This window comes from Capricornis sumatraensis, chromosome 18, assembly GCF_032405125.1.
Source record: "Capricornis sumatraensis isolate serow.1 chromosome 18, serow.2, whole genome shotgun sequence".
Taxonomy (NCBI): domain Eukaryota; kingdom Metazoa; phylum Chordata; class Mammalia; order Artiodactyla; family Bovidae; genus Capricornis; species Capricornis sumatraensis.
Window position 1 is genome coordinate 44,201,417 of NC_091086.1, and position 144,179 is coordinate 44,345,595.

Consider the following 144,179-nt stretch of genomic DNA (forward strand, 5'->3'; position numbering starts at 1 on the left):
TGAGTCGGGCACTCTGTTAAACACTTTTTTTTACACTATTTCATTTAATCTTCATGACAATACTTAGGAATAGCTGTTATAATCCACAGTTCTGTAAATGAGGAAGAAGACAGGCTCCGAGAGGTTAGGTTAGGAAAGTTAACTAACATTACATAGCTGGTAAGTAGTAGAGCTGGGATTCAAGTCCAAGTCTTTCTTACTCTAAAGCACGTGCATGTTTTATTATTTCAGGTAATAATGATAAACATCTTTCAAAACATAGTAGTGGAAGGCTAATAAAAAAAAAAACCCCAGTGTTTGGTGATGTTGAGAATCTATACCCTCTGCTAGTCTTGCTCCATACCGGGCTCATGTTTGCTAGCAAGTTCACTTCGACATTTCTCTCCAATCCCTCCCATCTCCCTCCGGCAGCCTCTCCTACCCTGCGGTCTCCTTTTTCTTTCACCCTTCAGTTCCTGATTGTTCTCATCTTTAATTTCCATTAATAACTGTCTGAATGCCCCCATAGCTCTCTCATGATATGTCCTTTTGGCATAAGAACTTGTATGAAAGTAGTTTTGTAATGTGTCTTTGTTATTTTTGTCCTACCCTGAATATCCTGAGGACAGGAGCTGCATCTCATTTATTCATCTCTGTTTCTCTCAGCGTTGGTGCTCACAGAGTAGTCATCAGCAATTCTTTTTTGACTCGACTCCCCCCTCTGGTTGCCCACAAACGTCTATTGTAACTCCTCCTCCCCATCCTTGTGTTCCCACCTCTCACTCTCCCACCCAACTCTCAACCTCTCCCAGTTCCCACCCTTCACTCTCAACCTACAGTGTCCTGAGCTCAGAGATAACTCAATAAATAAGGCCTTCTGCCATGATGGCCATGTCCTCCATCTGTGCTGTCCAAGATGGCGGCCACTAGCCACTTGGGCCATTGAGCACCTGCAATGTGGTTCGTGCAGGTGAAGAACTGAAATTTTACATTTCATTTCATTTTAAATAAAACTGACTAAGAATTGACTAAAATGACATTTAAATTAATGTGAAGAAGGCTGAGCGCTGAAAAATTGATGCTTTTGAACTGTGGTGTTGGAGAAGATGCTTGAGAGTCCCTTGGACTGCAAGGAGATAGAACCAGTCCATTCTGAAGGAGATCAGCCCTGGGATTTCTTTGGAAGGAATGATGCTAAAGCTGAAACTCCAGTACTTTGGCCACCTCATGCAAAGAGTTGACTCATTGGAGAAGACTCTGATGCTGGGAGGGATTGGGGGCAGGAGGAGAAGGGGACAACAGAGAATGAGATGGCTGGATGGCATCACTGACTCAATGGACGTGAGTCTGAGTGAACTCCAGGAGTTGGAGATGGACAGGGAGGCCTGGTGTGCTGCGATTCATGGGGTCGCAAAGAGTCGGACACAACTGAGTGACTGAACTGAACTGAACTGAAATAACCACTACCACACTGAATAGTTTCCAAACATGGAACGAACAAGATCCTCAGTTTAAAGCTCAGACTGAAGAATAGGCTTTTGCAGTAATTCCATGGAAGGGTATTTTGGAAATATAGAAGTGAGAGCTGTACGATTCATTTCTGGACAGGTATTTGCTCATGGTTATTCTCAAGTTGTCTGGAATGAGTTATCATGCAAACTAAACAAGTCATCTGTGGACTAAACATGTAGACGCCATCTATTCTCTATAGGGTGGCAGCTCCATTAAAATAACACTCATGGAACTTTTCCAATGGCTCAGTGGTAAAGAATCTGCGTGCCAGTGCAGGGAACACAGATCCGATCCCTGTTCTGAGAAGATCCCACATGCCACAGAGCAACTAAGACCCTGCACCACAATGACTATGTCATGTCTCAAAATTTTTTTGAGCCCATGCTCTAGAGCCCATGAGCCACAACTAATAAGCCTGTGTGCCTCAGCTACTGAAACCCACATGCCCTGGAGCCCGCGCTCTGCAATAAGAGACACCCCCTCAATAAGAAGCCTGAGCACCACAACGAAGAGTAGCCCCACTCTCTGCAACCAGAGAAAGCCCTTGCAAAGCAACAAAGACCCAGTGCAGCCAAAAACACTACTAATAAAATAATTTTAAAAATAACATTCATATCTGTATGGTAAAATGGGGAGATGCCAAAGTGGTCTTTTACTGAATGGACTTTGAGATGCTAACTGGAAAAAATTCCTTCTTTCTTCACCCTCTGCATTTCTGTCAAATTTAATTTTCTTGTTTTCTTTTCCTGGAAATCTAGTGACAGTCAAGAATGTATTGCTGGGAGCCAAATGTGTCATTTTATCTTTGGCAGTTGAAGAACTTTGATATTTCTTTCTAGGGGTAATGCATCGCCACTTAGAGAATAGCTAAGTGGAAACGCACTCTTGAAAGTAGATTTGTTCTACGAGCTTCCTTCGATTTGTCAAAAAGACAAAAATCTCACCAGCCTCACTTTGTAATCATGCTCTGAAATTACTTGGAATCATCTTTCACCTACTTTTCTTGTCACTGTTACCTAATATGTGTGGCAGGGAAAGAGAAAAGGAACACATTTACAGTTTAATGTTCTGCTTATTACATGTACTGTCAACGCTAATTGTTTTAGGCAAGGTGTCTTATCTTTGATTAAAGTGATCAGTGCCTCTGCGTATAAAAGAAGCAGCAGTAGAGTTTCACAACTCTTATTCATAACAGAGTCCTATACTTAACACTTTCCTGTGCTGACATCAATAACTAAGACACAAACCCTGACTTAAGCTATGATTATCTTCAAAATAGATAAATGGCATGCTCATTAATGAAAATCTTTGAGGTTCCTCTGTGCTCTACCCAGTTAGAAAGAGACATATTAAAAAAAAAAAAACACCTCTCATTTGCAGAGAAGGAAGCTGAGACCACCAATCAACTAAGGGTTTTTACTTTCTCAGTTTAACTGGGTATCAGCAATGCTGAATATTCAACATAGCTCTCAAATCTCAAAATCTTAGCACCATTTTCAAAGCACATCAGGCATCTCATGAAGCTAGCCTTTTGCTCTCGACATAGATCCAACATCTATCGCTTGTATATTTGAGGTTAACAATGGATAATGAGAAAGCAGAAGAGATTTTTATAGTTTTCACAAAATAGGCCAAATAGCAGAAGGCAATGGTACCCCACTCCAGTACTCTTGCCTGGAAAATCCCATGGATGGAGGAGCCTGGAAGATTGCAGTCCATGGGGTCACCAAGAGTCGGACACGACTGAGCGACTTCACTTTCATTTTTCACTTTCATGCATTGGAGAAGAAAATGGCAACTCACTCCAGTGTTCTTGCCTGGAGAATCCCAGGGATGGGGGAGCCTGGTGGGCTGCCGTCCATGGGGTCACACAGAGTCGGACACGACTGAAGTGACTTAGCAGCAGTAGCAGCAGCAGCAGAAGACTACTTCATTCTTGTCCTGGCCACATGACCAACTTTTTTTTTTTCTGGATTCCTCCTCTCTCTTCACCCTTCATCTCTATGTGGGCAGACCCATCACATCAATGTTATTGCTGGGCAGCTCGAGTTCACAGTCACCCAAGAGGGTCTCAGGGAGAACCTACCATGCACTAGGCCCTTTCTGGAATGGATCTTCAGTCTTCACATCAACCCTGGGGGCAGGTGATGTTTCCATTTCACAGACAAGACACTGAAGCTTAGTCAAGTGATGTGAATGGTCTTTGATCTACCTGATGAAAGGGAATGCAAGCTGGACTCAGAAGTCCTGGTTTCCTATGCTTCTAAAGCACCACACCATGCTGCTTTCCTGTCCAGAATAAAGGTTCATCTCATACGTCTGGAGCCCAGGCCTCGAAGAGCTTCCAAATACCATCTTGTTGGAGAAGCAGAGCCCTGACCTGTGAAATTCCCTGTGGGAGGAAACCTGGCCTGGGCTTGTGTGGTAGGCTGCATTGAGGTCATCCAGTGCTGTTTGGATCTGATGCCTGGAACCTGTGAGGATGTTCCCTGACATGGTTAAAGGGACTTTGTTAACAATCTTTTTGGAAACATTTCTTTACTTATATGTCCGTGCTGGGTTTTTGTTGCTGCGCTCTGGCTTTCTCTAATTGCTGGGTCTTTGTTGCTACACTTGGGCTTTCTCTATTTGCTGCGAGCAGGGGCGTTTCATTGCAATGACTTCTCTGTTTCAGGGCACGGGCTCTAGGGCCTGAGGTCTTCAGTGGTTGTGGTGCGTGGGCTCAGTAGTTGGGGCACATGGGTTTAGTTGCCTGGCAGGGTGTGGAATCCTCCCAGTCAAGGATCAAACCCATGTCTTCTGTATTCAGGAGAGGGAGGCAGGAGGACCAAAGTTACTAGTAGGAGATGTGACAGTGGAAGGAAGAGGTTGGTGTGATGCAAGGAAGGGGCCATGGGCCGAGGAATGCGGATGATGTCTAAAAACTGGAAAAGGCAAATAAATAGATTCTTGCAGAAAACTCCCAGAAGGAATTCAGCCCAGCCAACATCTTGGTTTGAGACTTCTGATCTCCAGAACTGTTGTTGTTGTTCAGTCACTCATTCGTGTCCAACTCTTTGCGAACCCATGACTGCAGCACGACAAGCTTCCCTGTCCTTCACCACCTCCTGCAGCTTGCTCAAACTCATGTCCATCAAGTCGGTGATGCCATCCAACCATCTCATCCTCTGCCATCCTCTTCTCCTCCTGCCTTCAGTCTTTCCCAGCATCAGGGTCTTTTCTAATGAGTCAGCTGTTTGCATCAGGTGGCCAAAGTATTGGAGCTTCAGCTTCAGCATGAGTCCTTCCAATGAATATTTAGGACTGATTTCCTTTAGGATTGACTGGTTTAATTTCGTAGGAGGCCAAGAGACTCTTAAGAGGCTTCTCCAACACCACAGTTCAAAAGCATCAATTCTTTGGCATTTGGCCTTCTTTATGGTCCAACTCTCACATCCATACATGACTACTGGAAAAAACATAGCTTTGACTAGATGGACCTTTCTGTCTAGATTTGAAATAGTTTTTCTTCCAAGGAGTAAGCATCTTTTAATTTCATGGCTGCAGTCACCATCTGCAGTGATTTTGGAGCCCTCTGAAAATAAAATCTGTCACTGTTTCCATTGTTTCCCCATCTATTTGCCATGAAGTGATGGGACCAGATACCATGATCTTAGTTTTCTGAAGGTTGAGTTTTAAGCCTGCTTTTTCACTCTCCTTTTTCACCTTCATCAAGAGGCTCTTTAGATCCTCTTCACTTTCTGCCATAAGGGTGGTGTCATCTGCATATTTAAGGTTATTGATATTTCTCCTGGCAATCTTGATTCCAGCTTGTGCTTCATCCAGCCTGGCATTTGGAATTCTAAGAGAATAAAAAGTGCAAAAGCATAAGTTTACATTGTCTTGCTGCTGCTGTTAAGTCATTTCAGTCGTGTCTGACTCTGTGCAACCCCATAGATGCCAGCCCATCAGGCTACCCCGTCCCTGGGATTCTCCAGGCAAGAACACTGGAGTGGGTTGCCATTTCCTTCTCCAATGCACAAAAGTAAGAAGTGAAAGTGAAGTCACTCAGTCGTGTCCAACTCTTGGCAACCCCATGGACTGCAGCCTTCCAGGCTCCTCTGTCCATGGGATTTTCCAGGCAAGAGTACTGGAGTGGGGTGCCATTGCCTTCTCCATTACATTGTCTTAAGCTACTAAATTTGTAAAAAATTTGCCATTTCCTATTGTAGCAACAGCAATAAGAAACTAAGGTAGCTTATTAACAAAAAGCAAACAGTCACCCAGGATTGGGTTGGCTGATTGCAGTCCCCATGTATTGGCCCCGGTGATTCCTGATTTTGTTTTTGTTTTTGTACACCACCACAGGAGGGCCTCTTATATCAAGAGTGTCACGAAGTCCTCAATTTTTAAAAAGTTGCTAAAATTGTTTTTGTGTTAAATATATCACGTGGTGAGGGAAAGCCTTTTTCAGGTCGATTGCTCTGCCTTTGAGATCATGGGCTAGTTGGGAGACTGGAACCATGTGTCAGTCTTAAGGAGAAGGGTAGTGAAGACCTAAGTCTTTGGAATGAATCTTGGTTGGAATTCCAACTTCAGTGTTTTTTGGTTAGCTTTGGGACCTCAGCCTAGTTATTTAACCTCAGCTTTCTCATCTGTAGAATAGGGATAATGACAATAACTATCATATAGGGTTTTAATAGCAATTAGATGAGACAATTGTATAAAATGGGAGGCGACAGGAACTTCCCTGGTGGTCCAATGGTTAAGACTCCATGCTCCCAATGCAGGGGGCCTGGGTTTGACCCCTAGTCAGGGGACTAGATCCCCCATGTTGCACCTAAAGAACTCATGCACTTCAGCTAAGACCCAGCACAGCCAAATAAATAAAAATAAACAAATTAAAAAAAAAATAGAAGGCAATAATAGTTCCTTTTCAGAGGGCTAATGTAACTTGATTTTTTTAACAAAATAATTTTATTTATTTAATTATTTTTGGCGGTGTTGGCTCTTCGTCGTTGCAGGAACTTGTCTCTAGTTGCAGTGAGCAGGGGCTAAACTCTAGTTGCGGCGCTCAGGCTTCTCAATGCGGTGTCTGCTCTTGTTGCAGAGCGCAGGCTCTAGGGCTCGAGGGCTCAGCAGTTGTGGCTCCCAGACTCTAGAGCACAGGCTTAATAGCTGTGACACAGGGGCTTAGTTGATTCACGGCATGTGGGATCTAACTGGATCAGGGATCATACCTGCGTCTCCTGCATCGGCAGGCAAATTCTTTACCACTGAGCCATCAGGGAAGCCTGTGACTTGATTTTAACCATGTACATCTCTTAGAATACTTTTAGATATCTTGTAGATAGTAAGCACTCCCATAAATCTTTGTTACTATTTTAATTGAGTAAAGCAGGCAAGCCATGACGGGAACAAAGTAGGACTCTAGACTTTGAAAGACAACTGGTGAATGCCTTACATAAAATGACAGGAGGAGGAAGAAAACCAGTATTTTCTGAGTGCTTAGTAGGTATGTGGAACTTAATATCAAAGGAAATATTTTGAGGGTTAAATAAAATAAGATACCCCATGCCCAGTGTAGGTTGTTGTTTTCTTATCCTGATTATGCAACGGAGTCTTCCAGAATTTAAGTAGTTTACCCAGGATCCCCTGACCTTGGCATGTTCGAAGTCCCTGTCCTTTCCCTCCACCTTGCTGCGTCTAGCTACAAGTAGAATGGAGGTGAGCCCGGAAGGGTGTGAGGACATGAGGTGTCTGCAGGAGGGCTTCCCTGGTGGCTCAGACGGTAAAGAATCTGCCTGTGGGAGACCTGGGTTTGATCTCTGGGTTGGGAAGATCCCCTGGAGGAGGGGATGATTACCCACTCCAGTATTCTTGCCTGGAGAATCCCCATGGACAGAGGAGCCTGGCAAGCTACAGTCCATGGTGTCACAAAGACTCAGACACGACTGAGTGACTAAGCACAGAACAAGGTTGGTACCTGGCTCCTGTTCTGGTCCCTGGCACAGAGTAAACCCTATACATACAAACATGCACGCATATATACATTCACATTTATATTTTTGTATATAAATGATGAATTCGAAATGGCCCAGACACTGTGATGCCGGCCTCTTGGTGACCACCAGATGTCAGTGCTAACAAGGAGTTCCTCCTCTTTGTTTTGTTTCCAGAGCTGAAGTGTCTTCATTTGGGAAATCCCATGGACACAGGAGCCTAGCGAGCTACAGTCCATGGGGTCGAAAGAGTCGGACACAACTCAGTGACTAAACCACTACCTCCACCGCTGGCAGACACAGCTAAGAGAAATTTAACCTGGTCATGGAGCTCATCTTCTAGTTCCTGGGAGCGTGGAGGGATTCTGGAAAGTTGGGGTATAAATATGTATTTTAGCAGAGCCTAGAACTGAATTTGGAAAATATATGTTGGTAGAACACTTAGCTCTTTAAAAGTCTAAATCACTGGACTTTTATTGGTGGCTCAGTGGTAATAAACTCACCTGCTATCGCGGAAGATGTGGGTTTGATCCCTGGGTAGAGACGATCCCCTGGAGAAGGAAATGGCAACCCAGTCAGTATTCTTGTGTGGGAAATCCCATGGATAAAGGAGCCTGGCAGGCTACAGTCCATGGGGTAGCAAAAGAGTCTGCAGGGATTAGTGATTAAGCAACAACAAAGACAGATCAAATCATCACATCCTAAGGAAGTATTCGTATTTGGAAGATGAACTTTCCTTGAGGGTAGGCAATTGTGAAAACCAAAGGCACTCAGACCCTTAAATTCAAGAGGTGAAAAAGTTATTGGTTGGTTATTGGTTATTGATCAGCAAAGGCTTGGAACTGTAGATTTAAAATTTTAAATCATGAAATGTAATTTACTCATTATGCAAGCCTATACCTATACATATATAATTGAAATAAAAATTTCCTAAAACAATATTTTACTACATATTGGGCTCTCTTGTATTTTCTTTTCTATTCTATTCTTTCATTAAAAGAAGCTGGTTGGAAAAAAAAAAAGCTGGTTGGGACCCACCAAAACGATGACCCACAGTTCGAAAAATACTACGTATGAGATTATGCCACAGTATGTTTTAGATGAGGTCCTGGATTTTCAATGCTTGGTCAGAGTTAAATTCTAGGGTTAGAGTAGTCTAAGGGGGAAACCCATGCTTCAGGTATAGACCTGGACTCAGATGGAAAATTTGCCTTAAGTTACTTATCCCCTGAACCTCAACTTTATTGCATGTAAAATGGATATAACAATGCCTCCTCACAGGACTGCTGTGAGGCACCTGGTATACAACAAGACTTTCAACATATGCCTTTCCCTTCTCTACTTGAAGAGGGTCTTCTTTTTTGTCTTATTTAAAAAATTTAAATTATGTTTAATTGATTGATGACTGCTTTACAACATTGGTTTGATTTTTGCCACACATCAACATGAATTAGCCATAGATGTACAGACGTCCCCTCCCTCTTGAACCTCCCTCCCACCTCCCATCCTTTCCCACCCCTCTAGGTTGTTATAGAGCCCTGGTTTGAGTTCCCTGAGTCATACAGCAAATTTCCATTGGCTATCCGTCTCACATCTGGCAGAGTGTATACGCGTCCACGCTACTCTCTCCACTCATCTCACCCTCTCCTCCCTCCCTCCGCCCTTGTCCTTACGTCTGTTCTCTATGTCTGTGTTTCCACTGCTGCCCTGCAAACAGATTCATCTATAACATGTTTCTAGATTCCATGTATATTGTATTTGATGGGTTTTATATTATATGTGGCTAGAGGAATTACAGTTTAACTAAACCAGAGCATTTCATGTGGAGGGGCCATTAGATCCTAAAACCAGCGCCTGGAAATCCTTAAAAATAGAATAATCTTGTACGAGTAGTTCAGGCATAATCACGCTCAGAGGCAGAGAGCTGGAATAATGCTTCTTAGAGGTTTGGAGAGAGGAAGACATACCCAGTTTACAGTGACAGTTTCACTGGAATTCCCCTGTCTTAACTCTAGTACTAATCACACAAATGTGAAGTGATTGTAAAGTGAAAGTTGCTCAGTCATGTCCGACTCTTTGCCACCCATGGACTGGAGCCCGCCAGGCTCTTCTGTCCATGGAATTCTCCAGGCAAGAATACTGGAATGGGTAGCCTTTCCCTTCTCCAGGGCATCTTCCCAACCCAGGGATCAAACCTAGGTCTCCCGCAATGCAGGTGGATTCTTTACCATCTGAGCCACCAAGGAAGCCTAAGAATACTGGGATGGGTAGCCTATCACTTCTCCAGGGGATCTTCCTGACCCAGGAATTGACCTGGGGTCTCCTGAATTACAGGCAGACTCTTTACCAACTGAGCTACCAGGGAAGCCCAATCACACAAATACTATTGCTCATTTAATGATTTTTTCCCTGCTAGGGTCTGAGCTTGGCTGGTTAACAGTAGGTGCTCAAAATATTGTTGATATTAAGGCAGAATTATGAATGGGCACGTGACTATGGGTCAGACATCCCATTTGGAGAATTCTAGCTGAGGAGCCCTGTGACATGCTGAGGGAGAGCTGGGAAAACTGACTTTTTAATTTGCAGGGTAATAAATACTTATTACCAGGGTAATGTGATTTGTTTTATAATTAACTGCCTGGATTTTTTCAGTCTGCAAGAGCCTCTGAATTATGTCACCTGAGGAAGAGACTGATTTCTTAGCGCTTCAGCTCTTCTGAATCCTTGACATAAGAATCCATGTGAACGTTGGCAGTGTTTTCTTTTTTAAAAATATTTTATTTACTTACGGTGGGCTGCCGTCTCTGGGATCGCACAGAGTCGGACACGACTGAAGCGACTTAGCAGCAGCAGCAGCAAGCTGGGTCTTCGTTGCTGCAAGCGGGCTTTCTCTAGCTGTGGATAGCAGGGACTTCTCTATTTGCAGGGCATGGGCTTCTCACTGCAGTGGCTTCTCTTGTTTTGGAGCATGGTCTCTACATACATGGGCTTCAGTAGTTGTGGCTCTCAGCCTCCAGAGCACAGGTCAATAGCTGTGGCTCCTAGGCTTAGTTGCCCCGTGGACCAGGGATCGAACCTGTGTCCCCTGCATTGCAAGGCAGATTCTTAACCACTGGACCACCAGGAAAGCCTGGCAGTGTTTTCTTGTGTTGTAACTGTATCTCTGCTCCCCATTAGGTTATAAATTCCTTGAATCTGTTTTGTGACAGTAAAGCCTCTTGTTCTGTGATTACCTGCTTTACGTGTGCACGATCACTATCCTCACAGCTACCATAGCAAGGCAGATGTTGTTATATCTCCATTTGACAGATGAAGGCACCGAGGCTCAGAGAAGGTGTAAATCTTCCCCAAGTCACACAATTAGCAGACAGCAGAGTCCGGATTCAAACTTACCTCTCTAAAGCCAGAGATGGGGTACATGATAAATACTCTAAAGCCAGAGTTGGGGTACATGATAAATACGTGTTGACCTTGCACAGTTTTGGTGGGAGTGTAAATTGGTTCATCCACTGTGAAAAACAGTGTGAAGTTTTCTCAAAAATTAAGATATAACTACCAAATGAGCTAGCAATTCTACTCTTGGGTATATACTCAAAAGAAACAAAAATACTGATTTGAAAAGATACATGCACCTCAATGTTCATAGCAGCATTATTTACAGTAACCAAGATATAGAAGCAACATAAGTGTCTATCAATAGATGAATGGATAAAGAAAATGTGGTGTATATATATACATATATACATATATATATATATATATATATATATATATATATATATATACACATTTGGATCCTGGACCATGTCAGTGGGGGCAAGCTTCAGAACACAGAGCCAAAGGAATTATTATGAGAGAGATAATGCCTTAGGGGGAATAGAAATGAAAAACTCGTAAGCTGTCTGAGTCCTCAGTCTGAGGGCCAGGGAGAATGAGAGAGAGAGATTATACACAATCAAGGGAGAGCGAAGGATTAAAGAGAAGGAAGGCAGGGAGGTGGAGAAACGCTCTGAGCTCTAGGAACATCCATAGACTCTCTAAGCAGCTCCTGAAGATTCTTGCCTGGATGGGAATGAACAGAGAAGGATGCTCCTTGTGGCTCTAGCAACTTGCTGGAGTTACAGTTGTTACAGCTCAGCCCTCTTTTTGTTGTTTTTCAGTCTCTCAGTCCTGTCCGACTCTTTGAGACTCCATGGACTGCAGCACACCAGGCTTCCTTGTCCTTCACCACCTCCCACAGCTTTGACATGAGTTCTCTTTGGCCTTACTCAGTTCTAGCTATAGATCATTTTTGGAGACTCATGGAATTTTAGAGTTGGGAAGGACTTTGAAGATTATTTGCTGCCATCCTGTGGTAAGATATCTCTCTCTCTCTCAAGATAAAGCCACCAGGGATACACAGTGTGAAAACAAGAAGAATAATAACATTAATGATAAAGTACCTGGAGGTGATAGTGAACATACTTTGCAATCACTGATGCATGGATGCTGACCAGTCAGAAATGACACAGCAGCAAATACCTGGTGTGGCTGGACTAGACACGGATTTTCAGCTGTGCTCAGCTCTAGCATATGTGTGTGCTGGCCATGAGATACATGTATGCTGTGTGTGCTCAGTCATGTCCGATTCTTTGTGACCCTTCGGAATGTAGCTCTCCAGGCTCCTGTGTCCGTGGGATGCTTCAGGAAAGAATACTGGAGTGGGTTGCCATTTCCTTCTCCAGGGGATCTTCCCAACCCAGGGATTGAACCTGCGTCTCCTGCATTGCAGGCAGTTTCTTTACCTGCTAAGCTAAGCATTGCCTAATTAAATCCCCAGAAAACCACCAGATGAGAAAACATTAAGTTCAGAGAAATGACATTAGTGTCCCAGGACACATATTGAGTAACTGGAAGTGTCTGATTTGAACTTGAGGCTCCTGACTGTAAGGCCCTGACTGCTTAACTACTCTGGGGTAACTTGCATCTCAGAAAGGCATAGCTGGGCCAAGGTGGGAACAAGGGAGCATCTGTTTGGCGTTTGAGACATGTAGGTGAGGGAGTCCTTTCCATTCTACTTAGAGAGACTTCTTGATTTCATCCAATAATGGCCCCCGAGAGTGTCACTCTAGTTTCTTATTTCCCTTAAGGCAGGAAATGAATAGAAAATGGTGACCTCTTTCCTATGTCAAAGGTTTCCTGTCCTTTTGGGGAGTGGATTTGAAAAACATGTCCATTATTTTTACTTCAAGCCTCTTCTCCACTTCAAGAGGACTCTTAATCAAGAAAAATGGCTGGGGTTGGTTCAAGCATGACCCTGCAGGGGCTGGGGTCCTTGACAGGGTCTGAGCTCTAAGACTCTTCAGCTTTTTCCCCAGCACATTGTTTGTTGCTGTTTGGTTGCTAAGTCCTGTCCGACTCGTTGTAACCCCATCATCTGTAACTCGCCAGGTTTTCCCAGCATGGATCCATAGTCTTTCCTTCCAGCAAAGGACCCAGGTGACTGGCAACCTGACCCAGGGCAAGTCACAACCTCATGGAGGGGACAACTGGAGGACACTGATGGGGGAGAAACCTATGCCAGACATAAAAGCCTAACGTAGCCTGAATTTGATAAATGAATACATCTTAAAGGGACTTCTTAGTGAAAGTGAAGTCGCTCAGTCATGTCCAACTCTTTGCGACCCTATGGACGCCAGGCTCCTCTGTCCATGGGATTTTCTAGGCAAGAGTACTTGAGTGGGTTGCCATTTCCTTCTCCAGGAGATCTTCCTGACCCAGGGATTGAACCCAGGTCTCCCGTATTGTAGACAGTCGCTTTACTCTCTGAGCCACCAGGGAAGTCCAAAAGGGATTTCTTAGATAGAAGTGAAAAGTGTCTTTGAAAAGACACTGGAAAAATCACCTGAATGAAAAAGAACCCCAGTGAAATTTCCCTAATCACTAAAGCCTCATTTTTCTATAATAATAATTGGTATTATAATCATTACATAATATTTTGGCAGGAAAAAGTTGACAAGATTTCCTCTTTTGCTTTTCGGAATATATTTTCTGCCAAGCCTGGCTAAGGACACTTATCTGCCTCAAGAAATTAGGATAATTACCGCAGAAAGAAATCAATGGTATTCACGTTCTGATTCAACATAAGATCTTATTTCGAGGCAATAGACCTGAGAGCAGGCATTGTGAATTGTCTCAGTTTCCTCACGTCCTTCCTTAGCTTATCAAAACCCAGGCCTGGTGAACTAGACAGTCGGGGTTTCATTGGGAGATTGATGGAAGGAGTACAGTGGGTGGCAGAACCCCATCCCTTCCAGTTATGGGGGTAGCTATTAAAAGAGATGCAGCCAGGACAGAAGTAACTTCTTTAAGAAGCTGGTGTTACCCAAGCTGAGGAGAACTCCATGGGCAGAGACCTCTGTGCTGGGCTGCCCTGTGCCAGCAGAGGGTATTATGGTATGGTTTGCTCACTCAGACCTCTTTCATGTCCTGTGCAGTGTGGATATCAGGCCGATAGCCAGCAGGTCTGAACAGTAACCTTGTGTATGTGGGAGTGAGTCCCAGGGCTGGAGGAAGAAGGTGGAGAAGAGAAGAGGGAGCAGAAAGTCTAGGGAATGGCACTGAAAGATGCCAAGTTACCACAGAAGACTATTTAGCTGGGCAAGGACTGGGTTTGTCAACCTGAAGGACCAACAGAGAAGTGAGAGATAAAACAGAGGATCCGTGGTGGTTCAGATGGTTAAGAACCCACTTGCAGTGCAGGAGACCTGGGTTCAATCCCTGGGTTGGGAAGGTCCCCTGGAGAAGGGCATGGCAACCCACTCAGTATTCTGGCCTGGAGAATTCCATGGACTGTATAGTCCATGGGGTCACAAAGAGTTGGACACGACTGAGTGACTTTGACTTCACTTCATTTGTAGGAAAGATCCCAGCTAAGAAGCTGCAGCATGTGGGAGCTAGTTTCCTGCCCAGGGATTGAGCCCAAGCCCCTTGCATTGGGAGCGTGGAGTCTTAGCCACCGGACCATCGGGGAAGTTCCCACCCTGTTTAAATAGTTCTCCAATCCCTCTCCAGGCTCTTACACAGCTTTATTATCCCTCACAATGATTACAATTTGAGCCTATGTCTTAACAAAATATCACAGACTGGGTGGCTTAAACAACAGAGATTTCATTTTTTCATAGCCTGGAGGCCGGGAATCCAAGATTAGAGTGTCAGCATGGTCAGGTTCTGGTGAGGCCTCTCCTTCAAGCTTGAAGATAGCAGCCTTCTTGCTGTGTGCTCACATGACCTTTCCTTGGCATATGTGTGTGTATGTGTGTGTGGGTGTGTGTGTGTGTGTGTGGAGAGAGAGGGAGAAGATCACAAATTCTGTCAAATTAGATCCCTATATTTGTGGCTTCATTTAACCCTGCTGCTGCTGCTGCTGCTAAGTCGCTTCAGTCGTGTCCAACTCTGTGCGACCTCATAGATGGCAGCCCACCAGGCTCCCCCATCCCTGGGATTCTCCAGGCAAGAACACTGGAGTGGGTTGCCATTTCCTTCTCCAATGCATGAAAGTGAAAAGTGAAAGTGAAGTTGCTCAGTTGTGTCCGACCCTCAGCGACCCCATGGACTGCAGCCTTCCAGGCTCCTCCGTCCATGGGATTTTCCAGGCAAGAGTACTGGAATGAGGTGCTATTGCCTTCTCTGCATTTAACCTTATTACCTCCTAAAAGCCCCCAAATGCAATCACATTGGAGCTTAGGGCTTCAACCTATTGGAGGGACTAGTATTCAGTCCAAGGCATCCTTATAAGTCCACATTTATTCGAATGCATTTCCACATTTCTTAGAATTGTCTGTGCATTGCTATTCCTAAATTGCCCATGACTGTGCCTGCACATGGCAGGCACTCGATCAATATCTGTACAGTAAACAGATGAAGGGCAGCATCTTCTCTGTTTATCCTTGTGAGACTGTAAACAAGTTTATGACTCCATTATGATAACACCTCAAACATGCCCCACTGATCAGGCAGGTGCATGTACTCGACTTTTACCTGTGTTTCCGATAGAATCTTCAACAAGATCCTAGAAAATAGGAATGATTATGACCCTGATAGGGATGAGCCCACTGAGGTATGCTGAAGTGAATTAACTGGCCCAGAGTCACACAGTTAACAGGCAAGGTCGGGATTAGGACCCTGGTCTGTCAATTCCAAAGTCCATTTCTCTTTAGATTCTAGACCAGTAGTTCTCAAACTCCGATGTGCTTCAGAATCACTTGGAGGACTTGTAAAAACAGACTGCTGGGCTTTTCTGGTTCTGTAGATCCAGGGTGGAATCGGCGAATCTGCATTTCTAGTTAGTTCCCAGGCGATACTGATAGTGCTGGTCCAGGGACCACACTTTGGGAATCCCTGTCATAGACATACACTACTTTGGGTTCCCTTTTCTTTCAGACTCCTGAACCATCGTCTGTCTCTCTAGCGTTTGCTCCAGTCTCAGTCATGAGCTTCCAGCAAGTGCCCGGTGTTTCCGCCTCGTCTGGTCTGGAGGGGCCCTCCGGAGAGCCTAGAGAAAGACCTCTGCCACAGGGTGGCAGCAGTATTCCAGGTGCCAAGAGCCTGGCCTGGAGCTGGGGGCAGCTCATTAGCGCACCCGCCCGTGGGTTCCCACAGAGTGTGGGCCTGACTGCCTCTCCGTTTCCCCTTGGCAGGGAGCAGGGCGGCTGGAGGAGGCCTGGCAGAGGGGGAAGTCGCTGGCACACAGAGAGGTGGTTTTGTTCTCTGGGAGACCCGGGAGGAAGCTGGGTGGTCCCCTCAGAGTGTCGAATTGTGCCCTTGACAAAACCGCCATGCAGCGCGGGGCTGCTGGGAGAGCCGGGCCTGACAAAAGCCTCGGAGGAGACTGGCAGGGATTGCCTGTACCCCGGGTGCACGCAGAGGCCTGGGCCCCTCCGGCCTGGCAGTTTCTCAGGATACTTGTTTCTAGGGGTGATGGGCCTCCGTGAAACCTCCCTCCCAGAGGAGGTTGGTCTGTGGCATCCTCGGGGAGTTCCTTCCTGCTCTGTGGACTCAGATGGAGTCAGGATCCACCTTCCCCTCCTCCAGCATCATCCGTGCGCCTCCTTTTTCTGCTAAGCTGGTTTTATTCTAGACACCTTAAGAATCTTCCTAAGTGCCATGAGCTGTGCTGAGAATTTTAGAATTTTCATTTATTTAATTCTCATTATATGTTACGGAGGTCTTATTATACCTGTTGATGATAAGGAAAGCTGAAGCCAAGTGTGGTTGACCATAGAGCCCCATTCAACCTCCTCTGGTATACGGAAACCTGAGAGGAAAATTGGTGTGGAGAATCTGGGTTTCATTTAACCTCCATGTGTACAGATGAGGACTTACAGGGGAGACTGAAGGTTTAGGTCAAGGTACCACAGTTGGCTAAAAACAGGTCAGGGATTTTCCTGATGGTCCAATGGCTGAGGCTTCAAGTTCCCATTGCAGGGGTGGCCCAGGTTCGATCCCTGGTCAGGGAACAAGATTCCATATGCCACAAATAAGAATTTGCGTACCACAACTAAAGATCCTGCACACCTCGACTTAGACCCAGCACAGCCAAATAAAAAATAAATAGAAGAAAGGAAAAAAAGCAAGCCAGGGACTTGAACTCACATTTCCTTGTCCAGGTAACTACTATCACCATGAAGCCAATAGATTATGTTCCAGGGTTAAGCAAGATAGTTCAGGGACCTTGAAGAAACTGCCCAAGAACTTAGGGTTAATAGTGTGGATTCAGCCAGCACATGTACAGGTCTGGATTCAACCATCACTCTGAAGGCAGCCAAAGGCCTTTAAGTTTGAGAAAGCATGAAGGTATTGATACTTTTAGCCTAGATGTGTCAGTTTCCTAACACATGTGTAGATGGTCTGCTTCTTCAGCTAATGGCTCATCATCAGCTTACATGGAGTAATTCTTTATTGAAGCCCTGTAGTGCCAAGGCCATGGAATTTGGTGATAGTTTTCAGACTTGTGTTGTTGACAGAACTTTGAGTGCTAAGTTCTCCCCAGACGGATCGTCAGTTCCTTTGGGGGCTGAGATGACTCTTGGATGGTCTTCTTTATATTTTCCTGCTATGTCTGCAAGCTCCTGGCTAGCTGCCTTCAGCCTTTTTTTTTTTTTTTTGATCTCCTGAACCTACAGATTTGGAAAGGAAACCCAAAAGTTGTCATCTGACACCATCTTCTGCAAGACCACTGTAAGCTGGCTGTGTGTATGTGATTATTGGGAAAGACTTTATGATTTTTAAGGGGCATATTTTGTGCTCCTTCTGCAGCACCAGTTGGGCCCTGCTTTTTAATATCCTTCAGCCTCGGCTGAAAGAAGGGGCTTTTGTGGGAATGATGCCCAACCACAGAGGCTACAGTTTCCCCAGAAGACTTTGAAAAATGCTTCCTTTCCAACTTTACAATAGCTGGAAAATGACGGTCTTTGGATAGTGCAATATGAAAAGAATATGGGTGCGTTTCTAAAAAAGAGCACCCCAAATGAAAAAAATATGTTCACATTGGAAAACAATATGTGAATGCCAAATTGCTCAGCTCTGTAACAGATTACAGAAAATATCTTATGTTTGGAGTTGGGTAGGGGCAGGGGAGGACAGGAGGAAGGGGTAAGAGAAGGAAAGGGGGAAACATGAAAAAAGAAGAAAAACAGATGTGAGTCTAAGATATTTCAAGCATGGATAACTGAAACACTATCTAATTTATTTAAGACCATGCAGTGATTTACAAGCACATAATAAGTGATGACGTCCCCAAAGTAAATAAATAAGAAGAAATGTCCCAGATTTGGGCTGCCTTTTACACATGTTTTTGTCTACAAAGAGAAATTAAAAATTAGGATAATTATTTTAACAATCACACGAACTCTGTCACCTATAATATTCATTTCACTGAAGCAAGCATAGTCTTGAATTATTCATTTCACTTGTATGCAGGGTAGCCAAGTTAACTAAAAAATACAGGTTGCCCTTATATTTTGGGACACACTTACACTAGACCATTATTTGCTATTTAATACTCAAACTAAAACATTATTTGTTAGTATTCAGATTTATCTGCTCTCTTATATTTTATCTAACAATCCTACTTGAATGTGTATGTTCAATAAAATGAGACTGTTTCCAAGCTGAAGGTTGAGACACTGGTTTTGCAGGGATAAAGAGGGAAGTTTCGCAGGCATAAAGGAAGATGAGCTGAAAAAAAAAAAAATTCCCATGCCACTTTCTGAGTACCTGTTTTGTGCTTAGGAAACATAAGTGATAGGATGTGAAGATAATAATCTGGAACAAGGTGGTACCAAAAAAGGAAGTGGGAGGAGAGAAAGGCAGGTCCAACGGGGAGACTAAACAGAGAATATCCAGAAAGGAAGAGGCTCCTGGGAGAGAGGACTGGAGAAGTAGGATGACCAGAGGGAAAAGGGAAGTGGGGCGCGGCAGAATTTTAAACCCCTTGATGGCTTTCACATATTGATCTTCCCCCTGCATTGCAGACCTTGGAATTTCATATTGAGCTAATTCAAGCGAGTTCTCCAAGAGGAAGTGCAGTTCCTTCCTGCGAAGAGCTCCGGGCTCCCCCCGGTGGCTATTATGGGTATCGCTCCCCCAGACCCTGCTTCATTTATCCCCGAGTTTTTCAATCTCCCGCTTTCTCTCTTAGAACTCGGCCTTCCTCGAACTTAGCTTTCTCGGCTCTTGCTTCTCGGCTTTTTCTGACGGTTTATTCATTCGGAGTCTGCTTTCGGCTTGACGCCTACCAACGGCTCTGGGCCCCGGTACAGGCCACACAGAGCTGGTCATTGTTGCCCCAGTTCTGGGACCACCCGGGTGGGAGAAGGGGCAGCGCGCCGCCGCGGAGGCCGGATGACTGACAGCAGCCTCAGGTCAAGGGCCTCGCGGGCCACCCGGAAGGAGCGCGCCTGCCCCCTCCACGCCCCGCTTTGCCCCTTCCAGCGCGAAATGAACCCTTCCTTTCGACCCACGCAATTAACAGCAGTAAAATCTCTATTTTCAACACTCTGTATATGAATAAAGACTTACCAAAAAAAGAAAAAGAAGGGATTTTACTGGGAACGTGAGATTTTTCAGCCTAGGAGAGAAAAATCCTGCTTGGAGAGGGGCAGTGGTGTTGAAGGGATAAATATGGGAAGCACGAATAGCCGCTCAACTTCTCACAGTGCTGGATTGTAAGAAAAATTGTTAGGAGTGTGTTTACTCATCAGAAACATTAAAAAAAAAAAAAAGTTGTGAATCTGAAAATTTTCCAAAGTTCCATTTGTGAACAGATCTGTGACACAGAGGGATCTATGCCGGCTTCCCCGTCCCCGCCGTAGGCGCACACCGACCGGGCTGCCATGTCCCTCAACTCTAATGGCATCTCCAGGTCTCCCACAGGCCGCTGACCAGCTTCAGGCGTGGCTGTGGAGGTTGGGGGCGGAGGCAAAATCCAGCTTCGACTGGGACGGGAAGGAAACTGGTGACTGCAGGAAGAAGCACTTCCTAGGGGGGAATTTTTTGTGGCACTTTCCTGATTGCTTCTTTATCCAGAGAGTCCCATAGATGCGGATTCCCTTAGGGTGGCCAGAGCTGGTTTGATTCCCTCAGGCTGTGGGCATTTCCAGACCCAACCATTCAAATATCATAGATGCCTTGTAAAAAGACTGGTCAAACAGTGATTTGTAAATGTTTTGGTCAAAAGACCCTTTAGAGAAATTGGTGGAAATGAAAGATTGCTCCCATGCAGAAAGGCAAATGCCCAGGACTTTTCCTACAATTTCAAGGGCTGTATGAGCTCACTGGTCTTCACATGGTTGATCTAGGACAGTGGTGCCTAACCTCTCAGGCACCAGGGCTAGGGTTCACGGAAGACAGCTTTTCCACGGATAGGGTGGTGGTGGTGGGATGGTTTGGGATGATTTAAGCGCATTACATTTGCTGTGCACTTTATTTCTAATCTGATGCTGCTGCTGATCTGACAGGAAATACCGTTACTGTGGCCCAGAGGTTGGGGACCCCTGATCTAGGGGTTTTGCGGACCATACTTAAGAGACCCTCCTCTAGGTGGCTGCCACCTGCTAAAGAGGGTTAGATTAGAAGGTCTCCAGACACAGCTTTAATCTGGGCATTCCATGGTACTGCTTTTCAGTTCTTTATTAAAAAGCATGACAGAAAAAAAAAAAAGCAGTTACTCATAATTCATACTTTATGAATAGAACGGTTCACTGGCACATTGGCTGTTTCTGAAATATCCTTTGAGATCTTATTCAGCTCTTTTCACAAATGGCAGCAGTCATCACATAGATAAATCTACCTAATTTGAAGGTCAGACAGGAAATTACTTTTTTTTGGAAGAACCACTGGTGGCATTACATTTTTCTAATTAATCCCAACATGGAAATGATTCACTCTATTGCAGAAATCTGAATCTGAAATGAACAAGTAAATGCAGGCTGTTAAAGCATAACGCTTCCCTCACCTCCTCCTGTTTCCAGCTTCAGTTTTAGGAGTTGGGCAGGAAGAGTATGTCCTTTCTGATTTTCTTCTGTTTGGGTTCCCTAGCTGGGCCTTCCAAGATTTTACCTAGTAAAATCTAAAAAAAGAAAAAAAAGCAAACAAACCAAAAAACTGCAAGGCATCCTTCCCAGCATTATCCTGACCTCACTGAAATAGTTCCTTGAATGAAAAGTTTATTTTCCTTCAGGGAGAAGAATAATAACAACATGCAAAGATATCATGTAAAACTAATTTTTTTCTTTATTGAAAATACATCTACAAAGTAATGCTTCTCAGTCCACACTGGGTACAAGTGATATGCAGAGCCTGTGATGGGCTGGCGAGAGGGTCATCTCAGAGGATCTGCTTTCCGTAAGAGATGGTTAGTATTAAAAAAGATCACACTGTGTAACAGAGTTAATTTGACATGATTAATTTTTGCTCTACTGGTGTCAGGACGGCCATGGATAATACATAAGTTTTGTAGTGTATTTCCCGAATAGAGTCTTGACATTAAACGGTTATTCCACCACAGCCTAATGTTACCTTTTGTACACATGTAATGCTTGTGATCTATATAAAAATATCTCTAATTGTGTATCAGAGGATGTATGTCTAGATTTTCAATCTGTTAGCATAATTAAGTCCATTCTTCACCATTTTCAGTCAGAAACTCAAACACAGTTGGTATTGTCTGACAGCTCCCACTTCACATCTTTGACTGCATATTCCTTACAGGGTAAAAAAAAAAAAAATTAATCTCCTCTAAACCTGGTAGCTGCCTTGGCTGAAACTAATGCCCCAAAGTCTTTTTTTTTTTCTCTTGGAACCATGCTGACATGGCTTCATACCGATTCATCTTCTACCATTTCTCTCATGGACACAAATACAATCAAATCAAACACCACTCCAGCTTAAGATTTTTGTTCCAACACAAAGAAATATCTTGTTTTACTCATTCTGAGAACTTTTGATGAGAGTCAAAAACCTTTTCAAATAAGAGACCACCCACCTGACTCTGGGACCTCTAGTAGAGACAGAGCTCATTCATTTGACTTGTTTAAAATAATATAAGAAGTGACCTTATATTTTAATCTGCAGACTTCCTTAGGGAATGATTTTTGAACTGAAGAGAAAATGTGTTTCAGGTTTTTTTTTTTTTTTAAAAAAACACGTTTTCCTTAAAGATGACTTATAATCTTGGTGTTTCAAAATCCTCTGTTTATAATGTCAACCATGCTCCATTCTTTCCTGGCTGGCTCTTTAGTGTTCCAAAGTAAGACGGGTAAGCACCCTTGCTAATTGATAGTCTTACTTTTTATTTTCTAAAAGTCTATGGTCAGTTGAGGAGTGGTGGGAGACATCCTTCCCAGAATAGTTCCTTAAATTTGGGAAGAAAGAAAGGAATACGTCCCCTCTTGGGAAGAACTAAGCAGAGTTTCATGAACAACTCCACTCCTGGAATGCCTCCAGTCTGGTGACGTGTAACCGACATTTTGGATACAGGACCTCGTAAACCACGCCGCCATCCCCCTACTATTTAGAAACGTTCATTTGCAATGAATGTCTGCTTTGAAAGTCCCACGCTCCATGGAATGATCCTTGCTACAGAACATTCTGAGGGGAATTGGAGATGCTCTTTCATGGTGCCACCTGATGTTTGGACTGGAATCAATCATAAAGGCATCTAAGGAACTTGCTCATTTTATAGATGGGAACACTGAGGCCTAGAGATAAGACTTCATAACTTCCCATGGCCACATGGAAATTTCTCTTTACATGCCTCCTTACAGCTGTGCTAGGTGTGTATTAATACTGCTACTAATAAAATAAGGACACAAATCATAAGAGAAAGGGGGAAAAAAAAACCAACCCTCTTAATATCCAACTAATAACCCATTGCTGATCAATTTGTTTTGTTTTGATCCTAAAACTGAATTGTATTCTGAAGGATTTTTCCATTCTGAACGTTGATTTAAAACCATGATTTTAGCCGAGTATTTGAGTCTTTAAATTATAAGATCTATCACATTTACAGGATTGTGTGCCACAGAAACTTGTAAGATCTGATCAGGACTATTTTTGATCTCAGTACCTTATTAGATAAGACTAACACAAAATGACTTAAAAATTTCAAGGCTGGGATGAAAACTATACATTTTGGCCACTGCAAAACCCTCCCTTGATTTTGGATGAATACGTCCCAATCCTGTCAGGGCAGGGAGGAGAAGGGAGGGAAGGGGCTTACTGGCGAGAATGAGTTGTAATGAGATGGAAACATTGAATAATGGTTTTCAAACACCTGGAGCTCAAGGAAGTATTTCTTTGTGTTAGTCTACATCTTGGTCTCACTGTCCATGGATTTTTCAATTTCGCTTTCCTGGGAAATCAGCTGATATGGTTTCTTCATTTCATTCTCTTCAATCACTGAGTTACCCATTTCGACGTCCCGGTTCTTCAGTTCATGTCGTGACAAGTGTTCAACAATGCCGGCTCCCAGAGAGTCTCCCAACACGTTGGTGGTGGTGCGAAGGCGGTCCCTGGGGAAGAGCACGGAGGAGTGAAAAGCGAGGCTCCAGTAAACGTCAGGAGCTTTCAGCTCATGTTCTGAACTAGCCAGCTAAGTCACTGGGGGCATCTCTTAAGTTCTGCTTCCCTGTCTCCTTCTATTTAAAATTAATCTTTGGTTCTATTTCCTTCCTTTTACCAGAAGGTCTCAAATTGAACTCTAGAGACCCCTGGGGGTCCCTAAGGCAAAAACAATTTTCATAATAATGCCAAGATATTATTTGGCCCTTTCTGTCTCACTTTCTCATGAATGTCTATCTAGTGGAGTTTCTAGAATACTACAACATAACACAAAATATAACAAAAGAGATTGAAGGCAGAAGCAGTTAGTCTTGTATTAAACTAGATTTTAAGGAGATTTTCAAAGATGTAAAATGGTGTCATTCTTTTCCCTAAATTTTTGGTTTGGAAGATGGTATTTTTTCAGAAAAACATTATATATGTTAACATGTAATGAATTTATTATTGTAATCTTTAAAAGTATTTAACATTTAAAAAATGCCCAAGTTTTTCTAACGTGATGGATATTGACAGATATGACCCATACAGATATAAAAGTTTTGGGACTCCTCAAATTTTTAAATGTAAAGGGGTTGAGACTAAAACCTTTCAGAACCACCGGTTTACGCTATAAAAGCCTTCGCATCAATCGAGTAGGACTGTGGGGCAGATAGTGGGCCGAATGCTTCCTACGTACCACTGCATTTAATCCTCATAGCACCACTGAAGACATTCCTGTCTTCATTTTACAGAGGAGAAAACTAGGGTGGCTGGGTAACCTCCCAGGATCACAGAGGGGCAGGGCACAAGCCCAGATCCAAGTGACTGTGGAGCTCATGCTTCAGTTAATTACCTCCCCCCTCCCCCACCTTATAGTGCCTTGAGCACACTGAGCTTCTGAGGTCATTGGATCTAGCTCATAGCGTCTATGTAGACTCTAGCACCTACTGCGTCCTTCTAGGCTTTCAACCTGGGCATCCTGGGGAGAGATTCTGTAAGTGGAAGGGAAAGAAGAGGAGTGGAACATGTCAGTCGGAAGGGTGAGGGGAAAAGGGCAGAGGGATGGGCAGAGGGTTAGGGTCTAGGGTACTGTTCTTGGAATTTTCCCCAGAGCCAAAAATCAATTCCACGTAATGACGCCAGCTCTCTTTCCATTGTCTTTGGGGACGCCTCGCTCCCTGTGGGGATCAGATGGGAACATCTGCCCTGTATTACGCCATTGGAATGGGAAGCACAAGCAGAAAGTCTGAGCCAGCCTGGGAGGCCCACACTTCTGTCCCGGCCGCCATGGGGACGTGTTGTGCAATTCAGAACTGACTTCGCTGATTTATGTTGACTTTGCAGACAGTGGGTTTCCCAATCCCCAAATGGCTTTATGGAGTGAGAAGTGTAACAGCCAGATGTGCCCTGTGGGCTGATAAGGGGGTGAGTGTGCATAGAGTCTGGGACTCAGGCTCCAGATAGCTGCCGGGATCAGGCAGGGGGCACAATAATTACAAGCCAAGCTGAGCCTCTTCCTGGAGCCCTTTGGCAGGGGTGCCAGGCTGCCTGGTGTCCTAAGATGACAGAGGGGCCCCCACGACGGCAAGCCGGATGATGCAGTCCGAGTGTACTCACAGGAACCAGTCCACTGCGATGATGAGTGTGATGTCGTCGGTGGGCAGGCCCACAGATGTCAGCACGATGACCATGGTGACCAGGCCTGCCTGAGGAATCCCAGCTGCCCCGATACTGGCAGCCGTGGCTGTGATGCTGTTAGAGGAAGTCCCCAAACAGAAAACCTTTGTTTAAATCTCCCCAAATAGAGAGCAGACCCTATGAAACATGCACAGTGGTGCTGTCTGACTTGCCAAATTAAGGACACACTTTAGAAAAATGTAAATGAGATTGTTAAAAAAAAAACCCCACTGAGTTAATAAGCATATTAACTAATACTTATCAAATGCCTATTATGTGCCTCCTGTATGTGAAGCATGGCTTACCTCATTTGCTTCTTGCAACAACCCTTCGAGAGTTGGTCCTACTATTACAGCGTTTTCTAAATAAAGAACCTGTACCTAGATATTGGGTTGGCCAAAAAGTTCTTTTGGCCTTTCCCCTGTGATGTTATAGAATACTGCCTCATGTACCTGAAAGTATTCTGTAAGGTCTAAAATACTGTACAGTTACAATAACAATTTATTTCTAATAATTCCTCTATCCAAGCAGAGGATTGTAAGGGATACTGAACTTGTATGGCTACTGTGGTCAGGAAAAAAAAAATCAAATTTATGAATTCAAAAGCAAAATGATTTATGAACAAAGTTCTGTAGCACTATCAATATTTTTTACAGAGGCAATGTGAATTTCATTGGTAAGGCACATAACCTGTCTGGAACTCAGTTTGTTAAATATCTATTTGATAGGCTTATGTGACAATGTGAAAATGTTTTATGAGTAGATATAAAGTGGTATTCATAAAGTAAAAAGTCTGTGGAAGAGACTGTTCATGGTTCCCTTACATTGTCCCCCTTGTATAGTACCAAGTGTTCTATAGAGTAAGGGACCAGAGCTTGTGTCATCCTGGGTGTTACCCTCATCCGGGTGGCCCTGATCACTAGCTCATCACTTAAAGGCATTCTTAAGAAAATGCCATGTAGAATATTCCTTGTACCTGATTGTAATAATCTGTCCAAAGTTCAGTTCGAAGTTGTTAACTTGAGCAATGAAAATGGCAGCCAAGGCCTCATAGAGGGCGGTCCCATCCATGTTGATGGTGGCCCCTACCGGGAGCACGAATCTGGTAACGCGTTTGTCCACGCCATTGTTCTCTTCCAGGCACTTGAAGGTGATGGGTAAGGTGGCAGAGCTGAGCACAGTAAAACGGGACATGTCAGCTGACCATCCTGACATGTGAAGCATGGCTTATCTCATTTGCTTCTTGCAACAACCCTTAGGGAGTTGGTCCCACTGTTGTGCCTGTCTGTTTTAGTACTTTGGACACAGAGTTCCTTCCTCTCCCATATTCTAAATTAAAGGGAACCAAGTCAGCACTACTATAAACAGGGGAGCAGGATTAGGAACAGTGGGTCCCTTCACTGCATCATTTGACAGCTCTTCTGCTTCTAGGTTCCTCCATGAAGCATCGCTTGTGATTACTCTCCAACTCCCGCAAGAAGAGCCTGTGCCAACGCTCTGCCATCTCAGGTAAATGGCAACTGGACAAGGGAGATGAGAGTGGGCAGGAAAGGATAGTTGATTTCTATTTTTCCCCGAAAAGTGTGTATATCCAGCCATTCCCTAAATCCCAAATCAGTCTGATTAGCATCAGAGTCAAAAAAGCCAATTCATGCATCTAGACATTTAAAACCTGGAAAAAAATGTACCCTGCCACTCCAATCTGAAGGTTCTGGTTCAAAGTAAGGTTTGAAATATATTTTCTGATAGGAATAAGCCATGGATATATCTATACCTGGAGGAAGTTCCCAGAGCCGTGATGAGCGCTTGCAGTAACCCTCCGATAAAAACCCAGGGGTTTTTCCGCGTTACCAGGAAGTACAGGAGGGGTAGGACGATGACGGCATGGATGAGCAAGCCCACGATGACTGTCACTGTGTACATGGCCAGCTGTCCCCCGATCACTCCCATGTCTTCCATCTCAACAATTTTCCCTGCAATCAGGAAGAGTATGCCCAGAGGGGCGTACCTATGCAGAAGCAACACACGCACAGTTGGAAGTCTGATTTCCAACAAACTATTCCACAGAAATTACCAAGTGATAAGAAAAAGTAATTGAGAGTTGGTGTCCAAACTTTTCTGCCCAGGATACTATGAGGGCTTGCAGAAATTATGAACTTCCTTGTTTACTTTTTAAAAATATACATTTAAATATAAACAGTACTTTAGGCTTTCCTCTCACTCAGAATTTCTTTAGGTCACAGTTTTTTGTTTTTCTCCAAAGCCAAGAAAAACGGTAGGTTCAGAGGTTTTGTTACTTACCTCTTTTTTCCCCTAAATACCTCAGTCGCTTTGGGAGCCCTCAGATGCCATCCACTCTCCGAGCACTCCCCACCACCTCCTGTTCCCCTGCTAAATACCCTGAACAGTCAGAATCTACTGAACCAATTTCCAGACTTCTGGGCAGGGCAGAGGGGGCAGCATTTTCCACATCAGAGACTGATTCTCAAGTTAAAGTAAGATGTATACCATGCCATTTCAGTGTTTTACATTTGCAGTCAACTCTCTTTATCAAGGACCACTTTTATTGGTTTTTCCTATATTACAACCTTGTTATAATATTACATACGTGGTATTTATTTATTTTTTACTTAAATAAATGTACTATAAGAGGAAATTATATGTTATAGTGCAAATGAAAAACACCATTTGTGATGAGTAGAAGCCAATCATAAAATAAATTCACAGCTATCAAAGTTAACAACATGCATGTATGTACCTCCACAATCAGGTTATAAGTGCTCTAGTTAAGCAATTATTATCCACAGGCTGCTACTGCTATTTGCAGTCCTTCTTCTAGGTCTTGCTCTACATCTGAGCAAGAATTAACATCGGAGACATGAAATGGATTGTATACACCGAATCAAGGCTGTGCTGCCTGGCTTTCAACTCTCTTTGTCCGACATATGCTGTAAACTACAACCCAACTCCTATTACCATAAACACAGAAGTCGATCACCCTTCAGGAGAAGGGTCTGTTGGGGACTGTGGAGGACTTCTTTCATATTGAAAAATACAATAGTTCTTTTAAAAGCCCTTTAAAAACACAGGCCAGAAAAGTATAAGAGTACCTGTTTTCAGAAATGTAATAACTCAATGTTGAATGTGCAGGCGAAATGTACAGCTAGAAAAGCTACATGTGAGGTTCATTCAGCAGCCTTTGAATAGACTTCTTTCATAAAAGAGGTGAAAGGTAGAGGCATTTTAATAATATGAAGATAAATGTCCACTTTCAGCCCTGCCAAGGTTTCCAAGGAGGGCCCCCAGCATTTCAACGGGGATGCCTGTGGAGACCGCACTCTGATCATCTTTGTGTTTCTGACTTCATATCCATCTTGTACAAACTCCTGAAAAATGGATTCTCTGGGATTCGGTGGCAATAAAACCTAAGGATATTTTTAATCACGTTGGTGAGTGCTTTTCTTAGAAATGGATGCCTTCCTGCCTCAGGTGCCAAGAGGGAGTCTGGATTTAAAATAAAGGATAAAAGGAAAGCAACCCTCACAGGAGGTTTAAACCGATCACTGGGTTCTTCCCTGCTGGGGAGAGTTTACTTTTCCAAGGTCAATGTTCCTCTGTGGATTTAGTCTTTTCCTTTGTTTCCCGCTCTCAACTTTCTTTGAAGGAAGTTTTGTTACAAATTGTGGCTTGGCTTTCTATAACACTTCCCATGAGTCCCTCACACTAGCTGCAGAAGGGCCATTTACACTTCCTTCTTAGGACTGAAGTGGAGGAGAGGAGAGCTCAGTTTTTCTGATGGTTCAGGGGCTCAGCCTTTGCTTTTCCCTCCCCTGGGAATGTGATTCTCACCACTTTGTATAGCTAGCTTCTCCTGGTCATTCAGAGCTCAGCAGAAAATGTCATCCATCTTTTCAGAGGCCTTTCTGTCCCAACCAAGGCAAATTTTAAGCCTCCTCCTCAGTTATTTTTTTTTTTTTTATCATACCACATGATATTATATAAAATAAAATCTCATGTTTTATTTTATTTTTTCTCCATAGCACTTGTGACTCTAAGCATATGGTTGATTTGCTTAAGAATATAAGATATGAACAAATTCCTACTGTATAGCTCAGGAAACTATATGCAATATTTTATAATAAACTATAATGGAAAAGAATAAAAAAAAATGTAAGATCTAGGACATCTTTGTTTTCCTCAGTGCTATATCCATAGTGCCTGGCATTAAATGCTTGGTATACATCACTTCATGGGAAATAGATGGGGAAACAGTGGAAACAGTGTCAGACTTTATTTTTTTGGGCTCCAAAATCACTGCAGATGGTGACTGCAGTCATTAAATTAAAAGACACTTACTCCTTGGAAGAAAAGTTATGACCAACCTAGATAGCATATTCAAAAGCAGGTCCATCTAGTCAAGGCTATGGTTTTTCCTGTGGTCATGTATGGATATGAGAATTGGACTGTGAAGAAAGCTGAGTGCAGAAGAATTGATGCTTTTGAACTGTGGTGTTGGAGAAGACTCTTGAGAGTCCCTTGGACTGCAAGGAAATCCAACCAGTCCATTCTAAAGAAGATCAGCCCTGGGTGTTCTTTGGAAGGAATGATGCTAAAGCTGAAACTCCAATACTTTGGCCACCTCATGTGAAGAGTTGACTCATTGGAAAAGACTCTGTTGCTGGGAGGGATTGGGGGCAGGAGGAAAAGGGGACGACAGAGGATGAGATGGCTGGATGGCATCACCAACTCGATGGACGTGAATTTGAGTGAACTCTGGGAGTTGGTGATGGACAGGGAGGCCTGGTGTGCTGCAACTCACGGGGTCGCAAAGAGTCGGAAACAACTGAGTGACTGAACTGAACTGAACTGATAGAGGAGATAATAAAAAAATATGTATTGAATGAATAGCTAATTAGTTATAAAGAAGGAATGAGCAATGGGATGCCATCAGCACTGGAATAAAGGAGTTGACATCTTTCAAAACCAAGGAAGCAAACTAATGAAAAGAGGTTCACAGATATATTCAAGGCTACTGTCAGCCCAGAAAGTCACTGATTTTCTTATGCTTACCCGGATGAAATCTTTGCAATTGGCCATTCTGCCTGGTGGCATCTTCCTCAGAACAGAACACAAGTTGATGGCAATAAGCATCTTCTATAGAGCATACAGAGCAAATGGAAATACATACCACATGATCACTGCTACCAATCTCATGATGGCTTCGTTGAGAGAATCAAAGAACTCTCGCAGGGCCTGGCCCTGCTCCTTCATGTTTCCAATCACAAATCCGAAGCACATGGAGAAGACAACTAGTCCCAGGGCATTGACCCCGTTCACAGACCCTGGGACTGGGACTAACTCTTCTGTGATCCTCGACAGAGTCTCCATGGCTTCTGAAACATTGTTTATCACGGCGCCCACGAGTGTTTCATTGGGCTGGATGGGCACTTTAAAGCTCCTCTTCTCATAGTTGGTTTTAAACTTAAACAGAAAAGACACAATAGTGATGAAAGATGATTTTTCTTTTCTTCTTTGTACTTTCTGCTCACGTTTTCTGTAATGATATACATTACCCTGAATTCAGAGAACTGTGTTATAGAAAGTATCTGTCTATCTATATCTATCATCTATCTAATCTGTGACAAACCTCTACTACTTTCTCAGTACAGTCACACACACACACACACACATACACACACACACACTTAAATATACAGCAAATCATAACAGGAAAGAGGTTGAAGATGTTGGTGTAAACATATGCATGTTTCTGAAACCCTAATAAAATGACTATAATAGGCTTTTTAAAAATTAAAAGATCTTCACAACAATCCCTGTATCCTCTATGGGTTCATGTTATGTGATCACTGGCAAATCACCTAACCTCCCTTTGCTCATATCCCATAGCTGCAAAACAGGGGTCACTGGGCTGACTCCACCTCACAAGGTTGTTGTAATGATCATATTAAACAATATATGAGATCATCTGATAAATTTTAAAGCACAGATTTTAATGTTGGCTAATGATACTCACAAATAAAGCTCTTCTGGAACTAGACTTAGTTGGAGATTTTGGTGAATATTATGGATTTTAATATCCCTAAACAACATTCCTCCAGGTATTCCTGACTGTATCATTTCTTAAGAAGAGGTGTTGATTGGTGAGGATGACAACCCACTTCTCAAGTCTACAGAGGAGTTTCTCCTCTTACTCAGGAAATGGTCTTGAGGCTCCCCTAATTGCCCAGTGATTAGGAATCCACCTGCCAATGCAGGGAACATGGGTTCCATCTCTGGTCCAGGAGGATCTCACATGCTGTGGGGCAACTAAACCAGTGTGCCACAACTACTGAGCCTGCGGGTTACAACCAGAAAGTAGCTCTTGCTCGCTGCAACTAGAGAAAGCTTGCGAGCAGCAGTGAAGATCCAGGGCAACCATAAATAAATAAATAAATCTTAAAAGAAAAAAAGCGAGATGGTCTTTATACCAAAATTTCTGCATAGATGCCCCAGACAGAAGATGCTGACTGTATTCCTGTGGCCATTTGAAACAAGCCCATCTCTCTATGATTTTAATAAGAACAGAATTTCTGGCCTTCACGTTGATGGTACTAAAGCACCAGAGAAAGTAAAAATCTATGGATGCTGACTGGATCTAGAGTCTAGGGGAAGAAAGCATAGCTGTACATGGAATGCTTGGCCATCACTTTACCAAGAGTATTGGTAAAGTATGGGAGACTTTTTTTGTGCAGTGGGAAACTATCATTTCCAAACAAGGACACGACTAGCTGTCAATACTGTAGACATCCCTAAACAATCAGTGGCATTGCTGGTCATTTTAACAAAGAAACTGGCCCCCTTCTGTCTCCTATTCCAGTCAAATCTCTCTTCAACTGGGGTGCTTATGCATTTTAGTGCACCCCAATTTTAGACTGTCTAGGGTGAATTTTCAATCCCAACTAGCCTTTCCTACACCTCCAACTCTTTCCCCTAAGACAGTTTGTAGCCTACACAGAAACTGCAACCTCACTTGCATTCTGATCTAAGACAAATAGATCTGGGATGATACATTTGCTTCTCCTTCAAAATCGTGTAAGTGCTATCCAAAACCAAATATTGAATACAATAAATCTGCGTGAGTCAGCACCTTTCTGGTGCTGCTAGAAATCAACGTTTTTGAATTCGTCCTGTGCCAGCTGACTAACTGGAAGAATCAGCCCCATGGTGCTGGGGTTGGCTGGCTGGATTGAAAGGGGATTATTATTTATGGTTACAGTTGTTTTGAATAAAGAGTTAGATTTTGCCTTGTCAGCCTTTTCTCTTTAAAGAAAGAATTCTGTTTGAATTTTGCAGTATGTGCAAAATTGACTATTAAAAATGGTCAATACAAATTTTAAAAAGGGAAGAAAAGTGAAGAGTGGAAAACTTGGTCTTCCATGAGGTCAGGGTTTGGTTTTGTTTATTTTACACATCCCAAGTACAAGGGTTAGGGTAAAGTGACACCATCTGGGGAAATGTTTGGAAACTACTATTTAACAACTATAATGTCTAATTGTTTCCCTCTTAATATTTTGGGTAACGAAGCTTTTTTTTTTTAAATTCAGTTGAGGTTAGAATGAGCTTTATTCATTTTATCCCCCAATAGTAAAATGTATTTGTGTGTTCAACACAAAGAGCCAAGGGTTGCTTGGATTTGGTGCTAGAAAGAACTGACGCTCACTACGGCCTCCTGGGAAGTGTCGTATCAGCCTGGATACCGCTTTCCAGGAAGGGGAACAGAATGTGGAAGCAGAAAGATGACAGAATTTGGAATCAGCACAATAGGTTTGAATTCTGGGTCTGGCACTTACTCCTTGTGAAATCGAATGCCTGTTACATGACCCCTCTGAATGATCACAGATGAGTTGCCTCACTGATGAAATGAAGACAATGATACCCATCATATGTATGTGAGGAGTAAATATAACATTAGTGCTTGGCACAGAGCAGACATTCAATACATGATGGTGGCAATCCTTTCTGACATGGTTCCTCCTTTAGAATCCATAAGGCCCTTAACAGACTTTTAAAAAACACAACCCACTGACTTTTAAAATCAAACCCAGAAACTTGAATAATCTCCCTGATCTTTGAAGCAAGTTGTAAATATATTTTACACTGGAGTTTGTGTGCTTGGTGAGCTTTTGTGTATGGGATATGGAGGAAGGGAGAAAGTCTCCTGATTAGCTTTCTTAACAATTAACAGAGACTTAATGAGCCATTTGTATGCAAGACATATAGTGTCTGGCAACTAATAAGCCTTCAGTACAAGGGAAGACTCCTCTCTCCCCTCCCTACAAGGGAAGACCCCTCCCTCCCCTCCCAATTCCCCAGAAAACTCTAGTGCTTTCCATCTAGTTGGCAAAGGAAGTGTTTCTTATTGCAGGGAAACAGGAAAAAAAAAAAGTAAATTCAATTAAAAAGATAGCCACACTCTGTTTGCCAAAGAGGAATTTCAAAGGGGAATTTATGGCTGTAGAGTATTTACCTGTTTAAAGCAAGCTTCCACCAGATTTGGAGGGAACATATTCCTGCAAAGAAAATAACGATCACTTGAAACTTTCCAAATAATAAATTAGTTCCTTAAATACCTGTTCATTGTGTGTAAGGTAAAGATTGCATCCAACCAAGCGGCAAATGGAAAAAGAGAAAGATTTTGGTAGATAGTTTTGAAATGGGACATAGGTCATCCCTACGTGTGGTCCATGTAGTTCATATTTTTCAGTTTAAGTCCCGAATTCAACTAATCTGTCCTTTTGTCAGACAAATGAATTTTTTAAATTCAGACATCAAATCTTGCGCCCAGGAAGAACCCAAGTGAAAATGGAAATGCCTTTTAGCATAAGCATTCTGGTTGACTGGGGCGGGTCATTAGGGGTCATTCAATAGGGGTCATTTTAGTATCATGCTGGGTGTTTAGGGACCAAATGTTCTGAATCAAACGTCATGGTCAGACTGTAGAATTTTATTCTCCACAAAGTCCTCCCAAAGAACGCTGGGGGATGAGATAATGACTCTGAATGGTTAGAGCTTCTAGCCCTTTGGTAACCAACAGGGAGATAGATGGTCCACAGAACTTGAAGTTGGGGCCCAGGTGGCAGAATCTGTCACTTCCTCAGACCAGTGTCTGTGCTCATGGTGGGGAAGGAATAAGAGTCAGCACTCTCACTGGGGAGTTTCTAACCAGCTGTGTGACCTTGGGTGACTTGTGGCACCCATGGAGGTCTCAGTTTGCTCATCTGTTAAAGAGGAGATGGGTTTAACTATCACCAGGGCTCCAAGATGGAAGCCTGTGGAGGAGACACGACCTGGGCAGCTGGTCAAAGCCTGAGATTCCAGCAATTGTAAGTCATCGATATGTTAAGGTTATAAACTCTTGTCTCTTCTCACTGCCTAGACCATCCTGTTCCTTTGTTCTTCCCATCTATGCTCTATGGGTCTGTTTCTATGAACTCTGAGATAAATGTTTAGGAGATTCCAAGATAAATGATCAAACCAGGTGTATGCGGGAGGACAGGCTAGTCTTGTACTTGTCACTGGGGCAAGGAGGGGCAGAAAAGCATCTGAGAATGACAAGATGCCAGCTCTTTAAACAAGGAGTAGAAATTATACACAAAGAGAATATAATAAAATACCCCCAATCCAGACTACCTGAAGGTAAAGTCCCTGAAAAAAATGGTGAAAAGCTTTAATTAACTGTATGAACTAAATAAAATCAGTGTCATCGGGTGCCAACTTGGTATGAACTAAAACAGAATGGCTTATTACCTTCAGATAATTGCCATTAACTCCCTAGAAAAAGCTTTCAAGAGGGGGCTGTATAGTGCTTACACACAGATGCTACAAAGTCACTCGTGGTAGGTATTGAGAGGTGCTGCTGAAGAGGTCCTTTGTTGTCCAGCTCACTCCTGAACCCACCAGCCACGGACCCATTACTTGAGATGGCACTGAGTTGCTACGAGGAGCTGCTTTCAAATGGTCAGTGGGGAATCCTAGAGTAGACATCTAGGACTGGCAAGCCAGTCACTCTGCAAATAGGTCCATTGGAAAGTAGGGAGGAAAGAGCTAGGTTTGGGAAGACAGCTTGGATGGGCTGCTGGCTGGACTGTTGAGCAGGTGGGACACCTCGAGGTTTGTGCTTCTTCCATTTTGTCTTTCTCCATCTACCCGCCATCCTGCTCTGTGCCTGCGAGGCCGCCCCCTTGCCTTCTGGCTTCCTGTTGGGTTTGTCCAGTGGGAGGGGCTGACAGATCACAGAGAGCAGTGGGAGAGAGAAGTGGATGTATAGGTTCTTCCAGCTCTCTCTCTTGGCAGGTTGGGCAATAGCTCCCTTCCTCCAAATTAGAGCTCTAGCCCCTGTCCTTGGTGGCCTTTCCCAAGGCTACAGCTTATCCTGAGTTCTAGGAATAGCTCCCTTTCTGACCTCAAAGCAACAGGTGGTAACAAAACAATTTCCTATTGCTGATATTCCCCGAGTGTTTCACCATCACTTGTAGGTTCCCTTAACCCAGCCCGCACCTTTGCACACCCTGTTCAGTGATCCTTTTGAGCCTGCAATATGCTTCCCTCTAGGACCTGACCCATGCAAAAGCAAATGTGGATAGAGAGCAGGCAGGGAAGTGCCGGGATCAAATTTAGGCTTACTTCTCAGTTCTGTGTAAAACAGACTATATCATTGGGTCTGTTTCAAGTATTAGATAAAACTAATTTGTAATCAGTATATGGTTTGTATATAAAAACAATGCTAAAGAAGTCATCTTTTATTATTGATTTGCTAAATCCTTTCTTCATAAATAGTACAAAAGGAAAATCTTAGGACAGGTGAGATCAGACGATCTCTAAGGTCCCTTCTGGAAATAAATTGTTGTGTATAATGGATGGTGATACAGATCTCAAGTTCCAAATTAGAAGAGTCCAATGAACAGGCTATACTTGGGGAAAAAAATAGCCTTAAACAGTCAGACTTGAGAAAGGTAGGTCGAGAATTATTGAAAGGCATTATGCTAAGTGACATAAGTCAGAAACAGACAAATACTATATGATTATCACTTATATATGTGGAATCTAAAAAGTACAGCCAACTAGTGAGTATAACAAAAACAGCAAACTCACAGACACAGAGAACTAGTGGTTATCAGCGGGGAGAGGGAAGGGGGAAAGGGCAATATAGGGGTAGAAGAGCAAGCAGTGTAAAACAAGCTACAAGGATATACTGTACAACACAGGGAATAAAGCCAATATTTTATAAGCAAAGTATAACCTGTAAAAAAATTTGAATTTCTATGTTGTACATCTGTAACTTATGTAATTGCACGACACTATACTTCAATAAAAAATCATACACACAAAAGAACTATTGATATTAATATTCCAAGATGAGCTGCACAGTTAAGAGGACTGAGTGCTCAGATTGTGAATTCTAAAAGCAGGGCTCCTAAATCTTTATCTTTTCCTTGCTCTTTTTATCTCTTTCACATGAGATCAGAAAACGGATCCTTACTTCCATTTCTGTTACATGTGATCTTCATTTCAAGCCCAGCAGGACTGGTTCAGTTGGATACCTCTTCTAGGGTTTGATCAGCTCCCCCCGAAAGAGGAGAGGTGGTCAAAATATACTCAAAAGGATGGGCTTGCAAGGACGTACCTGATCAAGTCCAGGAAGGCGTCTGCAGCTGTCACTTGTACAATTTTGCCTTCTCTGTGCATGTTTTCCTTTGTGCCCTTCCCAGGATGGATGATGATAACAATGATTATGCCAATCACCACGGCAATGATGGTCGTAGTCATGTAATAGACTACAGCTCGCATCCCCATCTTTCCTGATGCCTTACTATCTAGGGCCGCCATTCCTAGGGAAGGCAAACAGAAGGAGATTTTCAGGAAATCAGTTCAGGGAATTGTCCAGTGGAAGGTAATGGGAAGAGCATTTCCTTTTTCACTCCCCAACCCTCTTCCACCCGGCAATGGGATTTTATACGTGTTATGAGAACTTGGCACCAATTTGAATCAGGGCATTGCAAAAGGTGAAGGGAAAAAGCCATAGAATGGCTAGGCACCAGCTGTGTCAGCTAACACGTGATCACCCATTTTCTGGCCCAAGAGTTGATTTCACATGACTCTCTGATGGTTTGAAGGGGCAATCAAATTCTTTCCTAGGTTGCTACTAGTTGGGGAAGATATGAGTGTGAATTAGTGAGTATTGTGTGTTTGTGTGTATATGTGTGTGTGTGTGTGCATGTGTGTGTATGAAGAGGTACCTTAAAAAAGGTTTCTGGCAGGATAATCTAAGCATATCTCAAGTTTTGAGCACTCTGCAGACTCACACAGAGTAACTACCATTAAATTCTTTTATAAGAATTATTATTTTATGTATGCACTTGTAAGTTTTTTTTCAATGTAAAATTTAAGCTATTATTCTATTCACTTACTGAGTTATCCTCAATTTACATTTATAGTAGGCCAAAGTTCTCAAATAGCTTCTCTGTTGTTTCATTTTATCTCATCTCATCAACAGTTTTTAAAAACAGTAATTTTGGTGAGGTTCCTCTCATTTTTGCTCTCTGCCTTCCTCCACCTTGTCCCACAGGCCTGGCATACCTTATCTCATGTGAAACATTCTTCCCCTCTTTTTCAGGACATCTTCAAAGTCTACCTCAGGCAAGGCATGATCCTCTGTGAGAGAGGAGGCATGATGGTGAATGTTTCCCTAACTGTTCTAGCAAATGGAACACATCTCCATGCCTCTTGGGATGGAAAAAAATTGGAAATAACCCAAAACTCTCAAAAGATTAAGTTTTTGTAATCATAATATGGGCTCTTCTGTTTCATTAACCATTTCCTCATTTGTCTTTTTTCTTTCTCACCCTCAAACTCCCTAAAACACTAAGATTCAATTATAGCATCATCTAATCATAATTAATCAAACTATTTTATTAGGCAAAATCAAAATTTTATAAATATATTAAAAGTTTACACTGTAGCTCAATGATCAGTATGAGACTCTAACAGTGGTTCAATATGTAGGTAGTGACTCTGTTTATATCAGTGTATTTAGAGTAAGGTAAAGTATATTGGATAATGTCCATGAATGCCAGATAACTGGCTGGGTTTGCCCCCAAATCTTGATAATGGTAATGAGCTTATATGGGAATTGAAGCCATGATCTCCAATTTATAATTTCATGTGTATTTGAATCAAATCATTCATAATTTTCATAATAAGCACGTAGTACTTGCTATATTTTTAACAACAATCTATAAGGCAGATTAAAAAGCAATTAAGTAAATTTCTCAGTTCTTAGTTAATACCAAGTAAAATCAAGTGGGAACTTGAGCCCAGATCTTATGTAACTGAATTTAGTGTACTTTCTGCCCCTGAGAAAACCACCTACAGCTCCCACAAATGAGAAGGCCAATTTTGGTTTTAAGGCAGTGAAGTTAGCTTCTTTCATCCTTGCCCTAGGCTTAAAGCCTAGGGTTAATACCCACTTGTGGGGTTGGCGCCACTTCAACACTTTACCATCATTAGAAATGGGCTAATCTGTTCTCAATCCACGTGGTCCCATCCCCCCAGGTTCATCCGCAGGTCTCCTATGGTGTCTCAAAATATCTTGGCTTTCCTGTGCTTGAAATCATTTCTCCCAGAAGGGGCCCACTCTCTTTCCCATCATTGCCTGAGCTCGTCACCACTGAAGCCTGCAATTCTTCGGCGGGAGAGTGGTGTGGGCACAAAAGGCCGGATATCTCTGCTAGGGGTACCAGGCGGCAGTATTCTCTTCCTCCGAGATGCTTTCTTTCCCTCTCGCCTTCTATTCTGTGGTGCTGTTCCGTTCTCACGCCAACTCTTCTCTGCCGCTCCTGCCCACTACTCCCGACCTATAGCTATTCAGAGAGAGCGCTAAGTGGTCAAGGCACAGCACTGGAAACCAACGTGGCAGACAAAGGAGGAGGCTTAAATCTCCCTCCCTCCCACCATGGGGGAGGGCTGGGGACTGTTCCTCCGGAATTCACAGCTACAGGGCCATCAGCTCTAGGAAACAAAGTTTATAGGTGTTTTTTTTTTTTTTTTCTTTTTTAAAATAAAGTTAATTAAAAAATGAAAACCAATGAGTATTTACTCCATACTTTCCAACTGTGAAATAGATGAAGACAAACATTGAAGCATTGTTTTTTTAGCAATGAGCCCAGAAGGAGAATCAATGGTCAAATGAGAGGCCTCACCAACCTCTGCATATTGACCCTGATCCTGTGAAAGAGAATAAAGCAGCAACTGCTAACGTTTTAGAAAAGGCAGGGGTGTGTGTGGGTGTCTTTATTAACCAAATCTCAGTGGAGATCCTTCTTCTAAAAGGGTCTGGTGTCCCAGGCGGGACTGCTTGCTGACTTCTGCTCTGGGTACTCCAGTGCCCCCTCCCCTCCTCCTTCCAACTCTAACCTCTCCCCTTTTCTCTGAGGAGTCTGTCAAACTAAAGGGACCGCTAGAAGCAAAGCCACACACTGTCATCAGGGCAAAGGTAGGATGGGTGTGGGCAATCTGTCACAATACTGGGCTGCAAGAGAACAGCCTTGATGCTGCAGGAGCAAAGGCAGTGGAGGAAAGGCTCTGGAAGGCGAAACTCCACACAAGCAGGCTGTCACTCTTCCTCTCTCTCACTCCAACTCTGGGGCATCTCCTTTCTCCAGCCTCCAGAAATTCCAGACAAAGCGCGGCACACAAATGCCAGAGTGTCTGGGCACAAGGGTAAAGCACTAAATCACTTTGTAGAAAAGGGAACTCTGGCAGGAAGTGCTCTAAATGTTTGAGAAGGGGGAAGTCTGCATGGAGCCTCAACATTTTAAAATATATGGAGGAAAAGGGCACTGGGGTGAGGGTGAACGAGGTCTCTTGGGTATGCAGGTACTAGTGGGAGTATGTTATGACAACTATGTGTTCATCTAAATACGTATGTGAGAAACACATTCCAGGGCAAGTAGTAAAGATAATGATCTTAACTGGTCCCTTTTTCTGCATCTGATCTGGGCTTAGCTGAGCCAACCCTATTCAAGATATCCTGACATCTTTATTATGAAAACAATCTGTCATCGGAATTGAGATCCTCTTGAACCCCAAGAAATAGTATATTGCCTATTAATTACAGCTCTGTCATAGTTCTTCCAATTACAATGACATGTTTGTAAGTTTATATGCTTTGTCTATTTTGAGTTAACTTTTGTGCTGATCCACTAAATCACTCACAAAATTCTTCCTCTCACCAGTGGCACATCTAATTTCATGACAACTGTATGTTGCAGATATTGTTACCATTTTAAAGGTAAAGAGACAAGAGACCAGAGAAGTTAAGTAACTTGTCCAGTGTTGCACAGCTAGTAAACAGTAATGGCAGGATTTGAACCCATACTCAAAGGGAGTACCCTTTCTACTATATCTCAATCCTTATGCATAAGCTAGGAGCCACCCACATTTCATGCGTTTTTATCCATATTAGCTTTCTCTAACTTTATTGCACTTGAGTTCAATGTTGAAATGAGCCATCCGGCTAGAAGAAAATTGCATACATGGAGGTAACTGTGGAAAAACTCTGACATTCCCCCACCTTGGGGGGAAGTGGGCCACACTGGTCACCAGAAGGACTAGCTAGAGCGCAGATCAATCCGTTCAAATTCCTCATCATTCCTAGAAAAAGAGCCCAGAACATGTTCTAATGGAGCATTGAGGATCATGGATATTTGCTGACTGTGGGCACACGGATCTTGTCTTCTTTTCTAAAAACAAACCCATCAAATACCAGTCATCAACAAAGTAATCTCAACTATACTCCAGTAGAAATTGATTTTTAAAAAGTAATTAATCATTCATGTCTGCAAACCTATTATATGTTTACCCATGAGTTAAGCATCTAAAAAAGACTGAACAAGACATTCTCTAGAATGCAAAAGATTTAGACTTTGCTTCAAACACCTGAATATTTTAGGCAGCAGTCACTCTGAAGAGAGAGGAAGAGAGTTTCTTAATGCAAATGGGTCAGTAAGCATTTACCTCTTTATTTATGAAGATAGTGTTTAAGTAATCAGTTTAGCACAACAAAAATGCATGAAATTCACGTTTTGGGGCAAGATGGGGATGGGGAGGAAGTGTTCAATAAATATGTATAAGGAACTCTGTAAGTCTATTGTAAATTAATTTCTTCTGGTATAATATTTGGTATGACTTATTGGATAAATGAAATATGTATTCAGTCAAGTATTAAAGGGTAACATATAAATAATGTCAAGTTCCTAAGGCTTTGCATGGATTTTAGTCTCCCATCTGCTAAAAGCCTGTCTTATACATTAATGGGTCTCAGTATATTCCTCCAATGATTCCTGTTTCTGGCTTTGAAATGTGAAATCTAAAGAAGAAGCCTTCTGTTAAGACTGCTCTTTCTACTCACCCTGATGGTGTTTCATTGTTCTTTCAGGGCCACTGGATCAGGCCCAGAAAGAAAGGAAAAGGGAGGGGGTGGCAACTGCTGCCTCAAGAATATTGCTCTATTTTAGTTTTTAGTTTAATTTTAGATATACTCCTTCTCTACCAAGGGTTTCTCAGACACTCATCTAATGAAAGCTGCCTGTTCTCAAGCCTCCTAGAATTTTAAGACGGGCAAACTTTTAACAAGGAAATCAAGGATGAGTGGTAGTATATGCCATATTCATTTGAATAAAAGGTAATTTTTTCTCCAATAAGAAAGTTAAACTCTAAAAAATACAATGTACTTCATATTTACAGGCTGAAAAAGGAGCTCTTGTGTCCTAAAGCATCTGCCCATCGCTGGAGCAAGGGCACCCTGGACCCTCAGCACACACAGCAGAAGAAAAAGCTCTGAGGAGAGGTGTGAGGGGGTGGGAGTGAGCATGAAACAAATTGCTTTAAATCTCCTTCTAAAACTATGTGAAGTTTTTTTCCTACCGGAATATTTTCTTCCAGCTTCTTTATAAACTAGATTGGAAAAAAAAAATAAGTTCGATGATTCTAGGGGTTCTAGAACAGAAGGCAAATCTTAGTTAGGTTAGAAATTGTATCATAATTTTGCATCACAATGAATAAGCTGGTTAAAGCCTTAGAATTTAATCGAAGAATCAATATTTCAAACTACTTAAGGCCAACCTCAGGCATTTTCAGAAGCACATTGTTTTTAAAAAATTGTGGCACAGTGATTAAGATTTCAGGCTCTGAGGTTAGAATACCTGGATGCTACTTCTAGCTCTGGGATGCCCTGTGACCTCTGTAAGCCTCAGTTTCCTTATCTGTAGCGTGGGAATGAAGAAAGCTCCCTCTCCCTCCCCGGCTCTTTTATTCTTTGCCATCTTTAACAGGATTCACTCTTGCAGATGAGCTTATGTAATTGCTATCGTCCTATCTGTCACACAGTAACAGAACAATGAGCAAATAAATGAAAAACCCAACACACTTAGGCTACTGTTCGAATGACCAGTAAACACAAAATTGCTTGTGTTTAAAATACTCTGAAATTCAGATGCGCTAATTTTGATTGTGCGTCCCCATATTTATCATAGTGTCGTTGTTGTCTGGTTGCTCAGCTGTTGACCCCATGGAATGTAGCCCACCAGGCTCTTCTGTCCATGGGATTTCCCAGGCTGCAGCGGGTTGCCATTTCCTTTTCCAGGGGATCTTCCTCACCCAGAGATCGAACCTGCCTCTCTTGCAAGTCTCCTGCATTACAGGCAAGTTCTTTACCATTGAATCACTGGGGAAGCCCTCTTCCCCACATTTAATCCAAAGTAGTGAGGTTCCTTCTACCTTGAAGAAGGAGAGACAGACCTTGTGGGGAGGGACCCAGCATTACTTGGAGCTTTATCTCCAGATGGGGGTGGGGGGTAATCCGAGAAGGGCAGGATGGGCAGGAGGCTGGCACACTGCTCCTCCTCACCACAGGAGCACCCCTCCCTCTCACCCAGCCTCTCCCTCCCCCGCTCTTTTATTCTTTGCCATCTTTAACAGGATTCACTCTTGCAGATGGGCTTATGTAATTGCTATAGTCCTATCTGTCACACAGTAACAGAACAATGAGCAAATAAATGAAAAAACCCAACACAAAGATGGGAATGGAAGAGGAGGTGAGGTCGAATAAGTGCTTAAGATGTCAGTCATGAAATCAATTTAGTAGGTCATGAGCTAGTATCTTTTATCCTATTAATGAAACAGGATAGAATAAAAAACGATAGTGTATCATGTAGGGTAAGAGGGAAATACTGCTTTGTGAAGTTTTTTTCAGCTGCACGTGTGTATGTCTGTGTGCAGCCAGGTCACAGTGTAAAATACATTTGTATGGTATTTGCAGGTTCTGGTTGAAAAAAAAAAAAGAGTTTGCAAACACTGGTATATACCCACATTCAGTTGAGAGTAGAGGCTTGAAAAAGGAGCCATGAGCTACGGTCTTCCCACCCTCTCACCTTGCTTCCGTTCCCCTGGGGCTGCCCACCCACTCCACCTAAGACCTCACCCCATCTCTAACGGAGACCAAGGAAATGACGGTGCTGATTGCTGGAATCTGGTCAACTCATCTGAACAGAAATTCTACAGACGCTATAATGAAGGGAAAACTTTTAGAAAAGGTATGCTTCATGGAATTTTGAGCCAAGAAGGCTTTTACTTTAATCAGTGATTCTTGGTGAAGAGAGTTAAACCATCTTCCACAAAGAGCTGAGATGATTTTGTGGAATTCACAGTCAATTAAATCACAAATATTCTCACAGGGGTTTTCCCCCTGGCCAATATTTCCTTCCTGTTACGGCTGTTCACAGCATCACAAACCTTGGCGTTTCATTCACCTATGACACCACTTAGTTTTATAAGGTTATTTTGCCTGAGAAGGACAAAGATGCTTCCTAACAAATGTATCACTGGCATATCACTTTGTCAGCCAAGTTGATTTTTTAATTCAATTCTTGAGGCTTGTCAACAAAAGTCTTTTTTTGAGCTCTGGTGTTCACTGGTAGAATGCCATGGAAAGGTAAAAAGGAAACATTCTTTTTCAAGATTGTTAAATAGGAAATGTAGTGGAACAGACACGATTGTCAGTAGCAGGAAAAGTTATATCATAAGTCACCTTTGATTCTCAGTGTGGTAGGACTGAGCAGACAATCCCTTTTCTCTGGCTATAGTCAGCCTTGAAAATTAGCTTTCACAGAAGGGAGCAGAGAGGGGACACGGAGGCCCAGCTTCAACTTCTGCTACCTCTCATGTCCAAGAGTTTCTGGGTCCTTTTTATTAACCTTGGGGTGGGGAGAATCCTTCTTTTGGGTGGGGTTTTCCAGGTGGCACTAGCGGTAAAGAATCTACCTGCCAGTGTAGGAGATGTAGAGTGGCTTCAATCCCTGGGTTGGGAAGATCCCCTGGAGGAGGAAATGGCACCCCACTGCAGTCTTCTTGCCTGGAGAATCCCACGGACAGAGGAGCCTAGCAGGCTACAACTCATGGGGTCTCAAAGAGTCAGATACATCTGAGCGCCCTCCTTTTGGGTAACCAACTGGTGAGGCCCTCTGAATGGTCAAGCTTTGTCTTCATTGCATTGTGCTGTGCTTAGTCGCTCAGTTGTGTCTGACTCTTTGTGACCCCGTGGACTATAGCCCGCCAGGCTCCTCTGTCCATGAGGATTCTCCACGCGAGTACTAGAGTGGGTTGCCATGCCCTTCTCCAGGAGATCTTTCCAACCCAGGGATCGAACCTGGGTCTCCCGCATTGTAGGCAGATTCTTTACCATCTGAGCCACTAGGGAAGCCCTTTTCTGCACTAGTCTTAACCATCCAATACAGCATAACCTAATATCCCAGCCTAACACAGCATATCCCAGCCTAACACAGCCCTGTAACGAATGGTTCCAGTAACTCAGGAACCCATCACATCAACTTCCTCTCTCTCTCTCAGCGTGGTCTCAGGAAACTCAAGAGGACCAGCTCTGAGGTTCACGTCTCACAGGCCACAGCTGCCAGTGTGAGGCTCACGGAGAGGTGATTTAGATACCCATTCACCCCACACACTAGCCCATCCTTCGCTCACGGTATTGGAATGTGCTGCACAATATGCTTTTTTGAAGAGAAACCAGGGAGTCATTCATCTTCTTTATGTGTGCTAAGCAGAGCAAGAGGGAGAGGCGAGTGGGACCCGTGATGAGCCGGGGAGTAGTGATTAGTAACAGCTGACAGCCTCAGACCAAGACCCTTTCTTTGGTTACCTCATTGTAGCAGCCGAGCACAAAGGAATGACTGTCTTCTCGCCAAGACTGGGAAACCCAGGACCACAGAAAAGAGCAGCTAAGAGAAAAAGTGAGAGTTGGGCAGTGGGGGCAAGGAGCTGATCAGATCGACTCTGAGTTACACCTGTGGAGTCTGGCTTTGAGAAGAGACCTCTACAAGGTGGAAAGATGCACTCCTGGCGGGGGACCCTCAACCAGACCCTGCCAGAAGCACTGATGTGAATGAGGAAAGCAGGTGACTTCCCTCACAGCAGAAAGAGCACGCAGAGAGCAGCAAATTGCTCTTGTTTAATGAGAGGAAGTTCTTTGAGGGCCAGAGCTCCAGCCCCCTCTGCCTTTATTCCCCCAAAGAATGATTTACAACCAACCACTGGATGAGTTGTTGGCCATTTCCATAACACCCCTCTTTCCCTGGGGTTGCCTAACTTGCCACGGAAAAGACCTTTATGTTCTGGGCATCGTACAACTTTCTTAGGAAGGTGGTGACCGAGACAGTACGTTTTCTAGCTGGCAGGATGCTGAATGGGACTGAGTTCTAGCATGGGGCCAGACTCGTCCCAAGTTAATCAAAGGGCGTCACAAGTTGATGGCAGAACATGTCAGACTCAAGGGGTGCTCTTTCTTCCTAAGGAAGGCCTGTCCCTCACAGAAAAAAAAAAAAAAGGAACTGAAAGCCTCAGAGAAACTGAAAGCAACATATGGACATTAAAACCCAAATCCATCTGGCCTGGATTCCCAGAACAGTTGAAGCAAGAGTATGACTCCGGGCCTTGAAATGAGGCTGGGAAGCAGCAAAGAGTGCTGGGGCCAAAGGACTCATACAGACTGTGTGACCCAAGGTCCACCCTCCCCGCTCCAGTTCCTTGCCATCAAGAATCTGGAACCATAACCCAACCTGAAATGAACTGAGGTTGAGTCTGTTGCCCGAAACTAAAATTAAGATATTTTTAATATTTCTTTATAAGAAAAAAAAAAAAAGAAAGGAAGAATTGAGAGTAAGATATGTTCACCTGGAAGCATGCTTTCTGCCTGCAGTGCAGGAAACCCGGGTTTGATCCCTGGGTCAGGAAGATCCTGGGGAGAAGGGAATGGCAACCCACTCCAGTATTCTTGCCTGGAAAACTCCATGGACAGAAGAGCCAGGTGGGCTATAGTCCATGGGGTCACAAAGAGTTGGACACGACTGAGCAACTTCCATTCATTCACATGCTCACCCGAACTATTTTCTGAATTAAATTCAGAATGTAGAGTCTTAGGTACTACAAAAAACAGTGCATTTCTAAAAATGTAAGTCCATGTTTTGCCCAGTTAAGAGAGTTTTCAAAATTAAGTCTTTGGGGATCAAGTTGGGGTTGAGGAGAAGGGAAAGATAGTGGAGATAAGAGAGTTGAGGGAATGACAGATAAGAAAGACAAGAGAGAAACGGAGACTTAAAAGCCAAGAAGTGTGGGATGGAGAAACAGTTCAGAAGGTGCTTTATCTCAGTCGGCATATTTCTTGGGTTATGGCCAACACCCACCCCCCCCTTTCCAGTTCTGATTAGTTTTCTCAGCATTTAAAAGTTCATCAATTGTTCTTATCTAATCTATAAAGGAATAGTCGCACCCAGGGGGTGGGAGATTGTGCTCCCAACTACCTGACCCAAACAATAAGGCAGTATCACTTCGCAGAGTGAAAAAGACTGTAAACTCTAGAACTGGTTGGCTTGCCTCATCTCTGCCTCACAGGTTAAGTCAGAGAACAGTCCCTCCTTGGAACAGGAAAAGCTGCATTTTTGCCTCCAGGGCCAAGGGTGACAATGGAATTGAATTATTCCTGAAATAGTCCACTAGAAGTGGCGCAACACTTTACAGCTTTTTTCCCTTCTACACAAGGGAGTTGTTTCTGCAAATTCTACTTTAGTTTTGTAGCATCAATTTCCTATTTTGATTTTTTTTCAAGGGATAATTTAGGAATTCCCAAAAAATTCTCCAAAGAAAATTATGGGCAGCCCCTGACATCAGACTTCAGTTATCTTAAATAGACTTCAGGGATCTAAGAAGGTTGTCAAAGAAAAGATGTGGAAATGGCGTTTGGTTGATTTGAGACTGATATTGCATGATTGGTGATATTCTTCTTTAACTTAGACTTTAGGAGTGGATGGATACATTTAAGTGAAATCTGGTAACACAAAATGGAAAAGAGAGAATATGAACTTGGGATATTGCTGTTAAAACTGAATATGGCACAAAAAGTTTATAAATAAGATTAAAAAAAGCAGCTACAAAACATCGGTTTCAAATAACTATTAAATAATTCAAATAACTAAGACTGTCCCATCACAAATAATGGAAAGAGGCAGTAAGGTAATGAAGTTCTATTAAGGGCAAGTTACTTCTTTTGAAAGTGGCTATGCTAATTGATTTTATAATTAAAAATTTCTCATTTACTCATGTGTTCACTCACCTTTCATTAAGGACCTTCTCAATGATCTAGCCAAAGACATGATCATTAAGACCCTCATGTATTTAGTATCTAGTAACAAGTAAGACTTTAAAATATATTAATGTGAACAAGTAAAATGCATAGAATTATCCAGCAGAGTGATTTGGAATGGAATTAGGAGGAAAACCAGGAAATTTGTTGGTATATATTGGAAGAAAATGAGAGTGGGCTTGGTTTGAATCCTGGTTCCCTCACTTATTAGCCAGTGACTGGTCAGCCTCTCAGGGTCTCAGTAAATGAGAGATAATAATAGTATTTAATTCATGGGATTGTTTGGAGGATTAAATAAATTTAGCATGTGATGCCTCAGAACATATATATGGCGGATATCCTAGCCATGATGATGGCACATTTTTTGTTTTATAAAAATATTTTTAGGTCTGAACGACTCCTTGGAACACCACTCTAGTTGTGACACAACGGCTTAGTTGCCCAGCGTTATGTGGGATCTTAGTTCCCCGACCAGGTAGCGAACCTACATCCCCTGCATTAGAAGGCATATTCTTAACCACTGGACCACCAAGGAAGTCCCAGCTTTGATTTTTTAAAAAACTGGTGCATAGAGAGAACTGAAATCTGGTTCTTTATAATTCTTTTCCTCCGGAGATAAATTTTAGCTTCTGGAGGAACACAGAACAAATCCGGTCCACATTTATCAGAGACCTTGGTCTTCTTTTCTGCACACTAAATACACATCATTTCTCCAACCGATCTCCATATGGCATTGTTTTCAGAGGTTCACGTGTGCATATGTGCTAGGTCGCTTCAGTTGTGTCCAACTCTTTGTGACTCTACGGACCGTAGACCTCCAGGCTCCTCTGTCTATGGGGACTCTCCAGGCATGAACACTGGAGTGGGTTGTCCTGCCCTCCTCCAGGGGATCTTCCTGACCCAGGGATCAAACCTGCATCCTCTTACATCTCCTGCATTGACAGATGGGTTCTTTACCACTAGCACCACCCGGGAAGCCCTTTCAGAAGTTCACCAACCTGTAATCCTTCTAAAACTGTCTACCAGTCAGGACCCTCATGCTCTGATCCAAACCTTCATCTCTCAGCTTCATCTTCTGCGAGGGCTACCCTATTCTTCCGGACAGCCTACACTGCTCAGTAGTCCCTAGACGTGCCTCGAGTTTTCATGTCTCTGCGTCTTTGCTTTTATGGCTTCCTCCGCTCTTGTCCTCGTTTCCTGTGGAAATCCTCCCACCAGTTCAGCTCCTGAATTCTCAGAGCACTCTCTTTATTGCTTCTTGGCTTCAGAGTCAAGCTTTGTTTTACAATCAAGTATGTACCTGTCAGGCAGTCCATTAACATTTTCAACTCCTTGAGGCTAGAGACTGGCAAGGTCTTCTTCACACCTTTATCCTCATACCAGTTAGCACATCGCCGGCTCAGAACAGGAGTCCAATAAATGTGTCTGGGACGGGATTCAACACCCTCTTAGTAGCTACTCTGCTTTGTCAAAGGTGCTCCCGAATGTGCTCGGTTCTAAACAAATACTCCCAAGGCAGTGTGACCACTGCAGAGTACAGTGAACTATTCATAATTCTACTGAGGAAGCACACGACTATGTTCATTCTTTTTCAGCCACCACATCTTACTGTTGGTTCCCATTAAGCTTTTAGTCGCATGAACAGCTGCCAAGCTCAGTTGCTCCCTATCCTGCGATTGCGCAATTGCCTTTTGAATCTAAAAGCAGAAGTGTGCATTTATCCCCTGCTCAGCTTCATCTTGTTGGTTTCCATCCAGCATTGCAGCCTATTGAAGTCATTTTGAATCATCCTTAGAGGCATATGTGGTAGAAGCTATTCTTCAGGGGCTTATATCATCTCAAAACACAGTGTAGGTGTCTTCTGGGTCATTAAGTTGTTGATTTAAAAGAATGGAACAAGACAGGGTTTTTTTCATAAATATACTTGAATACTTTTTTATAAGTACACCGGGCTTCCCTGGTGGCTTAGTTGGTAAGGAATCTGCCTGCAATGCAGGAGACCTGGGTTTGATCCCTGGGTCAGGAAGATCCTCTGGAGAAGGAAATGGCAACCTACCCCAGTATTCTTGTCTGGAAAATCCTGTGGACAGAGGAGCCTGGTGAACTACAGCCCCTGGGGTTGCAAGAGTAGGCCACAACTTAGAGATTAAACCACCATCACCACCATCAGAGTATGTTACCAGGTATCTTTCCAGGTGGCCATGGAGCTTTAAACACTCCTTAGGAGCTAAACATTCAGTCAGTTTCAAGTACATACCACTGTTTCATTAGGTGCTATTTTATTATCAAAGTTATTACAGAAGACTCTGAAATTTTCAGAATAACCAAAATAAATTGTACCAGGAATTCCACAGCCAAATGTTACTATAGAAAGGGATTATTTTTAAAACATAAAAAGATTCTTTGTAGCACAAGGAATTCTTATAGGATACTTTGTGAGAATACATTAAGCTTGACTTTGTAACTTTAGGAAATAATTCTCTTTTCCTAAAAGAATCAATAATATTAATCCAAAAAATTATACATTGATAAATATCTTTCTCTACTAAATGGGAATGTAACATCATGGGGTAGAGACTTAAACAGGACAAGGATTAATACAAACATAAGTTACTCATGCGAGAAAGAAATAGCATAATAATTATTTTAGGCTTTAGAAAAGTTCACTGGGTAATTCATTAGCAAACAATCCCAGATGTTATGCTATGTCAATGACACCGATCATTAAAATGTCCATTATTCAAAAGTGTATGCTTTTAACTCATCTTCACTTTTACTCCTCTACCAATACATAGTAGCTTGTGGTTTTTTAAGTTACAGTCCTTCAATTCTAAGTATACATGATGGTCTGTATTTACTGCTATGCATACAGTGGCTATCACAGTAGGGACCCAAAAGTTATTTCGTTGCACAAATGATGAGTGAAAAAGTGCAAATTTAGCAGGTGAGAATAATTAAGCAAATGTACTCGATCCACAAATCAATGAGTTATTTATGTAAAATCTACTAAACTCATCACTATAACCAGGCCTGAGATGCAGATGTCCAAAGAGTAGTTCCTATTCTCAAGGAGCTCTTTCTTTGAGTTGACAAGTTCTCAACAAATAATCAAATGATCGACCACATGTGACTTAAAAAGTTAAGTGTATACTGCTAAAATGCATTTGTTGCCTTAATGCGGGAAATTTTTGCTCATGTGGAGAAAAGACTTTATTACAGGCAGTAAAATTAAGGCAACAAATGCACTTTACCATTATCAGTCAGTCTTGTACAAATCTAGTGGCCAGAGCCCATAAGAGGTTGCATGGCACCGCAGAGTGCATCTCTGCATGGCATCACTTTTGTGACAAAGACATCTGAGTTTGAACACAGGTTCAGTCACTTGCTGCCAGGGACACCTTGGGAAGTTTCCTCATTTGAAAATGAGAATAATGACCTTGCACAAGGAATAACAAGTATATGGGTTCAATGCCCAGCATGTCTTTTACACTCAATAACTGCTAGCAATTATTATGCAGGTCAAATTTCAACAGTCACTGACCAATCAAAGAATAAATCTGCAATCAAGATTATCATTTCACCTCTTTAAAGTAGAAGAGCATAAACATGATCTGAATGGCAGTACCAATGTTCTCATCCATTTTCAGCTTCAGATGTAAATCACACATTATTTAGCCAATTTTTGAGGAAATACCATGTGCCAGGTTCTGTCCCAGACTAAGCAAACCATGTGGCACTGTCTCCAACTTGCACACATCTTAATGCTATGGAAACTTGATAATCCCAAGGCAGAATCTGCAAACACCCTTTGAAACCATGTCCATTACCAAAAACCAAAATTAAATGCTGAAGACTGGGGCTAGGTCATGGCTAAGGAAAATAAGTCCCAGAAACCAAGAGGCTCTCAATAATGTACGAAATGACACCACTCGATAGTGGTGAGGCTGGGATGGAATGAAAGCTTCACCGTGAAACTTTGCAAAGTAGTTTAAAGCTTTGCATTAGTACACCAACTTGAAGCCAGTTAAAGTGTTAATTGCTCAGTCATGTCTGACTCTTTGCAAGTCCCTGGACTGTAGCCTGCCAGGCTCCTGTGTCCATGGGATTTTCAGGCAAGAATACTGGAGTAGATTGCCATTGCCTTCTCCAGGGGATCTTCCTGAACCAGGGATCAAACCGGTATCTCCTGTGTCTCCAGCATTGCACGCAGATTCTTTACCCACTGAGCCATGGGGAAGCCCCATGAAGCCGGTTAAGTTTAGTACAAAGAAAATTTTCCCAATCCTGGGAGGTCATGAGCTTTTTTGGCAAATGAGTTTTTTTTTTTTTCTAATATAGAATATAAGATGACTTTAATTGTTTGACAAAAAAAAAAATAAAAGTTAGCTTCCCTGGTGGCTTTGACGGTAAAGCGTCTGTCTACGATGCGGGAGACCCAGGTTCAATCCCTGGGTCGGGAAGATCTCCTGGAGAAGGAAATGGCAACCCAGTCCAGTATTCCTGCCTGGAAAATCCCATGGTCGGAGGAACCTGGTAGGCTACAGTCCATGGGGTTGCAAAGAGTTGGACACAACCGAACGACTTCAGTTGCACTTTTAATTGTTTACCCTGGGTCATCCCCAGCGGTGTTCTTTTTCAGAAACATCGATGAGCTGCAGTGAGCATGTTTGGAAGTGACGTGAAAGTTGCTCAGTCGTATCTGACTCTTTGCAGTATCTGACTCTGTACAGTCCGTGGAATTCTCCAGGCCAGAATACTGGAGTGGGTAGCCATTCCCTTCTCCAGGGGATCTTCCCAATCCAGGTCTCCATCTTCCCAGCCCAGGGACAGAACCCAGGTCTCCCGCATTGCAGGTGCATTCTTTACCTGCTGAGCCACCAGGGATCCCACAGAGTAGCTGAAAAGATGATGATCTGACAACATGATCTGATCTCTGAAACTGGCTACCAATTAGTGACAGCCCAGGAGTGGTCCTGAAGCTGATGCTCCACTACTTTGGCCACCTGATGTGAATAGCTGACTCACTGGAAAAGATCCTGATGCTGGGAAAGATTGAAAGTAAAAGGAGAAGAGGGCGGCAGAGGATGAGATGGTTGGATGGCATCCCCGACTCAATGGACATGAACTTGTGCAAACACTGGGAGATAGTAAGGACAATGAGGACTGATGGGCTGCAGTCCATGGGGGTCTTGAAGAGTTGGACACTACTTAGTGGCTGAACAAGAATAACAACAACAGTCATGGTCACTGATTCGAGCACCATCAGATGACCTGGGGCCAAGACTTTGGAAATGAATTCTTTCTGAGCAGATGCGAGGTCTACAAATGAGGAAGGGCCTTTCACCAGATCCTCTCCAGCAAGGAAGCCAAAGTAGCTTTGCATTTGATGTTCACAGCACTGAAGCAGAGTCCGAGAGCGACAGTAATCACTAACATTAATTCATTGCCTGCAGTTCACACAGAGCATGTGCATAGCCACAATCTCAGCTGGGCTCATCTCTGGGTCCCTTGTCATAGCAGAGACAAATATTCCTATCACTACCATTATTTCCCATTCCATTGATAAGCCATGAATACCAAAGCAATGTTCCCCTTAGCTAGTCAGTATGAAAACTAGTCTGGTAATACCAAAGTCTGTGCTGTTAAGAAACAAACAGGGATTACTGTGGGTACATGCAGCCAGAGAGAGCCTCCTGTTCTTTGATTCTCTACTCTGAACTGCTCAGCTAGCCCCTTTTCAAGTTTTCAGGATTAAACACCTTGTCTCTCCGCAGAGGAAGGACATCCAAAGCCCAGAGTCTCTGTTTAACAGCTCTGTCACTTCCTTCTTCAGCACCTAGCACAGCTGACTGGAGGAACTCAATACTGAATGAATTAACAAGCTCAGCTAGACAATAGCCACTGTGCATGACTCAGGGCACCAAAGCAATGAGGACACGGAAGGGAATGAAGCATGAAAACGTATGGCAGATGCTGTCAGGACTATTTACCGCACAGCCAGTGAAAGTGCGGAGCCAGAGGAGGTTTGACGTGGAAAATAAAGGAAGTGGTACAGCCGGTGCTCCCTGAGAAGTGTCTCAACAGTCTTACTGAGGCCACAACACAAGAAGATGCCTCATGAAGACTTGTGGAATAACTTCCAAGTGAGTAGAGATGTAGAATACTTCAAGTAGGGAGATAAATGTGTAAAGAAAGTGAATGGAGTAACCATCTGCTGGGAATCAGCTTGCAAGATAGGCAAACACGCCCCCTAATCCACCCCTGAGTGTTTGGAAGCATGAGAGCGTTTCTACCAGCTTATCCAACACACTGCGGATTTTCTGTTCATACAAACAGCTTTCCCTAGGCTCCTGGAGCGGCATTAGAAGCACTTCTGAGGAAGATTCTGAGATTAAAATTGATTAAGAAGAAAACACAAACGTTTTCCTTTTTTCCTGGTGAACCATCCTTGGCTTATTTGAAAGAAATTTATTGAGCACTTATTGTATGCCAGGCTTGGGAAATAAAACCCAGGGCTGGTTTCAATGCTCCCAGCAGCAGGCAGAGTAGTGACGGGGAAGCCACATTCTGGCAGGAGAAGAGAGGAGCACTGGGGAAGGGGAGCGTGGGGACTGTGATAACCTGGAAGCTGGGCTTCTGGCAATGCCTGACTTTGCTGTCGGGACAACTGGAAAAGTACATTTAGAAAGAAGGAGCAATTTTCGTGCCAAATCAGATCTGCCTGTGCATGTTTACCAGATTGGACTCCGAGCACCAAGGATTTAGCAATGATGCCATCAGAACCAATAAATAGGTTAGGAGAGCTCACGGGGGGTTAAGTGTGGAGTCAGAGGTTAGGTATGTCTGTGAGCACATTGAAGGAATAATTCTAATTACAAGACATGACATAACCCCAAATTTTGAAAACTAGTACCCCTCACCATGCTGCCAAACACCTAGCATCTGTTCAAATCTATTATGAACCATCTCCTTGGGGAGGAACGTGAAAGAATTGCAAGCAGCTGCTGAGAAGTGTGCTAGCGAGGCGTACCGCTTCCATGCAATAAATTTATGTGTGAACTGACTCATTAAGTAATACCGTTCTGACCACAGACATGCTGCAAAACGGATGAAGAATTCAGTCCCAGGGCACATGTGAGGTCAGTGCCCCAAGGTCATCAAACAATTTAAGAAGCCCATCTTAGAAAATGCATTCTCCACTCATTCATTGCAACTAGAGAAAGCCCATGCGCAGTCACGAAGACCCAGCATAGCCAAATAAATAAATAATTATTTTTTTTTGAAAAAAGAAAATCCATTAAAAAGCAAACTAGCATCTCACAATTGGTTTATGAAGCTGTAGTGATGCTCTCTAGTGGAAGCATTTCAATTCTCAGCACCTTCACCGTAACCATTTCAAAGCCTACAATTCACGGTAGCTGAATCAGTGACTCTGATTGGACTTTTTGAGGTTTTAACTTTACATTGTCTACTGGTACCTAAGAATTGCTCTTGGTGAAACTTTCTTCTACTGGCCATTTACCTCCGAGAGTCACTATGGAAGGAGAATAATAAAGTCATGTGATATGGCAGTGTTAGTAACACACAGATGTATTGGGTTACTGTCTTTTTACTAATCATTTTAGGCCAGTTCTTGCTCCCTAGGTAACTCTGGGAATTCTCTGCAGGCGTGCAGAAGACGTGAATCTAGCTCTTTGTGTCTGTAACTGTACACCTGCTATTGATGCAAAGGATGAAAAGAAAAACACCCAATACACACTGTTCTATTTTTAAGCTGTTGCACTCAGTTCCAGAGGAGAGAGTGATGCCCTTCTCCCCCTGAAAGTTACCGAGAGCCAGTTATTCTGCTGTTGTGTCAATTCAATTTCCAAAAGTTGAAGACAGATGATTTTAAGCACCGAGGGAGAAAGTAGGGGTGTGGGTGTGTGTGTAGACAGGCACACATACCAGTTGGAGCTGGGGGGGGGTGTTGCAAAATAAATCTTTCCTCACATCCGGAAATGCCTATCAGGGAAGCGAACTAGCTGGCAATCAGAAACTCCATGTAATGCTCACTGTTTTAAACGGCACACACTTTCATGTCCTAGAGCAGAATTGCATGCCGCGGCTTTGGAAGGCACTCTACCAAATATTAACTGAAAGAGTGAATCAGTGAATCTTTCCAGGAAAAGCATGTCAAAGCTCTCTTTGCCTGTTTTTTTTTTTTTTTTTTTTTTTTTAAAGCCAACTGCATAAATTGGCAGTACAGTGCAATATTTCTCTAAGTCAGGAGTCCAAATTTTGGCTGTTCTGGTCTGATGCTACTCAAGGACACAGTGGAATAGTTTCAGGAGGAGCTGGGTCACCTTGGAATGCTGACCCTTCTTCCCTCTTGTATTAACCTCTGAGAAATGGTATGCAGGGTATAATACATTTTTTTACATGAAAAATGGAGACTTTCATGTCTTTTTCTAAAATCACTGAAGATTCTCTGGGATCTCAAAAAAAAAAAAAAAAATTGTTGCCAGCCCCCTCAGGGATGTAGTGTTAAACAAAATGATCTTATGCTTCCCAGAAACTTACAGTTGGCTGGAGGAGGTGGAAAAATGACAGTGGGGCCACTTGATGACACAGGAAGGGTAGGAAAGATTTCTTGGAGGAAATGACATCCAAAGTAAGATCAGAGGTTAAGGAGAGCTTTCAGATAAAGCTTCCAGGCAGACATGGTAGGGGAAAGTCAGTGAGAAATGAGATGGAAAGAGATAAGCAGGAATCATAGAAGACATGCTTACATTCTGACCTTTATTTCAAAAGCAGTGTGGGGAATTATAGCAAGATCATACTGCTTTCATGTAAAAAATTGGGTCAGAAAAGGGCAAGTCTCCATAGTGAGTGTGAGGGAAGGCAGAGAGGCTGGCGATGGTGTTGAAGCTGTAGTTTAGGATTGAGCTGGCGTAGCTTGGACTTGGTGGAGGGGTGTCCACAGTGAGAAGTCCGAGTTATGGAGGTGGAATCAACAAGTCTGGGCATGGGGGGAGGAGCAGGAGAGGAGGTGAAGTTTCTGATTTATCCCCTACTGTCTACATTTCCTTTGATTTTAAAATAGCAGCAAACTTTCAATAGTTTTGTACTCTTTCTATATCTAAAATAGCTGATTTCTCCTCCATGTTTACATTCTTTCACCAGGAATACATTTATTCTACCTGCCCTCACCATCTTCATAATAATGAACCAGCTCTGTAAAACCTTAGTAACTTAAAAGGGACCAGCAGGTCCTTCTCAGGCAGTGAACCAGGCTCAGAATTATGAAGTTTTTACTGTGTCTGTAAGTTTGTTTTGCAGATAATTCTAGTTTGCACACACCTGGGAACACATCCAATAGCTATCTTCCATCTGGAAATAAAATAAGAATTTTTGCGAGTCTGTAGAATTAACAATCGGGACTTCCCTGATGGTCTAAGAATAAGACTCTGTACTCCCAATTCAGGGGGCCTAGTCTATGGGGTCACACAGGGTCGGACACGACTGACGTGACTTAGCAGCACGAAGATACTGTGTAACACAACTATGACCCAGTGTGACCAGATAAATAAACGTGACAAAAAAAGAAAAGAAGTAGCAATCACATGTCAATGGTGGCCTAACTCAAGAGCCTTTGGCCAACTGAGTTTTACCAGTTCCTGAAAGCTGTGGTTACTAAGGTTCTTCAAGTTCTCTTTCCAATACAGACTTCTGGTTGTATCTATCTGTGACTCTCTTGACCAAAAAACTATGGTCTGATGGACAGAGGAAGATGTTAAACAACACCAGGGAGATGTAATCAGCAAAATCCAGAGTATGGAAAACTGATTTTACATGACAAACAATCTGGTCTCTTCAACAAACAAAATGCGAAAGAAAAGAGTGGGAAAGAGAGAGAAAGAGAAAGAACCTGTAGATAACAAGGTTTAAAAGATACGCAAAACAAAACAATCTGGCTTGACTCAAACTAACACACTGTAAAAAGGGAGGGAGAAAAGAAATGGGGATTTTTTTTTTTGGAAACTGATTGGATGATATTAAGAGATTATTGTTAATTTTTAAACAAATGATAATGAGCATTATAGTTATGTTTCAGTTCAGTTCAGCTCACTTGCTCAGTCATGTCTAACTCTTTGTGACCTCATGGACTACAGCACAAAATGCTTCCCTGTCCATCACCAACTCCTGGAGCTTGCTCAACTCATGTCCATCGAATAGGTGATGCCATCCAACCATCTCATCCTCTGTCATCCCCTTCTCCTCCTGCCTTCAATCCTTCCCAGCATCAGGGTCTTTTCCAATGAGGTAGTTATTCACATCAGGTAGCCAAAGTATTGGAGCTTCAGCTTCAGCATCAGTCCTTCCAATGAATATTCAGGACTGATTTCCTTTAGGAAGGACTGGTTGGATCTGCTTGCAGTCCAAGGGACTCTCAAGGGACTTCTCCAACACCACAGTTCAAAAGCATCGATTCTTTGGCGCTCAGCTTTTCTTTATGGTCCAACTCTCACATCCATACATGTCTACTGGAAAAACCATAGCTTTGACTGCTGCTGCTGCTACTAAGTCACTTCAGTTTTGTCTGACTCTGTGCGACCCCACAGACCGCAGCCCACCAGGCTCCTCCATCCCTGAGATTCTCCAGGCAAGAATACTGGAGTGGGTTGCCATTTCCTTCTCCTAGCTTTGACTAGACAGACCTTTGTCAGCAAAGTAATGTCTCTGCTTTTTAATATGTTGTCTAGGTTGATCATAGCTTTTCTTCCAAGGAACAAATGTCTTTTAACTTCATGGTTGCAGTCACCATCTGCAGTGATTTTGGAGGCCAAGAAAATAAAATCTTTCACTGTTTCCATTGTTTCCCCATCTATTTGCCATGAAGTAATGGTCCCAGAAGCCATGATCTTAGTTTTTTGAATGTTGAGTTTTAAGCCAGCTTTTCAGTTCAGTTCAGTTCAGTTCAGTCGCTCAGTCGTATCCAACTCTTTGCGACCCCATGAATTGCAGCACGCCAGGCCTCCCTGTCCATCACCAACTCCCGGAGTTCACTCAGATTCACGTCCATCAGTCTCCTCTTTGATTTTCATCACGAGGCTCTTTAGTTCCTCTTCGCTTTCTGTCATAAGGGTGGTTTCATCTGCATATCTGAGGTTATTGATATTTCTTCCTGCAATCTTGATTCCAGCTTGCACTTCATTCAGCTTGGCATTTTGAATTTTGTTTGTTTAGGGAATGGTTATGTTTAGGGAAACTAATTTTCCTCTTTTTAGGCATACATGACTCCCACAGAAGCCAGACTTTCCCTCAGACTATAGAAAGTCCCTAGCCTGTATCCAGGAAAGATGATTTTCATTGTCATTCCAGAGCTGGAGGTTAGGGTAGAAACAGTGGAAAAGTTTCTCCAATAGTGAATCTATTTTCCCCACCTGCCTCTTCACTAAGAGAAAGTGAAAGGGAAGTTGCTCAGTCGTGTCTGACTCTTCGCGACCCCATGGATTGCAGCCCACCGGGCTCCTCCATCCATGGGATTTTCCAGGCAAGAGTACTGGGGTGGGGTGCCATCACCTTCTCCGTGAGAGAATACTAACACTCTTCAAAAACTTATCAATGAAGTAGAATTTGAGGCAGGTATTTGCAATCCTTTCTCAACTCTGAGAATGACTTTAACAACCACTATGAAATTAGCTTGAGGTCATCACGGCATGTTGTACAATTTAGTTAAAAACAAAATGATAATATTCAACTATCTTCCAAGTCAGTTAACCTTCAACAAGGAAAGGGGGGATGGTGGCAAATAGTATTCCCAAGGGGAAAAAGAAGTCATGGAACTCCTGGCTACTTATCTGTCTCAAGATGATTCACAAATCTTAGAACAGTTGAAGAAAAGACATAATAGATTATCAGATACTAGAATTTTGCCATGACCTTGAGGTCATGTTACATGGGAATCTGACATTCATGTTCCATGGGAACCACTTTGAATTACTACCAATTTGGTTAAGAGTTCATAATTGCATATCTATAAGACCTATTATGTCTTTTCTTCACTAAGAGATGGATATTCCAAATAAAAACTGTAAGGTGACTGACATTCCCAAACTCGACTTTCACATCTGCCCAGCAATTTAATCCTGACAGCAAAAATCGATGTTCCCAAAAGCTTGAGTCAAACTTTAAATGCACTGTAGCAATCCATGGTGAATCATTTATAATTTATTATTTTTGGAAAACACATACTTATTCTCAATAGTGCAGGCATATCACCCTCAACAGTTGGGGAGTGGGGAAAATCAGAGCATGTGTCTTTTAGAGTCCTTTTAAACAATACAAGTGTACAAGGCTCCTTCTGTTCTCCCCATACCAAAAAAACAAACACTAAGAGATTATATTAGCTACTATTAATTACCAAGAAGAGTGATTTTTCTCTCTCAAGGAAGCTGGGACTGGAAAAATTTCGAGAACCACTGATCTGGACTTCCTTTTTGGGTATTTTTTCAAAGTGAAGTCTACCATGATCATTCAACACAGTCAAGAATTGTTCTAGAACCAATTTGTTGGAATGAAGTTCCTGAAAGAGATAGGAATGCCTTTCGTCTTAACAGACAAATAAATAAGCTGCAGAAAGGCCAGAGCCTTGCTCTTTATGATGCTTTTCTATCTCGATTTTGTCAACCAAGTTAGGACTGTGTTTTTTCTTTGAGAAACATAGGAATTTAAACCAACTGTCCATTCTTCACAATAGAGAAAATGAAAACCTCAGAGAATCTTTTAGCCATGAGCCAATCAGATAAATGTATTCAGCTAGGATGGACTGTGAATTATTCAACTTTCATAATTCAACATAACAAGGAATATAATAACTATACTGTACAATTAGGGCTGTTCATTATATGCAGCAAAAAAAAACCCAAAACAAAAATACGTTATCTAAAAAAAAACAAAAAAACACGTTATCTGTAGTGTTTTCTAAAAAGGCTTCTGTTTTCATATTTTTTCTTCTACTGAAATCTTAATAACTCTTGAACCACAGGTCATTAATGCAGTTAGAGTCCAGAGAGATCAAGTCCTGCACTTCTCTCTATTGAATCTTTTCACAATGTCTGTGGAGAGAAAGAAAACCAGAGAGATTCACTGTGTCTAAAGATCGGTCACACAGGGCGGCTGCTTCTTTCCAAGCCCCTCGTCTGGTGAGGCTGCACTGTTTGAAAGTGGACTTTGACTTTGCACTTGGGAAGCTGGGATCAGTAGCTCGGTGTCACAGGAAGGCCAAGAAGTTTATCTACAAGAACCCTGTGACTGTGAACATAGCCCATCAAAGCCATAAATACCTCCCAAGGGCAATCGAAGGTTGTAGGAGCCAAACTCTCAAACGACACAGAGGAGACAGTATGAAGTGTGGTACAGAATGCCTTTGGAAATTGTCCAAAGATCTGATGAACTATGCGGCAAAAACAGTAGATCTGATTTAAGAACAGTGTTCCAACTTACATTAGTCATCAGTTATAAAACAAAAAAATGGTTTCTTGACACAAATCTCAAACTTCCTTGAAAAGTCTCCAAGTCAAAATTTTGAAAACTGAGTTTGTTGCTTTGAGTGGTACAGTCCTGACTATAGATAAAATAATCAAACATGTAAACCTTAAAAAATTTCCTTTCAACACTGGGACAGTGCAAACATTTAAAAAAAATTAATAACTGAAAGATTTAGCAGAATAAAATACAGTTTTTTGCATGTTTGTGTGCTTGGTCCTCAAAAAATAAAAAAGTCAAATGGCAAATTTAAGGCTGATTAAAGTTTTAATTAAAAGAAAATTCTAAGTGATCACATAAAAACATGGAGAATGCTCCTTATAAACTCTCAGCACCCCAAACCCATTTTAGCCTCCTCCACATGAAAGTTGGGATAAATTAAAAACAAGGAACAAAAAACCCCAGGAAGTTACTGTGATAAATTGCCATAAAAGAAACTGAGCTCTTTTAAAGTATAATAACTGTTGGAACTGCTGCTACCTTTTCTCAAAAACTGTTTTCAGTTGTAAAAATAAAATAAAATGGATGATTGCAGGCTGGATATTTAAGGAAATAGCCTTTCAGTAAAAACCTGACCAAAATCTGACTTTTTCTAATATTGACAAAAATCTCTTTCCTTGGAAGAATCGCAGATTCTATCTTATCTTTGGTGTAAGTAAGCCAATGAGTAGATTGGCAGGAATAATGTGCCCAAGTAAAACTGATGAAATTCCTTTAATACATTTGATTTCTCTCTCTTTCTCTTTCCTGAGCAAACTTTGGAATCATTTTGAATGCCAAAGGTAATATTCCACTTAACAAAAGATATATTTGAATTTGAGTGTATCTTGATTGAATGTCAAGACCGAATACTTATTTGGAAGGATCAAGTATGCTTTGCTCCAGAGAAATTCATGGCAGCTAATTTTGCGTTTTGTATATTGAAAATAATTAAATTATTTCATTCAAGTCCTTTTAATAAATTGTAGTATGACAGGCATGTGACTGAGAATAGAAGTTGGTTAACAGTGAGTGTTAGTTGAGTACTCACAGGACTCACAAAGTATTTTAAGAGGAAAATGGTCAAATTGGATTCTTACTTGGTGCATACAAAAGAAGAACCACATATTTCCAGGGGGGGGTAATTAAAGAAAACAAATGAAAACCTAAAACTTAGTTATGCAGAATTATGAAACGTTCTCTGCACCGCCTGTGTGTATGAAGTAAGTAAGCAGAGTTTAACTCCATTGCAACACTCACAAATGTGTAGTTTATAATGATACGGTGTCATAAGGAATCTATATTTTACTAGGATAGATATATTTTGGCTAGTGACCCCAGGGTTGTGGACAGAAATGATTTCAACAAAAAATATCCCAAGGGAACAATTCTACCTCTGACCCTTACACTCCAATAGCCCAATAAACATGGATGGATGTAATATAAAATTTAAATTTAGATTCCCAACCATGCCGTTGTTTCTTTCATGTAGCAAAATTTGTACTCCACCAAGGCAAGAACTTTTGTACCTTTAAAGTGTCAAGAAATCTTTTTCTCTCCCCCCAAAATACCCCTTTGGGCATTATTTGTGAGGATGCTTGAAATAGACATACTGAAATAGAAAGTTTTCAAAGACTTAAGAAGCACTTGGAATATTCTCCTTTAAGAGACCACAAATATGAGACCACAAATTGTTTTCCTTCTAATATCCAAACCCATTTCCCAGCAGGGAGGTTAAATTGTCACTGTCAGTGTGTACACACAGATGCACAATGCTGGGCCAGTGTGGCACCTCTGGGGGAGCTTGGCTGCAAAGCTTAATCAGAAGGGAGACTCACTGTCTGCCTTCATGCAGCTTGCACTTGGAGAGGACACTGGCCCAGAGCCACCAAAAGCAAATCACAGGGCTGCAGAATGAAGCAGACACATACCAGAGTGCAGTTTGTCTAACCACAGAGGGGGCAGACATGACTAAACAATGTCTAACATTTAGATTTCCAAAGAGCTTGGGATATTTTGTTTATTTTTTGAGGGTTTTAATCTCATGGCCCTTGTGTGGATTTCAACACAGAAAGGATAATCTGAAACAGCAAAATAAACAGAGGAAACCAACTGTTAGTGAAACAAAAGCCAGCCCTTGTTATCAAGGATAGTCCATGTAATACTCTATCAGTGTTCTTTAAAATTCCAGACTTCCCTTGGTCAGACCAATAATCCATCCTGTCTCTGGCAGCAGCACCAATGTCGCCCTCTGAGACATCAACTTCAAAAGACCCAACAGACTTTAGTTTTCCCTTAACAATATAGCTTTGTTTCTTTAACAGGTGGTCAGTGGCTTATATTTCGCTGACACCAGTCTTTAAGGTTTTCTTTAATAAAATGCAAAAGAATAATTTGTAATTATCCTGCACATTACTTATACATCTATAAGAGTGTATCACCATCAATGCAAGAAATAGCTTGGGCTATAATTCTATTCAGGCATAAAAATGAGCAATAACCAGTACCATAACTAGCTCATCAAACAGAGGTAAAGCTCGTTCCTGGCAATTCAATAAATGAGATGGAAGCTGAATGAAAAAACCCCCAAATTATTGAGAATGGTCAGTTGGCAGGCTTCACTTTTGCTTACTGATGGTCGAAAGGCAACAGAAGCCATTCTGCAAAGACACAGCTCAAAATTAGGGTTGGAGGTCTTTTTTTTTTTTTTTTTTAAATATTTCTTTATTTGGCTGAGCCAGGTCTTAGTTGCAGCATGTGGGATCTTGTTCCCTGACCAGGAACCAAACCCTGGTCCTCAGCATTAGGAGCACGGTGTCTTAGCCACTGGACCACTAGGGAAGTCCCTGGATTGGAGGTCTTATGCATGCTTTAAAGGGAAAGATTCCTAAAAGAATGGAACTAAGGGGGTTCTTCTTAAATTCCGCAAGTGCGAACACCTAAGGAAGCAAACCCTTTCCTTCTGAGCTGAAAACAACTGACTTGGAATTATAGCTCATCATGCAAAGAATTAGAATGAATACATAATTCAATAGTATTGTAAAAGATCTGAACAGAACTTTCAGCAATGAGGGGCATTCTGTAAATTAAGATGTACCAGGCCACTGAAGCAGCTCATAAAAACCACTTCATACCAGTGAGATTTGTATCAGCACTCCAGTCTTAGCATCTACATTCCTTGGAGGAATCCAGAGGATCTCTGTCTGGCTTTAGTCTGTCTCTTCCTCCACCCCCACCCTCACCCCCAACCACCTCAGGGAAACCACAGGGGCCGTTGAAGAATGTCTCAGTTTGGAGAGATTTTAACATTCTGGATAACCCAAGCATCTATACTGCGATTTCCAAATGTAAATCCAGGCGCAGGGAGAAAGCTATCTGATTAAAGCAGTTTATGATGTCCTTTGAAAGCTGTGTGTAAAAACTCTAGCTGTGGTAGATTAGATTAATAAGAAAACAAATATTTAGAATATTTAGACGAATATTTAGAATGTCTCTTTCAAAAGAGCATTAACATAGCACATCTTGTATGACTGATTCATTTTTGCTATACAATAGAAACTAACACGACATTATAAAGCAACTATGCTTCAAACAATTGACTTAAAAAATCATATTTTTGGAGTGGAAGGTTACAGGGAGGTTCAAGAGGGAGGGGACATATGTACACCTATGGCTGATTCATGTTTATGTACGGCAGAAACCAATACAATATTGTAAAGCAGTTATCCTCCAATTAAAAATAAAAACTGCAAAAAAATTACATCTACCTTATTTTTAAAAATGTTTGTGTTAAAGATCATATAACATAAAATTTACCACCTTAACTATTTTTAAATGTACAGTTTAGTGGTGTTAAGTATAGTCACATTGCTGTGTCACCTATCTTATTCTTTTAGTTAAGTTGATTTGTATTCACTATAAAGAAATTAATACAAACAAAAAGTCATAATTGATGAGTCCACATACATTTTAAAGGATTTCAACAATTATTTTAGTACAACCAAAGATGTAATATTTGAACTTTATCTTTTTTGAAATGGAAAATTCAGTCATAATACAGAGACTTTTATGACTTCAAAAGTTTTAGCTAAAACATACATCTTTTATAGGTAAAAGTTAAACACCAACAACAAAAACCCCAACAAACCAAAAAAGACATGGTTAGTGTTGGCAAGAATGTAGACAAACTGGAACCCCACCATGCAGCTGGTGGGGATGTAAGATGGCACAAATAGCACAGAACAGTCTGGCAGTTCTTCCAAAGTTTTAAGGCGAGTTATCATATGTCCCAGGAGTTCCACTCTGAGGTATATACCCAAGAGAAATGAAAACATAGGCCCAGGAAAGTTTACAGCAGCATTATTCATAAGAGCACCCTGCCTGTAACAGACAAAATCCCCGAAGTCTACCAAGTAATGAATGGAAAAATAAAGTATGGGATGTTCAGAAAATGAAATATCATTTGACCATAAAGGGGAATGAAACACTAACATGCACAGCAACAAGGATGAACTCTGAAAGAACTAGTAACAAAGGACCATATATCCATTTATACGGAATGTCCAGGATAGATAGATGCATAGAGAAAGGAAATAGTTTGGTGTTTGCTTAGGGCTGGAGAAATGGAGTAACTAGGGAGTGATGGCTAGGGAGTGTGGGTTTTTTTTCAGGGGGTAATAATAATGTTCTAAAATTTTAATGTGATGATGGGTGCACAACCTCATGAATACACTAAAAACCACTGAATTACACACAATAGGGGTAAATTGTATGTGTGTGAGTTACATTTCAGCAAAACTGTTAAAAAAATAAAAACCACTTTGAAATAAAATAAAGCTAAGTCTACCAATACCAAGAAATAATTTTAGGAACGTCATGTAAATAAAAACCTCTCCCTTTCTATTGTAAAATAGGCTTCTATCACTCCAAAGAACAACGGAAAGTAATGATAGAGGCAAAGTTTGGCAACTAGGATGTTTCTAGCAGTTGAAAGACTGATACACACTGCTACACATCCATCTTCACAGATGGAAAATATGCTTCTGTGGTGTATACAGCACTTTTCAGGCACTTGACCTCACTTGCTAGTTGTAAATTTAGTGTTCAGATGTTTATTTAATGGGAAATTATATAGTGACGTCAGTCACTTTCCCATAAAACATCTGTTTTCTGCTAAGATCAAATAATGATGCCACATGCCCAATTCAGAGGGGAAAAAAAAATGAATAAAATCAGTAGATCGAATTCTTTTGATTTTTCACTATAAATTTTTCTTCAGTATTTCTTGCCTCTACTTAGGTGAATGCTAGCAGAAAAAAGACTTAAAAATTATGCATACCTAAATGATATTACAAACTTTGCAACTGTCAATCATGCTTTCGTTTAATAGCTTATACTATTCGTGGAAATATGCTTATAGTTTTGTTCCTATACTGCAAAAGAGTCATATTTTCTTACAGTAAATGTATTCCTACATCATTCAATATGTAAGCATTTTGAATATACCCATGAGAGTGTTATGAGTTTCCAGTTTGTTATTCTTAAATGTGTTTAAGAACTACTACATTAATGCCTGGCTTTAAGCCTAAGTATGCCAAAGGAATGCTTTCAGATATGTCATTAAGTATAGGTCCCAAGATAAGACTACCAAATTCTATTCTAAAATAAAAAAAAGAAGGCAAGATTCTAGTATAAAAGTTACAAGATTCTAGTATAGAAGCTATTAATGTTTCCATCTTATTTTTGAAAAAAACCTCTTTATTTTATATTGGAGTATAGACAATTAATAATGTTGTGATAATTTCAGGTACACAGCAAAACAACTCAGCCATACATATATATATATTCATTCTTTCCCAAACTCCAAAATACTTAGTGTGTAGGTAAGGTATGCTGATATTAAGGATTTTATGGTATACACCAACTCAGGAAAATTTTGCGATATTCTTTAGGAAAGTTAGTTCTAAAATAATTGAAACTTCAGCTCTTAGCACAAATTCCTTTGAGGACAATGTGTTCAAATGATAGCTTAACAAGAAATAATCTATGTGAGATACCATAAAGTACAGAAAGAAATTCTGGAAAAGTTGTAAATTACAAAGAGTTGAGGCAACAGTCAGACCATAGTACTTTTCAGAGTTGGAAGAGCTTTGGACAAAACACACAGTTATGTGTGCACACACATACTTGTATTGTGCTACAATGAAAAATTGTGTCCCCAAATTTCATAGCATCAACATTTTATTGCATTATCTTATACCAGAGATGTATCATGCTCTCAGGAAGCAGATTTTGGTAATTACTGTAAAGCAATGGTAGAGAAGTTTGTACCACAAAAGGAAAGAACTTGGTTGGCAACAATTTTTTAAAGTGATGGACAGCTCTTGGTGTGTGTGTGTGCGGGGGTGGCGGGGTAGGACATTACGGAAACATGAAACAAGTTAAAATTATCTTAAAATACCATTCCTGTCTTATGTGTTCTTTGCTTTTAGAAACATAACGAAGAATCTGGTATTTGCTTCAAAATAATCCAATGGTGGGAAGGCGTATAGGTGGGGGAGGGGATCTAAGGGTACTATAGATGAGACAAGATTTTGGGTATGTATATATTTATATTCTCCCTCAACTGTACTGACAAGTCCTGGTAATATAAATGTCATTTCAACAGGCTGAATCTAGGAAGTCTGCAGTCATCTTGCCACCTTGCTCTTCCTTCTAAAACTCTTTCTAAACGGCTAGCCAAGAGCTTCTTCTGACTTGTTTACTTGCCCCCAGCATCACAGAGCTCAGACACTGGCCTCCCTTCATCCAGCGCCCTGTGAGAGGAAACCCCCATGGTAATTTAGGGGAAGTTTCTTCCCTCCGAGAAAAACTCAGATGAAAACTCAAGTAATTGTTTAACAAATTAAACACAAAGACAGCAAAACCTATTTCCCCATACATGGGAGTCCAGGAAACGGACATCTGAAAGCAGTATTAACTGAAAATGTAGATGTTGCTGGGCTAGCAAAACAGGTTGCACTCATGGGTAGTAAACTGGCTTCCATCTGGGGTTTTTGTAAAGATCTTCCGTGTAGAAGCTAAAAAGAAGTTTATCTTGCCTAGAGAAACAAATTTGCACAAATACAAGACTCGGGAAGCTAGATTTTACACAGGTTCAAAATTGGCTGGATCATTCCAGCAGATCCATCCTTCAGCAGAAAATATCATCACCCCCAAAAGCCTTCTTTCTGCTTATCATGAAATACCCACTAAACACTGAACAAAGAGAAGGGGTACTATCCCCTGAAGACATACAGTCCATGACATTGTCACAGAAAGCCTTATCCAGCTATAGAAATTTTTCTCTTTCTGTCTCTATCTCTGTCTTTCTGCTGGCAGATACTCCAGCACCTTTTTACTTGGCTTTATGGGACATGCATAATTTATAACTGAAGGCAGTTTTCCCAGTCACTTTCAAGGTAAGCAGTTTTCTTAGCAGAAATCCATTCAAATCAAAGTTAATAAACTAGTTGTCTGTGTGTGTCCTCAAGCACAAATCTCCAGTCAGGATTCATCCTTGCTCTATTGAAAACCATTATCATATCAGCAGAATAAAAGCATCTGTTTTCAGCACCGCCCACAGACCTGCAGTTTCAGAGTGGTTTGAAAGAAATTACCAGATTGGTAACATAAGCTGGGGGTGGGGGGTGGGGGCCGGGGTTTGGGGATCTTATTTTTCTTAGAGAATCAGTTCAGTTCAGTTCAGTCGCTCAGTCGTGTCTGACTCTTTGCGACCCCATGAATTGCAGCACGCCAGGCCTCCCTGTCCATCACCAACTCCCGGAGTTCACTCAAACTCACTCACGTCCATCGAGTCAGTGATGCCATCCAGCCATCTAATTTAACTTTGAAAGAAGCTTTAAATCTTTTTTTTTTTAATTTTATTAAAGAAATTTTCAAAAATGTCTTACAAGCCGGAACTGATCAAAACTGTAGGCTACCTACCTTGAAGCTGCTGAAATTTCACAGAGAAGAATTCCCAAGTCATAGAAGCCTAAACTTTCTAGGAAAGCCTTGAGCCTGGGGCTTATAATTTTTCAAGAACTGTTCGATTTTTTACCACAAAAACTTCTCCACAAACTTCGTTTCTGAGGGGTTAGGTGACCATAGGCTGAACTCCTCTGAGCCAGGGGTCTGTTGCCACTGATGACAGCTGACCCCACCCCAGTCGGTATGAGCAGAGGACTGGGTCTGGTGACTGCCCTGACCTGGTCATGTGACACCTGGAACACTGGGCTCAACTCTGGGAACACAAGGGGACGTGGAAGGCAACCAGGTTGGTGAAGGGCCTAGGAGGACCGGGCACCTGAGAAGAACTGGCAGCAAAATTCGAGGCTGTGCTCAAGTGCTTTCCTGACACCGTCCAAACTGTCATCCTCTATTTCTCCCTGGACCTCACAGGAGACAAGTTCAACTTAAGCTTGGACTATGGACGCACAAAACTTTCAGGCAGCGGCTGCAGGCCGCCTTCCAGGGTGCAGGGCAGGGGGCTGCCACTCTGGGCGCTGGACTGCACAGCACGTCCTCTCCCTGCCGTCCAGCTCAGAGGGACCTAATCTCCTGCGCCCCCCACTGAGAGCCGAGAGGCTCTGCTCCCAGAGGGAGTTGCTGTGGCTGAAACCCTGTCAGGCGCCTCTTCCCTCTGTGAGGCCACACATCCCAGGGTTACTTTTGCTGGGAGCTGCCCAGGGCCCAACCTCCGGCTCTTGCAGTGTTTAATGGTGAGCCAAGTGTAGGAACAACAACCTAAACAGCTTCTTCTCTGCTAGTAGAGTTGCTTCCTGACTAGGGAGCCTGAAACCTGGGGAGTATAGTTGGCCTCTTTGTCCCTCCCTGGGCTCTTCCTCCCTGGGTCACTGTCCCCATCCATGACACTGCCACTGCAAGTCTCCCACCAGACTCTGAACTCCTTAAGTCAGGGGTTTTGTCTTCCTCATTTAAAAAAAACAAACAAACTTTTTTTGGCTGTGCCTTGAAGCATTTGGGATCCTACTTCGGCGACCAGGGATCGAACCTGTACCCCCTGCAGTGGAAGTGAGAGGCTTAACCACTGGACTGCCAGGGAAGTTCTGTGTCATCCTCATGTCCTAGAAAAGTGTCTGGTACATGAAAAAAAAAATTCAAGTGCTTATTGAATGAAATTATTTGTGATGGAAAGGTAGATATTTTCTGGGACAGCTAGACTTAAATAATTTGGTCTACCTTTTAACAAAACCCAAATCCACTAAAAATAAATAAAGAGTATTTAGTTTCCCAGATTTCCTTTCTACAGGATGAAAAAAAAAAAAAAAAAGCCAGGTGATCTCTTCAGCCCTCAGGTGGGTCTTCCTATTATATCTTACGATCTCTCTGTCTCTGTGGATGTAATTCAGCCTCCCTCCCCATGTTTGTCAACAGATCTAGAGAGAAAATGAAGTGGGGCCAACCTGCTGGCTTCAAATGAACTGGACCAAAGTTGCTTTCTGGGTGGCTTGTTTCTAGGCTGCCAAGCATTGTGTCGAGACAGACTCCACTTGTCCAATTTTTGATTAGCCAGGAAGGCTCCGCTTGTGGCATATAAGCAGCAAGTAGACTTTGCTGCCCTGTGGATTCCAGGGTGCTGCACACTGGGGCCTCGTTGCTCAGAAAGGACTGGGCAGTTGTATAACCAATGATAATATTTAGAATGATGCAGCCGTAGTAAGGTCATCCCGTCCCACACTGCAGGGCAGAAACCAGTCCCTTCTGGTGGAGAGGAAGGAATTCTCCCTGGCTCCCAGTTGCTACTCGATTAACTTCATGGTTTTCTTTAATCAACCTTTAATAGGAAAATGATCACTGTGAAGACCACAGACAAATAAAATGTAAGGAATCTGGAGGCTTAGTTACATGCCCCTGAGCTGAAGCGCTCTCTTCTTGTTCTAGAATTTTCACTCATACTGTGTGGACCAGGACAGCTCTTACTGCTGCTATCCTTACCACCAGTAGCTACCAGTAACTGAGCATGTACAACCTAGACAGCACATTAAAAAGCAGAGACATTACTTCGCCAACAAAGGCCCGTCTAGTCAAGGCTATGGTTTTTCCAGTAGACATGTATGGATGTGAGAGTTGGACTATAAAGAAAGCTGAGCACCGAAGAATTGATGCTTTTGAACTGTGGTGTTGGAGAAGACTCTTGAGAGTCCCTTGGACTGCAAGGAGATCCAACCAGTCCATCCTAAAGGAAATCAGTCCTAAATATTTATTGGAAGGACTGATGCTGAAGCTGAAACTCCAATCCTTTGGCTACCTGATGCGAAGAGCTGACTCATTTGAAAAGACCCTGATGCTGGGAAAGATTGAAGGCGGGAGGAGAAGGGAACGATAGAGGATGAGATGGTTGGATGGCATCACCGACTCAATGGACATGGGTTTGGGTGAACTCCAGGAGTTGGTGATGAACAGGGAGGCCCGGCATGCTGCAGTCCATGGGGTCACAAAGAGTGGGACACAACCGAGCTGAACTGAACTGAACTGTGTGCCAAGCATAAATCCTCAGAACAGACCCATGACACAGATACCATGAATGAACTCAGTTTGCAGAGAATGAAAAGAAGGCTCAAAGACACTCCTCCCCACCACAGATAGATATATTTCCTTCTTCAATGAAATGTATTTGTAGGGAAAAAAGGAAAGAAATCTATTCTCCCTTTTCTTGTACATAAGCACCTGGAGTATTTCATCAAGGCCTCAGTGATACCCCTCAGTCACGACAATGTATCATTTAAAATAGTAAATTTTTCTTATGTGTTTTGGCTTTCATTTTTGCAAGACCTTCACAAAACCTTCATATGTCCAAGAACCAAGAATCGTCTAGCTCATTGCTTGTCCTCTTGTGTTAAATGAAATGACAAAACTTTAGATCGTTCTTCTTGTAGTTGTCTTTTCTTTGACAATAAGGGGCCATATTTTGAGGTTCACCATTCACTGTCTCTCCTTCTGTTTTCTCAAGTAAGGGAGCCCTTTGCTGAATGGAGCTTGTTGGCTTCACCTATACTGAAGTCCTATATTTCACTGAATTCACAGGTCTACAGATTTGGAAGATCATTTGTCAAAAGGGATGCTTTCCCCTTCCAGAAAACTGGAGACACAGAAGATTTCTTGCAGGGTAAGAGATTGAGCAGGAATCACTCAGAATGAGAAAAGAAAGCACTAGTTTTCTGAAAAGAATCTAAAGTAAGGAGGAGGTGAGGTGGTAGCTATATCTACACAGAGCAACCTAAAATGGAGTTTAACTATTATCTAGTGAATTTAATCAGGGTTAAGTCAGTCAAACCAACTCATATTTCTGGCATGAAATATCCAGTCTGGCTGTCTATCTGGACCAAATCAATAGAAATTGGTGCCAACTCCCCATTTTATTGTGTGGTACGTTGGCACAGATGTATTCCTTTTGTTCAAAAAAATAGGTACTTGAGTACAAATCTAGCCGTTAGGCTTTCTCCTGGCTTCTCTCTGGCAGCTTCTGGAATGCTAATACATACCAAGGATGTTCGGAAGGATTGAAATTTCAAATTTGAGAAAAGGAGAACATGACTTACAGGGTCTCTAGTGCCACAATTCACCAAGAGGGATGTTCCAAGTGTGAAAATCTAACTTAAATTTCTCAGAGTTTCAGTTCAGTTCAGTTCAGTCGCTCAGTCGTGTCTGACTCTTTGCGACCCCATGAATCGCAGCATGCCAGGCCTCCCTGTCCATCACCAACTCCCAGAGTTCACTCAGACTTTACATGTGATTAAAAACATACAGAACCAGGCTTCTCTGGTGGCTCACTGGTCAAGAATCTGCCTGCAGGTGCAGGAGTTGCAGGTTGGATCCCTGCTCCGGGAAGATCCCACAGGCTGTGGAGCAACTAAGCTCATGGGCCACAACTATCAACCCAGTGTTCTAGAAACTGCGTACACAACCGCTGAAGCCCGTGCACTCCAGAGCCCGTGAGCCACAGCCACTGAGCCTGAGCTCTAGGGCCCAGGAACTGCAGCTATTGAGCCCACCTGCCGCAACTCTGAGCCCACCTGCCAAAACCACGGAAGCTCATGCACCCTACAGCCCGTGCTCCACAAGAGAACCCACAACAAGGAGAAACCTGCACACTGCACCCAAGGTTTCTCCACAACTAGAGAAAAGCCGATGCAGCAACGACCACCCAGCACAGCCTAAAATATATTAATTAACTAATTAAGGAAAAAACAACACACAGAACCTTCTAAAACAAAATGCAGGCAATGCAGTAAGGGTTTCATGCATTCCAAGTTCTGTCTGCACAGACTCTGGGACTGACTTTTGAACTTAAAGAGTGCTGAGTTCTCGTGTTCCCAATGGGGGCCGAAAAGGCCAGCATGGCCAGGACACAACATACTTATAACACAGAAGATGGAGAGATTTTCCAACAGTTGCTTGTTTAGTGGCGTTCAGTAGCTGATTCCATGTTAAGTTAAGCTTTGGACAAGGAACTGCCAACAGTGCAATAAGGCAACATATGAAACCCGGCGATAGGATGATGCATGCACAAGTCTATCAGTGCGTTCTTATAATTAATAGCACCGACACTGAAACCTGAGTCCCAGTATTGGTAGCCTAAGTGTTGGACTGAGCCTGCGGACGTGCTTTGTTTGGCTTGCACTGTTTTGTTCTGTTACCTATGTCAAGGTTTAAAAACATCTAGCTTCTGGACTTCCCTAGTGACCCAGTGGTTAAGAATCTGCCTGTCCCTGCAAGAGACATGGGTTCAATCCCTGGTCCAGGAAGATCCCACATGCTGTGGAGCAACTAAGCCTGTGTGCCACAGCTACTTAGCTCATGCTCTAGAGCCTGTGCTTTGCAACAAGAGAAGCCATTGCAATGAGAAGCCTGCTCACTTCAAGTAAAGAAAACCTGTGCAGAGCAGTAAAGACCCAGCACAGCCAAAAATAAATGAATTTTAAAAAAAAATCTAGGTTCTTATCAATTTTTGGATTTCTGGATTCTTTTGAAAAATTGGAAGATTTGGCCCTTATTGACACATGGCAACAACTGGATGGAGTTGATAGTTTTCAGGTCATAATCACCTCCTTTCCTTCCTTTGTCTAACTGTTCTGCAGTCGCTTTCCATTTATCATCACACTCATCCCTGTTACCTCTCCCATTGAAGAGAAATATTTCCCTGCATCCATGACTCTATCAAGTAGGAAAACAAGAAGGAACCTGAAAGGAGAGCTTCATATATGAAGATCCCTCACCTGCTTGGTCACTGGAGGCATTTGAGCTTGCGTTTCCATTCTAAAATATTGGGCCCTCACTTTGTCCTTTCCCAACACATTCTCCAGCAATGCTTCCCAACACACACAGAGATCCTCTTGTGTACGTGTAATTTGCAAAAGTCCCCAAAGGGGACCTCCTTATTTACACTGGATTACATGCTGCTTTGGTTTAGAATCACAGCACTTCGAATCATGAAAGAAATTCTTATTGAATATATCATTCATTCCAATTGATCATAAGTATCTAAATTATCATGTAGCTTAGAAATTATTCCTTTGAGACTAACACCTTGAAAAGATCTTTAGCAAACGTAATTATGTCCCTTGCCTTAACAGTCCTAGAAAAGAACTGAGATTCTTTTAATGGTCCCAAGTGGTGGCATCCCCAACTTGCAATTAAGTTACCTTTTAAGGTTCATTTTATACTGGTTGTTCAAAGTTTAAAATTCCTTTCTCTTTAACACCAGTATCATAAATTTTGATAATTTCTCCAAGGTTTACACATAGTTTCTTTTTAACCAAGCAGAGGGACTGCCTCATAGTGTTGTTGCTGTTTTTTCCCTGAAAAATTGCTCAACCAAAGTTCTTATTCCTGCAACAAAGTTGATGTATTAAGTATGAGAAAACACTAGGGAGTTCTACTTCAAAAGATTGCTAAAGGGAACTAATATTTTCTCTAGTTGTACTGAACAAGGGCTCTCCTCTTATAAAGGGTAACACAGTGGGGTTTGTTTTTTAAAGCACAATTATCAGAAAGCAGAAATCTCTAAACACTGGCCTCACCATTGAAGGGAGAGCATAAAGGAACACAGGACCCTCAGTTTGCATCCAGGAAAACTGCAGGTACTCAATTCAGACTCTAGCCATAGGGTGGTGGGAAGGGACTCCCTGTTCCACTAAACAAAATGGTGGATATGAGTTCTGTCCTCTGAGTGCTTGCTGCAAGAACTTGCTTCCCAGAAAAACGGCAGCAAATGCATAATGAGGATGTGCCCTCACCTCAGTATGAATGTAGCTTCTCTGATAAGAATCGTGGCCGGCTATGATTACCTCTGGTCAGCAATGGGCCAGACCAATTTCAAAAACAAGTACTCCAAATCATCCTGTCTACATGACTGTTTTATGGGCAACTCATCCTCCAATGGGAGCTTTATGTACATGCAATCACTTGTTTGAAGACCTGGGCGAGTGGAAGCCGGCAGAGATCTGCAAGGCATTGGGAAAAAAAAAAGAAACTGACGTAGTTTCTGTTCCAAGTAATGGCCAGCCCTCCAAGGCATGAAGCAGTCAGAATCTTGCCTCAAGACTTTTGAGTTGTTCTATGAAGGTCTTTTTACACAGAGATCTTGAAAGGAGATTATAAACATCCTTGCGAACTCCCTGGGAGGTGAAAAGATGCTGAGAGCCAGCTCACAGAATGATCTGCCTAAGGGTGGACAGTAAGCCAAGGACGGAAAAGAAAACAGGGCTAGTAATACCTGAGGTCTGGGCTTGAGCTACAAACCCAGAAACCATCCTGCTGGGGGTAGTGTCTACGGATATTCCTTCTCCAAGTCAGAGATGTGCTGTGGGGAAAGAGAACAGTGGGCAGGGAGGAACGTACAGAGACATTTTTCTAAAACTTTTAGCTCTGTTCGTATTCACCAATCACACGTACTCTTAAACCGTTTCCCACGCAGGCGTAAATCGTTATTTCGTGTTCATAGAGAATAAGAATCCTATCCTGCCAAGCTTCCACGCCTCGACAATCCAAGTGTCAACTGACAAAGTGTCTGGATGGGGAAATCTCCCACCCCCTCCCCATTCTCCCACCAGCGTAAAAGGCAACGGGGGTGGGGGACAATGGAGAAGTCATGCGGGTTCACCAGGAAAAGATACAGTGTTGGTGGCAGGAGAGTTGGTGAGTGTGTCGTGGGCATTACCTCTTGATGAGGCTTCCAAGAAGGCTCCCGCTCAAGTCGTGGTGGCTCTGAGAACAAGCATTCTTGCATCAATAGCTAATAGGCTGTCCAACCAGATGTTATCTGGGTGGGATAAGAGGGTGAGAAAACAGACCTGTTGTACGCTGTTGTCAACTACATCGCTGTGGGCAGAGAAGGCTGGTGGTGTAGTGTCTAGCAGGGTGCCTCTTTCGTAGTGAGGCAGACCAGATTACGTGGCGGTTCAAATCCGTTTCCTCTTGTGATTGGTAAAATACGAAAGTTATAATCATTCATGCATTACTGAAGCCTCCTTTCCATCATTTTGAAGGGACTTTTATTTTCTAGAACAGAGCATGCATCCAGCAGAAACCTAAAGCGTTTGTTTTTCTAAGCGATCTTTGGCAATAAGCACACATGAAAAAACAAAACAAAACTGCATAGGGTACCTGTGACAAGACTGGAGATGATGAGTGGTAACACCAGCATCTGTAGCATCCTCATCAGTAGCTCCCCAGGAAAAGAGAAGTACTTGACTTCCCGGTAGCTCATTCTGTATGGTCGGAGGGTAAATCCAAGGATTGTACCTGAAGGAAAAAGAAAAACAAGGAAGAAAAGTTGAGTCTTTCTTGAAAGTGTAACAAGCCTAGAAAACTATGCAAGAATTTGGCTGGTGATCATGCCTGTCTAACAAGAATCAATTTATTTAAGCAGCAAATATTTGTGCTGCTTTGCTGCAAGGGGTGTTGCCTGCCTTTTCAACCATAATCTCAAAGGGTCTGGCAGAATTCAGGGCTTCAGATAGAAGTTAGAGAAAAAAATGTTCCTGGTCTTAGCCAATGAAAAATTTCTTTGTCTACCTTGCAACCAATTTTGACATGGCCCAAGACAAAGTTATAAAGACTGGGGCATATCTAGGAAACAAAGGATGTTCCCATACACAAGGCAATACAGGGGGAAAAGGCTTATTATATTCACGTTCCTTTGTAACAACAGATGTTAGAACTGCTGGCATAACCATTTATAAAGGGTAGTGTAATTTTATTTTTTACAATTAAAAAAAAAAAACTCCTCTTGCTCACACTGTGAATCCAGTTTCATCATCCCCCTATCTACACCCCACACTTTCTGTCTACGTGGTCCTGATATTGCCTTGGCAACTATCCTGGACTTGCTAGTTGCTGGCCAGAGAGGATTTCAAAATTACCACTTTTCCCAAAAATCTTCCCTGAAAAACTTAGGGGATAATAGGAGAGAGAGAAAGCAATTTTTCCCTTAATTTGACTCTGCTCCTGGAACTTTAAAAAATATCAAAATGAAGTACTCTGTGGTGCTCTGGTGGTTAAGAATCTGTCTGCCAATGCAGGGGACATGGTTCAATCCCTGGTCCAGGAAGATTCCACATGCTGAGGGGCAACTAAGCCTGTATACCACACCTACTGAGCCCACACTTTAAAGTCCATGAGATCATCTACTGAAGCCCGCACACCCAAGAGCCTGTGCTCTGCAATGAGAAGCATGCACTCTGCAACTAGAGTGTAACCCCTGCTTGCCATAACTAGAGAAAGTCAAGCGAAGCAATGAAGACCCAGTGGAGCCAAAAATAAATAAATAGAATTTAAAAATATTTAATAATTTATATGCAAATCAAATTATGCATGATACCATTGGAAATGTTTAGAAATTAACAAACGTAGTGAATAAATTCACTCCCTCTCCCCTTTCCCTAATTAACTTTCCAGACTCCACCTCAGTTCAGTTTAGTTCAGTCGCTCAATCGTGTCTGACTTCGAGACCCCATGGACCACGGCACGCCAGGCCTCCCTGTCCACCACCAACTCCCAGAATTCACCCAAACCCATGTCCACTGAGTCAGTGATGCCATCCAACCATATCATCCTCTGTCGTCCCATTCTGACCCCGCCTTCAATCTTTCCCAGCATCAGGGTTTTTTCAAATGAGTCAGCTCTTCACATCAGGTAGCCAAAGGATTGGAGTTTCAGCTTCAACATCAGTCCTTCCAACGAACACCCAAGACTGATCTCCTCTAGGATGGACTGGTTGGATCTCCTTGCAGTCCAAGGGACTTTAAGAGTCTTCCCCAACACCACAGTTCAAAGGCATCAATTCGTCGGCACTCAGCTTTCTTTATAGTCCAGCTCTCACATCCATACATGACTACTGGAAAAGCCATAGCCTTGACTAGACAGACCTTTGTTGGCAAAGTAATGTTTCTGCTTTTTAATATGCTGTTTAGGTTGGTCATAGCTTTTCTTCCAAGGAGCAAGCATCTTTCAATTTCATGGCTGCAGTCACCACCTGCAGTGATTTTGGAGCCCCCCAAAATAAAGTCTGACACTGTTTCCACTGTTGCCCTATATATTTGCCATGAAGTGATGGGACCAGATGCCATGATCTTAGTTTTCTGAATGCTGAGTTTTAAGCCTGTTTTTTCACTCTCCTCTTTCACTTTCATCAAGAGGCTTTTTAGTTCCTCTTCACTTTCTGCCATAAGGGTGGTGTCATCTGCATATCTGAGGTGATTGATATTTCTCCCAGCAATCTTGATTCCAGCTTCTTCCAGCCCAGTGTTTCTCATGATGTACTCTGCATAGAAGTTAAATAAGCAGGGTGACAACATACAGCCTTGACATGCTCATTTTCCTGTTTGGAACCAGTCTGTTGTTCCATGTTCAGTTCTAACTGTTGCTTCCTGACTTGCACACAGATTTCTCAAGAGGCAGGTCAGGTGGTGTAGTATTCCCATCTCTTTCAGAATTTTTCACAGTTCATTGTGATCCACACAGTCAAAGGCTTTGGCATAGTCAATAAAGCAGAAATAGATATTTTTCTGGAACTCTCTTGCTTTTTCGATGATGTTGGCAATTTAATCTCTGGTTCCTCTGCCTTTTCTAAAACCAGCTTGAACATCTGAAAGTTCATGGATCACATATTGCTGAAGCCTGGCTTGGAGAATTTTGAGCATGACTTTACTAGCGTGTGAGATGAGTACAATTCTCCAGTCCTGTGGCCACTGCTGAGTTTTCCATATTTGCTGGCATATTGAGTGCAGCACTTTCACAACATTATCTTTCAGGATTTGAAATAGCTCAGCTGGGATTCCATCACCTCCACTAGCTTTGTTCATAGTGATGCTTCCTAAGGCCCACTTGACTTTACATTGCAGGATGTGTGGCTCTAGGTGAGTGATCACACCATTGTGATTATCTGGGTCATGAAGATCTTTTTTGTACAGTTCTGTATATTCCTGCCACCTCTTCTTAATATCTTCTGCTTCTGTTAGGTCCATGCCATTTCTGTCCTTTATCGAGCCCATCTTTGCATGAAATGTTCCCTTGGTATCTCTAATTTTCTTGAAGAGATCTCTAGTCTTTCTAGTTTTCCTCTATTTCTTTGCACTGATCACTGAGGAAGGCTTTCTTATCTCTCCTTGCTATTCTTTGGAACTCTACATTCAAACGGGTTTATCTTTCCTTTTCTCCTTTGCTTTTCACTTCTCTTCTTTTCACAGCTATTTGTAAGGCCTCCTCAGACAACCATTTTGCTTTTTTGCAATTCTTTTTCTTGGGCATGGTCATGATCCCTGTCTCCTATACAATGTTACGAACCTCCGCCCATAGTTCATCAGGCACTCTGTCTATCAGATCTAGTTCCATAAATCTATTTCTCACTTCCACTGTACAATCGTAAGGGATTTGATTTAGGTCATACCTGAATGGTCTAGTGGTTTTCCCTATCAAGTCTGAATTTGACAATAAAGAGTTCATGATCTGAGCCACAGTCAACTCCTGGTCTTGTTTTTGCTGACTGTATAGAGCTTTTCCATCTTTGGCTGCAAAGAATATAATCAATCCGATTTTGGTGTTGGCTGTCTGGTGATGTCCATGCGTAGAGTCTTCTCTTCTGTTTTTGGAAGAGGGTGTTTGCTAACCCTTGTCCCCTGAAATGTGCTTATTTCATTATTATAAATATTAAAAAAAATTTTGCCCTGTTATTACTAAAACATGTGCGTTATAGAGAAGTACTGAGTAGTCTAGAGGCTAGAGGTTGGGGAAGTGAATACTGTGTAGACACAAGTTTTTCCAAAGGAAGCAATCTTTCCTTTAAGGAAACTGAGCCATCCTAACTTCTTATAAAATGAGACACAAAGTTCATTTCAGTTCTTACTGTAACTTCCAATTTCAATTCTTGGATTCCAGCAGCAATGAAGTATCCATTTGATTATATACTGTGATATCCCAATCATGAGCTGAATCTATGATATCTCAATTATGAGCTGAATCTATGTTTACTAGAAAATCCAGCTGATCCAGTTTTCAAGACATTCAGAAAAATATTCATTGCTTTCCCTCAGTATAACAGTAACATGTTTGATATAGAAAAGTTGATTGGGAAAAGGTAGAAAAGTCCAGGCAAAACCCTGCCTTTATTTGCTTTGCCATTTAAACAGCAAATAGCTAATGCTTATTGAGGTCTTACTATTTGCTAAACATTGCTGTTAAGTGCGTACCTGTATTTAGTCACTAAGTAGTATCCAACTCTTTTGAGACCCCATAGACTGTAGCTTGCCAGGTTCCTCTGTCCATGGGGTTTTCCAGGCAAGAATACCAGAGTCGGTTGCCATTTCCTTCTCCTTCCTTTCCTGGCCTGTATTAGTATATTTAATCCTCAAAAAAATTCCCAGGAATTATGTACTAATTTACCACCAATTTACTCACAGAGAAATTTAATCACAGTGAACTTAAAACATGTCCAATTTCAATAGCTCTTCCATATCAAAGTTAAACAGTCACTGAAGTGGCAGAGCTGGGAGTTAAGCCCAGGCAGTTTGGACTCAGATCTCCTGTTCCTGACTACATTTCATTCTCCTGCCTCTTCAGTAGGGCAGACAACCACTGTTAGTGCTTCTGTGAGTTTACTCCCAGAATGTTCCCATACAGAGTGAAATATATTGAAATCATGAAGACAACACTATTCTATATAAGGTTACTATTCAACAACACTTTTAAGCCTCATGATAACAGATCTAATGACTGTATCAAAATGTACCTAGTTTTCTTTTTGTTGTCACTTTGTTGTTTCACATTTTTTACTTTATGAAAAACTCCATTATGAATATAAGAAGGCTGGTTTTTATCTAGGAATATTTTGCTTAGCATGGTTCAGGGAAAGGGAACCTGTGCGTTAAAGAATCTGGCTACCAGGTGGGAAGAGGAGAGACTGACGTGAGAGAGATTAAGATGTATAAACTTCCAGTTACAAAATAAATGAGTCATGGGTATGAAATGTACAGTGTAGGGTAATATAGTCAATAATTATATAATATCTTTAGTAAAATGACAAATAGTAACTAGGCTTACCATGAGGATAATTTTTAAATGTATGAAAATACCTAGATAGTATATTGAAAAGCAGAGACATTACTTTGCCAACAAAGGTCTGTCTAGTCAAGGCTATGGTTTTTCCAGTGGTCATGTATGGATGTGAGAGTTGGACTGTGAAGAAAGCTGAGTGCCGAAGAATTGATGCTTTTGAACCGTGGTGTTGGAGAAGACTCTTGAGAGTCCCTTGGACTGCAAGGAGATCCAACCAGTCCATTCTGAAGGAGATCAGCCCTGGGTGTTCTTTGGAAGGAATGATGCTGAAGCTGAAACTCCAGTACTTTGGCCACCTCATGCGAAGAGTTGACTCATTGGAAAAGACTCTGATGCTGGGAGGGATTGGGGGCAGGAGGAGAAGGGGACGACTGAGGATGAGATGGCTGGATGGCATCACTGACTTGATGGACGTGAGTCTGAGTGAACTCCAGGAGTTGGTGATGGACAGGGAGGCCTGGCGTGCTGCGATTCATGGGGTTGCAAAGAGTCGGACACGACTGAGTGACTGAACTGAACTGATGTTGTACACCAGGAACTAACATAGTGTTGTAGGTCAATCTCACTTTAAAAACAAACTCATGGAGAATTGTGGTTACATGAGGCAGGGTGTGGGTGGAAGGAGAATTAGAGGAAGGTGGTCAAAAGCTACAAACTTCCAGTCATGAGACAAAGAAATACTAAGGATGTAATGGACAACATGATAAATTAACACTGCTGTACTTATATACAAAAACTGTTAAAAGGGTAAATTTTGAGTTACCACAAGGAAAAAAATTTTTCTATTTCTTCAATTTTTGTATCTGGAAGATAATGGATGTTCACCAAACTTATTGTGATAATAATTTCATGATGGAAGGAGATCAAACCAGTCAAAGGGAATCAGTCCTGAATATTCATTGGAAGGACTGATGCTGAAGCTGAAGCTCCACTGCTGGGGCCACCTGATGTGAAGAGCCAACTCACTAGAAAAGACCCTGATGCTGGGAAAGACTGAGGGCAGGAGGAGAGGGGGACGACAGAGGATGAGATGGTTGGATGGCATCACCGACTCAATGGATTTGAGTTTGAGCAAACTTTGCCAGATTATGAAGGACAGGGAAGCCTGGTATGCTGCAGTCCATGGGGTTGCAAAGAGTCAGACACGACTGAGTGACTGAACAACAATAAGTCAAATTATTATCTTGTACATCTTTGTGGGGGTTATGGGGCTGAGCTGTGTAGCTTGTGAAATCTTTGTTTCCTGACCAGAGACTGAATCCTGTCTCTCAGCAGTGAAAGCTCAGAGTCTTAACCATTGGGTCACCAGGGAATTCCCACACTGTATATATGAAACTTATATGGTGCTGTATGTCAATTATATCTCAATAAAACTGGAAGAAAATAAAGTGTATGACTACCTCAATTCATGCTATCAATCTGCTTCCTCAATAGATTAGCTCAGCAGTTTAATTCATTAGTGAATTGAGATAGCTTATTTCCTATACCTCTAGGAACAGAGAGCATTATAAAAAATTGTTTAAAAGAAGCAGAATTTTTGAATGAGGGGAGAAAATAGTATGCATGTTTGTTTTCTTTTGAATTTACTTAATATTTAGTGATCTTGACCATTCCTTCAATTGTATTTTCATCAAGCATTTATTACATTTTGATAGTTTAAGAGTTTATGTATGTGTGTGTATATTTGGTATATATTCTTTATGTAATAGAGATAATTACTCTCTGCCTATATTTAAAATGGCATTTGCTATAACTACTTTCCTAATTTACTTGCCACATATTATTACTTAAAATATATAGGTATTCTGTATATCTGTATATAAAAAAGATGTCTACACATCTTTTTTATTAGATGATCTCTTCAAGAGTTATAAACTTTAATTTCCCTCCCAAGTTTGAGAAATCTTTAATATATTTTTCCTTTTCTGGTAGTTCACTTGGTTTTAAAATATTGAACCTTTAATCTTCCTGGAACTTGGTTTGGGGTAAAGGATTTGACTTCAATTTTCATTGTGCATTATTTGATACAGCAGTATTAATAGCAGATAGGAATTATAAAAAGCTCTGTTTATCTCTGGTTTTTTCCTACTTGTTCATATAAAGGTTGTTACTAATTTAAATGCTTTATCTTATAAGCATGTAACTAAATAAATATTTAAAATTTTTACCTTACTTCCAAATCAAATTTACACTGGTATTGATTATGTTTTGTGACTTTTGTTAAAATGCATTTAAACACTGGTCATTCAATTGTAACAAAAAATATGCACAGTAAACATGAGAAACTCGCTTTGGTCTTCTGGAATTTGACCATACCAAGCTAGTAGGAATTTTAGATATCCTTCAAGCAACAATTTAAGAAAGCTTGGCTTTACAAGTTCATTTCTAAATTCGTGTATTTACTCATGTATTGATACAATAATATTGCCAAAGGTAGGTAGGATCCTGCCTAGTTCAGAAAATTTAAATTATAATTAAAAAAAAATTGGCAAGATAGCTTCTCTACTTATGATATAGGTTCTGAGAACAAGAGACAAGCTAGTGTAGATGAAAGAAGGGATTATTCTTTCTAAATATCAGGTACATTTGATCCTACTCCCCAGAGTCCAACCATTGCCAACACCGATTCTATTCCGCTCTCAATAACCAGTTCAGCTGTATCCAGTCTCTTTCTTTCCCAGTGCTCCATGTACCTTCTCTTCCATTTAGCCTGCCTAAAGACAGTTCTCTAACGCACCTCTCCTCTAGGTCTTCAAGCATCTCTAAATCGTAAAAGCAACTGAGTACTAAGTGTTGATCTGCTGAAGATGCTGCGGAGGTACCCAGCACATCTTGGAACCTTCCACAGATCCTCTGACTTGCTGAAGGTCCTACAGTATGGCTATTAGTATCAAGTCACTTTTAAAAATGGTTACACCAAGTCCTTTTTTATGGAATGATTTAACTAAACTTAAATAGAATTTATTCATTAAAGTAGCCTGCCTTTTCCTTCCAGGGCAGACATTTTAATCCTTGGAAACCATCAGTACACAAAGGTATAGGAAAGACATGAAAAGAAAACATGCTTCAGATTCTCTCGCTTAATGATATCAGTCTTGAGCATGTGCAGGACGCCACGTTTTCACAAGCAGACACCATGGAGGCCACGACTAGCACCACCTATATCACAGATGAAGACCCAGTCATCGACAAGGTCGGTAAACTGCCAAAACCACAAACCTGTGTAGGTAGATCACCTTATGAGTGGTCAAGTTCTTCAAGGTCAGCTGAGTGGCTGAGCTGGACTTCACACCCAACTCCAGGGCCCAGATCATCACCCACTACGCTGTACTCAGGGCCTCTCAATAGTCATGTCACTGGTGGGTTTGGGGGAGAATGGATACACGTATTTGTATGGCTGAGTCCTTTCGCTGTTCACCTGAAACTATCACAACACTGTTAATTGGTGATACCCCAATACAAAATGTTTTTGGTGTTAAAAAAAATAGTCATGACACTACTTTAAAGAGCAATATTTTATCTACCTTTTCATTCTATTTTGAATTAGGTTAACTAGGTTAAATATGGAGCTTAAGTTGAGGACAGATTTCATTGAATTAATGAAGTTAATATTTAGCTGTTTTCAATGCATTTGTTACATGAAGAAACAAAAGACATTTTTCTCTTCAGCTTTCTGCTGGGACAGGCAGTTAGAGGTAAAGCCAGAGTGGTGAGGTCAGCCAGCGATCAACATCAAAATCAAGAGGAAATGGTCTGCACGCAAAGATGGCTTTTGGTGGGTAAGCAATTCAGGTTTCTGATTACAGAAATGAAGCCTTTTCTGAAACATGTTCTCACAGCCTGATGCATAGATGTCTCAGCATCCTCTCCACTCTGTCCTTCTGACCTGTTAGTGGGAGAGGGATGGGGGAGCCTGCCTCCCTTTGGTAAAGCAACTCAATGCCTCTGCAGAGCTGGGTTCCATTAGTGGGCACTTACTTAAGTACATTGATCTATATTCCCAGAATTAATAAAGACCTTTATGGCCACCAGATCTTCAGTGCAAACGAACAGACCCTTTATTATTGATTACTCTGCGGAAATAACAATAAAAACCAGAAGAACTTCTTAACAGGACTGGTCAGAGCCAAAGCAAAGTTTGCAAAGTTGGCATCTTGGTGACATTATGTAATACATAGATGTCATGAGCAATATCAAGATCACTCATTCTTAGCCAGTAGGCTTACAGCACTCCTGTCTTGGTATTTTAACAAGATTTCTAGAATCTAGGAAATACATTAACAAAGATGTTTACAGGGATGAAAACTAACTGTAGATAGTTAATTGCTATGAACAAAGATGCATTTTCAAAAATATTCAATTCTTTCTCTTAATTGAAGCACAAGAAGGGAGTCCTTCAGGGGCTCACTGTTCTCCCTAGGAAGTCTATATAACAAATACTTCTTTGGAAGATTAAATATCACTTCACTTTCTAAACTAAGATGCTATATGCACCCGGGTACGTCAGAAAGAACACATTCTTAGCTCGGTTTTGAAGGCCAAACACACACAAGTAAAAGCGGAAGACCTGTTTTAAGAATTTGGTCCATATCTAATCTGAAAAAATTACTGAAAACATTAAGAAGTTAGAACATATTTAAAAGTAAAAGAACGAGGCACAATCAGAAGTAAACTAGATCAAGTCACCCAATTTAAGTTTTGGTGGATGCTGGAGTTTGAAACAAAAGTTTTACTAAGATTCCTGCCCTATCTCCAAACTCTGTTTAGAGAGTTGGTAGAAAGCCTTCTAGAATTATTACTTACAATGCAAAATTCTCAGAAAGAGATGATGCGCCTTAAAGGCTCAGATGTCAAGAGAATTTAAAGGAGACAGTGGCATTGATCTTGAGAGGAGGACCTCACATTCTGAGGCCAGCTGTAAGAAAACTACCAAAAGCCCACCCAAGATAAGCCAACTAGCTCTTTAAGCATTTACACTGCAAACCAGTCAAAGTGCATTCAAACTCCTACCAAGAAAAGGCTTGGCCTGTAGGTCTTTAGCCAGAAAGACCATGCTGTCTGTAAGATGATTCAAGGATGTAGCAGTAACAACAAAAGTTGATAGTGCACCAATGGTTTTATGTACAAAATGCTACTATTTCCCAGCTATGGTCTTTTTATTTTTGTAGCAAAAACAAAACGAAACAAAACAAAACCCAAACACACAAACAAACAAAAAGTTAGCACTACTTTGCCTCAAGTTTACAACAATCTAAACAGTGTCAGACTTTATCTTTTTGGGCTCCAAAATCACTGCAGATGATGACTGCAACCATGAAATTAAAAGATGCTTACTCTTTGGAAGGAAAGTTATGACCAACCTAGATAGCATATTCAAAAGCAGAGACATTACTTTGCCAACTAAGGTCTGTCTAGTCGAGGCTATGGTTTTTCCAGTGGTCATGTATGGATGTGAGAGTTGGACTGTGAAGAAAGCTGAGCGCCGAAGAATTGATGCTTTTGAACTGTGGTGTTGGAGAAGACTCTTGAGAGTCCCTTGGACTGCAAGGAGATCCAACCAGTCCATTCTAAAGGAGATCAGCCCTGGGTAATCTTTGGAAGGACTGATGCTAAAGCTGAAACTCCAGTACTTTGGCCACCTCATGCAAAGAGTTGACTCATTGGAAAAGACTCTGATGCTGGGAGGGATTGGGGGCAGGAGGAGAAGGGGATGACAGAAGATGAGATGGCTGGATGGCATCACCAACTCTATGGACATGAGTTTGAGTGAACTCCGGGAGTTGGTGATGGACAGGGAGGCCTGGTGTGCTGCGATTCATGGGGTCACAGAGTCGGACATGACTGAGTGAATGAACTGAACTGAACTGAACTGAACTGAAAGTATGATCTGGGCTTCCAGGGTGGCTCAGCGGTTAAGAATCCATTTGCCAATGCAGGAGACTCAGGAGATGCAGGTTTGATCCCTGGGTTGGGAAGACCCCCTCAGGAAGGAAAAAGCAACCTACTCCAGTATTCTTGTCTGGGAAATCCCATGGACAGAGGACACTGGCGGGCTACAGTCCATGAGGTCAAAAAAGACTCAGGCATAACGTAGCAACTAAACAACAACAACATGTGATGTAATAAAATCACAAGAGTGGCATCCATCACCTTTGCCATATTCTATTGGCTAAAAGCAAGATCAGTTTCCCCACACCAACAAGCAAGCTTCACAGGGTGATTAATGGTTTGTCTGACCTGTAAAGTCTCTAGGCCTGGCCTCCAGCTGCTGTTGAACAATTTCCTGAACAGAGGAATGACTTAGCTCCACAGTGAATCTGATTCCTTACTGTGCTGTGTGAACACAGGAGCCTGCCCTTAGAGACATCTCCTGTCTGCCAAACCGTGGTTTCTCTCATGATTTGGGAAACTGGTTCTTGGTTTCCTTCTAGATTCACAAACTAGGCATGATAGCTCTCAATCCCTAATACTCTGACAAGGCAGGTTGTTTTTTTTTTTTTTTTTGAGTGTGAAAAACAGTAGGTGTGATGCAATAGCAAGATCATGGACTGAAAGTCAGATGCTGTTAGTAAATTATGCAAGTAAACACTTCACTTAAATGATTGAATTATCATAGCAGACATACAGGACTTAGAATCACCATTGTATAGATGGGGAGACTGAACCCTAGAAAGAATAAGCTGTCTGCCCAGGATTACATGGCCAGTAAGAGATGTTGGCAAAATGGGGTTATAGGCTTGGATCTTCCTATTTCCACAGTTCCTACCTTCAAGTCACATAATCTCTGTGCTCTCCTTGCCCTCTTCATTAATCTCCCATTCAACAATGGGAGAACTATATCAGAAAGCCAGTATCTAAGATCTTCTTGAAGTGTAATATTCTCAGCTACATGTCCTGAGCATAAGCTTAGCTTCTTTATGAATTCATCTTGTTTCTTCTACTGAATTCTAAAGTCCTTGATAATGCACGTGAAACTTGTAGTAAGTCATAAAATGCTTTATCAATTTGGCCATTATGGCTATTATGGTAGGTACGCAACAGGTTGAGAGATTGAATAAAAGCTTCTGTTTTGGAAATTTGTTAGACTGTGGCCAATCCATTTGGAGATGTTAAAGGCCGGTCTTATGTCAGCTTGAGGAAGCTGCTGGACATAAAGCATCATTAACTCACTTTTATAAAGACTCCAAGGCAATACTGGAGAGTTTACCTGCTGGGGGTGGGGGGATTGGGGGTCTGCAGCTCCCTGGCCTTTTGTTTCAGCCCAAACTTGCAGGCATTTCCTGGTGAGAAGCTGCCCTGTGTTGAGTCAACCTTTCGACCCTCCCCCACTCCTCAGTTCCCACATCCTTCAGAGATTTGGGCCCTGACTTGGCTCATTGTTTTGTCCTTTGGTATTTCCTGTTGCTGGAGGTGGGAAATACCTGTTCCAGCCTTGTTCCACCAATGGTGCCCAGATAACCAGCCGTGGGTGACGGTCGCCAGGCAGGGTACAGACGCAGACTCAAATCCACATGGCGTGCAGCCCTGGGACCCAAGCGAATTCCAAGAACCCTGGAGTTCTGAAAAATCTGGTGTTTTCTCCTTCTTTTTAAGACAGAGACTAATATTTATTTATCACTAGATGATCTGTTTGTGTCACAGTTCCTGACACATAGTAGGGCTCAATAAATATTAACAAAATGGCATAGTGAGCACAGAATGTCCCAGGGAGAGCAGAGTGGCTTTCAATGCGGTGTGACTTTCTTTTTCAAATTGCAGTAACACAGGCTATGCAAAATGATAATGTAATTTATAAATAATTCTATAGATCTCATAAATGTCCAATCCATTGTCCTTTTTTAAAAAAGTCTTTTATTTTAGAAATAGGAACTATAATCACCAGAATCTGTTGCCTTTATTTCTGGTTTAAATATATATTTTATAACTATATATATTATATTTTATAGCTACATAACTATATACATATATGCTTCCCTGGTGGCTCGGATGGTAAAGAATCTGCCTGCAATGTGTGAGACCTGGGTTCAATCCCTGGGTTGGGAAGATTCCCTGGAGGAGGGCATGGCAACCTACTTCAATATTCTTGCCTGGAGAATCCCCATGGACAGAAGAGCCTGACAGGTTACAGGCCAAAGGGTCACAAAAAGTTGGACATGACTGAGTGACTAAGCACAGCACATGTACGTATATATTGTGAGCAGAAACTGAAAATAAAATATATTTAAAATTTTCCAAGTTCCTCCTATGCCTTTGCTATGTGTCACATGCTTGCCACGCCACATAAACTGCAGAGTCCACTCATCTTTACCTGTGGCAGCAGTTCCATTGGGAAAACTTTCAAATCTCACAATTTGAAAGAGTAAATGCCAACAACCTGTATGAGGTGTAAGTTATCCATATTTATCAAAATCACAAATGTGTATATCCTTAGTCTCATTAATTTCACTGTAAAGGATGTATTCTATAGACATACTTTACTAAGGTAAAATAACTTTCATCCAAGATAATTCATTATACCATTTGAAAAATGATTTAGAAGAGCTGGAAACAACCTTTACATTGGGGGTTGTTTAAATAAATTATAATTTGCCCATACAATGCAGCCCTGAAAGAATGGAGGCTCTTTATGTGCCAGTAAGGAATGACATCCAAAGAATGTTGCAAAGTGAAAACAAGCAAAGTATGAAGTGGGCTATATAAACTATGCTACTATTTGGAAAAGACCAAAAAAAAAATCAATATAAATTTATTTTTATGCTCATAAAATCACTCTATATACACTGAGGAAACTGATAACAAAGCAAATCTGATCCCTGGGGGAGGGTTTTGGTGGCCTTGACACTTTCATTTCACTTCTGTTCTTTTTGATTTGGGGCAGTGTGATTTATTTCATAAATTAAATAACAAAATACACGCACAAAAATGGTCCACAACTACAAAAAGCAATCTGATGTAATTCTATTTTACATATTTTCTGCTTGATGCCCAGATCTTTCTAAAAGGTCATTCTGGGTCTGGGTCTGCTTGTCCTCAATCTATTTTAATAATGAATTTATTTAACTTGGGTCATGGAGAGAGGAGACACTAGTTGTGCTCAGACTTATAGTTGAGTGGATCACTTTTTGACCAAAGGCTCTTTTTCTGGAGACAAGTAAGTGACCCTGAAAACACTATGAACTCAGTCATCTGAGGCTCATGTGCCGATTCACCCAATTAGCTGGAGTTACAAGTACCCCAGAACTGAAGACTCAGAGACTCAACAACTCAGCAAAGGTATGCTCTTTCCTCATCCACCATGTTGTGTAAAGCATCCCAATACCAGAAATTACAAAGCCCTGGCAAGTTTACTGAATCTCAACTTTAGCACAGGACTACTTCATTTGCCTTAAAAAAGCAAATCTAAGACAAAAGTAAAAATATAAGAGAAAAAATATCAAAACCAACTAGGGTCATAGGCATCTCTTCAAAGACATAATTTCTTTCTTTCTTTGTCTTCACGTTCATCAACACGATGAAGACAGCAACAAACACATGGATCTCTGGGGTTTTGCCTTTCTTGCTTTAAAGATGGAATTTCCAATGATGCAATGGATCTAAACGCAGAGGCCATCATCTCAGGGTGAGAAGGGCAGTAATTGTCCATCTCTACCTTCATTAGGGACAAATGAGCTTCGTCTTACAAGATTCTGAATAGAAAGTCTGTCATTAATAGCCCGCTGTTTTCTCTCTGTGTGGCCTGGAATCATTGCTGGAGAACTGGAGAAGTCTCTTTGGGGCCAAGAAGAATGAAGCTGTCCTCTCAGGAGACAGGGACTCAGTCTTGAAATTCAAAATTCAAGTGTGCCTTTTATCTCACTGCTCCTAAATTTACCTTCAACTCTTTGATAAGCTACACAGGGGAAACCTTGCCTTAATTCAGCCAGGGTATAACTTTCTTTATCTACTTTTGGGGGTTTTATTTTTTTCTTTTTTCTTTCGAAACAACTTGAGCACATTTTTGATTAGGCCTAGTGATGGGAATATTCTTGGTCTAGGGAATCTGCTCTGGGCTGCTTTGATTGCAATGAAGCTTGATATAAAACTCATAGTTTTTATCCTCAGTCAGTACAATGGCAATACTTTGTGCGCTGGAGTGCTCTCTGTGTTACCACATCTCACAGCAATGATACAGCTCACCTCACTGCCAGATCAAATACCTGATGAATGATGGCACCCCAGTGTTCCATAAATATCAAGAACTCTAACACCTGGAATGTACAGCTTGGGAAAGACGGGGCTTAAATTCCAGTTGCCTCTTCCAAATAGCATAGGCTCTTCACAACCTTGTTTACAGCAAAAACAGACACCCGAAATTTTCATCCTCGGACCTATGATAGGTTAGCAGAAGACGGAAGGTTGGAAGTGACTCCTGAAGAGATATGACTCACGTGTGTCCCCGAACATTGCCTAGGAAACACTGGCCATTACCCAGAGTCAGGAACTTGACAGCCAAGAATGCAAAGCAAGCGAAGGCAGCTGCTTGTTAGTTTAGAGAGACTGGCTCAAATGGGTTGGGAGATCATGAGTTCAGGAAAAAGGTCCTTGCAATGATACAGAGTCATGGGCTGCAAACACTCTTATATCTTATTTCATATATAGCTTTAGAGGAAGGCAAATTAGACTTTAAATGATAGAATTGTGGAGCTGGCAGCAGACATTAGTCCAAATGTATTTTGCTGATGGTGGTGCTAGGGGTAAAGAACCCACCTGCCAATGCAGGAGATGTAAGAAACGCAGGTTCGATCCCTGGGTGGGGAAGATCCACTGGAGAAGGGCATGGTAACCCACTCCAGTATTCTTGCCTGGAGAATCTCTATGGATAGAGGAGCCTGGCAGGCTACAGTTCATAGGGTCGTAAAGAATTGGACATGACTGAAACAACTTAGCATGTATGCACGGTGAGAATTTGTGAGGACCAGAGATTTGTTTTAAATCATAAAGGGAGGACTTCCCTGGTGGTTCGGTGGTTAAGAATCCTTCTGCCAATGAAGGGGACATGGGTTCGATCCCTGGTCTAGGAGAAGTCCACATGCCACAGAGCAACCAAACCTGTGGGCCCCAACTACTGAGCCCACAAGGTCTAAAGTCCATGCTCCCCAACAGGAGGAGCCAATGCACACTGCCACTAGAGAGTGGCCAAATGAAACGATGAAGACCGGGCACAGCCGAAAATAGAATAAATAAAAATGTTAAAAAATCATAAGGGGAGCTGATGGCAGAGCAGGGTCTGTAAGCAGGACCTTTAGATTCTTAGCACTTTCCTAGCTGTGTTCCAGACCTTCCCAGATACTAATCAGAAGAGGGGATGAACGGGCCATGGACTTACATTGCTATAGAGGGCAAACAGAAAGCGCTCTGTAAAGTGACACAGAAAAATGGAAGGCAGTATTATTATTGCAGGTAATTGTTCTGAACATATCTACTTATTTGACAGCCTACTTTTAACAGAAACAGGTTTGAAATCACCTGCTCTGATTGCCTTATCTGATTTAACAGAAAGAAGATAGAACCTAGAGATAATCTTAGAACAACATTAAGCCTTACCCCTACTTCAAAACAACCTCTACCAGCTCTGTTAGAAACCAGCAACATTTTCTCCAAGTTTCCAGAACCCCTCATCTTTCCTGCCCCCACTCCAATGGGGGGGGGGGAGGTGACAGTTAATGAATAGTTGACACCAAAAATGGGCTTCCTTGGTGGCTCAGTGGTAAAGAATCTCCCAGCCAATGAAGAAGACATGGTTTGATCCTTGGGTCAAGAAAATCCCTTGGAGAAGGAGACGGCAACCCACTCCAGTATTTTTGCCTGGGAGATCCCATGGACTGAGGAGCTGGACGGGCTACAATCCATTGGGGTGCAAAAGAGTCGGACATGATTTAGTGACTAAACAACAAGGAAGACACCAAAGTGCTGGAGAAAAGGAGAAATCAGGGAGGCGATGGACTCTCTGATGGGTCCCCAAGTGGTAGGAACAAAAATGAGCTATTGAGTATGTTACAACATTTATTGAAACCACTTTTCCAGCAACTTCCCATTTTCCTGAGAGGGGCCTCAGCTGTCACGTACTCCCTGCATTGAGCAAGCTGTGTAGTGATAACGGTTGCCTGGAGATTGCTTTCTGCTTTGACCCAAGAGGCCAGGTAGATAAGGAACAGATAAGGATGGTGTCACTTACTCTGAGGCTTTCATCTCTGCTCTCAGAGCCCTTAACAACTATTAGGTCTCTTCCTACAATTCTCTTGGCTCTTTTCTCTAGCCAAGGAAACAGAAGCCACTTCCAGACCTAAACCAGGTGACTGACTTCTCTGCTTCCAGCTCCCAGGCCTCCCTCATTCCTGGGTCTCTGTCCTCTGACCAAGTAGCATCATCAAACCTGTGCATATTTCCACTTGATGCCATAGCAAAGATGGGAAGCAAAGGCAAAGCGTGGACAGTTCCTACAGACACTCTGTCTGCCAAGCATTTAAGGAAGTGATTTAAGGTTACAAGGTTGTAAATGGCAGAACTGGGATATAAATCTTGGCAGAGAGGTGTTATAATTATTCCATTTTACACGCAAGGAAACAGAGGCTCAGTTCCAGAAGTGGGACATAGCCCTAAGTGTCTGACTCCAGAATCCATAGCTCTGATCCACTCCCCTCTCCAGTCCTGGACTCTGTCCCCACGACAGGAGGCAGCTCCCTGGAATGCTTGCAGAGAAGGTGGGCTATGGGGAGGGCTAGGATCAATTCTGCTAATGCAAGTCACTTATTTGCTATTGCTGTCCGTGACAATTTTTCTATAGTTCTGCTCCCTGGGGGAGAAGATAAAGCAGATAAAAAAGAAAAAAAAAATTCAGACTCTAATCCCTAATATTCAATCCCTGCGTCATTTCTCTAGAGCAGGGCATTGTGGTTCTAGCTCCGAAAGCCTAACCCTTCCAGTTCAGCCCTCTGCCCGGGGAGCCTCTGTTGTGTGACCACAAATAGCTGGGCTTTGGTAACACCAGGAGAGGGCCTGCCTTGGGAGCTACCCTCCCTGAAGCTTCCGGAAGCTCTCTCTCTTCTCTTTTCCAGGAAGTGTTGAAGGAAACAGAAATCCATCCACCATTCTTTGGATTCCTGTTGTTCAACCGGAGAAGAGATGCCCTTCTCTTAGTAAGGTGGAAGGCGTCAGCAGGGGGGCCACTAACTCAAATAGTTGGCTACTTTGGTCCCAAGACCTGTCACTTCAACGCAGCAGCTGATAGTTCACCGCATCGATGAACCTGTTGAGCTAAACTGACTCAGCTGGATATTGTGTTACATGTCCGAGGCTCAGAATAACACTACAGTATTTCTGGGAGATTACTGCTTCTAGTCATAAAGAAGGGCCCTAGAGTTAATACTGCTCTCAGAATAGACTCACCTACAGAGTAGCTTATGTTGTAGAATAACCTGACTCACTGATCATTATTCATTTACCTTCAGAGACAGAGCCTGTCTTCACTGGGCCTGGAGATGGTAAGGCTACCATCCAAATCTCTGTGAGCCTGTTGCACTGTATCTCCCCTGCAGTGGCAGCCTGCATCTCAAACTCAGTATGTCCAAAACTCAGCTTATTATTTCCCCCATCTTCTTCCTGTATTCCACCATGACAGGTGGCACCATTACCACTCAGGCACCCAAACCAGAAATCGGACGATTCACCTGCAGGCCACTTTCTCTGTCAACTTACATGTAATCAACCACCAGGACTCAGGAGTGACCCTTGTTCAATCTCTCCTTTCCACGCCTCGTGCTGATGTGTCAGTGCACATCCTTAGGTAACTGTTGTAATAAAACAAGAATGAACATGTCCTGAGAGCAGAGATGAGCACCCAGAACACTGTGGTGGGTAAGAATATGAACCTGGAGACAGAAGAGTGGGTTTGAAACGTGGTCAAAATGCATCAACTGTGCATCAACTGTGGCTGACCTTCAGTTTCCTCATCTATAAAATGAGAATAAAAATCCCTCCCTCCCTGGCTGACTCTAGCACTGCTTGGCACCATGTAAGTGTTCACAATATATATTATACATATAATGATAGATGAGGAAACTGAAACTTGAGAGTAGCTAAGCACCTTATTTAGGTTCACACAGTGATTAAGTACAGCAGGCATATGAACCCAGATCTATCCTTCATCAAAAGCTGCAGTTAAAAAAAAATTTTTTTCCATGTGGCACATCTAGGGCTCCAAATGTGGTTGTTAATAATACAGTAGAATCTCTAAAGTACCAACACAGGAAGACCTCATATATGATACAGCACTGTATATACAAGATGATCTCATTTTAAAGAATGCTACAAACTCCTCTAATACGGTATCTGAACCCTGTATATCACTTTGTCATCTCATGTTTCATCCATCTCTTCTACTGAATGACTGGAGGGCAGAGACGCCTCATCTCAAAGCACAGAGCCAGATATACACTATCCAATATTTGTGAAATCACTGAATAACACTGAATCTTTAAAAAAAAATTAACGTATTTATTCAGCAAATAATAGATCACAGTGGGTAATGTGTGAATGTGGTATAAAGTATTTATTAGCATCACGCCATAGCCAACTGAGCTGATCAGCCCTTAAAACATTTAAACTATACAAAAACTTATTTAGGATAAAGTAACATTCCTTCCATCCTACTCCCCACCTATCCAAATTCTACCCCAAGAGGCAGTCATGGTGGCTCATATCTTGCACGTCCTTTCAGAGATATTATTGAACTGCACTCAATTTTAGTGCAATTGAAATTTATTGCCAAAGAGTGTCAGGGAATGGTGGGAAATGTAATATACACATTCAGTCAGCAGGTTTTCTTTTTTAAAAAGTCACCAATTTCTCTCAAAGTCACATAAAGAATAGTCTAAACATTAACGTTGTGTGTGTGTGTGTGTGTGTGTGTGTGTGTGTGTCTGTCTGTCTTAAGACCAACAGCAAAAAATAGGTGCTGTATTTGTGAACTTCCTCAGGTAAAACCACCATCTAATTCTCTGCAACTTTATTTAAAGATTCCCTCCCCTTGAAGCTGATCTTAAGACCTATTTCTTCATAATTCTTTGGCCTGAGATTTCACTTTATTGTCTCTTCATTCCCTGTACATGAAATGAGTAACACTCTGTGATTTGACCATGACAAAGGATTTTCCTTTCTTTCAGGGAGATGTCTGAGGTCACTCTAACACAACTGACCACAGCTGAAAATGAGAAAAGGCTTCCTGGAGAAAGAAGGACAGTAACCACTTTTCTGAGTATGGCTTTTGTCAGACAGCTGTCTGCAATAGCCCGGGAAGACACTTCATCTAATGCTCTCATGATGAACTATCCTAAAGACATCTAGCACTTGGCGCTGCCTTCTCTTAGGTTGCTAACCTGCTCCTGTTACATGGGCTTTGCAACCTGGCACATTCAGACTTTTGATATCACTTAGAAATGACATCAAATTGTTCATGTAGTTCTATGCCTATGTTTGTAGAGGAATTGCTATGGAAATATTAATATTTACAATTCTCTACTCTTTTGAGCTATGGATTTACATGTCTCTACTCTTCCTCTCTTTTTCTAGTTTCTATTTCCACACACTAAATGAACATTTACTTTATTTCAAAAAGGTAAAATAGATTGGAATAAAAAATTCACCCCAATATGTAGGATTTTCCACTCTTTCTTAGTAAAAGCAACCAAGACCTAAGAATTTGAAAACTAAGTAATAGCTATAGTTCTTTTGTCTCATTTCATCTTTGGGGAAAGAAACTATTTTCTTCTGTCTTCCTAGCAACTTCCCAGTCTTTTCTCATGCTGCAGCAAATAAATTTGAGCAGACATGCACAGACATGTCCTTTTCCTAATATTTCTTTAAGGTTGATGTAGACATGGACCAGTGACAAGCTAAATTCATGTTTTCACTCTATGGAAGAGGCACCAAGAGATAACCGAAGCTTCTTCCTTCTTTCCTAAATCTGTTTGCTACTAAATTGAGATTCCAAGTCTTTGGTGTAGACTCAGTGGTCTCTCTGACTGTCAATGAGCTCTTTTTATTTGTTTCTTTGTTAGTGGCTTCTTCTCCTTACTTCTACCTCCTCAGTTTCCATTAGTAAAGCCAACACCGAGGGCAACCTGCCAAGCTATCTACCCCAGCTCAGCCAACTCATCACAAATCTCACAAATTGTAGGAACGCCTCATTGGGCTAGGAAATGATCCCAGAACTCAAAGAGAAAATGGACTTTAAAATCTGGGATTATCTTCCTTCTATTAGAGATTTTATTTCTTTTTAGTCACTTAAGAACTTCCTTCTCCATCAATCGGCTTTCCATGCTCAGGTTTTTATCACTTTTTATTTCTGTATTCTTTAAATGAAACACTTCTGTCATAGAAATTGAACTCTTGTGTTTAGAACACCATTTTGAATCAGTGTTTCTACATCTTTTCCAAACATACACCAGTATCACTAAGCTCTATTATTATATGGATAGGGTTACAAAATAAATGGGTTAAATTAATGATAGGGATGCAGCTTAATCATGTGTAGGAGAATTATACGTTTTCTGCTGAATTTAACTGAGTAAATCATATGGCAAAATTACAAGGCTATGTGAATGCATCTAGCATTGCTTGGTAATTGACTTCTACCAAGACACGGCAGCATTTTTCTTCCTGGCAACTCTCATAAGATATAAACTAGTCAGGAGAGCAGAGAGGCAAGATGGCAGAGTAGTTAAGAGAAATCACCTCTGGCTCTAGACAGCCTGAGTTTCACTTCCAGCTCTAACATTTATTAGTTGTGTGATGTTGGCCAAGTTGCTTGATCTCTCCATGCTCAGTCTCCTCAACTATAAAATGAAGATCAGAGTCATCACACCTATCCACAGTCTTCACAGGTTTGTTTAAAGATTAAATGATCTAAGCAAAACACCTAGAAAGTAGCTGGCATAGTGCTGTATAAATGTTCACTGTTAGTATTATGCAGCTATTAGTTGGCTTGACAATGACTGTAATTCATTGAAAATTATGTATTTTACATCAACCGCCAAGACAGTGACACAGCACTGAAATACCTCTTCCAGGAAGGTACTCAAACCTGGCAACCTAAAGAAAGCCATTACTTCTCCCAGTCAGTCAAGACGCTTTCCCTTGGAACATCTCTAGAATTAATTGAATGCTCATTAATCAACAACAGTTACTAAAAGGAGCCAATGATACTGAAATGGAATGTATCTAAAGTCTTGTGACAAACTACTCTTCTGCTATATTCATATTTGTTTGTGATCTAAGAATCCCATTTTGGGGGATAAAGTTACAATTATATTTACCTGCTACAGAATTTCTTAGTTGTTTTGTCATTGCCTCTTATATCTGATGGAGATTTTAGCAAACTTCAAGTTAGAGATTGAAACCTCTTCTGGTGGCAGATTTAAGCTTTGTTTTTTTTTTTGTTGTTGTTGTTTTTTAACAGCATGGCATTGGCTTATCTGTTTCCTAGCCTAAGGACGTTTATATTGGTTCAGCCAAAAATCCCAAGTATGGAGTTTCTTCAACTACATTTTATAGGAAGATTAATGCTACCCACAGGTAATGAACTGTAATTCAGATAACAATAAATCAAGCAAAACAATAATGTTTCATTCATACAGATTGATGTCAACAATGTTAAATTAGTACGAGGCTAAAATGTTTCAAAAGAGTTATAGCCATTTATGTCAGGCACTTAGAGGCAATGAATGAATGAGAGATCTGTGCTAACATTTTCCAAAATTTACCTTTCCCAGTCACTGGATGAGAGAGAGTGCAAACAAAAAAAGATTCTAAGTCTAAGAGTTGATACTCAGCTTCAAGTCAGTATCAGTTAGAATATAATTACTATCAGGGACCTGTGTCTCAATTTGGGTATACTAATTGTGTAAATTAGTTTTAAATGAAAGTTACATTGTATAACGATCACATTTTGGCCAGATCTACTGTGCTTGCTTGTTTTTATTGTTATTTGACCGCTCAGGCCTAATGATTAAATTATCCTCTCTTATTCTTACATAAGATGGAAAAACATTTGATGTATTTCCCTTCTCCATATAATCAATTGATTTGCATAATGCCTAAGGGTGCTTCTTCAGATTCCCACATGTTTATCAAAGTTCCAAACGTGCCAACAGACTGTCATGTAAAGGAGAAAAAAAAAGAATCTTCCAATTCAGAGGAAAGCCTAGGCGGTCCTTTTGAATACCTACAATCAGTTCATCTGATAATTTTCCCAGGCAGTCAGATGCCCCAGAGAAACAAGATCCAGTTGTTGTTTTTTTTTTTTGGAAGGGGGTTTTATTATCAAATGACTTACCCACAATGACTGCAGTGACCGTGAGCAGCACAAATGCGTTCCGAAATAGGTAACTTTTCACGTCCTCCTTTGTGATGTTCTGCACTTTCTTCTTGGCCAAGAGTGTGCGTTTACGGACCCCTTGCTGGAATCTCTCCATCCTGCCTCCCAACCTGGCCTCTTCTCCATTGCTTTTCGTCATATTTTACTTCTCTAGAGTGTCTCTGCTTTGAACTTCAGTGTCACGAAATCAGCCCCAGAAAGCCAGTCCTCTTTGGTGTTAAAGAACACAACTAGACAGGAGAGAAAGAGACAAGAGTTACAGCCTCCAGGGGTGAAAAATCAGGGCTGCCTCACACCAGGGGAAGCTGGCAAACTGCATGATTTCACTAGGAGTCAAGGGCTGGAGAGCGGCAATGCCAGACCTCAGGGCTCGAATGTGGATATCTTACTGAACCATGTGCGAGACATGTGCATAAATCCAGAATATATGAGCAGGAACTTGTGTTAACATTTTTTAAAATTTGTCCTTCCCTCTCCAGTGAAGCTATAAAAGGGCTCATCAGAGCTGAGTGTGACGGAACAACACCTACCCCAACCCGATCCCCTGGAACCTAGCTGGGCGCCTTACACAGGTTTCACCCTCAATAAATGTCCAACTGAATTAAATGCACAGGAAACGCTCAGTAACTATACTGAATGGCTTATGTTGTATACACAGCAAAGGCATAACTAGCTCAATAAAATGAATTAAGATGTGATTTCAGTCAGAGGTTTCTGTTATATATAATAAAGTAACTATTTTCTTCATTAAGAAAAAAGTCATGATAACATCCAATAGTAAATATGCGTATGAAAAGAACACAAGTACCCACAGGCCCTGAGAAAGAATGACTCTTTTTAGCTTTTTTCACGAAATGAACAAAGTGGGCTGGGCACATTTATAAATGATCTGAAATCATAATTCATTTACATTTCTGTCACAAGTAGAAGTACAAAGTAGCATTTATCTTTGTGGCAAACATGCTGAAGTCTTCTAAGGAAACTATCACCCACTTCTCTGTATTTTAAAATTTAGGATTTCTACAACAGATGAAGAGATGAGTCCAATTTTCATTCCAAACATTACAGTTAGTGTGGTTTCCAGTTTCTTTAAAGTGCTTCTAGGTTATTCAAATATATCTAAGTAAATCTCCCTTTGGTAGAAATAAGCTCTTTTGAAAGATCAAGAGATTCCTCCAGCTGTTTTACAAGATTTCTAATCCATAACCTTTCCCACAATAAATCCAAGTAAAAAGCAGTGGTGCCTGTGGACGTGTGTATCTGGCGAACAGCCAGCGTGTGCGTCCGTGGGGGAAGTAACTAGAAAGCGAGGGACTCCTCGGAAGCTTTTGGCAAATTCAAGTGCGGGGCGGGTAGGGGAAACAACCCTAACAGCTTTGACTTTTACATAAAACTGCAGGTTGGGGTCAGTGGTAATAAGACGTACAGGTCGTTCAAGACTTCATAGCAGATAAAACGTTTAGGGAGAAGTAAAGCAGAGGAGACGCGAGAGACCAGATTTTTTTCCCCTCTACTGATCTCTCATTCCCTTTACCAGTCACTTTTAAACAGACCAGCTCAGCCTTGATTCTTTTCTAGCGCCGGAACCACAATCTGCCCCCAATCCACCCTGAATGACTCAACTCCAAATTAAGAGAGGACGCGGCGTAAATAGACACCACACGCTCCTTGCATTAAATCACTAACATGGACTTTATCTACCAAAATGGCTAGCTTTTACTCTCGCTACTCCTCTGCCTGGGAAACAAAGTACAGGGGCAGAGAAATGGAATGAGAAATTAAGCCCAGCAGGAATACAGGACGTCAGACTTACCTTTTTCGTATTTTGCAACGGGTAGAAGATACCCCAGGCAATGACAAGGTGAATTCCCAGCAGGTACGGCAGAGCAACAGAACGCAGTGAGCGAGGCGTGCATGTGCTCTGAAACTGCAAATTACTATCAGGGCAACTTAAGAAAAGGGGCGGAGTCTGTGCCCGGGAAAGGGGGAGTGGGGAAAAATGAAAACACCACAGGGAAGGAGGGGAGAAACCCGAGGTTTCTGGAATATTGATTAATCTTGGCGCACCAGAAGCCTGCTTGTTGGCTTTGTTTTGCTCCTTAGACCACTTTGCCGCTTTGTCAGTCCACTTTCATTAGAAATGCAAAACCGGGACCAGGAAGAATTGAAGAAAAAAGCGCACACACACTCAGAAAGCTTGAAGTCTTGATTAGAACGTTTCAAAGAAGAGATTTCTGGAGCTAAATTTAATTATCTCACATTGTTGCTGGTTTCCTCCCCTTAAGGAAACACGAGTGTGCTCTTTTGCCTGGTTGTACACTGTTATGAAAGAGTCCCTCTTCTTAGAATTGGGGAAATAACTGACATTTCTTGGGAAGACCCAGAAGGCAATCAAATATGGATAAAAAAAAGTGCTATAATGCTCTAAACTTGACTAAACTTACTCAAAACACAAGATGAGACATGCCTCTATTTTAGCAGTTAAAACTCTATTATAACACATCTAATTTAGCTCAAATTATCTGATGGCAAAGATTTAAAAAGGTAAGAAACACAAAGAGACCAAGATCTTTGCTAGACTACTAAAGTAAAAAGCATTTTAAGACCAAGAGTACAAATGCACACTTGAAGTTTCGTAATTTCAAAAGATAAGTTTGCTGTGCAGACAGATGCCTCTATTTTAAAGGATGCTAAATGTCCTCTACACCCCCACCGGCCCCATCGTTTCTTTAAGAATTAGAAAATTCTCAAGGAATTGAGACTGTAACTTGCACTTCTAGTCCACCTTTCTTAAGAAAGAAAATAGATCGTGAAAATAGATTTTTAAAAATTAAAAAAAAATTTTTGAGCCTGACTCAACTCCAAAACTTAAAATTTGTTTAGCAAGAAGAAAAATGTTTAATAGAAACAAAACTCATACCAAAAATTACAGCCGGAGTTCTGTATTCCTGTTTATTAAATCTCATATTCCCCATACAAAATCCACTTAATTCTTACGTCTGTTTTCCAACAAGAAAGTATGTCTTTTTCTCTCATTAGCAAATCCAGGGAGATTCAGAAGGTATGTCTCCTGCCAAATCTCAACTGTTGCATGTTTATACTTTTTTGAACATCTCCTGGTTGGAAAGCAATGGTGAATCATGTAAATGCTAAAAGTATAAATTAGCAGCAATTACAACAACTTTTAAAATTGCATCATTCTAAGGGTTTATTGAAAATATATGCTCTTGGCAGTCCCAACCCCCAGTAGTCTTTCTCTTTCTTTTATCTCCTAGATCACTTAGCATCTGTGTCACATAGTTTAACATTTAATTACAAGTCTCCTACCACTCTTTTCTTTTAAAAAATCCTGGTAAAATTTCTGGCTTCTCAACTAAATTGTAAGTTCTTTGAGAGCAAGAATGGGTTTTATACCTGATACACAGTAAATATTAAATGTAACTCCTATGAATAAGTGACATAATAACACTTGGCAACAAACAAAATTGCTTTTTATGTTGGCACTTCTGGCCTAGGCGCCATTTCTCAATGCCTTGACTACATTTTAAAGCATTTATTTACTACACTAAGTCCTCTGTGAGCCATGGATTTAAGACTAACTTGTCCACATTTCTTGTGGAAATGTCTTGTATTTCAGAGAACTTAAAAGATAAATCTTTATATAATTTTAGATGGAATTTCAAGCCAAGTGGCATTTCCATCTTTTATTTCTGGTTGTTTTGGAGTAGGGGACAAGAAAAGGGATTAGAAAACCATACTTTGGTTAGTATAGAGATGAGAAGCCTCTAGTACCCTCTCTTTATCCCTTTTTTTAAAATCCCCAAATCTTAGTTAAAAATCATTTCATTATTTTAGTTAGCACAGACATTATAGGAGTCTGGTGAACCCCAGAGAAGGGAAGTAATTCACCAGTGAAAGTTTTGTTGGCTATAATAAAAACCTAATGAGAAAATGACATGCAAAGAGTCTCAGTTCAGAGTTCATCTGAATTACAAGGGTGTAGTCTGGGGGAAATATTAGGAATTACTACCTTTAAGTACCACTTTCTCTTTTGGAAAGCTATAGCAATAATGCCCTCGGGACAACTTGGGTTTACTCAACACATATTTCTTCCTTTTCCTGTATTTTATAAATAAGACCCTTGAGCCTTCAAACATTTTTTCCTTCATAGAAATACTAAATAAACCAAACAGCAAGAAATTATGAACAAGTCTCTATATGTATTTTATTTAATGCTACTGTGGGTAGGAGATACAGGACCAGGAAATCATATTAATTTTTCTATTCCAGAGTTAAAAAAAAAAAAAAAAAAGATGGCAAATGCTATTTCTTTTGAAAACTTTCAAGCATTTTCTTTGAACATGCTATTATAAAGTATGTTGTAGGTGAACTCATTGAGGTGGTGGGAGGTGAGGGGAAATGTCACAATAACAAGAAACAACCAAATCCAACCTATCCTTGAATGTCCATTAGTTTGAAGTATGACGTATTAGTAAGTTTTGTAACATAGTACAGAACCATCAAATTTCAGCATTCAAGATAAGGGAATTCTGGAATTTGAGGAAGAATGTGATTAGAAACTCTTTTAACTTTTGTTGAATAGTTTTCACTTTAATTTGTAATTTCATGGGAGATTTTGTCCATTCTTGTTCAAATAGTTTACATTTTAGGATTACCATAAGGAATGTCAATTTTCCTTCTACAATTTGGGAATTGTAGAATATTAGGACAATGAAGGGGAATTATTTAACTCCAGTGAAAGTACTAGAGGTAGCAGGCATAAAAATAGTGCTTATGGTAGCTGGTCTCTCATTTTATCTTAATTTTTTTTTTTTTCTTTTGAGCCCGAATGTAAAAAGCAAAACAACAAAAAGTTGGTGGTGAATTGTGGTTAGGTTTTTAACAGATTGGGTTTATCTTGAACCTATGTGAAGCCTGAAAGTCCCAATTTTAGTGGGCAGCTAGGCTTCCCTGGTGGCTCAGAAGGTGAAGAATCTGCCTGCAATACAGGAGACTCGAGTTTGATCCCTGGGTCAGGAAGATCCCCTGGAAAAGGAAAGATTATGCACTCCAGTATTCTTGCTGGGAGAATTCCAGGGACAGAGGAGCCTGGTGGGAAAGTGTCCATAGGGTTGCAAAGAGTTGAACAACTATAAGTAACCTTTATCATAGTCACTCATTCAACAAACCTTGAACAAGTGCTGTGCTCCAAAAACCAGCCCTTTTTCTCTAGGAGGCCACAAACACATCTGTAATTATTATTCAGTGGGCAGTGGGAGCGGCCCACAGAAAGTTATGGGAACCCTGTCCTGCAGCCTTATTTTCCAGGTCTTCCTCTGAGACTCAAAGACTCTTGGAGAAGCTATGCTTAGCTCAACGTTATTCTTATTGTGTGTGTGCTGTGTTAAGTTGGTTCAGTGGTGTCCAACTCTTTGCGATCCTATGGACTGTAGCCCGACAGTCTCCTCTGTCCACGGGATTCTCCAGGCAAGAATACTGGAGTGGGTTGCCATGCCCTCCTCCAGGGTAACTTACAGAGGAGCCAGAACACTAGGTTAAAAAACCTTGAACTCTACTCCCTAAGCAAGAGGGAGCCACAGGATTTAATCGTTGGAGTGATTTTAGGTTTAGATTGATGCAAAACTTTTAAGGGAACAAGATTTGAGTAAGGAAGCCAAGGAGACAGAGGAGCCTTTACAAACTGGAATGATTCACACTCACATTTAAAGATAAAAAAAGATTACACTGAACAGTACAGACAACCTCAAGGTATGGAGGTTCAACAGCCAGGCTGGAATTAAACTGAGACCACCTCTCCTAGAGGTAATTCCTTTCCAGATCTCTGGGCCCATCCATTTCACTCATTTTAGCTCAATTCAGTTCAGTTCAGTCGCTCAGTCGTGTCCGACTCTTTGCGACCCCATGAATCGCAGCACGCCAGCCCTCCCTGTTCACCACCATCTCCCGGAGTTCACTCAGACTCATGTCCATCGAGTCCGTGATGCCATCCAGCCGTCTCATCCTCGGTCGTCCCCTTCTCCTTCCTCCAATCCCTCCCAGCATCAGAGTCTTTTCCAATGAGTCAACTCTTCTCATGAGGTGGCCAAAGTACTGGAGTTTCAGCTTTAGCTCCTTTTAGTTACCAGTGGGTTTCTCTAGAACATTCTAATGTTTTGATCCCTGAAGAAGTTTAAGAAGCAAGGGCAGATGCCTAGGGAATTTCACTATAAGAGAAAAAGAACAACAGGACTCCCCCTCAATAAATCTAGAGGTGACAAGAAATTATACCAACCATTTTATCCCAAGTTAGCTAAGAAGAGTTGGACACAATGATGGTTTACAGAAATGTAACACATTCTCTTCATCCTAAAACTAAAGAGGGTCTGCTTTTTAACCAAGATTTCACAAGCCTTATTGCTATTAATTATGACTCATATTGTGAAATGGCTCCCTTCCCAGTTGTTCGAAGTGAGCCAGACCTCCACAGGACCAGAATCTTGGTGTAATTGGGAAAGATCGGGTAGGTCAGTGGGAATTAAAGCTTTCCGCAGAGTGTTAGCAATAATGATAGTCCACATTTTTACAGGGCTTTATAGTTTTATAAACACGTTTACACACATTATCTAATTCGATCTTTGAGATGGTGCTTTGTGGAACATTCTATCATTACTGGCCCTGTATATCCAGATGTTGACATGGAGTTTCATAGGGATTTAGCAATTTGCCCAGGATTACAGTCAGTGAGTGACAAGAGCTCTTAACAGTTCTCGGAAGTTTGGTTTCTCATCTTTTTCCAAAAGAAGTCCTCAGTAGCTTTCATTAAGACAAAGAGAAAAGAAAGTAAAGAACATTAAAAGGAATGTCCACCATCTGTTATTTCTTCTGGAAAGTCAACCCCAAACTTCTGCTCTTCCTTCTCTTCCTCCTCAAATCTTGATAGGGTTGACTGCCCCTTCTATGTGCCCCAAGATTCCTGGGGTTTCAATTTCCAGAGTGATTGCCACCCTGTTCTATAATTCTCTCTTTCTAGACTGCAAGCTGTTTGAGAGCAGAGTCTGTCTTTACAGCTACTGCACACCCAGTCACTAATACAGAAGGTTGCTTGGTTAAGAAGAAGTTATTACATGAATAAATGGACACATCACAGCCACAAATATGAAAAATTATATCAATCCATCTCTGGTGCTAAAACTTGAAGAAAGGATCTCAGAAAACATCAAACTTTAAAAGGAGAAGAAGGAATTCCCTGGCAGTCCGGTGGTTAGAACTCTACCCTCCATCACAGGGGTCGGGTGACATGGCCAAAAAAATGAAAAATAAATCCAAGTGGAGCTGCTCTAATGGAATGGATAGGAGATGGATGTCAGAACCTATTTCAGTGTCCCCCTCCTCTCTCCCTCAGGGAAGCCCCTCATCAATCCACAGATTTGAGGCATCATCTTTGAGAAGAAGGATGAATGAGGAAGTCAAGTCAGCTTGTGCCAGGACTCCTTAGGGCCAGGGCCAGGTTTAGAATTTAGATGCCCCATTCCTGCTCCCATCATATTTTTAATCACTAAACCACCAATTCCTCCCCTTCCAAATTTGCATGTCATCTGTAAAATGAGATTGGTGGTGGTTTACTCACTAAGTCATGTCCAAATCTTACGACCCCATGGATTTTAGCCTGCCAGGCTCCTCTGCCCATGGGTTTTCCCAGGCAAGAGTACTGGAGGAGGTTGAATTCCCTTCTCCAGGGGATCTTCCCAACCCAGGGGTCGAACCCTCATCTCCAGCATTGCAGGCAGATTCTTTACAGAATGAGCCACCAGGGAAGCCCAAAATGAGGTTAGACTACATTACTTTGCTCAAGTCGCTTTCCCTTTCAACGTTCTATGACTCTAAATCTTGTCACGCCAGTAATAGGCTTGCCCCCTTCACTTTGGTCTATTTAGTTAAGGACACAAATTTTTATATGCACTCAGTGATTACTGGCTTCTCATTAGATTTCTCTGCCACAAATTAAACACAAACATATAAACAGTCACCAAAGGAAGCTTATTGAAGGGCATGGGTTTTATGAAGCACAGCAATGACATGAATCTTTTATAAGTGTTTGCAAGTATAGAATCATAATTACAGCAATCAAGACAGATACACATTTTTTGTAAGGAAAAAAAGTAATTATAATTTAAAAGCACACAGCTCAAAGTTGCCATCACAAAAACGACTATTATAGCAACTATTTCGCATTTGGACATTTTTTTGGCAGGAGGTCTGGGCATTGTTTATTGTGAGTCAGAAACAGGCACTGAGAAAATATGCAAATTTTTTAAGCAAGAGAAAATGCAGCTTTGAGTTGAGAAAACAGGGTGAATGGTGGAAACTGTCTGGGTCTTGCACACAAATCAATCTTAGCGGCTGAAATAATTTTTGGTCATCAGATGCTGTGAGAGTAATTTGGGGTAAGGTCAGAATAAAGTTATTTCATGCTTTAAAATGCACACTGCGCTGTGCTCAGGAGTTGAAGTCCATCTTCTGCTAATGTCAAGTCTATAGGCTGATTCTAAAGTGAAAGACCAAAGAAGGAACCTTTAGAATGCTACCAACCCCATTTTCCTGGGCTGGGCAGGGGGATTGCTGTGGCCTGGTGAGGTAGTTCACCTTGGGTCACAGAAGTGGCAAAACCAAGCCTCCCCCCTCATCCTGCTCTTTTCTCACATAGGACCACACCTGCCAAAATGAAATGACATTCTCACAGGATGACCTGTTCACTCCTGTCGATAGACCTCAGTTATAAAACAATATTTCTATCACTGTTGCATGAGTTCCAGTAAGTTCTTCAAAAATCTCTTAATACTGGGACTTCCCTGGTGGTCCAGTGGCTAAGGCTTCCTACTCCCAATGCAGGGGGCCCAGGTTCAATCCCTGGTGGGGGAATTAGATCCCACATGCTGTAACTAAGAGTTGGCATGTTGCAAATAAATATCTTGTATGCTGCAACTGAGAAGATCCTGCATGCCACAACTAAGACCCAGGACAGCCTAAGGAAATAAATATTTAAAAAAAAATCTCTTAATATCAACAGGTAAAACTTGGGGAGATAATTTAGTCTTGGAGAAACATACACTGAGGCTGGGGTCAGGTTGTGGAAGCTTGAGAAAATCCTGGGACTAAACTAAAGGTAAGACAGAAACTAGGTTTCAGACTTTTTTTAACCTGATAAAGTTAATTCATGTATGGGCCCACATCACACATTAAAACCCAAGTCAGCCCACACTGTCAAGGAAACCTAACGTACCAACTCCAAATCTCCAACTCAGCTTTAGCTAGCTTGTGTGCTAAGTCACTGCAGTGGTGTCCAACTCTTTGCAAACCTATGGACCATAGCCTGCCAGGCTCCTTTGTCCATGGGATTCTCCCAGGCAAGATTACTCGAGTGGGTTGCCATGTCCTTCTCCAGGGGATCTTCCCGACCCAAGGATTGAACCCAAACCTCATCTCCTGCGTTGGCAGGCAGGTTCTTTACCACTAGCACCACCTGCAAAGCCTTAGCTTACCTTCCCAGAAAATAGGACCTACCAGCCTTATAAGGCCTTCAGGCCATTGGCCCTGTTTCAGCGAGGCCTCTTCTAAAGCTCTACAAATTAACTTTTGCCCAAAATCCCCTGGGAAGGGTGCTCCACTGCTTATGAGGGACTGTGTTTCCCTAGTCCTTGGATTGTTTTCACTTGAATAAAGGACATGAAAGTTATTTCTAAATTGTATTATTTTTGTCATTTGATAAACACTTTGTTATCAGCTTCCTGGGTTTGATTCCTGGGTCAGGAAGATAACCTGGAGAAGGCAATGGGAACCCACTCCAGTATTCTTGCCTGGGAAATCCCATGGACAGAGGAGCCTGGCGGGCTACAGTCCATGGGGTCGTAAAGGGTAGGACAGGACTGAGCGACTTTCACTCACTTGTTCAAATAAAATCTCATGATGGAACAAACAGTAATATCACACATCAGGGATAAGCCTAATGTGCAGGTGGGATGCCCAGAGCCTCTGGATTTGCCCTCCCTCTGGCATCCCCTCCCTTCTCCCACCACTAGCAAGTGAACCTGAGTAGGTTCCCAGGGCAAGATATGGAAGTGACTGTATCAGGTAACTCAAAGTACTCAAATTCTAAGAAAAGCACTCTAATAGGATAGAATAACTTCATAGCAAAAGACAAAAGCCTTAAACTCTAAGGACCCCAGATTTTTATTTTTTTTGTTTTTTGTTTTTTTAGGACCCCAGATTTTTAGTGATGCTTCAATTAATAAATCTTACAGAGGTATGGCTTGTTGTAGTAAATTCAGCCATAGGTAAGATGTCTGGGAGTATGCTTTGCAGATCTCAGGCCCAGGCCTGTGGTCAGGGGATGGGAGGGGATGGTGGGTGGTGATAAGACAGACTGGACTGAGCAATGGGTCATAATTTTTATGGCCATGTAACCTTGGTAAGACCCACGATAGATGAAGCAAATGCCAAATTAATGGTTTGCCCAAAGTCAACGAAGTGCACATCAAAGTCAGCACCTGAACCTGGTGTTCACACTCCCACCAAACATTTTCAGAGAAACATACAGTGAAAGCCTAATATGGGTTTGACTCACTTATGAGGGAGGTATTTTCAGATCCCATGTTAGAAAGCTATATTGTCCAATATGGTTGCCACCAGCCACAAGTTGCTATGGAGTGCTTTAATGTGGCTAGCACAAATCGAGATGAGCTGTAAGTGTGAAAGTGAAAAGGGTTAGTCGCTAATCATTTCTGACTCTTCACAGGCCCATGGACTGTATAGCCTGCCAGGCTCCTCCATCCATGGGATTCTCCAGGCAAGAGTACTGGAGTGTGCTGCCATTTCTTTCTCCAGGGTATCTTCCCTACCCTGGGATCAAACTTGTGTCTCCCACATTGTGGGCAGACTCTTTACCATTTGAACCACTGGGTAAGTGTTAAGTATATATTAATTTTGAAAATTTAATCCAAAAAATGTTAAGTATACCATTAATAGTTATTCATATTAATTACATGTTTGTAATGATAATATTTTAGATATTGAGTTAAGCTGTTGTTTAGTCACTAAGTTGTGTCTGACTCTTTGTGACCCTATGGACTGCAGCACATCAGGCTTCCCTGTCCTTCACTATCTTCCAGTTTGCTCAAACCCATATCCATTGAGTTGGTGATACCATCGAACCGTCTCATTCTCTGTCAACCCCTTCTCCTCCTACCCTCATTCTTTCCCAGCATTAGTGTCTTTTCCAGTGAGTCGACTTTTTACATCAGGTGGCCAAAGTATTAGAGCTTCAGCTTCAGCTTCAGCATCAGTCCTTCTAATGAAAATTCAGGGTTGATTTCCTTTAGCATTGACTGTTTTGATCTCCTTGCAGTCCAAGGGACTCTCAAGAGTCTCCTCCAGTACCACAATTCGAAAACATCAATTCTTTGGCACTCAACCTTCTTTGTGTCCAACTCTCATATCTGTACATGACTGCTGGAAAAACTGTAGCCTTGACTATACAGACCTTTGTTGGCAAAGTGACATCTCTGCTTTTTAGCATGCTGTCTAGGTTTGTCATAGCTTTTTTTCCAGGGAGCATGCGTCTTTTAATTTCATGGCTGTAGTCATCATCTGCAGTGATTTTAGAGCCCAGGAAAATAAAATCTGCCTCTGGTTCCATCTTTTCCCCCTATTTATTTTCCATGAAGTGATGGAACTGGATGCCGTGGTCTTTGTTTTTTGATTGTTGAGTTTTAAGTCAACTTTTTCACTCTCCTCTTTCACCATCATCTAGTTAAAGAAAATATATTAAAAATATGTTTAAGAATTTTACCTATTTCTTTTAGCTTATTTTCATGTAGCTAATAGAAAACTTAAAATTACATATGTGACTTGCATTGTCTTTCTATTGGACAGCACTGTTATAAAGTGATTACTCTTTACAGAGGTGTTCTTAGACTTGGCAGCACTAGCAAGCTCTCCAGTCCATTTTCTCTCAATTTATTTAAATAGATTAGCATGTGTTGAAACTATTTTGGTCTCTGCACAGAGGTTTAATGCTATGGTAATAGTAATAATAATAAAACAGCTACCATTTATTAAATCTTTTCTGTGTGCCAGGCCCTGTGCCAAGTGCTTTACATTTGCCTCATTTACTTGTCACAACAACCCTATTGTTACTAAATTTTATTATTCCCACTTTCCCAATGAAGGAATTGAGGTTCTGAGTGAATGAGCACCCAGCCAAGATCACAAGCTGGTTAAGTGGTTGGACTGAGATTCTACCGCAGCCACTTGCTTTCAAAGCTCAGGCCTTTGAGGGCCACACAATTTTGCTTTGAGAAAGAACACTCCTGATGAAAATACTGCCTTCTGAATTCTACAAATTCCCACAGGTCTGAAGACACTGAAGGGAAGTCCGAATACACAGAGAAGGACAAAATGGTTGTAGTCCACAAGGATCTTGCCATATCGTACGGAGGACATATGCACAGTGAGAAAGATGACTATATAAGGCCTGATGAGATTGAAAAATTAAACTCTCTAGACACATAGGAGAGATTAATTCCAGTTTTTTTTTGGGGGGTGCGGAAATGGCAGGTTGCATGGAAGAGGCAATATTTCAGAAGGAACTCTACAGATGAAATTTTTTTAATACAGTTAGGAAGATCCCCTGGAGAAGGGAATGGCAACCCACTCCAGTATTCTTGCCTGGAAAATTCCATGGACAGAGGAGCTTGGTGGGCTTTGGTCAATGGGGTTGCAAACAGTGGGACAGGACTGAGGGCCTAACACACACACACACACACACACACACACACACACACACACACACACACAAACACACACACATAGGAATAGCTCGGGAGAATCTTTCAGGTGGCAAAACCAAAGAGCAAAGACACTGCATGGACTCCAGGGAAGCTATTAAAATATGGCACAAGTGAAAGACAAGACAGAAGAGGTCGAGTATACCGTTTTATTTTTAATATATTTTTGACTGTGCCGGGTCTTAGTTGTGGCATGCAGGATTTAGGTCTCTGGCCAGGGATGGAACCTGGGTCCCCTGCATTAGGAGAGCAAATTCTTAGCCGCTGGACCACGAGGGAGGTCATACTGCATTTAGATAAGTAGAGAGTAAGAAGGTAGAAAGACCTTGGATACTTTGTTTTATTCTTTTTTTTTTTAAACTGAAGTATAGTTGATTTACAATATTGTGTTAGTTTCAGGTGTATAGCAAAGTGATTTGGTTATATATATATATGTACATGTCTATATACATATATTCATTAAATTTTTGTTGCTGTTGTTATAGGTTACTATAAGATATCTGTGGAGCCTTATACCAAGGTCACAGGTGTGGAACCCTGTACCATAGGATAAAAATCTCTGCAACTGATCAAGCTCCATAGCAATTGTTGCCATGAGCTTCCGGATCTAAACCAACCAGTTCCGTGACCCTATATTATGTAAAATACCCACGCTACTATCCACCCTATAGCATCCTAACCAATCACCTAATGCCACCATTCCAGTAGGAATTTTCTGTCTCGAGGCTATAAAAATTGGCTGCAAGCCTGGGAGAGCGTTCAGCTCACCCTTGAGCCACCCTGCTATTCTAACAGCATCTCTCACTCTAGTAAACTTTAGTCTCCTCTCCTTCTGCCTCATGTCTCAAAATTCTTTTCCAACTCTCACACAGACTGTGACAATATTGACTATAGTTCTCTGTGCTATGTAAATGTAAATGTGTGAGTCACTTAGTCGTGTCTGCCTCTTTGTGACCCCATGGACTGTAGCCTGCCAGGCTCCTCTGTCCGTGGAATTATCCAGGCAAGAATAGTGGAGTGCGTTGCCATTTTCTTCTCTAGGGGATCTTCCTGATGCAGGGATCAAATCCAGGTCTCCTACGTTGCAGGCAGATTTTTTACCATCTGAGCTACTGGGGAAGTCCTGGTGCTGTACATAAAAATAAATCCTTGTATTTTATTAATTTTATATACGGTAGCATATATCTGTTAATCCCAAACTCATTTATCCCTTGTCCACCTTTGCTTTCTTGACAAGCATTTCTTGGGTTGAAAAAAAGTCTTTTCAAAATCAAAGATAGCTTTGTATTAATGCAATTTGTAAAACCCTCAAGTCTTTTTCTATAACTAGGCCAATCACACAATAGCAGCAACTACCACAAAATCAGACCCTAAAACCTTCAGAGAACCACCCATCTTCAAGAATCAAAAGGAACCGTGTATCCAAATGTAACAAAGATGCCACAGAAGTGATCTCCTGGTGGCCCACATTCTTTCATATTCCAGGATCTTTATCAGTAGAAACAAATGCCTTCTCACCTATGCCCCTGCCTCAGCTCCACCCCAACGCATCAGTTCAGTTCAGTCCCTCAGTTGTGTCTGACTCTTTGCAACCCCATGAATCACAGCACGACATGCCTCCCTGTCCATCACCAACTCCCGGAGTTTATCCAAACTCATGTCCATTGAGTCGGCGATGCCACCCAACCATCTCATCCTCTATCGTCCCCTTCTCCTCCTGCCCTCAATCACTCCCAGCATCAGAGTCTTTTCCAATGAGTCAACTCTTCCCATGAGGTGGCCAAAGTATTGGAGCTTCAGCTTCAGCATCAGTCCTTCCAATGAATACCCAGGACTGATCTCCTTTAGGATGGACTGGTTGGATCTCCTTGCAGTCCAAGGGACTCTCAAGAGTCTTCTCCAACACCACAGTTCAAAAGCATCACTTCTTTGGCACTCAGTTTTCTTCGCAGTCCAACTCGCACATCCATACATGTCCACTGGAAAAACCATAGCCTTGACTAGGTGGACCTTTGCTGGTAAAGTAATGTCTCTGCTTTTGAATATGCTATCTAGGTTGGTCATAACTTTCCTCCCAAGGAGTCAGCGTCTTTTAATTTCATGGCTGCAATCACCATCTGCAGTGATTTTGGAGCCCCCCAAAATAAAGTCTGACACTGTTTCCACTGTTGCCCCATATATTTGCCATGAAGTGATGGGACCAGATGCCATGATCTTTGTTTTCTGAATGTTGAGCTTTAAGCCAACTTTTTCATTCTCCTCTTTCACTTTCATCAAGAGGCTCTTTAGCTCCTCTTCACTTTCTGCCATAAGGGTGGTGTCATCTGCATATCTGAGGTTATTGATATTTCTCCTGGCAATCTTGATTCCAGCTTGTGCTTCTTCCAGCCCAGCATTTCGCATGATGTACTCTGCATATAAGTTAAATAAGCAGGGTGACAATATACAGCCTTAACATACTCCTTTTCCTATTTGGAACCAGTCGGTTGTTCCATGTCCAGTTCTAACTGTTGCTTCCTGACCTGCATATAGGTTTCTCAAGAGGCAGGTCAGGTGGTCTAGTATTCCCATCTCTTTCAGAATTTTCCACAGTTAATTGTGATCCACACAATCAAAGGCTTTGGCATAGTCAATAAAGCAGAAATAGATCTTTTTCTGGAGCTCTTTTGTTTTTTCAATGATCCAGCGGATGTTGGCAATTTGATCTCTGGTTCCTCTGCCTTTTCTAAAACCAGCTTGAACATCTGGTAGTTCATGGTTCTCGTATTGCTGAAGCCTGGCTTGGAGAATTTTGAGCATTACTTTACTAGCATGTGAGATGAGTGCAATTATGCGGTAATTTGAGCATTCTTTGGCGTTGCCTTTCTTTGGGATTGGAATGAAACTGACCTTTTCCAGTCCTGTGGCCACTGCTGAGTTTTCCAAATTTGCTGGCATATTGAGTGCAGCACTTTCACAGCATCATCTTTCTATAGGCCTCCCTAGTGGTTCAAGCTGTAAAGATTCTGCCTGCAATGCAGAGACCCCCAGTTCAATCCCCGGGTTGGTCCCCTGGAGAAGGGAATGGCTACCCACTCCAGTATTCTTGCCTGGAGAACTCCATGGACAAAGAATTCTGGTGGGCTATAGTCCATGGGGTCACAGAAGTTGGACCTCAAAACATACTCAGGTCAAAATCCTGGTTTCTTTCATCTCCATTACAGGAAGGACTGTTTGGGGGCCAGTAGATCCACAGAAGGATACTAATTGCCAACACTGAAGGGGCAGACAGAGAAGACTAGAAAAAGTAGCTTTTACCAGCATGTAGAAGACAGTGAATAATTTTATTAGATAATCTGTTGGAATCCCTCTTGGATGTCTGTTAAGTTTTCAAATGTAATTTTTAAGACAGAACTCACTGCCCACTTCCTTGACAGGGAAGATGGAGTTTCCCCTCCCACTGCTTAAATCTTTTTTTCACCAAATTCAATGTGACTCAAAATTGCCTGTCCAACTTTCAAAATATTCCAGGACATTGGAGCCACCAGATGAGGCCTATTGTTATGAAACAGTTAAGTGATTAAAATGTAGTCCCAATCTAATTTCAGCTCAGGGTTTGTCTCTAGGTTAAAATGTGTGGTGGTGAATTTAGGGAAAGGAGTGTTGCTGAAGGGTTAATTTATCTCGGGTTAAAATGGAAAGAGTGACAGACTTTATTTTCTTGGGCTCCAAAATCACAGTGGACGGTGACTGCAGTCATGAAATTAAAAGACACTTGCTGCTTGGAAAAAAAGTTATGACAAACCTACATAGCATATTAAAAAGCAGAGACATTGCTTTGTTGACAAAGGTTCATATAGTCAAAGTTGTGATTTTTCCAGTAGTCAAGTATGGATGTGAGAGTTGGACCATAAAGAAGGCTGAGAGGCAAAGAATTGATGCTTTTGAACTGTGTTGCTGGAGAAGACTCTTCAGAGTCCCTTGGACAGCAAGGAGCTCAAACCTGTCAATCCTAAAGGAAATCATTCCTGAGTATTTATTGGAAGGACTGATGCTGAAGCTCCAATACTTTGGCCACCTTATGTGAAAAGGTGACTCATTAGAAAGACACTGATGCTGGGAAAGATTGAAGGCAGGAGGAGAAGGGGATGACAGAGGATGAGATGATTGTATCACCAACTCAGTGGACATGAGTTTGAGCAAACTCTGGGAGACAAAGGACAGGGAAGCCTGACATGCTGCAGTTCATGGGGTCTCAAAGAGTCAGACATGACTGAGTGACTGAAGAACAAGAACAAACCACCTTTTGCACCAGCCTTTCACTACAAATGGGGGCTTCCCTGGTGGCTCAGAGGTTAAAGCGCCTGCCTGCAATGCGGGAGACCTGGGTTCGATCCCTGGGTCGGGAAGATCCCCTGAAGAAGAAAATGGCAACCCACTTCAGTATTCTTGCCTGGAGAACCCCATGGATGGAGGAGCCTGGTGGGCTACAGTCCACGGGGTCGCAAAGAGTCGGACATGACTGAGCAACTAATAGTACCATCACCAGGACCAAGCAAATCCCACTCCTAGAACATGGTCAATGTATATACGTCAATCCTGAAGCTATGCCTATGGCATTCTTTTCACCCACTTGGAATATCTGGCTTTCTCAACTTCTTATCACAGAGAATTTATTGTTTCTTTGCTGGCTTTTTAGAACTGTTTTCTTGGGTCTTCTGGATAAGATTGTTGTTGTTGTTCAGTGGCTCAGTGGTGTTCAGCTGTTTGCGACCCCATGGGCTGCAGCACACCAGGCTTCCCTGTCCTTCCCTATCTCCCAGGGTTTGCTCAGACTCATGTCTGTTGCTTCAGTGATGCCATCCAACCATCTTATTCTCTGTTGTCCCCTTCTCTTCTTGCCCGCAATCTTTCCCAGCATCACGGTGTTTTCCAACAGACTGTAACTTGGTGTTAAGAAATTTTATTCTGCTGAGGAAAACTCCTCTCAGTCTTAAGAGCTGTATCATCCATCATGCTTGCTGTGCTGTTCACCTCACAATAAGTTGTCTTTTTTATAACCAATTATATCTTCATACCTTCAGATTTAAATATATGCGTGGCATTAACTAAAAAAAAAAAAGATGTGATTAGGGTGAGAAAAAGGAAAAGAACAAACAAGACAAGAGAGTGGACAAGGGCACAGACAATCTTCAAAAGGGTAGAAACTGGCTATGCTGGAAGCTGGGGTTTTGATTCTCAATAGGAAGTCATTGTGCATCAGAGGAAGATTCCTCTCTGACATGTTTCCTAAAAGGTTGATGTGACTTGTTCAGTTTCCTCAGCTCCACCAGTAGATTTCTGGTAGATCTCCACCACTGTAGATTTCTCTGTCTTATTCTAGAACCCCTCCAATCCTATGGAAAGCTTAAACTTGCTAACATGTTTACATTAATTTTTCCCCCTCTGAAATTTTTGAGGATTAAGTCTTTAAAATGCATTTTCTTTACCAAAAAAAGTAAAAATTATAAAGGAAAATGTAAGTGTTGCCCTTCTATACTCCTTTGCATCCCCAAACCTTGCTCCATCCACATCCAATAGTTTATTTACTTTTTTAAAAAGTAGAAGCATAGTTGATTTACACGTTGTGCTATTTTTGCTGTACAGCAAGGTGATTTAGCTATGTATACATACATATTCTTAAAATTTTTTTTGCATTATGACTTACCACAGGATATCGAATGAATTTCCTGTGCTATACTGTGGGATCTTGTTTGTCCTTTCTTTATCTATTAGTTTGCAACTGCTAACCCCAAACTTCAAGTTTATTTACTCTTTATGCAACACATTTCTGTTGAGTCCCTACTCCATGTATGGCACTGTTTAGGTGCTGTGGATAGAGTAGTGAAGAAAGGAAAGGAGGTCTGGATGCTCCTGGAGTTTACATTCTAGCAGGAGATAGAGCCTCAACAAAGAAATGCACATAGCTTCAGGAAGGGGCTCTGGATCTCGCTGAGAGAGATAGGAAGCCACTGCAGGGCTTAGCTTAGCACAGAGAGGTGAAGTAGTCTTCTTAAAAATCAATTCTAGGACTTTCTTAGTGGTCCAGTGGTTAGGACTCTGTACTTCCACTGTAGGAGACCTGTGTTCCATCCTTGGATAGGGAACTAAGATCCTGGTACAGACAAAAAAAATCGAACTCTGGCTCCTGCATGGAGAATGGTTAATAGGTTGAGAGACTACTAGAAAAGCCTCAAGGAAAGATGATGGTAGCTTGGATTAAGGTGACTAACCAGAGAGATGATGAGCAGTGGATGTCTTTTGAAAGAAGAGCTCTCAGTCTTTGATGATGTTTGAATGAAAGGTATGAAGGTTAAGAGGGTAGTGAAGGATGGAATTAAAGTTTTAGACTTCAGTAACTGCATAAATAGAGTTTAACTGAAATGGGTGGAAAGCTGAAGGTTTCGGTTAGGTGTAGGGGATGGAAGAGCTTTTTTGGATTCTCTCAGATCTCCAAATGCAGATGGCCGGGTGGCAATGGCATTCAAGAGAGATGGAAAGCCGGCATTCCATATTTGTTACACACACAGAATTAAGAGCTCCAGCTCTGCATGGGCATGCCAAGGGAGTGCATGGGTGTGCATGGAGACAGAGCAGAAAGATTCATAACAAATGGAATAACTAAAAATTAAATAGTTCAGTTTATTTTGCTTAACATTATACATGCTAGTACACTGAACACTATTACAAATGCTGAAGTTATATCTAGTGGACTGTCTATTATTCTGCTTCAAACTGTTATCCAAATTTTTCATAAGTATGTATTGGCTCAAAAAGGATGACACCAAGGTTTTTGGCCTGAGAAACTGGAAGACTGTGGTTGTAATTAACCAATTTGGGGAAGAGCGGGAACAGACTTGTGTGCGGTGTGGAAAGGACAGGAAATCAAAAGGTAATCAAATGGAGATGTTGAATATGCTGTTAGATATAAGAGAAGGAATTCAGGGGCGAGGTCTGGTTGGAGATTAGATCTGCTGTTATCAAATTCTAGATAGTGTTTAAAGCTAGGGCACAGTTTGATACTAACAACTTGGGTTTTGTCTCCACAGGGTGTGAGTGTAGCTAGAGATAGCTAATCAAGAATTGATAATCAAGGAATGGGCTGGGGGCTCTCCAATACCAGAGATGGAAAAGATATGGAGGAATGGGAAGAGAGCCCTCATGGTAAGGGAAGAAAAAGCAGAAGTATGGTTTAATATGCAAAATTATTTTAAACAAGTACTTAAAATACCAATTAGTCACAGATTCTTTTGAAATTTAATGCAAGCGTAGAATTTGTTGTTTGGTCGAGAAGTCGTGTCCAACTCTTTTGCGACCCCATGGACTGTAGCTTGCCAGGCTCCTCTGTCCATGGAATTTCCCATGCGAAAATACTGGAGTAAGTTGCCACTCCCTTCTCCAGGGGATCTTCTTGACCCAGAGATTGAATCAGAGTCTCCTGCATTGCAAGCAGATTTTTTTTACCACTGAGCCACCTGGTCTTATTTACATGGCCTCTGTATTTAATTCTAAATCTCCCCAGGATTGTATATACTTGCCTGCTTAGAAAATAAATATGTCATCCAAAGGATTTGAGAGTTGCTTTCTCAAAGGGATATTTTGGAATTATTTTTCCAGCTAGACATTCCTGGCTAATCAGTGTGGCACGTTGACCAGAGATTTTGGCTAGGTGTGATATGGGAAGCAGCAGACAGCAGGGCTTGGCTTCTCAACTCCTGACTGCCATGTTGTGAGACGCTGTTTAAGTCTCTGTCATGATTTTGAAGGGTGGAGAGTGGGATGAGGTTGGACTATTTAAGCAACCAGAGGGGATCCACAATGCCTGATTAGACTTTGCCTTTCTTTATATTTTGAGGTTGTGTCAAGATCTTCCCGTGGAATTCTGAACCTGGGGTTGGAGGAGCTGTCCAAAGGGTCTTCTATGCATAAAACCTAAGTGTCCATGAACTTGGATGTGAAAAGTATTACAGTTTTTCTTTGAATCCTTTCATTAACTTTTTTGGGAGGGGGCTGCACTGGGTCTTTGGAGAAGGCAATGGCAACCCATTCCAGTACTCTTGCCTGGAAAATCCCATGGGCAGAGGAGCCTGGTAGGCTGCAGTCCGTGAGGTCACGAAGAGTCAGACACGACTGAGCAACTTCAGTTTCACTTTTCACTTTCATGCATTGGAGAAGGAAACGGCAAACCACTCCAGTGTTCTTGCCTGGAGAATCCCAGGGACAGGGGAGCCTGGTGGGCTGCTGTTTATGGGGTCACATAGAGTCGGATACGACTGAAGTGACTTAGCAGCAGCAGCAGCAGCAACCCACTCCAGTACTCTTGCCTGGAAAATCCCATGGACAGAGGAGACTGGTAGGCGGCGGTCCATGGGGTCGTGAAGAGTCGGACACGACTGAGCAACTTCAGTTTCACTTTCACTTTCATGCATTGGAGAAGGAAATGGCAACCCACTCCAGTGTTCTTGCCTGGAGAATCCTAGGGACAGGGGAGCCTAGTGGGCTGCCGTCTATGGGGTCGCACAGAGTTGGACGCGACTGAAGCAACTTAGCAGCAGCAGCAGCACTGGGTCTTAGTTGCCCCGCAACATTGTGGGATCTTAGTTCCCTGGCCAAGACTGAACCTGGGCCCCCTGTATTGGAATGTGAATTCTTAACCACTGGAACACCAGGGAAGTCCTACTTTCATTAACTTTTAATTGAAATTCAGCAATTCTTTCACTTAAGAATGTAGGCAACAAGCCATATTAATATTAGCAGTACCTGGACTTTGTCACTGACATAGATAGCATTATATCACCTTACAGTTGTTTCAGATAGCTCAACAGTACTTCAAAACTGCAGTAATTATTAGATTGGACACTGTATCTTTCTCATTGTGTTAGTAGAGAAGCATATATACATACAATTGAGTTTCAAAATAATTGGTTCCCTTTGTAATCTTTTGCATTATGCTAATGTATTTTTTATTTAATCCTGAGAAGGGACCTCATAAGATTGCCAGAGGAATAATGGTGCAGAAAGGTGGAGAACTTCTGTTGTCTCTGAATTTGTGTGTTGTGTGCTGAACTCTTACGATATACTTCCCACTTCTTGGCACAATACTACTCCTAAAGACAGAGTGATGATATTTTATGGGACATCTTGAGGCTTTGGTCAACAACATTATCATTATTTATGGTGTTTTTTCTCATCTGAGGCTTGAAATTTTAAGCAGTAAGTTTGCTATTGTTACTTTTATTTCATGGCTTCTGGTTTTAAATATTTCTTTAAAAGACTTTACCCATTCTAAAGTTATAAAAGTACTGTAATCTCCAAGATTTTCTTCCAGTGTTTTAATAGGGTTTTTGCTTTGTTTCTCATCTCAGTCAGTTGAGTTGCTCAGTTGTGTCCAATTCTTTGTGACCCCACAGACTGCAGCACACCAGGCTTCCCTGTCCATCACCAACTCTCAGAGCTTGCTCAAACTCATGCCCATCGAGTCGGTGATGCCATCCAACCATCCCATCCTCTGTTGTCCCCTTCTCCTCCTGCCTTCAATCTTTCCCAACATCAGGATCTTTTCCAAGGAGTCAGTTCTCCACCTCAGGTGGAGCTTCAGCTTCAACATCAGTCCTTCCAATGAATATTCAGGACTGATTTCCTTTAGGATTGACTGGTTGGATCTCCTTGCAGTCCAAGGGACTCTCAAGAGTCTTCTCCAACACCACAGTTCCAAAGCATCAATTCTTCAGCGTTCAACTTTCTTTGTGGTCCAACTCTCACATCCATACTGGATGTGACTACTGGAAAAGCCAAAGCTTTGACTAGATGGACCTTTGTTGGCAAAGTAATGTCTCTGCTTTTTAATATGCTGTCTAGGTTAGTCATTGCTTTTCTTCCAAGGAGCAAGAGTCTTTTAATTTCATGGCTGCAGTCATCATCTGCAGTGATTTTGGAGCCTAAAAAAATAAAGTCTGTCACTGTTTTAATTGTTTCCCCATCTGACTGCCATGAAGTGATAGGGCTTGATGACATGATCTCCATTTTTTGAATGTTGAGTTTTAAGCCAATTTTTTCACTCTCCTCTTTCACTTTCATCAAGAGGCTCTTTAGTTCTTTCTGCCATAAGGGTGGTGTCATCTGCATATCTGAGGTTATTGATATTTCTCCTAGCAATCTTGATTCCAGCTTATGCTTCATCTAGCCTGGAATTTCACATGATGTACTCTGTATAGAAGTTAAGTAAGCAGGGTGACAATATACAGTCTTGACATACTCCTTTCCCAATTTGGAACCAGTCCATTGTTCCACGTCTGGTTCTAACTGTTGCTTCTTGACCTGCATACAGGTTTCTCAGGAGGCAGGTACGGTGGTTTGGTATTCCCATCTCTTTCAGAATTTTCCACAGTTTGTTGTGATTCACATAGTCAAAGGCTATGGCATACTCAATAAGGCAGAAGTAGGTGTTTTCCTGGAATTCTCTTGCTTTTTCGATGATCCAACAGATGTTGGCAATTTGACCTCTGGTCGTTCTGCTTTTTCTAAATCCAGCTTGAACGTCTGGAAGTTCTCGGTTCACATACTGTTGAAGCCTTGCTTGGAGAATTTTGAGCATGGCTTTGCTAGTGTGTGAAATGAGTGCAACTGTGCAGTAGTTTGAACATTCTTTGGCATTGCTTTCCTTTGGGATTGGAATGAAAACTGACCTTTTCCAGTCCTGTGGCCACTACTGAGTTTTCCAAATTTACTGGCATATTAAGTGCATCATTTTTCAAGATTTGAAATAGTTCAGCTGGAATTCTATCACCTCCAGTACTTTTGTTCATAGTGATGCTTCCTAAGGTCTACTTGACTTCCCACTCCAGGATGTCTGGCTCTAGGTGAGTGATCACACCATCGTGGTTATCTGGGTCATGAAGATCTCTTTTGTATAGTTCTTTGTATTCTTGCCACCGTTCCTTAATATGATCTGCTTCTGTTAGGTCCATACCATTTCTGTCCTTTATTGTGCCCAACTTTGCATGAAATGTTCCCTTGGTACCTCTAATTTTCTTGAAGAGATCTCTAGTCTTTCCCATTCTATTGCATACTTCTGTTTCTTTGCACTGATTGCTTAAGAAGGCTTTCTTATCTCTCCCCCCCCCCCCTTTTTTTTTGGATCTCTGCATTCAGATGGGTATATTTTCCCATTTCTCCTTTGCCTTTCTATATTCTTCTTTTCTCAGCTATTTGTAAGTCCTCCTCAAACAACCATTTTGCCTTTTTGCATTTCTTTTTCTTCAGTGAACAAAGCAAACACAAATCCTTTCATTCATAGACCTTACCTACTAATGAGGTTGATCATAGTTTATTCAACCAACTTCCTAATAATGAATGCTTAGTTTTCAATCTTTTGCTGTTATAAACAGTGCTCTAATAAATACTTTATACATATCATTTGACATATATAAATATATTGATAGAATACAATTCTAGAAGAGAAATTTCTGGGTCAAAAGGTATGTACATTTCTAACTGATATGATCAAATTATTCTTGGTGGAGGATTAATCAATTTATACTTCCAAGGATAATGTATTGATAGTGCTGGCTTCTCCACACATTGTTCTATGTAGGTTTTTTTTTTTAATTTTGTCCATTTAATAGGCAAAAAATGATAAATCATTGTAGAGTTATTTACATATTTCTTCTAATGAATGATACTGGGATTTTTCTCATGCTTAAGAGCCATTTCTATTTCATATCCTTTGCCTGTTTATCTGTTGATATCTATTTATCTTTTCCTGCTTACATAGAATAGACATATTTTTAGGAAATGTTGGTCTTTTTTTCTGTGATTTAAGTTTCTAATATTTTGACCAGTTTGTCATTTATCTTTTGATTATTGATGGGTTTTGCTGTACATAAATTTTGAATTTTAGGCAATTGAAATGATCAGTCTTTCTTTTTGTGATTTCTGAGAAGTTTTATGGTACTTAAGATTATGAAAGGACTCCGGTGATTTCTGCCTGAATTTTTGTTATTTAATTTGTTGAATTTAAATATTTAATATACCTGGAATTATCTTGGCATAAAGTAAGGGCTCATTTTTTTCCCCAGACAATGCTCCAACACAATTTATTAGGTACTTTTTCTTTTCTCTATTGATATTAAACGTCATCGTTGTGACTACATTTCCACATATGTTTTTGCCTATGTCTTCCTTGGGGGCTCAGTTGGTAAACAATCTGTCTGCAGTGCAGGAGATGCAGGAGAGGCAGCTTCAGTCCCTGGGTTGGGAAGATCCCCTGGAGAAGGGGAGTGCATCATGTGTGATCAGTTTTAGAGCAACCAGATCCCAGGGAGTGGGGTGAGTATAAGGCAGCTTCAACTTCAGAAAGTCAGAGATGATTTGGGGGGTATTTCTGCTTCCGTTTTAGCTATACCTGCTATATAGTTGCTCAGTCATGTCCAACTCTGATCCATTGATCTGTCTGCAGCTTCAGTGTGTCAATACTACAGGTTTAATTATTGTATCATCAGACTATCAAGACATTCTTTCACTATTTTTGTTTTTCACAATTGTCCTAGCTATTCTTGCTTGCTTATTTTCCTACATGGACTTTAAAACCAGCTTATGCATTCCAATATTTCTTCATTTTTGCTGACATTTCCCAGGAAATATAGCACATCTTTTCTCTGTCCAGGTTATGAACACAGTGAGAAAAAAAGGTAAAGAGGCAGGCATATGGGAAATAAAAAGACACCCTTCATTAGAGACTACAACTGAGTTGACTGTGTACCTATAAATGTACCTCCAAATGGCCCTATGAACTGATTCCAGGATTAGGCGGATGTGCTCCTGAGCTGCAGGCAACCTTGGTTTGGGGACGGTCTCCTGAGGTGGGAGTTGTCCAGGTTAGACTCTCAGCACCTTGATTCCACGATCCTTGTGGCCCACCAAAAAGGTAGGAATGGAGCCAAAAAGGTCTACTTTGTTCTTCCCTAATTTGCCAGAGAAGAAGGAGGAGTGAGAAGTAAAAAGAGGCCTTGAAAATTAATCCTCCACAAGAAAGAAAACTGAGTCTTTCCCTTCTAACACTTTGATGTTGGTTGGAGTAAATTATTATTCCACTTTTTAAGGTGAGGTAGAGAGTACACAGAGATGTGAAGAGACACAGAAACATCCATTTTCTGCTTCAGTTCACTCCACATGCAAAGCCTTGGTGGCCTGAAACAGAGCCCCTCATTTAATCCCCTACATTAATTCTTAAAAATTTGTGTATTTATTTACTTGTGTGTGTCAGGTCTTAGTTGAGGCATGCAGGATCTTCACGGCCTCACACGGGATCCTCCCTTGTGGTGCAAAAACTCTAGTTGTGGCTCACAGGCTCCAGAGCACGTGGTCTCTGTAGTTGCAGCGAGGACTCTTTGTTGTTCTCCTGACATGTGGGATCTTAGTTTCCGAACCAGTGATAGAATCTGGGTCCCCTGCATTATAAGGCAGATTCTTAACCACTGGACTACTAGGGAAGTCCCTCTTCTATGATAATTATGTTGGTATTTTCCCTCACCCCAATGTAAACTTAACAGAAATCATAAAAATGAATTTCCTCATTGGTTTTTATTTTTCTTCATTGACATGGTTTATAGATAATACAGTCTCACAGGCAAATAATCCTCAATCCAACCTCCCATTACCTCCGTTTGAAATTGGGACATTGAGCTCAATTTTTTTTTCAGTTTCAGGAGAGCATCATCTATCTTTCTTGGCACTATCACATAGCTTGTTTCTGTCTGACTCTTATCTCAAATTAATTAACTCTGAAGTGATGCCAACTTCCACGCATGGTTCCCTCTATGTCATGTGTTTTTCCTATCCTTGATGGTATCTGTGGGATTATTTCTGTGGGCCCTAAAACAAGTATTCTTGCCTGGAGAAATCCATGGACAGTGGAGCCTAGCAGGCTACAGTCCATGGGGTCGCAAAGAGTTGGACATGACTGAGCAACTATATAGCAGGTATAGCTAAAACAGAAGCAGAAATACCCCCCAAATCATCTCTGACTTTCTGAAGTTGAAGCTGCCTTACACTCACCCCACTCCCTGGGATCTGGTTGCTCTAAAACTGATCACACATAATGCATCAAGCATGCCTCTTCAGTGATCACTTAGCTCTTCCTAATGCACATACTCCTCTAGGTGATGGGTCAATCTTAGCCCTCCAACCCCTGTACCCCACCCCTGAGACATTGACTCTATGGAATTCCACGGCAGGGACATTATATCTAAACATATGTTCTGAAACAAAATAATGCTTACTTTTAATCAGATATGTTAACATGATAGGTTCCCATAAGAAAAGAAAGAATAATCTTAAATGTGTATCATTACTAGAATGAAAAGAGAAGAATGAATTTACTTGAGAATGTACTGATGAAAAAGGATTCAGCTTTATTATGTAACCTCCTAAAGAACTAATAAAGTCATCATTACTACAAGCTTTTAGGGTGTTTCTCTCTGTGTGTGGCGTGGAGTTTTGTTTTTTTTTTCCAATTCATTCTCTGTCTTAGTCCTACTGAGTTCAAGTACACTCCATCAGAGAGCTTGTTAATGTTCATCACAGCATCTGTGTTGTATTTTGGGAGGTCCATGGAACTTAATTAGGAAGAAAGTTGGCTTTAATTTCTTCTTTTAGTCCCCCCACTTGAACAAATAAAGACTGGCTGTTTGAAGACCCATTTGAAAAAATCGTTTTCAGTTTCCTCTTGATTTGTGTTTATTGCTAAAAGTTTTCCCAGGGGAGGGCTGAAGGCAATGCTAGAACAGTTCAGGCGTTCTCTTCTATTCCTTTTCTATCGCAGAGCTCCAGATAAGAGCCCTGAAGAAGGGAACACATTCAGCCCTCACAGCAGGATGTCAGTACTTTATAATAACCTCTCTCACAGCCCTAAGCTCTCAGCACTATTCGCTTTGTACTAGTACCCTTGACACCACACAAAGGAGACTTTGAACGTCCTTGGACCCCACATCCCTGCTGAGACCCCAGGATGCAGGATACTGCCCAGCAGTCTTCAAAAAGCCCCCTAATTTTATTTTTGTTTCTGATTTCTAGGTTGGAGTCTTCTGCTTGAACAAGGGGAAGAACAGCTGTGTAAATAAACACAGATGAGTACAACTGGCTGTGTGCTTTCCCCAACTGCCTACTCCACTTACATAGGCTCTCTGCTGATTGCAGGTAAGATGCATAAGGACATGGACCCAAAGTACAGCACTATATGTTATTCTTCAGAGAGAAGATTGTCTGGTATTAGCAACTGGGAGAGTTTTCTATATACAACAGGAATGCAGGGCTGCTGGCTAAGCAGAAGCAGTTAACTATATCATCTGATTGTAGTTAGGAACTTCCAAAAAGCCTGCTTTCCTAAAACCAATTGATATTTATTCAACAAACATTTATTGAACATCTACGACATGAGAAGCATGTTTCTAAGTGTTTATGGGACTCTTGGCAAACCTCAGTGAGGTCTGTCTATGCCTTTAAGGCTGTGCATCAGAGCAAAGGGATAAGCAGTGATTAAAGGTATCGTTTCTGAAAGCAACTGTCCTAGGCTTGAGTTCTAACTCCATTATCTACCAGCTGTGTGGCCCCAGGCATGTTGCAAACCCCTTCTGAGCTTCAGTTTCCTCATCTCTAACATTATTTTCCCACGATATTATTGTGAAGGTTAAATGATGCGATGCACAGTGTCTGCTACTTGATAAACTCTCAATATAGAGATTAGCTATCATAGTAGGTAGGATATGGATTAAGCTACAATGACAAGGAGACTCCGAAATTCAGTAGTACAGAATAATAGAAATGGATTTTCTCTATTTGAAGCTAAGAGGTTTGGGACTATAAAAATATCTCTGCCATTTTCAAAATATAGTTTCATCTCTAAGGCAAAGATGGTGGCTCCAGCCCTTGTCCCATCCTTGCGAGCAAGAAAGGGAAAAGGCTAGGGAAGGGCATGCTTATTACTTTTAAGGGAATAAACTGGAAGTGGCACATTCTGTTTCTGATTACATGCCATGTGCCAGAACTCAGTCCTATGATTGCATCAAGCTGCATTAAAAGAGTGCTTAATTGTAGTGTCTGGCTGGCCACGTGCTCAGCAAAAACTCATGGCTTCCGCTGTGTGAAATGGTTGGCCATGAACCGTCTCCACCATAGCTATCACTCTTATCTAGCTGTAGGATCAATGACAATTGTGTTGTGTGAGCCTCAGGAGATCACAGGATAGATGGGGTAAGAAAAAACATTTTCAGTGGAGGGAGAGCTTGAGGGCATCAATGAGGGGGCATGATCAGCATACTGAGAAGTTCAGATTATTGGGAGCATAGCACGTAATAGCAGCACTATGTGGGAAGAAAAGCCAGACCAAATGTTAGCAGCAGACTATGAAGGGTCTGAGACAATTGGCTGGTACTTTTCAGGCAGTGAATGAAGAGATAGTACAGCTTTTTTTCTTTCTTTCTTTCTTTTTCTTTAGCAGGAGAGGGGGAAAATAGAGGATGTGGTTTGAGAACACATACCTGACAGCGTTGAATAGGCAAGGATATGAATGGTCGATTGGGTAAGTCATTTCAGTAAGTCAGTGATGAGATTCTGAGGGCCTGAACTGGGCCAAGGTGATAGCCGAATTTGTCAGATGGAGTCAGGTTTGGGAGGCACCTTCTGGAATAGAATCAAAACTATATGATAACTGATTTGAGTATGGATATGAGGAAAATAGGTCAAGAATGACTCAAATTTTTCAGCCTTAGTTTTTGTCAGGAAGATAATACTATTGGCAAGGACACGGAAGCAGGGAAGAGGAGAGAAAGAGCTCGGATGGGGTAGTGTTTTGTGAGCCAAGAAAGGAGAAAGCTCGGTGCTATCTTTGTAACTGAATTTAATTTTGGGGGTTAATTGTTTGATGTCTGCTGTAGACATTAGAGCATGTGACATTAGAGCATGTGTAAACTTAGTTATAGCTGCATAACAAACTGTCTCGAACACTGTGGCATAAAATGAAAACTTATGTACCATTGTTCTTCATGGTCCCAAAGGTTGACTGGGCTCAGCTAGGTGATTATCACTCAAGATCTCTCATTCAGTTATAGTCAGACAAGGTCTGGAGTTAGAATCACTCGAAAACTCATGTCTGGTGGTTGACAGTGGCTATCAGCTGAGACTATTGGCCAGAACACCTGTATGTGACTGTGACCTCTCCACATGGCCTCAGTTTTTCACAGCATAGTGACTGGTTTTCAAGAACACGCATCCTAGAGAAAAGCAAGGAGAAATTGTACAATATTTCTGCTAAGGGCAGAGTCACACAGTGACATTTCCACTGCATTCAATCCATTAGAAGTGAATCAGTAAGGCCAGCCTGTGCTAAGGGCTTGATGGGAGGACTGTTGAATTTGTGGACATGTTTTAGGTCATCATATCTGTGAGGACAGGGGCCCAACCTGAACCATGATATTTTAGGGGAAAAGTCACATATTGGGTAGACAATGAAAGTTTGTTGAACAAGTGAATGAAGAGAAAAATCAATGTTTCAGGGCCATAGAGGATCCAGGTTAAGAACTGTAAATATTGGCCCTTACTGTAATCATGTACAGATGTGAGAGTTGGACCATAAAGAAGGCTGAGTGCCAAAGAATTGATGCTTTTGAACTGTGGTGTTGGAGAAGATTCCTGAGAGTTCCTTGGACTGCAAGGAGATCCAACCAGTCAATCTTAAAGGAAATCAACCCTGAATATTCATTAGAAGGATTGATGCTGAAGCTGAAGCTCCAATAGTTTGGCCACCTGATGTGAAGAGCTGACTCATTGGAAAAGACCCTGTTGCTGGGGAAGACTGAAGGCAAAAGGAGAAGAGGGTGGGCAGAGGATGAGATGGTTAGATAGCGTCACCGAGTCAATGGACATGAATTTGAGCAAACTCTGGGAGCTAGTGGAGGACAGGGAAGCCTAGTGTGCTGCAGTTCATGGGGTCACAAAGAGTTGGACATGACTTAGCAACTGAACAACAACTGTTTAGTACTAGCTATCCACCTATGTAGCCATCACTTCTACATGAGAAACTTGACTTTTAGCAGCTGCCACTAATACCACTGGGAGCATAAGAACATCACAATTACTATTTATTGGGCCACTGGCACCCAAACTGAGATAATTATAATCTAAGCTCTTCCAAAAATGGAATATCATACCAGGAGGATTTCAGGGTTTTTGTACATAAGCCACCCATTCCTCTTGCTTGGCTCTGGAATATATATCTTTTTCTGCTCCAAACTCTGATATTTTGGTTTGTTTGGCCTCACTGTGCATGTAAAAAGTGAAAGTGAAGTCGCTCAGTTGTGTCCAACTCTTTGGGATCCCATGGACTGTAGCCTACCAGGCTCCTCCTTCCATGGGATTTCCCAGGCAAGAGTACTGGAGTGGGTTGCCATTGCCTTCTCCAGGAGATCTTCCCAACCCAGGGACTAAACCCGGATCTCCCACATTGTAGGCGGATGCTTTCCCATCTGAGCCACCAGGGAAGTACTGTGCATGGGGCGCCTGAACTTGCATTCGATTGAGTAGAATAAAGGTATTAGATTTAATGCTCATAACTCTAAAGCCATGCTGGTTTTATGTATTTTTGGCTGCACTGGACCTTCAGGGCCGCGTGCGGAGTTTCTCTAGTTGTGGTGAGTGGGGGCTACTCTTTGTTGCAGTGTGTGGGCTTCTCATTATGGTGGCTTCTTTTGTCGAGAAGCATGGATTCTAGCCAAGTGGGCTCAGTAGTTGTGGCACATGGGCTTAGTTGCTCCATGGCACTTGGAATCTTCCAGGACCAGAGGTCAAACCCATGTCCCCTGCATTGGCAGGCAGAGTCTTAACCACTGGACCACCAGGGAAGTCTGACATGCCTGTTTTAATTAAACCAACAAACTTAAACTAGCTTTTAGTTACTGAAGATTATCCTAGATCACGTGAACTTGAAAAACATTTTAATTAGTTTCTACATTTTTAAGAGTGTATTTGATTAACATAAATGCTTGTTTGTCTTTAAGCCTATAAAATAGAGCTTTATACAAATTAATTTTGGTAATACCTTCCTATGGTAGAAAAATATCAGACATCTATAAATAAACACATAGACATACATAAACATACAGACCCAAACAGAGATCTTAGAGCTTTTGTTTTGAAATTGTAATCGTAGGATGGGCATGATAGTACAAAAGTCACTAGTTTAAAAAAGAACAGGTAGATCCAAACTGTGTTTTTGGCAGATGGAATAAGTTAAGATTACCTTTCCTTTTTTTCTGATAAGAATTACCCTGGTTCTTGGAGAAAACCAGTGGAATACTTATCAAAAGGAACAGAGAAAGAATTTCCACCAGGAAGGACTTCTGTTTCCTAAGTCCAGACTTTTTACAGTATTTGCAAGTCTTTTGAGGTGAACAGAGGAGGTTAGAAGACGGATAAAAATAGATAGATGGGCTTTGAATTGTTCGTAGAGTCACACTTCTGTTCTTGTATAAGACTGCACTTATCTTACAAGACTCAGTTTGTAAGATAAATGCTGTTGATTTTAATCCTTAAAGAAGTGGGTTGAAACCTGACTGATACGGAGGTTGCCTGGTAGCTCTGTTGTGCTATGCTTAGTTGCTCAGTCATGTCTGATTCTTTGTGACCCCATGGACTGCAGCTTGCCAGGATCCTCTGTCCATGGAGATTCTCCAGACAAGAATACTGGAGTGGGTTGCTATGCCCTCCTCAAGGGGATTTTCCCAACCCAGGAATAGAACCCAGGTCTCCCACATTGCAGGTGGATTCTTTACTGGCTGAACCGGGGAAGCCCAAGAATACTAGAGTGGGTAGCCTATCCCTTCTCCAGAGGATCTTCCCGACCCAGGAATCAAATTGGAGTCTCCTGCATTGCAGGCAGATTCTTTACCAGTTGAGCTACAAGGGAAGCCCTGCCCAGGAGCTAGTCATCTTCAATTTGCTTCTTTATATTTAGTAGAAGATCATCAACAATGATGAAAAACAAAAGATGTCTGTGTTCTGGATTTAGATTTCTGGGTTCCAGATTTAGAGCTGGATCTGGATTTATGCAACCCCATGGCCTGCAGCATGCCAGGCGTGCCTGTCCTTCACCATCTCCCAGAGCTTGCTCAAACTCATGTCCATAGAGTCAGTGATGTCATCCAACCATCTCATCCTTTGTTGTCCTCTTCTTCTCTTGCCCTCAAGCTTTCCCAGCATCATAGTCTGGGTGGCTCTTTGCATCAGGTGGCCAAAGTGTTGGACCTTCAGCCTCAGCATCAGTCCTTCCAATGAATATTCAGGGTTGATTTCCTTTAGGATTGACTGAGTTCACAGAATCTCAGCTGCAAGTGAATTGAAACTCATATTTCTATCCAGCCATATTTTTGAGGCCCCTAACCTACAATTTTCAAGTCAAGCTCTCAGGACACAAAATGAGACAAATAAGAAGTCAACAGATATTGCTGGCTAAGGATCAACAACCAACAGGTACCCGAAAGCAAATTCACAGGTCACAATTTAAAGATCTAATTCTTACATGTGTGTTTTTTTTTTTTTTTGGTCTGCCAATCTAAAAAGAAAGGACAACATGACATTTTACCTTCTCTCTTCACCTGGCATGACAGATAGAGATCTAGGCGAGCTGACTTGGGTAAGAATTCTCCCCCTTTGCAGGCTTCTGCCAATTTCCCCAGGATCCCATCTGCAGGTTCTGGAGCAAGTAGGCTGTCCTAGGGGTGTCATCCTGGTCACCAGAACTTGTAGAGGAGGAAAAATAATTTTCCTTCTACCTTTTGTGGTCAATGGTTGGCTGAGACCCCTTTCTCTCTAAGGACACCTTATGAATGGATAAGCTTATCTAGATTAAAATTTATCTACTTCATATAGCACATTCCCGTTGGTTACCTATTTTCCACGTGGTAGTGTATATGCTTCCATGTTACTCTTTCCATTCTTCCCACCCTCTCCTCACCCCACCTCCCACCCCCGGCCATGTTTGTAAGTCTGTTCTCTATGTCTGCGTCTCCACTATTCTTTATATGACTCAGGAAACTCAAACTGGGGCTCTGTAACACCCTAGGGTGGGTAGGAAGTGGGTGGGAGCTTAAAGAAGAAGAGGACACACGTATATCTTACGGCTGACTCTTGTTGGAGTCTGGCAGATGCCAACACAATATTGTGAAGCAATTTTCCTTCAATTAAAAATTTAAGTTTTGGGGAAAAAAGTTCTTCACTTTGGCCATTATAATTCAAGTTATCTTTGGTAAGTGTAACCTACTTGTTCAGCTTTAAAACAAAATTTTATTCACCCAAACAGCCTCATCTGTCCAGTTTCTAAGTGGCACCTCAGTATGAGCCTAAACCCAGTCCAATTACTAAGAAAGACCTAGTCCAACCCAGACTGGATTCTAAATTGAACTCTTGTCACTTTTGGGGCTTAGCCAGGAAAAAGAAATGCTTACATAAAATCTGAAAACTCATAATTCAAAAACCGAGGAACTAGAATGCTAGAGGGACTTACCCACCACCTCCAAGGGCTCTAAGAAAGTTGGCAGGTCAAGCGGCTCCAAGCATACTTAAGTCTGGTTGCTGTTTGCTCCTGAGGGGCTTCTCCTGGCGGATGGGTGGGGGGAGTCTTCTTAGATTCCCTCTTCTGATACCAGAACTGTTAACAGAACGAGGCAAGGTAAAAATTTTAAGAGTTTATGTGAGCAAAAATTGATTTGAAACAGACACCCTGCAATCTAAAGGATCTTCAAGGATCTGTCTTTATAGGCAGAGAAGAGCTTCAAGGATCTGTCTTGATAGGCAGAGAGGAGCTTCAAGGATCTGTCTTTATAGGCAGAAGGGAGCAGGAAGAAGGAAGTATGAAGCAAAAAAGCAGGTTGGTTTCCTTTAGGAAATGCTATGTGTCAGTGCCTTCAGTCATTTCTGACTCTTTACAACCCTATGGATTGTAACTTGCAAGGCTCTGCTGCCCATGGAATTCTCCAGGCAAGAATACTGGCGTGGGTTGCCATGCCCTCCTCCAGGGGATCTTCCTGACCCAGGGATTGAATCTGTTTCCTGTGTCTCCTGCATTGCAAAGGATTCTTTACCACTGAGCCACGGGGAAGTCCTTTAGGAAATGTCAGGGCTCTATAAGGCAGATTGCCTAACTAGAGCTGATCAGGTGATTCTTCTTTTCTTTCAGTTGTACCAGGTCTTAGTTGAGGCATGAGGGACCAGGGATTGAACCTGGGTCCACTGCATGGAGAGTGCAGAGTCTTAGCCACTGGAGCACCAGGGAAGTCCCGATTAGGTGATTTTGATTGATCATTTCTGGGAAAGTCAAGACTATAATTAAGTCTTAGTTTGGTGGTGGCTCAGATGGTAAAGTGTCTGCCTACAATGCGGGAGACCTGGGTAGGGAAGATTCCCTGGGGAAGGAAATGCCAACCCATTCCAGTACTCTTGCCTAGAAAATCCCATGGACCGAGGAGCCTGGTGCAGGCTATTGTCCATGGGGTCACAAAGAGTCGGACACGAATGAGTGACTTCACTTTCATTTTCGGTGACATGAGGCTTAGCATAAGTGACTTCATTTTAGGCCTGTTGGTTTGTTTGTTTCTGGAAGGAAATTCTTTTTTTGAGTTTTTTTTCTTTGCTACACAGCGTGGCTTGTAGGACCTTAGTTCTTCAATCAGGGATCGAATCCAGGCTCTTGGGAGTGAAAGCACTGAATCTTAACCAATGGATGGCTAGGGATTTCCTTGCTGTCTTGTTCTTAACAGAGGCAAACCTAAACCATATGCCTTCATCCTGCAACAGACTGGTTTCAGCTTTTACCCAAAGGTAAAATGTTGGTGTAGTAGTTTCTTTCTGCTGCATAACAAATTATCAGACTTGGGGGCTTAAAGGAGAAGGAAGTGGCAATTCACTCGAGTACTCTTGTATTGGAGAAGGAAATGGCAACCTACTCCAGTATTTTTGCCTGGAGAATCCCAGGGATAGAGGAGCCTGGTGGGCTGCTGTCTATGGGGTCACATAGAGTCAGACATGACTGAAGCGACTTAGCAGCAGCAGCATCAAGGGCTTAAAGCAACACTCACATATTAGCTTATTGTTCTGTAGGTCAGAAGTCTTGAGATCTCTGCTCCGTGTCTTACAAAACTCAAATCAAGGTGTCGGTCAGACTGCACTCTCAGCTAGAGCTTGGGGTTCTCTTCCAAGCTCATGTCATTGCAGAAAGTCCTGTTCCTTCTGATTATGATGCTGGCTGGGTGATGTGGTTTGCTGGCTGGTTGCTCAGGGGCCACTCTCAGAGGTGAGACTGCCTACCTTTCTTGTCGAATGGCCCCCTCAAGCTTCAAAGCAAGAATGGAGCGTTTCACCCTCATTCAATCCCTCTCTTGTGCTTCCCATCTCTCTCACTTTCTCTGTCCCCACCACCAGACTCAGATTTAAAGGGTGATTAGGTCGTACTTGTCTGGTTAATCCCCCTATTTTAAGACCAACTGATCTGGGAACTTGATTACATCTGAAATTTGTGTTTGAATAACTGAGAGTTCACAGCAGTAGTGTCCGAATAACTGGGAGAAGCTGCATGAACACCAAGGCTAGGAATCTTGGAGGCTCTTTGAAAAAACCTGCCTCCCACAATGGGAAATTCCCCATAGGAAGGTGTATGGGTGGTTCAAATGTTGGAAAACCAAAATTTTACGATGTCCACCCGCAAGAAAGAAGACAAACACAGACATAGGAAAACTAAATGGTAAGCATCTGAGGGAAATTTCCTGGTGTCCCAGTGGTTAGGACTCCTGTCTTTCATTGCCAAGGGTCCGGGTTTGATGTCCAGTCAGGGAACTAATATCTCACAGAATGAATGGCACATCCCCCAAAAAAGTTTCTAAAACTGAAATTATAAATTCTACTAGGAACTAAAAAGAGATGGGAAAAAAGAGTTGGAGCAGTATTGAAAACCTGGCTGAGATACAGAAAATGGCAATAGATGCTCTTGATATGATTAATAATTTCTTAAGCAATTAACTGTAGCAATGAATATTAAAAGATGAAATTGGAGAAATTAAATGGAAGTGTGCACAGCACGGGAATTAACAAGGCAAGTGGAGCGTGGTCATGGAACCAAAGGATCATGGTAAGGGCATCTGAAGGGAAAGGAGCTGGAGTCTGAATTCTTTATCTATAAAGTAAGGGCTTTGCAGTGGGTAATGTCCAGCTCTTAGCTCTATAGAATCTACAGTTCTATATTGGCCATAGGGTCCTGCTGAGTTGGAAGGCAAGGGGAGGATACTTCAAAGAGTAGGGACTGAAAGTCATGTTGAGGACAAAGACTAGGTTCATTGCGATCTGATGGAATAAAAAATGTAAGGGTAAGAGAGTTAGGTAAAAAGTTGATTTTATGTTATTTCCCATAGAATTTTAAAACTTTATAGCATTATACTTCCTTTCCCTCTTCCCTTTCTTTGTTCTATTATTATGATCGATTTTACTTCTTCATATGGTACAAACCTCAGAGTACTTTTTTGGGGTTTGTTTTAAAAGTTAACTATTATTTAAGGACTTAAAAAATGAGAAATAAATGTCTTCTATATTTATCTCCAGAGGTTTAAATTTCCATCTGAAGTTATCGTCCTTTAACCTGAAGCACTTTTAACAATGGCAATGAATTTTCTCAGGTTCTGCTTGCTTGAAAACATCTTTATTTAAACTTCATTTTTGAAGTTTTTTTTTTAATGATAGAATTCTAGGTGGACTTTTTTTTTTTAACCCTTTAAACTTAAAAAAATGTTAGTTCATTTCCTGGTTGGATCTTTTCATTTTCCTTTAATGGAAGAGTGAATAGATTTGTTCTGTCATGTAATTAATTTACTGGCAGAGTGTCTTCATCATTTTGAGGCTTGTTTTTAAGCTTTATTAAAGTAAATCTGAAGTAGTTTTTACTCTAGGTTTAGTTTGGCCTTAATGCTATGGGGTAGAAAAAGAATTATCCTGAATATTTGGTGAAGTTTCTGTTTTCCTTTGATTGGTCTCCTTTTGTATTACCGTATACAGGCACAGACTTGTATCCAGTCAAAGACTCAAGGGGATTCTTAAAGCTACGTCTCTGCATGCATAGTCCTTCTCTCTGCCTTACAAATCTCAGCCACCTCAGCTCACTTCAACTAATGTCTCTTGTGGGCTTCTGAGGCAGCACAGTGGTAAAGAATCTACCTGCCAAGCAGGAGACGAGGGTTCAATCCATTGGTCAGGAAGACGCCCTGGAGAAAGAAATGGCAACCCACTCTAGTATTCTTGCCTGGGAAATTCCAAGAACAGAGGAATCCGGTCATGGGGTTGCAACAGAGTCGGACACGACTTAGTGACTGAACAACAACAATGTCTCTTGCATTCAGTGAAACCACTCTGTGGTACCTACTGTGTCTGGAGTCTAACAAATACTTTCAGAGAGAAATGTGGTCATCATAGGGGTTATTTCATTTATTTCTCTTTTCTTTGGAGTCACAGTTCTCTCTTGCTGGTTGTCCATCATCTAAAAACAATTGTGTCATATATGTTGTCCTCTTTCTTTGGTTATTGGAGGCCTGAGCACTGATCTGGTACTCCTTAATCTGTCTTTGGCAGTGGAGGAATGACCACATTAAAGCTATATTATTAATATATATTATTATATTAAATAATATTATATATATATATGTTGCTGTTGTTGTTTAGTCACCAAGTCGTGTCTGACTCTTTTGTGACCCAGACTGTAGCCCGCCAGGCTCCTCTGTCCATGGGATTTCCCAGGCAAGAATACTAGAGTGGGTTGCCATTTCTTTCTTCAGGGAATCTTCCTGGCCCTGGGATTGAACCCATGTCTCCTGCATCTCCTGCATTGGCAGGCAGATTCTTTACCACTGAGCCACCAGGGAAGTCCTGAGTGTTGGATTAGGGCCTTTAAAATAGGAGGCAAGTTTTTCTTAGTCCTCAGTTGAATGCAATTAGGTGACAGAATGCAGGTTGCCTTCCAGTATCTATTCTCCCCTTCTTATTTAATAGGACCATAATGTTTAGGTAGGGATTAGCCACTTAGAATATAGATTTGTTTCTAGCCTCTCTTGTGGCTTGATTTGGCTATGTGATAAAATTTTCTTTGAAGAAATCTGAAGAGAAGGCTTCTATGGCACTTTTTGATAAGCTTTTTAAAAGGAAGAAGAGAATGACACTATAGTTTTCCCCTGCTTCCTTCTGATGTTAGGCTGGCATGCACACTTGATGACTGGAGCACCAGTTGCCAACTTGGACGATGAGGGAACTTGGGGATGGAAGCCAGTGCCAAAGATGACAGAGCAGAGGGATAAGATCCTGGGTCTCTGATGACTCTGTACAGCCCTGGAACACCTACTTTCAGCATCTTTGATATGAGAGAAAATAAACCTTATATTCTTTTAAGCCATTCTCCACTACCCCCACCCCCCAAGATGTGTGGCTGAATCTATTCTTCCTTTTTTTTTCTCTTGAATTTGTTTTTATTTTTATTGGGCCATAAGGGATGGGTTGGGAAAGATCTCTGCAAGTTATGCCCCACTGGGGAAAAGTCCATTCTAATTTTCCTGGGACAGCTTTCGGAGCTCTTTCTTTTTCTTGGAGCCACTGCTCTTGCTGGCAGCATCCTCTTCAGGCCCCCTGCTGAGCGGCTCCATCTTGGAAGAGAATTTCCTCTTTTTCTTGGGGACCTGCTTATTTTCTAACTCTTCAGGGTCACTAACTGCTTCCTCTTTGGGGAAAGATTTCTTCCTCTTGGGAAGACTTTCACAGCCAGCTGTCTCTTCAAGATCACTACTAACAGCTCCTCCTTGGAAAAAGATTTCTGTTTCTTGGATTTGGAGAAAGAGATAGCTAGGCCTTCCATTCTATTCCCCTGAGGAGCCCGGGGCTTTTGCTTTTCCTCTTCTTTAGGTCTTTGGCTTGCTTCCCACACTCCTCCAGGTACCACTGCTGTTTTCTGAAGATGCCGGAGCAGTCAAAGACAGCTTTTCCTTTTCCTGCGTCTCTTTTCTTTTCTTTTCTTTCTTCTGTTTCTCCAGCTTCCTGGTAATTTCAGCAACCAATTCCTCTGCCTGAGCTGTTGTGTCCTTCACAACAACCAGATTCTTTCATGGAATCTCTCTAGTCTCACAGGACAGTTGCTCCTCAACTTGTTCTCAAAGTTTCTCCCCAAATACACAGGTGGATACCTCAGAGAAGCAATCAGTTCATGAGGCAAGATGTCATTTGCTTGCCAGATTTTAGCTTCTGTTCTTGGCAGCTGCTCCACCAATGAAGGTAAAGTGGAAAATGAGTCCATATTTTGGGTGTTACCCTTGGTCTTCAGGGCTCTGTCCCTTTGCTGAGTCCAAGGGATCACTTAGACACCAGGACTGGAATCTGATCCAAATTAACAAACTGTCTTAGGGTTTCAGTAGTGGGCATAGAAGACTGCCACTGCACATCAGGTGAAGATCACGGAAAATCCAGGTCTACTCCTCTCCTTTTTGTTTATTGCCATGATTCCCAGGGGCTGATAAGCAGTGACAGGCTCAAGGAGGCGGATGGGATGCAAGGAGGTGCAACTGACCTGTCCGAGGCTTGGATCTGAGAGACTGAAGCTGCATTTCTGGCTAAACCACACTTTGACTATGGTCTTCTGAACATCACTTTCAGTTTCTTCATAAGATAAACTTGGATGAAATTATTTAACCTGCTTGCCATATAGAGTAGTTATGAATATCAAATGAAAGAAGAAATCTGAAAGTGTTTACAAAAAATAAATTGTTTAATTTTATTGTTTGTATGGTCATCCATGATATGAAACTCATCTTCTACTCTGCTCATCTGAACTTTCTTAAACTTCTTTGCAAAACACTTTACGGCAGACTTTCTTTTTTTAAAAAAATTAAAAATAAATTTATTTGGCCATTCCGGGTCTTTGTTGAGACTTGTGGGGTCTTCAGCTGCAGCATGTGGGATCTAGTTCCCTGACCAGGGATTGAATCCCAGGCTGTCTGCATTGGGAGCGCTGAGTCTTAGCTACTGGACCACCAGGAAAGTCCCTAAGGCAGAATTTCTTTTCCTTCCCTTCCCTTTTTTTTTTTTTTCTTTTAAAGACTGGATGGAGAGAACCCTGCTTCCCAAGATAAAGTAAAAATATCCTGAAAGTAGACTTTAAAGTCTCTGTGTTACTTCTAGTCATTGTTTGGCTACCCATGGTTAGGTGGTCTGTAAACATTGTTGTTATAAGAGTTAACGAGAGAGTCCTAGCTGGAACTGTCAGCTTATTGATTTGTTTGGATGAGATCTTCCATGATATGAATATCTGAAGAGACAAGGTTCAGGGACTGAGTCCCGGGACACTACAGCCTTTATGGTTGTCAGCTACAAATTGGCACTTGCTGTGGGTGCTTGCCATCTACCTCTACAAGGATTAAATCCTGTGTTACTGCAGCTAGTGACCTTTAACACCCACTGGAGGAGTTCAAGGTGAAGAGCAGAAATGAGGCACTCTGTGCTCTGGGAAAACTGGCAGCACAGGTCTTCAGTTTGTCAGATAGTCTCAGGAGCTGATCTTATGAGCTCAATTCTTATAGTTCCTCGTATCTACAAAAGCACTAAAATCCTTCATTGTGACAGCTGTTGCTTGTGACTAACAGAAGCTTCATGAAACCAGCAGAAACTTTCTAAAAAATAAATATGCCAGATTGCATGTACTTCTCCTTTATCAGAATCACATGTATGCTGTCCTTCCCCACTACCTCTTTGGAGTAGTTTCTTAGACCTAGCTGTCTCCCTGGCTGCAGTCCTCATTTTGCCCCCAAATAAACCTTAACTTGAAACTTTCACATTGTGCATCTTTTTTTAGTCAACAGGTTCAGGTTGAGGAAGAAGATAGATAGATCAAAGGAGATGGAGAACTGATTCAAATGCATTCTTTTTAATGGCTGAGTAATACTCCATTGTGTATATGTACCACAGCTTTTATATTAAAAAAAAAAAAAAGGAGGTGGAGAAGAAAGTGGACTCTGAGATGCTTGCCTATCTGCCTGCTTTCCTCCTTGGACGGGCTTTTATGATTATCTCTGGGGCACCCTGCCCCTGCCCCTGCCCCTGCCCAGGGCATGTACGCTGGCATTTGTGGTTGTGGCTCTTCCAGTGCTCTTGCTGGTGTCTGCGAGTGTGTGTACACACATGTCCCTGCAGGATGTGGATATCAGAAGTGCGTGTTCTGAAAGTAAGCAAGCAGCAGAGCCCTAGTGCCCCAGAAAGAACAGTTCGGCAGCCCAAGTCCCACTGGGGGAAGCTGAGTGAGGTACATTTCAAATAGTCCCCTTTGTTGCCATTCCTCAAAGTCCAGGGCATTCTGGGAAAACTGGGTGGAGCTGACCCAGAAGGAAGTGGGCATAGGACTCTTGGGTCCACCACTAGCCTCCCTGGCCTCCTTCGTAATATCCCTTGTGCATGCTTAGTCATTCAGTTGTGTCCGACTCTTTGCAACCCCATGGGCTGTAGCCCGCCAGGCTCCTCTGTCCATGGGATTCTCCAGGCAAGCATACTAGAGTGGGTTGCCATTTCTTTCTCCAGGGGATCTTCCTGACCCAGGGATCAAACCCAGGTCTCCTGTATTGCAGGCAGATTCTTCACCATCTGAGCCACCAGGGAAGCCTCATCATGTGATTCTTCACCATCTGAGCCACCAGGGAAGCCTCATCATGTGAAATGCTGAGCACAGGGGCTGGGTGATTTCACTGAGTTAAGAAGTCTGAGGCGGGTTTTTACTTTCCAGTGGGAGATACAGCTCAGAGCAGGGGAGTTCAGGAGATTTCCCTTTGGAGGGAAATTCTTTAGATGATGGCCAAGGTAGGAGTTTGGTTAGTTATTACCATGAGGCAAGTAGCTCCTGTCTCCCTCCTCCAGGTCCTGAGTTGGGACAGTTCTTCTGAGTGAAAGCAGGACTGGAACTAGAGCTTGGAGGTGGATTGGAAGAGATGGGAATGGGGTGTAGGCAGCAGGATGGCTCAGCCTCTCTCACTTTTCCATGAACCTTTTCTGAAGTCTTCTCTTTTTTCTTCCTTTGCAAACTCTGGTGATGTAGCTGCCATTTCCTTGGGAGCAATACTTTTTACAAGAGCTTTTATTGTGCCTTTAAATAAACCAAAGAATAAGAGAAATAGTTCTTCACTGTGGAATGCTTGAAAAATATTTAACATACTTTGGAAGCGAAAGCTATGCATACTGTCACTGACCATGGACAACTATCTTAGATGGTATTTCTTTTTAAAAGAAGTTTTTTCAAATTTATTTTTAATTGGAGTATAATTGCTTTATAATATTGTGTTGGTTTCTACCATACAACAATGTGAATCAGCCGTAAGTATATATATATGTCCCCTCTCTCTTGAAGTGGGTTGCTATTTCCTTCTCCAGGGGATCTTCCTGACCCAGGGATTGAACCTGTGTCCCACGCATTGGCAAGGGAATTCTTTACCACTGAGCCAACTGGGATGCCCCAAACACTCATTAGCTGTTAGTTAATATGAGTATTTTCCATGTTATGCATGAATTCATTGTATTATCAAAGTATGATTTGTCAGTGAGTGCATATGCTGTCATTATGTAGGTGTATCACAATTTACTTAACTGTTCCCCTATTTTGGACATTTGTGTTGGGTAACATTTTTGCTCTTTGTAATGATAGGTACTTGAAGGTAAAAATTTGTCCACCTTTCACATAGAAGTGA

At 41.8% G+C, this 144,179-nt stretch overlaps 1 protein-coding gene across 4 annotated transcripts; it reads right to left on the reverse strand.

Annotated features, from left to right (window-relative positions):
• Positions 1-23,319: 23,319 nt before the first annotated feature.
• Positions 23,320-100,670, reverse strand: SLC1A3 (solute carrier family 1 member 3). Of its 4 annotated transcripts, XM_068990488.1 has the most exons (9): positions 100,490-100,670; positions 77,173-77,310; positions 36,913-37,117; positions 33,757-33,799; positions 30,418-30,710; positions 27,004-27,237; positions 26,206-26,400; positions 25,170-25,304; positions 23,320-23,524 (listed from the first exon to the last, which is right to left on the reverse strand). In XM_068990488.1, the coding sequence occupies exons 1-9, from the start codon at positions 100,668-100,670 to the stop codon at positions 23,320-23,322; spliced, it is 1,629 nt and encodes a 542-aa protein (XP_068846589.1). The 4 variants fall into 4 exon arrangements, with proteins under 4 accessions (XP_068846589.1, XP_068846591.1, XP_068846590.1 ...); XM_068990490.1 differs by lacking the exon at positions 77,173-77,310; XM_068990489.1 differs by lacking the exon at positions 25,170-25,304.
• Positions 100,671-144,179: the final 43,509 nt, after the last annotated feature.

What these genes read in the sequence shown, in the direction of transcription:
- SLC1A3 (XM_068990488.1), bottom strand. Translation starts at nt 100,670, where the DNA reads ATGACGAAAAGCAATGGAGAAGAGGCCAGGTTGGGAGGCAGGATGGAG. An exon ending in TGGAAGCTTGCTTTAAACAG is followed by an intron (nt 30,711 to 33,756) that starts GTAAATACTCTA and finishes TTTCTGTTTAAG; the next exon opens with TTTAAAACCAACTATGAGAA. An exon ending in ATCGCAGTGGACTGGTTCCT is followed by an intron (nt 23,525 to 25,169) that starts GTGAGTACACTC and finishes GCTCTTCCCCAG; the next exon opens with GGACCGCCTTCGCACCACCA.